Raw genomic sequence first — 144,179 nt, forward strand, 5'->3', positions numbered from 1 at the left:
TTTCCTGCATGGATTACTGTAACCCTCTCCTGAATGGTCTCCCCAAAAGCCGTACTGCCCCGCTACAGTCTGTAATGAATGCTGCAGCTAGACTGATTTTCCTATCCAGTCGGTCCTCTCACACCTCGCCCCTCTGCCAGTCCTTACATTGGCTCCCTGTATCCTATAGGAGTCAATTCAAAGTGCTAACCCATACATTTAAAGCACTGAACAATTCCAGCCCCTCTTATATCTCTTCACTGATCCAGAGGTATGCCCCTCCTCGTACCCTCCGCTCTGCCCGCGACCACCTCCTGACCGCTGCTCACACCCGTACGGCCAACTCACACTTGCAGGACTTCTCACGGGCGGCTCCTCTCCTATGGAATAACTTGCCTACTGCCATCAGACTCTCACCTAGTCTTCAATCATTTAAGAAGGGCCTTAAATCCCATCTCTTCAGGAAAGCGTATGGCCTCCCAGAGTAATCTCTCCCTTACATACCTGTCTCTTGCTCTCCTATGGGATAGTGCTTTGCTCTCCAGCTCTGCTTCACTCCTACTTGATATTTCCTATCCTAATGTTTCTAATATCCCACCTCCTATAGACTGTAAGCTCATTTGAGCAGGGTCCTCTTCAACCTATTATTCCTGTAAGTTTTCTTGTAATTGTCTTATTTATTGTTGCATCCCCCCCTCTCAAAATATTGTAAAGCGCTACGGAATCTGTTGGCGCTATATAAATGGCAATAATAATAATAATAATAATAATAATCTTCATCATCATCATTCAAACAGCCCATCACAGTCCAAGAGGCTGTTAAGGTAGATGATGCAAATACTGGAAAAATACCAGAACAACGAGATGATGAGCAACCTTCCACATCATCACACTCTGTCTACCTTGAGAAGACTATTGACCCAGAAGAATCAAATGACGAAGAAGAAGAAACAGAGGAACTGCAGCAGGAGGAACAATCTACTTCTTTGGCAATACTGGATTTGTCTGATCCAGCTAATTGGCCAGCTGTTCTCACCACCTCACTAAGGGATGCTCTTGTCAGGAAAGGTCCTGCAAAGCAAAAAACTAATTTCATTTTCCCCAAAGATGCAGTGAATAGACGTTTCACTAAAGCCAATTACAAGCGACGGCTGCCAAACGGAGAAGAAACCTTTAGAAACTGGCTGGTTTATTCTGTCAAATTGAACAAAGTATTTTGCTTTTGTTGTAAGCTATTTGCAACTAAAATCACTACAAGTTTGACACGTGGAGGTTATGATGACTGGAAAAACTTCTCAAAATCTTTCAATTCATGAAAAGTCTAACTCTCATCTTGTCGCTGTAAGAGACTGGAATGAACTCTCGAGAAGATTTGGTTGTGGAAAAACAATAGATGCAGCTTCCCAGAGATTGTTGGCAACTGAAACACAACATTGGCAAGATGTTGTTAAGCGCCTTATAGGCATAGTAAAATATCTTGTTATGCAGGAACATTTGAAAAGAATAAAAAATAAGGAAATTTTCCAACATTATTTGGGGAAAGACATTCAAAACGAACTCATCAGCCTTATAGCGAAAGAAATCATAAAACACATTCTGCAGTTGTTGAAAAATGCAAAGTATTATTCTATAATACTTGATTGCACACCAGACATTACATTAATTGAACAAATGACTATAATTGTTCGATTTGTGTCTATCAAGGAAGGCAAGTTTCCAACTGCTGAACCAGAGATCTGTATTGAGGAAAAATTTCTAGGTTTTATCCAAATCCAAAGTTCAACTGGGGAAGGTTTAACTGAGGCAATTTTGTCTGAACTTGAAAAATTTAAGATCCCAGTTGGTGATATGAGAGGACAAGGATACGATAATGGATCCAATATGAAGGGCAAACACCAAGGTGTTCAGAAAAGAATCCTGGATTTAAACTCGCGTGCCTGTTATATTCCCTGCAGCGCTCATACATTAAATCTAGTTGTGAATGATGCAGCCATGTCATGCAGGGATGCTGCAACCTTCTTTTCTATTGTACAGAAAATCTATGTGTTTTTGTCAGGATCCACAGTTCGATGGAATGTCTTGAAGAAGCACATTGGCAGACTTACACTTAAACCTTTGTCTGACACCAGATGGTCTTCAAGAATAGATGCTATTCGCCCATTTAGGTTCCAGGTTGGAGACATTTTTGATGCGCTCTCTGAAATTTCAAGAGAGAACTCTCACACGGCAATGGCACGGTCTGATGCTGAATCGCTTTCAAAAGAACTGAATAGCTTAAAAGTTTTGTGTCTTATTGTGTTGTGGTACAACATCTTAAATAGAATAAACTTTGTTAGCAAACTTCTCCAAAGTAGAAGTATGTATCTTCCAGATGTTATAGATATTCTGGAATCCACAACCACTTTTTTGAAGAATTATCGTTCTGATAAAGGGTTTGGATGTATGTAGTAATTCTCTTGATGAGAGATTTGAGCAAATTAAGCACCAAAGTAAGCACTTCCAGTTTCTTTATACTATACAAAAACTTAAGGATGTACCAAGGGAAGCAGTTATGGAGTACTGTACAGACTTGCAGAATATTTTGACTGATGATAAATCAGGAGATGCTGATCTGGATGGAGCACAACTTTGTGAGGAACTTACAATATTGGCTCCTATCTTGAGGCCTACAATGACACCCAGTCAGATTCTAGCCTATGCACTTAAAAATGGCTTTGCTCCCAATGTGTCTATTGCACTTCGCATATTGTTGACATTGCCAATATCTGTTGCCTCTGGGGAGCGAAGCTTTTCAAAGATGAAGTTAATAAAAAATTATCTTCGGTCCTCTATGTCTCAAGAGAGATTGGTGGGACTTGCAATGATTTCCATTGAAAATCAGATTGCAAAAGAGATTGATTTTAAAACTCTTCATGATTTTGTAAATGTGAAAGCAAGAAGGGTTAAGTTTTTGTAGGCTACCATTCTCACTTTGTTTGTGTGCAATATCTGTTAAAGCACAAAATACTCCTTCGCCTGTGTAGACAAAATTCCTTGCACCGGCCCTGAGTGGGGGGGTAATGTGAGAAGGAGGGGGGGTGATGTGAGAAGGAGGGGGGGGGGTGATGTGAGAAGGAGGGGGGTGATGTGAGAAGGAGGGGGGGTGATGTGAGAAGGAGGGGGGGTGATGTGAGAAGGAGGGGGGGTGATGTGAGAAGGAGGGGGGGTGATGTGAGAGGGAGGGGGGGTGATGTGAGAGGGAGGGGGGGTGATGTGAGAGGGAGGGGGGTGATGTGAGAGGGAGGGGTGGGGATGTGAGTGGGAGGGGGGGTGATGTGAGTGGGAGGGGGGGTGATGTGAGAGGGAGGGGGGGTGATGTGAGAGGGAGGGGGGTGATGTGAGAGGGAGGGGGGTGATGTGAGAGGGAGGGGGGTGATGTGAGAGGGAGGGGGTGATGTGAGGGTTGATGGTGAGGGGGGTTGATGCTGAGGGTTGTGGGGGTGATGCTGAGGGTGGTGGGGGATGGTGAGGCTGAGGGTGGTGGGGGTGGTGGTGCTGAGGGTGGTGGGGGCTGATGCTGAGGGTGTTGTGGGGGGCAGTGAGGCTGAGGGTGGTGTGGGGGGCAGTGAGGCTGAGGGTGGTGTGGGGGGCAGTGAGGCTGAGGGTGGTGTGGGGGGGTAGTGAGGCTGAGGGTGGTGTGGGGGTAGTGAGGCTGAGGGTGGTGTGGGGGTAGTGAGGCTGAGGGTGGTGTGGGGGTAGTGAGGCTGAGGGTGGTGTGGGGGTAGTGAGGCTGAGGGTGGTGTGGGGGGTAGTGAGGCTGAGGGTGGTGTGAGGGGTAGTGAGGCTGATGGTGGTTGGGGGGTAGTGAGGCTGAGGGTGGTGTGGGGGGTAGTGAGGCTGAGGGTGGTGTGGGGGGTAGTGAGGCTGAGGGTGGTGTGGGGGGTGGTGAGGCTGAGGGTGGTTGGGGGTGGTGATGCTGAGGGTGGTGTGGGGGTAGTGAGGCTAAGGGTGGTGGGGGTAGTGAGGCTAAGGGTGGTGGGGGTAGTGAGGCTAAGGGTGGTGGGGGTAGTGAGGCTAAGGGTTGTGGGGGGTAGTGAGGCTGAGGGTGGTGTGGGGGGTAGTGAGGCTGAGGGTGGTTGGGGGTGGTGATGCTGAGGGTGGTGTGGGGGGTAGTGAGGCTGAGGGTGGTGTGGGGGTAGTGAGGCTGAGGGTGGTGTGGGGGATAGTGAGGCTGAGGGTGGTGTGGGGGGGTAGTGAGGCTAATGGTGGTGGGGTTAGTGAGGCTGAGGGTAGTGGGGGTAGTGAGGTTGAGGGTGGTGTGAGGGTGAGGCTGAGGGTGGGGGTAGTGAGGCTGAGGCTGGTGGGGTTAGTGAGGCTGAGGGTGGTGGGGGTAGTGAGGCTGAGGGTGGTGGGGGTAGTGAGGCTGAGGGTGGTGGGAGGGTGAGGCTGAGGGTGGGGGGGTAGTGAGGCTGAGGCTGGTGGGGTTAGTAAGGCTGAGGGTGGTGGGGTAGTGAGGCTGAGGGTGGGGGGAGGGTGAGGCTGAGGGTGGGGGGTAGTGAGGCTGAGGGTGGGGGGTAGTGAGGCTGAGGGTGGTGTGGTTTGTGAGGCTGAGGGTAAGGCTGAGGGGGGTGAGAGCCTACCTTTCCTGGTGGTCACCCTTCCCTGGTGGTCCAGTGTGGGCTCCCTGGTGGTCTGGTGGCCATTGCTGCCTTCCGGTCTGCAGTTCCACAGAGCTGCAGACCATGTAATCTCGCGAGATGTCAGAGCGTTGCCGTGGTAACCCGCGGCAACGCTCTGATTGGCCGGTTCTCGCGAGACACATGGTCTGCAGCTCTGCTGACTGCGGAGCTGCAGACCGGTGTCTGCGGTGGCGGGGCAGCCAGGAGGGGCCTCGCACCCGGCGGCATACCGGGCAACCCGCCGGGCCCCCTCCTGGTGTCATGTCCTCGGTCACTGACCGAGGACCTGACACACTCTGCCAACAGGCGGTTTAGGCGGCCGCGAGGCCCCAGCCAGCGCGAGGCCTTAGGCGGCCGCCTAAACCGCCTAATTAGAGAGCCGCCTCTGATATCGTCCGTGTAAGTGCTGTTTGTGCGTGAAAAATTCAGAAAACGTCACTTTTACTGGCGATATCATCGTTGTAATACATTTTACTGTTTTGAAACACTAATATCTGTGTTCAGCGAGGGCTCCCGAGTAAAAAAGTACCCCCCATGTACAGGTTTTATGGTGTCTTGGAAAGTTATAGGGTTAAATATAGTGCTAGCAAATTGAATTCCCTATACTTTCGGCATGGGTTGTCGGCAGGTTCCGCTAATTGTAATTAATTAGGATACCTAATTATGTAAAATTATTACATAAATATATGTGTAGAATTAATATATGTATATATACACATAATTTTTTTAAAATATTTTTTTTTATATATAGGTATATATATATATAGTGATATATACGTATATATTTATGTATATAGATATATATATTATTTCATTCTACGTGTATTTTGATATATATATATTAAAGGGACACTCCAGGCACCCAGACCACTTCTGCTCATTGGAGTGGTCTGGGTGCCAACTCCCACTACCCTTAACCCTGCAAGTGTAATTATTGCAGTTTTTCATAAACTGCAATATTTACATTGCAGGGTTAACTCCACCTCTAGTGGCTGTCTATTAGACAGCCACTAGAGGTCACTTCCTGGGTTCTAGCACAGGTTTCCTGTGCTAGAGCGTCGCTGGACGTCCTCACGCTGTGTGAGGACCTCCAGCGTCACTCAAAACCCCATAGGAAAGCATTGAAATGATTTTTCAATGCTTTCCTATGGGGAGACGTAATGCGCATGCGCGGCATTTCCGCGCATGCGCATTAGGTCTCCTCGGCCGGTGAGCGAGATTAGTCTCGCCCACCGGCCGACGTAATCACTAGGAGGAGCGTCGCGGAGGCGGACACAGCGGCGAGGGACATCGCCGCTGTCCCAGGTAAGTGACTGAAGGGGTTTTCACCCCTTCAGTAACCGGGGATTGGTGGGTGGGAGGGAGAGGGACCACCCAGTGCCAGAAAAACGGATCGTTTTTCTGGCACTGGAGTTTCCCTTTAATATCACAATACAGTTAGAACGAAATAACACACATCTATATATTTTTTAAATATTTTTTTACGTATTTACATATATATTTTTTACATTATATATAAATATATATATAACAATAATTATATATATATATATATTTAATCAATAGCAGTCTACGTGTAATTTGATATTAATATATATATATATATATTAATATTTAAATACACTTCGTGTATGTGTAAATGTGTGTATGTGTATATATATATGATCTAAGTATATTTTATTTGTAACTGTAATTTTTTTATTTTTTTAACTAATATTTTATTTTTTTCACAGGAGAGGGGCAGAGACAGTGTCAGCCAGTGATTTCACATCACTGGCTGACACACAGGATCAGTGATCACAGTGACTGCCTGTCACCAGAGGCGGCTCTCTAATTAGGCGATTTAGGCGGCCGCCTAAGGCCTCGCGCAGTCAGGGGCCTCGCGGCCGCCTAAATCGCCTGTGGGCAGACTGACATGTCGGGTTCTCGGTCTATGACCGAGGACCCGACATAGGAGGGGGCCCGGCGGCTTGCCCTTAGTGCCACCGGGTGCGAGGCCCCTCCTGTCAGGCCGCCTGGGGAGAGAGCCTGCCTCAGTCTGCAGCTCCGCCGGGTGTGAGCTGCAGACTGAGGTCTCGCGATCTCCAGCCAATCAGAGCGTTGCTGCGGGTTACCACGGCAACGCTCTGAATGGAGATCGCGAGACTTTCCCCATGTGGTCTGCAGCTCTGCATCCGGCGGAGCTGCAGACCGGAAAGCCCACTGGACCATCAGGGAGCCATCCAGGACACTGGACCACCAGGGACAGATTGACCCCACCGGACCACCAGGGAAAAAGGTAAATTTTGCCCCCCCCTCACCCTGTCATCCCACATGTCACCCCCCTCACCCCATCTCACCCTGTCGCCCCCCCCACCACATCTCACCCTGTCACCCCCCACCCCATCTCACCCTGTCACCCCCTCACCCCATCTCACCCTGCCACCCCCCTCACCCCATCTCACCATGCCACCCCATCTCACCCTGTCACCCTCCCTCACCCCATCTCACCCTGTCACCCTCCCTCACCCCATCTCACCCTGTCACCCTCCCTCACCCCATCTCACCCTGTCACCCCCCTCAACCCATCTCACCCTGTCACCCCCTTCACCCCATCTCACCCTGTCACCCCCCTCACCCCGTCACCCTCCCTCACCCCATCTCACCCTGTCACCCTCCCTCACCCCATCTCACCCTGTCACCCCCACCCCATCTCACCCTGTCACCCCCCTCACCCCATCTCACCCTGTCACCCCCTCACCCCATCTCACCCTGTCACCCCCCTCACCCCATCTCACCCTGTCACCCCCCTCACCCCGTCACCCTCCCTCACCCCATCTCACCCTGTCACCCCCACCCCATCTCACCCTGTCACCCCCACCCCATCTCACCCTGTCACCCCCCTCACCCCATCTCACCCTGTCACCCCCCTCACCCCATCTCACCCTGTCACCCCCCTCACCCCATCTCACCCCCTCACCCCATCTCACCCTGTCACCCCCCTCACCCCATCTCACCCTGTCACCCCATCTCACCCTGTCACCCCATCTCACCCTGTCACCCCCCTCACCCCATCTCACCCTGTCACCCCCCCTCACCCCATCTCACCCTGTCGCCCCCCCTCACCCCATCTCACCCTGTCGCCCCCCCCTCACCCCATCTCACCCTGTCGCCCCCCCTCACCCATCTCACCCTGTCACCCCTCCCTCACCCCATCTCACCCTGTCGCCCCCCATCTCACCCTGTCGCCCCCTCACCCCATCTCACCCTGTCGCCCCCCCTCACCCCATCTAACCCTATCACCCTCCCCTCCCCCTGTCACTCCCCCTCACCCTGTTACCCCCTCACGCTGTCAACCCCCCTCACCGTGCCACCCCACTTCTCACCACCTTCTCACCCTGCCACCCCACCTGTCACCCCCTCACCCTGCCACCTCACCCTGTCACCCCCCCTCACCCTGCCATTTCACCCTGTCACCCCTCTCTCACACTGCTACCCCACCTGTCACCCCGTCACCCTGCCACCCCACCTGTCACCCCATCTCACCCTGCCACCCCACCTGTCACCCCCTTTCACCCTGTCACCCCCCTCTCACGCTGCCACCCCACCTGTCAGTCCCTGCCACCCCACCTGTCACCCCCCTCTCACCCCACCTCTCACCCTGCCACCCCATCTCTCACCCTGCCACCTCACCTGTCACCCCCTCTCACCCCACCTCTCACCCTGTAACCCTGTCACCCCACCTCTTACTCTGTCAACCACCCTGTGACCCCCACACTGTCACCCACCCTGTCACCCCCCCTCATACTGTCACCCCTCCTCATACTGTCACCCCTCCTCATACTGCCACCCCCCTCATACTGTCACCCCCTCTCACCATGTCACCCCCTCTCACCCTGCCACCCCCTCACCCTTCCTCCCCTCTCACCCCACATCTGACCCTGTCACTCACCCTGCCACCCCACCTGTCACCTGCCACCCCACCTGTCACCCCCTAATACTGTCGCCCCCTCTCACCCTGTTACCCCCTCTCACCCTGCCACCCCACCTGTCACCCCCCTCACCCTGCCTCTCCTCTCACCCAACATCTGATCCTGTCACTCACCCTGCCACCCCACCTGTCACCCCCTCTCACCCTGCCACCTCACCTGTCACCCCCTCTAGCTCTGCCACCTCACCTGTCACCCCACCTCTTACTCTGTCACCCACCCTGTGACCGCCCCACTCTATGTCACCCACCTTACTCTGTCAACTTACCCTGTCACTCCACACACACCGTCACCCCACCTCACACTGTCACCCTCTCTCACCCCACATCTGACCCTGTCACTCACCCTGCCACCCCACCTGTCACCCTGCCACCTCACCTGTCACCCCCTCTCACCCTGCCACCTCAGCTGTCACCCCCTCTCACTCTGCCACCTCACCTGTCACCCCACCTCTTACTCTGTCACCCACCCTGTGACCCCCCACACTGTCACCCCACCTCACACTGTCACCGCACCTCACACTGTCACCGCACCTCACACTGTCACCTCACACTGTCACCCCACCTCACACTGTCACCTCACACTGTCACCTCACACTGTCACCTCACACTGTCACCTCACACTGTCACCCTGTTACCCTCTCTCACCCTGTTACCCTCTCTCACCATGTCACCCTCCTCTCACCATGTCACCCTCCTCTCACCCTGTCACCCTCCTCTCACCCTGTCACCCCCTCTACACTATGTCACCCCCCTCACACTAGGTTTCCCCCTCACACTAGGTTTCCCCCTCACACATTAGGTCTCCCCCTCACACATTAGGTCTCCCCCTCACACATTCTGTCACCCTCTCTCACTCTGTCACCCCCTCTCACACTCTGTCACCCCCTCTCACACTCTGTCACCCCCTCTCACACTCTGTCACCCCCTCTCACCCGGTCACCCCCTCTCACCCTCTCACCCCCTCTCACCCTCCTCTCACCCTGTCACCCCCTCTCACCCTGTCACCCCCTCTACACTATGTCACCCCCTCACACTAGGTTTCCCCCTCACACTAGGTTTCCCCCTCACACATTAGGTCTCCCCCTCACACATTAGGTCTCACCCTCTCTCACTCTGTCACCCCCTCTCACACTCTGTCACCCCCTCTCACACTATGTCACCCCCTCTCACACTATGTCACCCCCTCTCACACTCTGTCTCCCCCCTCACACTATGTCTCCCCCCTCACACTATGTCTCCCCCCTCACACTATGTCTCCCCCCTCACACTATGTCTCGCCCCCTCACACTATGTCTGCCCCCTCACACTATGTCTCGCCCCCTCACACTATGTCTGCCCCCTCACACTATGTCTGCCCCCTCTCTCTCTGTCACCCTCCCTCTCATGCTGTCACCCCCTCTCACTCTGTCACTCCCCTCTGTCTCTCCCCTCTCACTCTGTTACACGAATGTAACCCCCTCACACTAATGTCACCCCCTCTTACGCTGTCACACCCCTTACACTAATGTAACCCTCTCACACTAATGTCACCCCCTCACACTATGCCACCTCCCTACACTATGTCATTTTCCCACACACTCTGTCACCTACCTCCATACACACTGTCACCTACCTCCATACACACTATCGCTCCCTCTAAACACACGGGCACCACTCTGCGCACTCTGGCACCCTCCTGCTCTTTTACACTCACCCTGCCACAGTTACTCCTTTACTCACCCTGTCACCCCCTAAAGGCAATCATTCTACACAGTACACACTGTCATAAAACATAGCGTCGCCATGAACTTAATGCCAAAGGCCAGTAAACACAATGCCTGAAAATAACTCCAGACTACAGGGCGCCACAATCACTAGAATCTATGTAAATACTGAGTAGGAAAATCCCATAAATGAATAAATAACAATGGGTGGAAATCCAAAAAATCCACTTTATTTAAGAACAATAAAATAAAATAGTATAACCTGCGCAATACATGCAGGAATATAAAATGTAATGCAAAATATTAAAGCGGCACTGTCATGCCGAACTTACCTTTCCTCAATCTCTTCCTCTTCTCCCCCTCTCTCGGGATCTGTAATTCTTTTCTTCCAGTCTTCTTTAGTTTTCTTTAAAATCATAAGACAAAGTAGGGACTCTGTCTTATGGAGGATTCCTCCGCTTGACCAGCTCTGACCAGCGGAGGAGCAAAGTGTGCTTCATTTCCGCTGGTCAGAGCAATTTTCCCATGATCCCTAGCTTTCCTCCCTGTTCCCACAATGCTTCCTGTCAGTATTGCCGAACGTCCTGTCACTTAGACAGAACGCCGGCAAAACTGCCGAATTGCATCCTAACAGAATGAGCACTGTTTCTCCATTGGTGTTAGGATGCAATTCGGTACTTTGTTCGGATCGGAATTTCATTCAAATGAATGAAACTCCGATCCTATTCATTGCTGTGGCTGCATCTTGCAGCCGCTTAGTAGATAACTCCCTAATTCCCACGGTATCAGGGAGCTATCTACTAAAAGGCTGAAAGACCTAAATTGGTCTTTCAGCCAAATTTACTAACACCAAGTAAAAATGACTTGGTATTAGTAAATAATATGCCCCTACTCGCTATACCGCGAGTAGGGGCAAGTCTAGTAAGCAGTGAGCAGCCTGTGGCTGCTCACTGTAAAAAAAAATAAAAAAAAATATTGCCCCCCACCCCTAAACGACGGGTGGGGGCCGTAAAGTAAAATAAGGGAGGGAGACCTATTGTCTCCCCCCCCCCGGCCCCCACCCCTGAGCGGTGGGTGGGGGCCATAAAGATAATGAGGGGGGGGGGACCTACTGTCCTCCCCCCCGGCCCCCACCCCTGGCCGGCGGGTGGGGGCCATAATGGTAATAAGAGGGGGGGGACCTACTGTCCTCCCCCCCCGGCCCCCACCCCTGGGCGGCGGGTGGGGGCCATAATAGTAGTAGGGGGGGGGGACCTACTGTCCTCCCCCCCGGCCCCCACCCCTGGCCAGCAGGTGGGGGCCATAATGGTAATAAGAGGGGGGGGGGACCTACTGTCCTCCCCCCCCCGGCCCCCACCCCTGGCCGGCGGGGGCCATAATAGTAGTATGGGGGGGACTTACTGTCCTCCCCCCCGGCCGGCGGGTGGGGGCTGTAACGGAACCGCTGGCACCCCGACCGGGTACCCTCCGCTGACGGATGCTCCTAGTGCTTTCCGAGGTCTCCAAGCACTCCACCAGACACCATAATCACTGTAGACTCCCACGAACCGCCGCAGCTTGGTTGGGGTCTCGCCACGCTACCCACTCTGGACCCACGACCAGGGTCTAGCTTCCAGTAGATGGACCTCTCCGAATTCCAGAGCGCAGGAACAGGAACCAGCTCTTAGCAGAGCTCAGCGATTATACCCTGGGGAGTATAGTGATTATAGCAATCCCCAGAGTGTAGTTCTCCAATCCCCCCCAAACATGAGCCGAAACTTCATGAAGGTACAAGATGATCTGAGGTGCTAGCACACCCAGTCTGCTTTTATTTCCATCTTACACATAAAAGCCCGCCCACAGGGGCGGGGTAAAACAGCCAATAGCATAACGGTTACAACCCACAAGTTCCCTCCCCTCAGATAACCAGTTAACATAATTATTACAGCCAGGGAAAATACAGTTTTTATACATGTGCTATAACTTTAAAACCGTACATCCAATCTTCCACATATTTGGAATCAGCACACTTTAAACATACACCCATCCAAAAATCAGCCAAATCCCCCCAGTGGATCAAAAGTTAGCTGGAAGTCCTTTATGACCGACCGCAAGCACATTTTCCTGCCCAAAACAGTTCCATAGATTTGGGCTGTGCGGCCGGTCAATTTCATGCGAAAAATCGAACGGGACTTAGTCTCTGGAGCTGCAAGTTCAGTATGGAAGAAGGTAAGGGTCAGCGGTGTTCGGTAAAATGTGTAGCCGATTTTAGTTCCACAGAATCTTTAGCATATAGCGCTGACCGCGTTCGACTGAACAAAGATGGCCGCCGCCACGTGCAATTAACCTGCAGTAACCTCACAGCCTGGGAGGTAAATTGCCTGCACACTTTAACTTCTGGGTGGTCCGCCTGTGTGGTACTTGGTTCAGTAAGCCCTATTTACTGAACCAAGTGGGAGAAAGCCAGGAACAAGTTATTTTACAGGTCTGGGGACATAGTCTTAAAGGGACATTGTTCACCAAAGTTACAAGATGTCCCCAGACGGTTCTTAAAGGGCCATACACACACAATAAAAGTTCATACTTTTCAGGGGCCATAGTCTTAAAGGGTATTGTTACCCAAAGTCTCAATATGTCCCCAGACAGTTCTTAAAGGGCCAGCAGCAGTACAATAAAATGCCATTCACTGTGCTTAAAGGGCCAGCAGTCGCACAATAAAATACAATATGCCCAAATATAGTTCTCTAAACGTACCAATTTTCAAGGGGCCATAGTCAGCAGGTAGGAGGCGGGCAAGCAGGCTTCTCCAATGCCCAGTGGTGAGGTTGGTTTCGTCACAGGGGCCATAATGGTAATAAGAGGGGGGGGGGCCTACTGTCCTCCCCCCCCCCCCGGCCCCCACCCCTGGGCGGCGGGTGGGGGCCATAATAGTAGTGGGGGGGGGACCTACTGTCCTCCCCCCCCCCGGCCCCCACCCCTGGGCGGCGGGTGGGGGCCATAATAGTAGTAGGGGGGGGGGAACCTACTGTCCTCCCCCCCGGCCCCCACCCCTGGGCGGCGGGTGGGGGCCATAATAGTAGTAGGGGGGGTGGGGGGGACCTACTGTCCTCCCCCCCGGCCCCCACTCCTGGGCGGCGGGTGAGGGCCATCATAGTAATAAGGGGGGGGAGACCTACTGCCCCCCCCCCGGCCCCCACCCCTGGGCGGCGGGTGGGGGCCATAATAGTAGTAGGGGGGGGGACCTACTGTCCTCCCCCCCCAGCCCCCACCCCTGGGCGGCGGGTGGGGGCCATCATAGTAATAAGGGGGGGAGACCTACTGCCCCCCCCCGGCCCCCACCCCTGGGCGGCGGGTGGGGGCCATAATAGTAGTAGGGGGGACCTACTGTCCTCCCCCCCGGCCCCCACCCCTGGGCGGCGGGTGGGGGCCATAATAGTAGGGGGGGGACCTACTGTCCTCCCCCCGGCCCCCACCCCTGGGCGGCGGGTGGGGGCCATAATAGTAGTAGGGGGGACCTACTGTCCTCCCCCCGGCCCCCACCCCTGGGCGGCGGGTGGGGGCCATAATAGTAGTAGGGGGGGACCTACTGTCCTCCCCCCCGGCCCCCACTCCTGGGCGGCGGGTGAGGGCCATCATAGTCAGGGCCGGCGCGTCCATAAGGCGGCACAGGCGGCCGCCTTAGGGCGCCAGAGGAGGGGGGGCGCAAAAATCCGAATCTCCTGCCTCTGGCTGGAGACTCGGATTTGTAATCTCCCCTCTCTCCCTGCAGCCAGCACACAGCAGGAGCCTGGCAGGGAAGTCAGCCGTCCTCCTCTGATGATGTCAGAAGGGGGCGGGACTTCTACTGCTCCCAGACTCCCCAGCGGTCCTGACTGCAGCTCCAGCCTCCCAGCCGACTACCAGTTGTAAGGTTCTCCCTCCCTGGCCCAAGGTAAGCTTCTGGGAGGGGAAGGGGGTGGGGAAGAAGCATTTTTATTTTTTTTAAATCAAAACGTTTTTTTTTTCAGACCCTTTCTACAGCTCCTGCCCCCACCATACTCCCCCAGCCCCCACCATACTCCCCCTGCCCCCACCATACGGTCCCAGCCCCCACCATACTCCCCCTACCCCACTATACTCCCCCTGCCCCCACCATACTCCCCCTGCCCCCACCATACGGCCCCAGCCCCCACCATACTCCCCCTACCCCACTATACTCCCCCTGCCCCCACCATACGGCCCCAGCCCCCCCCATACTCCCCCTACCCCACTATACTCCCCCTGCCCCCACCATACGGCCCCAGCCCCCACCATACTCCCCCTGCCCCCACCATACGGCCCCAGCCCCCACCATACGGCCCCAGCCCCCACCATACTCCCCCTACCCCACCATACTCCCCCTGCCCCCACCATACTCCCCCTGCCCCCACCATACTCCCCCTACCCCACTATACTCCCCCTGCCCCCACCATACTCCCCCTACCCCACTATACTCCCCCTGCCCCCACCATACGACCCCAGCCCCCACCATACTCCCCCCTACCCCACTATACTCCCCCTGCCCCCACCATACGGCCCCAGCCCCCACCATACTCCCCCTGCCACCACCATACTCCCCCTGCCCCCACCATACGGCCCCAGCCCCCACCATACTCCCCCTACCCCACTATACTCCCCCTGCCCCCACCATACTCCCCCTGCCCCCACCATACGGCCCCAGCCCCCACCATACTCGCCCCCACCATACTCCCCCCTACCCCACTATACTCCCCCTGCCCCCACCATTCTCCCCCTGCCCCCACCATTCTCCCCCTTCCCCACTATACTCCCCCTGCCCCACCATACTCCCCCTGCCCCACCATACTCCCCCTGCCCCAATATACTCCCCCTGCCCCCACTATACTCCCCCTGCCCCAATATACTCCCCCTGCCCCCAATATACTCCCCCTGCCCCCACTATACTCCCCCTGCCCCCACTATACTCCCCCTGCCCCCACCATTCTCCCCCTGCCCCCACCATTCTCCCCCTGCCCCACTATACTCCCCCTGCCCCACTATACTCCCCCTGCCCCACTATACTCCCCCTGCCCCCACCATACTCCCCCTGCCCCCACCATTCTCCCCCTGCCCCCACCATTCTCCCCCTTCCCCACTATACTCCCCCTGCCCCACCATACTCCCCCTGCCCCACCATACTCCCCCTGCCCCACCATACTCCCCCTGCCCCAATATACTCCCCCTGCCCCCACTATACTCCCCCTGCCCCAATATACTCCCCCTGCCCCCAATATACTCCCCCTGCCCCCACTATACTCCCCCTGCCCCCACTATACTCCCCCTGCCCCCACCATTCTCCCCCTGCCCCCACCATTCTCCCCCTGCCCCACTATACTCCCCCTGCCCCACTATACTCCCCCTGCCCCACTATACTCCCCCTGCCCCACTATACTCCCCCTGCCCCCACCATACTCCCCCTGCCCCCACCATACTCCCCCTGCCCCCACCATACTCCCCCTGCCCCACCATACTCCCCCTGCCCCACTATACTCCCCCTGCCCCCACCAATCTCCCCCTGCCCCCACCATTCTCCCCCTGCCCCCACCATTCTCCCCCTGCCCCCACCGTTCTCCCCCTGCCCCACTATACTCCCCCTGCCCCCACCATACTCCCCCTGCCCCCACCATACTCCCCCTGCCCCCACCATACTCCCCCTGCCCCCACCATACTCCCCCTGCCCCCACCATACTCCCCCTGCCCCCACCATACTCCCCCTGCCCCCACCATACTCCCCCTGCCCCCACCATACTCCCCCTGCCCCCACCATTCTCCCCCTGCCCCCACCATTCTCCCCCTGCCCCCACCATTCTCCCCCTGCCCCCACCATTCTCCCCCTGCCCCCACCATTCTCCCCCTGCCCCCACCATACTCTCCTGCCACCTCTATAGCCCCTGCCCCACCATACTACCCCTGCCCCCTTTACAGCCCCTCTATAGCCCCTGCCCCACCATAGTGCCCCTGTCCCCTCTACTGCCCCATTTGCCCCTCTACAGCACTTCTATTTCCCTCTATAGCCCCTGCCCCCACCATACTGCCCCCTTTACAGCCCCTGCCCCACTATACTACCCCTGCCCCCACTATAGTCCCCCTGCCCCCACCATACTCCCCCTGCCCCCACCATACTCCCCCCTGCCCCCACCATACTCCCCCCTGCCCCCACCATACTCCCCCTGCCCCCACCATACTGCCCCTGCCCCCGCCCCCTCTACAGCCCCTCTATGCCCCTGCCCCACTATACTGCCCCTGCCCCCTCTATAGCCCCTGCCCCACCATACTATCCCTGCCCCACCATACTATCCCTGCCCCACCATACTATCCCTGCCCCACCATACTATCCCTGCCCCCACCATACTATCCCTGCCCCCACCATACTACCCCTGCCCCCACCATACTCCCCCTGCCCCCGCCCCCTCTATGCCCCTGCCCCACTATACTGCCCCTGCCCCCTCTATAGCCCCTGCCCCACCATACTACCCCTGCCCCCTCTACAGCCCCTCTACAGCCTCTGCCCCACCATACTACCCCTGCCCCTTAACAGCCCCTCTATAGCCCCTGCCCCACCATACTACCCCTGCCCCTTAACAGCCCCTCTATAGCCTCTGTCCCCACTCTACTGCCCCATGTGCCCCTCTCCAGCACTTCCATTTCCCTCTATAGACCCTGCCCCACCATACTGCCGATGTCCCCTCTACGTCCCTCTATAGCCCCTGCCCCACCATACTGCCCCATGTGCCCCTCTACAGCACCTCTATAGCCCCTGCCCCCACCATACTGACCCTGTCCTCCTCTACTGCCCCCTGTGCCACTCTACAGCACCTCTATTTCCCTCCATAACCCCTGCCCCACCATACTGCCCCTCTACAGCTCCTCTATTTCCCTCTACAGCCCCTCTTTCCCTCTAAAGCCTCTGCCCCACCATACTGCCCATGCGCCCCCTATACAGCCCATGCCCCCCTCTACAGCCCCTGTCCCCACTATACTGCCCATGCCCCCCTCTACAGCCCCTGCCCCCTGCCTCTGCCCCCCTTTCACACGCCTCTACTGCCCCTGTCCCCCCCTCTACTCCCCATTCCCCACTACATTTCATAAGCCCCCAATTACAGCCCCTAACTCTCAACTACAGCCCCTTCCCCCCTACTACAGCCCCTAACTCCTCAATTAGAGCCCCTATTACCCCACTAAAACTCACTACCACCCCCCACCCCCCCAAGATTAGGTTCTGGATCTGCCCCTGCTCTGTATACCTGTCTGCATGTTTCTGTATGACTATGTCTGTCTGTGTATGAAAGTGTATGTATGTCTGTGTCTGTATGTCTCTATATGACTGTGTCCGTGTGTTTCTGAATGTCACTGTATGCCTGTGTCTGTATGTCTCTGTATGACTGTATCCATATGTCTCTGTATGTCTTGTTCTGTATATCTTTGTGTGACTGTCTGTGTATATATGTCCCTGCATGCCTGTGTAAGTATGTCTCTGCATGCCTGTATGTCTCTGTATGCCTTGTTCTGTATGTCTCTGTATGCCTGCATCTTCATGTCTCTGTATGTCTGTGTTTGTATAAATGTGTCTTTATTTATCTATATGCCAGTGTCTGCATGTCTGTGTGTCTGTATGACTGTATGTCTGTGTACCTGTATGTGTTGATTGTATGACTGTGTGCCTGTATGGCTGTGTTTGTTTGATTGTGTGCCTGCATATTTCTGTGACTATGTGCCTGTATGTGTGTGTAGCTATATATCTATGTCTATATGGCTTGGGAGGGAAAAGTTACACAGAAAAGGGCTGTGGGAAAGAAAGACACACAAAGGGGCTGGGGGAAAGGAGATACACATGGGGGTTGTAAGAGACATACAAGGGGGTGTAAGACACACTAAAGTGGGTACAATACACTACATGGGGAATTCAAAAGGCTGGATATGAGACACCGCTAAAGATACATCTTATTCGTGTGCGGTGGGGGGGCGGCAAAATTCATCTTCGCCTGTGTAGCCAAAAATCCTTGCACCGGCCCTGATCATAGTAATAAGGGGGGGGAGACCTACTGCCCCCCCCCGGCCCCCACCCCTGGGTGGTGGGTGGGGGCCATAATAGTAGTAGGGGGGGGGGACCTACTGTCCTCCCCCCCGGCCCCCACCCCTGGGCGGCGGGTGGGGCCATAATAGTAGTAGGGGGGGGGACCTACTGTCCTCCCCCCCGGCCCCCACCCCTGGGCGGCCAGTGGGGGCCATAATAGTAATAAGGGGGGGGGGATCTACTGTCCTCCCCCCCCCCGGCCCCCACCCCTGGGCGGCGGGTGGGGGCCATAACGATAATGGGGGGGGACCTACTGTCCTCCCCCCCCGGCCCCCACCCCTGGGCGGCGGGTGGGGGCCATCATAGTAATAAGGGGGGGGAGACCTACTGCCCCCCCCCGGCCCCCACCCCTGGGCGGCGGGTGGGGGCCATAATAGTAGTAGGGGGGACCTACTGTCCTCCCCCCCGGCCCCCACCCCTGGGCGGCGGGTGGGGGCCATAATATTAGTAGGGGGGGGGGAACCTACTGTCCTCCCCCCCGGCCCCCACCCCTGGGCGGCGGGTGGGGGCCATAATGGTAATAAGAGGGGGGGGACCTACTGTCCTCCCCCCCCCGGCCCCCACCCCTGGGCGGCGGGCGGGGGCCATAATAGTAGTAGGGGGGGGGGGACCTACTGTCCTCCCCCCGGCCCCCACCCCTGGCCGGCGGGTGGGGGCCATAATGGTAATAAGAGGGGGGGGACCTACTGTCCTCCCCCCCCGGCCCCCACCCCTGGGCGGCGGGTGGGGGCCATAATAGTAGTGGGGGGGGGACCTACTGTCCTCCCCCCCGGCCCCCACCCCTGGCCGGCGGGTGGGGGCCATAATGGTAATAAGAGGGGGGGGGGACCTCTTGTCCTCCCCCCCCCCCGGCCCCCACCCCTGGCCGGCGGGTGGGGGCCATAATAGTAGTAGGGGGGGGACTTACTGTCCTCCCCCCCGGCCCCCACCCCTGGCCGGCGGGTGGGGGCCATAATGGTAATAAGAGGGGGGGGCTACTGTCCTCCCCCCTCCCCCACCCCTGGGCGGCGGGTGGGGGCCATAATAGTAGTGGGGGGGACCTACTGTCCTCCCCCCCCCGGCCCCCACCCCTGGGCGGTGGGTGGGGGCCATAATAGTAGTAGGGGGGTGGGGGGGACCTACTGTCCTCCCCCCCGGCCCCCACTCCTGGGCGGCGGGTGAGGGCCATCATAGTAATAAGGGGGGGGAGACCTACTGCCCCCCCCAGGCCCCCACCCCTGGGCGGCGGGTGGGGGCCATAATAGTAGTAGGGGGGGGGACCTACTGTCCTCCCCCCCGGCCCCCACCCCTGGGCGGCAGGTGGGGGCCATAATGGTAATAAGAGGGGGGGGGGACCTACTGTCCTCCCCCCCCCGGCCCCCACCCCTGGCCGGCGGGGGCCATAATAGTAGTAGGGGGGGGGACCTACTGTCCTCCCCCCCGGCCCCCACCCCTGGGCGGCGGGTGGGGGCCATAATAGTAATAAGGGGGGGGGATCTACTGTCCCCCCCCCCCCCGGCCCCCACCCCTGGGCGGCGGGTGGGGGCCATAATGATAATGGGGGGGGACCTACTGTCCTCCCCCCCGGCCCCCACCCCTGGGCGGCGGGTGGGGGCCATCATAGTAATAAGGGGGGGGAGACCTACTGCCCCCCCGGCCCCCACCCCTGGGCGGCGGGTGGGGGCCATAATAGTAGTAGGGGGGACCTACTGTCCTCCCCCCGGCCCCCACCCCTGGGCGGCGGGTGGGGGCCATAATATTAGTAGGGGGGGGGACCTACTGTCCTCCCCCGGCCCCCACCCCTGGGCGGCGGGTGGGGGCCATAATAGTAGTAGGGGGGGGGGAACCTACTGTCCTCCCCCCCGGCCCCCACCCCTGGGCGGCGGGTGGGGGCCATAATAGTAGTAGGGGGGGACCTACTGTCCTCCCCCCCGGCCCCCACTCCTGGGCGGCGGGTGAGGGCCATCATAGTAATAAGGGGGGGGAGACCTACTGCCCCCCCCGGCCCCCACCCCTGGGCGGCGGGTGGGGGCCATAATAGTAGTAGGGGGGGGGGAACCTACTGTCCTCCCCCCCGGCCCCCACCCCTGGGCGGCGGGTGGGGGCCATAATAGTAGTAGGGGGGGACCTACTGTCCTCCCCCCCGGCCCCCACTCCTGGGCGGCGGGTGAGGGCCATCATAGTAATAAGGGGGGGGAGACCTACTGCCCCCCCCCGGCCCCCACCCCTGGGCGGCGGGTGGGGGCCATAATAGTAGTAGGGGGGGGGGGACCTACTGTCCTCCCCCCCGGCCCCCACCCCTGGGCGGCGGGTGGGGGCCATAATAGTAGTAGGGGGGGGGGACCTACTGTCCTCCCCCCCGGCCCCCACCCCTGGGCGGCGGGTGGGGGCCATAATAGTAATAAGGGGGGGGGATCTACTGTCCTCCCCCCCCCCGGCCCCCACCCCTGGGCGGCGGGTGGGGGCCATAACGATAATGGGGGGGACCTACTGTCCTCCCCCCCCGGCCCCCACCCCTGGGCGGCGGGTGGGGGCCATCATAGTAATAAGGGGGGGGGAGACCTACTGCCCCCCCCCGGCCCCCACCCCTGGGCGGCGGGTGGGGGCCATAATAGTAGTAGGGGGGACCTACTGTCCTCCCCCCGGCCCCCACCCCTGGGCGGCGGGTGGGGGCCATAATATTAGTAGGGGGGGACCTACTGTCCTCCCCCCCGACCCCCACCCCTGGGCGGCGGGTGGGGGCCATAATAGTAATAAGGGGGGGGGATCTACTGTCCTCCCCCCCCGGCCCCCACCCCTGGGCGGCGGGTGGGGGCCATAACGATAATGGGGGGGGACCTACTGTCCTCCCCCCGCCCCCACCCCTGGGCGGCGGGTGGGGGCACTAAGTAAATTCCCCCCCCATCAAGGTGACTAGGGGTGCCCAAGCCCCTAGTCACCCACCCCCCACCCAAATAAAAAATGCCCCTACCTACCCCCCTCACCCTAAAAAATAGTGAGGGGGGAATAAAATTGCTAACCTGTAAAGTAAAATTAAACTTACCATTCGACGTCTTCTTTTTTCTAAAATCTTCATTTTTCAGCCCCAAAAAAGGCCAAATAAAAAACCATCATAGCCGTCGAACTAAAAATAAAATAAAAAACCCGAGCGCAAAAAAAAAAACCCGACGAAAAAGAAAAACCCGAGCGCACAAAAAAATAATCCATCTTCACCCATGGAGGGCTCCGCGCAGACTGAGCTCCGCAGGGCGGGGCAAGGCTTATAAAGCCTTGCCCCGCCCTTCAATTAGCCTAAGAACACTCTGATTGGTGGGTTTAAGCCAATCAGAGTGCTCTTTGTCATTTTACAAGCGTGGGAAAGTTCTTTGGAATTTTCCCACGCTTGTAAAATGACACAGAGCACTGTGATTGGATTCCTTGAAATCCATCCAATCACAGTGCTCTGTGTCATTTTACAAGCGTGGGAAAGTTCTTTGGAATTTTCCCACGCTTGTAAAATGACACAGAGCACTGTGATTGGATGGCTTGAAATCCATCCAATCACAGTGCTCTGTGTCATTTTACAAGCGTGGGAAAGTTCTTTGGAATTTTTCCACACTTGTAAAATGACACAGAGCACTGTGATTGGATGGCTTGAAATCCATCCAATCACAGTGCTCTGTGTCATTTTACAAGCGTGGGAAAATTCTCAAGCTTGATTAACATCTCGTCCTTCACTTCGACAACAGGGACCAAACGGAAAGACAGAACACAGTGGGTTAATATAAACAACATGCCAAATTAATCAGTATTAGTCAATAAAAACAAGTATATCGAGATCAGTGTTAAGGCCAGAGGGAACCGATGATCTCATTTTGTAAATCCATTCGGTTTCCCTCATGGCTAACATCTTCTCGGTATTTCCCCCTCTCCAATGTGGTATGACCAAATCGATCCCGATACATATAAAATCTTTCCAATTAAAAACATCACAGGTGGTACAGTGTTTCGGAACACTGTTTCATATTCTTGTTGTGAATTCCATAGAAATGTTCCCGTATTCTAACATGTAGTGCCCTGATGGTCCGTCCTATGTACTGAATACCACATTTGCATTGCAATAAATACACGACATTCTTACTTTGACAATTAATAAAATGTTTAATCTTAAAAACCTCCTTTGTAATTGAGCTCCTAAATTCTGTGGTTTTACTTGTCTGAAATTTACAGGTGCTACACCTTCCACATTTAAAAAAGCCTTTAGGTTTTTTAGATAAAAAATGGTCGTTCCCTTTCCCCTCTTTAGGTAATATGCTTGGTGCTAAAATGTTTTTCAAATTATTATTTTTCTTGTACAGCACCTTTGGTCTTGATGGTAAAACGTTTCTTAAAAACTGATCTTGTAATAAGATGGGCCAATTTTTCCTGATGGATCGTTCTATTAAATTTGCCCTACCATTGTAGAGATCAGAGACTGCAGATCGCGGTCACCGGCCACGGGGTGGGTTGCCTGGGGGGCCTCGATCTGCAGCATGCGATTAGCGTCGGCCACGTGGGCGGCCATAATAGCGAGGACGTACTATTACGCCCGCCGGCGTTTAGAGCCGGCTCCTGCAGGGCGTAATAGTACGTCCTCCGGATTTAAAGGGTTAACCCCTCCGTCATTGCAGCACTCTCCTTAAGTACGCAGGACGAAAAATTTCCATCCAAAACAAAAATTAACCCCAGATTGCCGCAATTGTGGGGTTAATGTTCCTGTAGTGTCAGAGGCACACTCCTGTTGGCAGTTTCACTTTCTCATGTGATCAATCACACATGCTGCAGTGAAACCCGATCTGTCTCCCTGCAGCTCCACAGATCATGCTGATCTGTGTCTCCCTGTAAAAAAAAAAGTGTTAGTAATAAAATCCCCCCCCCCCCTCACCTCTTTCAAATACAATTTAACCCCTTCCCTGCCCTTTGATCACCGTCTGCAGTGATCAAAATACAGATAACAGTATTTCAATGTGATCTGATTTTTTCTTTAACCCCTGAGGGTTAACTTTTATTGTTTTTTTTAATCCACAGGGGTTAAATTTATTTAGTTAGTTCAATATTTGTACTTTATTTATTTATCTAGGCTGGGTAAAAGTTAATGGGGAAATTGGGGGATTTAATGTTAGGCTAGTTAGGGGTTAACAGTAAAAACAAATAATTAAAAAGTGAAAAAAAACTTTAAAGGTAAAAAAAATGTTTAAAAAAGGGAAAAATTGCGTATTACCTCTACACTTGGTACAGGCTAGCGAAAAAATGATACCACACTAAGGTTTCAAATATGCCTTTTGAAACACCCTGAAGTGTCTTCTTTAGGAAATGGTATGCCTTTGTGAAGTAATTGGAAAACACAACCTATTAAAAAAATTCCAAAGTGGGGCATGGACCCAGCGTAAAAATTTAAACGTGAATGGCTGTGTCTCAAATGTGCCCCTTCACCATTGTCATATACCTGGTAAAGGTACATACGGGGGTATTGCTGTACTCAGACGACATAGCTGAGAAACATATAAAGTATTATAGAGTGGTAGTACACATACGGTTTGCAAAATATATTGTGCAAACTCACTTTGTGTGTCAAAAAGGCAGAAAAAATGCTTATTACCACTACACTTGGTACAAGCTAGCGGGAAAATGATTTAATGCTAAGGTTCAAAATATGTCTTTTGAAATACCCTGGGGTGTCTTCTTTAAGAAATGGTATGCCTTTATGGGGTAGCTGGAATAATTAACCTACTAAAAAAACTCCAAAGTGGGGTACGGACACAGCGTAAAAATGTAAAAGTTTGAAAAAATTTAATTGGCTGTGTCTCAAATGTGCCCCTTCAATGTCCGCATATACCTGGCAAAGGTACATACGGGGGTATTGCTGTACTCAGACAACATAGCTGAGCAACATATGAAGTATTTCTCTTTATCCCCCTGAGGATTCAGCTAATTGGAAGGAGTTTCTACCATCTAAAGAATACCCCTGAGGGGAGATATGTGCAGAACATCTATGTTCTCTTGTAAATGTTCTACCTCCTGGATTTAGTCACTCTAGCTCTATATACTTCACTATATGTGATTTTCTATTTTCAGATCCCCAATATATCACATCCTGTATTACAGGTTGTATCCGCTATATATTTTATTGTGCTATACCACTTTGTTTATACTTGCCTACGGAGTTGTATAAAGTATATCTTGTTTCTTGTTATGAGCTAAATTCCCACAGCTCCAACTAATGTTATATTGCTTACAGTGTCCATGTACTCTGATTGCTGATATACACAGCATTAATATATATATATAACACATGTTCTATTGTTCCCTTTAAGATAATGTAACAGAGAGAATCAAGCTATTCTGTTTGTAAATACGTGATATAGGTATACGTTTATATACGTTTGTCTGTAATGTCTGTAGCTATTAACACATGTTTGGGCGTGGCTAAATAAATGCATACTGCCATATACAATAAACACGTATAACAATATAACAATTCCCCATGGTGCAATAAGCTTATCATACAGATAGGAAAGTATTTCCCGCGCTGGAATGATCTCCGGTTAAAGTACCTTCTTATCAATTAATTTGGCGGTAAAACGTCTACAGCACACACATGGGAGTCAGTAACAATGTGTGCACAGAGCAGTTTGCTGTCCTGGGTGGATATCTACCTGGTGCTGGCTATTCTCCCATGGCTGCAAGTCACTGACAGCTCAGGTAAGTGCTTTACCTCTAGTGACATTGTGTTAATAATTCTACTTAACTGCAATCCACAGATCCCAATTCACCCTGTATGATACCGAGCACAGAGGGGCAGTTACTGCTACACTATCCGGGTGGGTGTTATTGGGGCATTCTGAAAGAGCTGACACTGAGGGTCTATTCACTAAAGAGCGATCTGTGCAGAGAGTTTAACCCTTTGTGTGCTGCTCTCTCCCATGGTTTCATACACTATACACACTCTACACACACTACATACACACTGCATACACTATACACACACTGCACACACTATACACACACTGCACACACTATACACACACTGCACACACTATACACACACTATACACACACTATACACACACTATACACACACTGTACACACACTGTACACACACTGTACACACACTGTACACACTATACACACACTGTACAGACTATGCACACACTGCTTACACTATACACACACACTACACACACTGCATACACACTGCACACTATACACACACTACACACACTACACACACTATGTACACACTGCATACACTATGCATACACTATGCACACACTATACACACACTGCGTACACACTGCACACAATATACACACACTACACACACTATACACACACTGCACACACTACATGCACTACACACGCTGCATACACACTATACACACACGCTATACACACACTGCACACACTATACACACACTGCACACACTATACACACACTGCACACACAATATACACACACTGCACACACTATACACACACTGCATAAACATACATTTAAAAAAATTGCAGCTGTTTTTTACATTTTAAAGTTGGGGTGCCAAATAAAGGATCCGCCCCGGGTGCCAAATGCTCCAGGTACGCCCCTGTATAGAGGGGAGCCATGTTACTCTGTATATAGAGAGGAGCCATGTTACTCTGTATATAGAGGGGAGCCATGTTACACTGTATATAGAGGGAGCCATGTTACTCTGTATATAGAGGGAGCCATGTTTACACTGTATATAGAGGGGAGCCATGTTACTCTGTATATAGAGGGGAGCCATGTTACTCTGTATATAGAGGGGAGCCATGTTACTCTGTATATAGAGGGGAGCCATGTTACTCTGTATATAGAGGGGAGCCATGTTACACGGTATATAGAGAGGAGCCATGTTACTCTGTATATAGAGAGGAGCCGTGTTTACACTGTATATAGAGGGGAGCCATGTTACACGGTATATAGAGAGGAGCCATGTTTACACTGTATATAGAGGGAGCCATGTTTACACTGTATATAGAAAGGAGCCATGTTTAGACTGTATATAGAGGGGAGCCATGTTTAGACTGTATATAGAGGGGAGCCATGTTTAGACTGTATATAGAGGGGAGCCATGTTACTCTGTATATAGAGAGGAGCCATGTTTACACTGTATATAGAGGGGAGCTATGTTACTCTGTATATAGAGGGGAGCCATGTTACACTGTATATAGAGGGAGCCATGTTACTCTGTATATAGAGGGAAACATGTTTACACTGTATATAGAGGGGAGCCATGTTTACACGGTATACAGAGGGAGCCATGTTACTCTGTATATAAAGGGAGCCATGTTATTCTGTATATAGAGGGAGCCATGTTTACATGGTATATAGAGGGAAGCCAAGTTACTCTGTATATAGAGAGGAGCCATGTTTACACTGTATATAGAGGGAACCATGTTACACTGTATATAGAGAGGAGCCATGTTACACTGTATATAGAGGGAGCCATGTTACACTGTATATAGAGGGAGCCATGTTACACTGTATATAGAGGGAGCCATGTTACTCTGTATATAGAGAGGAGCCATGTTACACTGTATATAGAGGGAGCCATGTTTACACTGTATATAGAGGGGAGCCATGTTTACACGGTATATAGAGGGAGCCATGTTACTCTGTATATAGAGAGGAGCCATGTTACACTGTATATAGAGGGAGCCATGTTACACTGTATATAGAGGGAGCCATGTTACACTGTATATAGAGGGAGCCATGTTACTCTGTATATAGAGAGGAGCCATGTTACACTGTATATAGAGGGAGCCATGTTTACACTGTATATAGAGGGGAGCCATGTTTACACGGTATATAGAGGGAGCCATGTTACTCTGTATATAGAGGGAGCCATGTTATTCTGTATATAGAGGGAGCCATGTTTACACGGTATATAGAGGGAAGCCATGTTACTCTGTATATAGAGAGGAGCCATGTTTACACTGTATATAGAGGAAACCATGTTACTCTATATATAGAGAGGAGCCGTGTTTACACTGTATATAGAGGGGAGCCATGTTACACGGTATATAGAGGGAGCCATGTTACTCTGTATATAGAGAGGAGCCGTGTTTAGACTGTATATAGAGGGGAGCCATGTTACTCTGTATATAGAGAGGAGCCATGTTTACACTGTATATAGAGGGAGCCATGTTACTCTGTATATAGAGGGAGCCATGTTTACTCTGTATATAGAGGGAGCCATGTTACTATCTGAGGTGGTTAACTATGATTGGCCCTGGCATGTTTGTTAGTCTGGCCTGCATGGTTGTCTGGCATGAATAAAAGTTGCATGTTTCAACTATATTAGTAGTTAGACTAGTTTGCACTAAAACATGTGCAAATGGGGAGTTTGCGGTTGTGTAAATGGACTGTTTGCGGTTGTTTGCGGTGCGTTAAACGGGGAGTTTGGTCTGTCACTGTGAAGCGGGCGTAACCCTTACACTACCTGATCGATACAACATCATACCTGATGTTTTAAAGCACGTTATTCCAAACAATTTAGGAATGTTAGGTGATTTATGCCCTTTATGGATTAAAGCCAGACTCTGCATCGCCGGGCGGAGTCTGACCAGCGAGCAGGGCAGACGTGCTCTGCAACAGCTCCTGACAAACCAGCACGAAAATCACAACTGAACCGAAATAAAGTGCGCTCACCCTCCTGTAAGTGGGCTCATTGGACCGGGGCAGTCGACCTGAACCCGGAAATGCTGAACACGGCGCTGGGGTCCCCCAGGCACCGCATTTGCGGACTGAGGCCTACCGGAGGAGGAGGTGGAGAAAGGCGGCCGCTTTCCCGCCAGACGCACCCAGACACAAGTAAGCTGGGAACGAAACCTTCCCCCCCCCCCCCTATGGATCGGCGGGGGATATCCCGATCCCCATCAGACGGAGAACCTAGCACCCGGCACTCTCCGAACAAGCCTGCAGCCCATGTCAGCAGCACGGGAGCGGGGGCCTCCAAAATGGCGGACAAGCACACCTTGGCTCTGCAACTTAGACAGGAGGGAGAGATGCGGCCTGCAAGGCACCGCACACTTCACCTACCGCCCGAGAACACGGAGGAGCTCTACAATAAGCTGTACACCAAACTGTGGTCACGACTTTATGCCCGAAGACAGGCCTTCAAGGTGGCGATCAAGGTAGTGGAGGCATGGATCCGCCCGGCAACCCGGCGCCAAATAGGCCGGACCCTCCCTCGCACCCCCAAAGCAGCCCATAGGCGACACAGTAAGCAAAGACCTACATGGAGGGTGATAACACCACAGTTACAGGCAGGGCGCCGCCGTGGTAGCCATCCTGAACACTACAGCTCACAATCCCGACAAGCACAGGGAACCCCCCGGACCCCACACTTAGCCCAGCAACGTAAACCCGCACCGCTGAAGGGACCTGGGTGGCACCCCACAAGCCTCCCCTACAAACCAAGCAAGGACTCCACTCCTTACTTAGAAAAGCTGGACCAGCTCAGCAGGGGCACAGAGACTGTGCCCACATCGGGCTCCGGCCCCCTGAAAATCTGGGGCAGAAACGTCACCAAGCATCACCGAGAGCCAAGCACCGACGGCAAGAAACATGTCCAGGCACTGGGCATCGGCTAAAGGGCCTATCTCAGCGCCCCTCATGTGGACATATTACTCCTGCATTTAGAGGGCACGCTTACAGCCATCGCTATGCGGACTCCTCGCATCCAGTGACTACAAATCTTTTCTTCAATTGCTGCCGCTGCGACAGACCGTTACCAGTAACTTTTTACTTCGACAGTTATTGCCACCGCGACTTATTTACGTTTTATAGGTATTATCTCCCAGTGCAAAGCAAATATCCCACTGACTTATGTTATAACATACAATCGCTTTACTAACTCTGTTCAATGCGCACACATAAAGCCGGGTGCTGGGACTTCCTCTTAAATGTATGTGCCCTCTCAAACACAGAACACAGAAGGATGACCCAAATTATAATTCTGCTTTACAACTGTGACATTTAAACCAGCAAGCATAGTCCAGGAACCTAACTTAAACACAATCTTTAAGTATATGACTGCATCATACTTGTTAGCTAATGTAGCTCATTGAATCATTGAAGTTTATACTGCATGATGTCTAGCCTCTACTTATAAGCAATACGTCAATTAGCATGTCAACTAGTATACGCTACTTGTAAGCAATAGGTCAACTGGCATATTAACCAGTATACACTACTTGTGAGCAATATGTCAACATGTTTAGATTACAATTTAATGTTTAATGCTCCTCTTTCTACTACAAACCACTAGAAATATACGTATGTACTGATATGTCACTGCGCCTCTTACTTCATTAACTCATGGTTCATAATAGTGCAGTATCATACTTGTTGAACGCATAATCGATTGTACTACAAACGATTGTACTACCTAAAAAACAACCGTTCTGTCTACACATGTTCAGTGTCTCTCTCTTTTTTGTTAACTTTAATAAGCTAACACTTATATACTATACCATAACGGGCATACTTCTACAGGTCTCTCGCTGTGACTACTCAACCCTAGGCTGACAGTTAAAGTATCTAGAACCTAGCATTTATAGCATTATCGTTTGCAGACATTGTTCAAATCTCATCTACTTTTGTTAGCACGCATAATATTGTTGCCTTAGGCAAACCTCTACCACGACCTCGCAATGTAACTACATAATGCGTACCTAAGCTAATGCATTGTTTCACATTTCTTATATAACAGCCTACCCAGATAGGCATCGCTATCGGAATAGCTTGTTTCTCATGTTATGTCTCTTGTTATTTCTCTTACAAAACTAAAAATGTGCTGAATACTCATATGCCACTCTATGTTTTAACTGTACGTTACATTACTGCTTGTGAATGCTATTGTGGCGAAACAAGCCAGTTGTTATATCATGCACAACAAAAATAAAGAATTAAAAAAAAAAAAAAAAACAGACTCTGCATCAACTATGTAATTTTCCATGGGAGTTTTGCCATGGAACCCCCTCCGGCAAGCCACAGTCCAGGTGCTAGTCCCCTTGAAACAACTTTTCCATCACTATTGTGGCCAGTCCCTGTGTGTTTTAAAATTCGCCTGCCTATTGAAGTCTATGGCGGTTCGCCCGTTCGCGAACATTTGCGGAAGTTCCCGTCCGCCGTTCGCGAACCGAAAATTTCGTGTTCGCGACATCACTAATAGGTATATGTAAAATCTTGAGACCCAGAGACGCTTTCAAGAGCCATTAACCCTTATCTTGCCAGTGATCATTATAATCACTTTTTTGCTGTCTGTGCATTTTTTTAGGGGTTAATTTTTTGTGTGTTTTTTTTTGTGAGACCCAAAATCTCTTTTCAGAACGATTAACCCCTGTCCTGCCAGCGATCAGTATATAGATCACAGGCTCTTGCACAGCAGCACTTATTTTGCTGTCTGTGCATTTTGTAGGGGTTAATTTTTGTGATTTTATTTTTGTGACAGATCACTAAGTAACGTGATTGTGATCATGTCACAGGGGTCACGGGAGGCATATAGCGCTGAGCAGGCATATGCCATCCTTGCGCTAGAGTCTGACGCGTCTATGTCAGACTCTGACTCTGATTTTGACCCTGCCAGGTGCTCAGATAAATCATCACTAGATACAGTGTCTGCTGTTAGTGATGTATCTAGTGATGTTGTATCTGTGCCTGCTAGTCCCCCTGCCAGAAGGAGACGTGCTGCTCCAGCTGGCAGAACTGCTGAGGAGTGGGTAGTGCCTCATCGCCAGAGGCCAGATATCCCACACTTTACTACAAATCCTGGCATCAATGTGGATGTCGCAGGATTTAGCCCTCAGCAGTTTATGGATGTGTTTCTGGGTGATAATGTATTGGGGAACATTGTCGCCCAAACTAATTTATATGCCGATCAGTCCCGTGCTGCAAAGCCTGAATCTTTTTTGGCAAAGCAGCAATGGGCCCCCATCGATGTGCCAGAATTTAAAAGATTCTGGGCATTGACTGTGCTGATGGGCATCATAAAGAAGCCTTCCATCTGCTCCTACTAGAGCAGTAGCCCCATCTTCTCTACCCCCATTTACTCCCAATGTATGTTGAGGAAGAGGTATGAAATGATTCTACATTTCATGCACTTCAGCGACAACAGCCTGTGCCCCCCCTAGGGAGCATCCCAAGTTTGACAGGCTGTATAAAATCCACCCCCTGATTACCCACTTCACTGCCAGGTTTGCAGAGGCTTATACACCTGGAAGGAATATATGCGTGGATGAATCCCTGATGAAGTATAAGGGAAGGCTGGGATTCAAGCAGTATGTTCCTTCCAAGCGCTCTAGATATGGTGTAAAGATGTATAAGCTCTGTGATAGCAAGACTGGGTATACTCAGGCCTTTTGTGTGTACGAGGGAAAGGATAGCCACCTTGACCCTCCAGGTTGCCCAGAACATATGGAAACCAGTGACAAGATTGTCTGGGACCTGATATTGCCCGTGATGAACAAAGGGTACCACTTGTATACTGACAATTATTATACAAGTGTCTCTTTGTTCAAGCTACTGTATTGTTGTGATACAGTTGCTTGCGGTACAATAAAAAAGAACAGCGCAGGTTTCCCAGGGCAACTTGCACGCACCCGGCTACGAAGGGGGGGAGACCTCAGCTCTGCGCCATATACAATACCGTGGGGTGTCAACTTTTCAAATATATGCACGCTAATGGCAAGAAAATAAATTGGGATATCTGAAAAGGCCCCCAAAAAGAAGATAGGCAAAGAAGATATGCTAAATTTGAAAAACACATATCAGACGTTTGGCTTTACACCTCCCAAACAACCCAAAGAAAAATGCATGGGTGGTATTGCTGTACTCAGGAGATGTTGCTGAACACATCTTGGTATGTTCTTGGGCAGTAACACCTAACATTAGCTGAGAATCCATGCCTAAAGTAGAATGTGTGTGAAAAATAACACAAATAAAATGACTACCCAAACGTTTGACAGAGACTGGTGCTAGAATTAGTGCATGGAAAGTGTTAAAATATCACCATTTGAAATACCCTAGAGTGTCTCCTTTTTAAAAATATATGGTGTGATGGGGGTAAATTACATTGGCCAGCTTCAAAAATGGGTGCATGATGGCCAGCTGTGTTTTTTTTTATTTTTCATCATATTTTATCATAACTTTTTTTTTCTAGTAAATAATGTGATATTATGAAAATAATGGTATCTTTAAGCCCTTAAAGCGGTCTTCCTCTTCTCCGCCTCTCTCAGGATCTGTTATTCTTTTCTTCCATTCTTCTTTAGTTTTCTTTAAAATTATAAGACAAAGTAGGGACTCTTTGCCTTATGGAGGATTCCTCCGCTTGACCAGCTCTGACCAGCGGAGGAGCAAAGTGTGCTTCATTTCCGCTGGTCAGAGCAATTTTCCCATGATCCCTAGCTTTCCTCCCAGTTCCCACAATGCTTCCTGTCAGTATTGCCGAAAGTCCTGTCACTTAGACAGAACGCCGGCAAAACTGCCGAATTGCATCCTAACAGAATGAGAAGAGTTTCTTCATTGGTGTTAGGATGCAATTCGGTACTTTGTTCGGATCGGAATTTCATTCTAATGAATGAAACTCCGATCTTATTCATTGCTGTGGCTGCATCTTGCAGCCGCTTAGTAGATAACTCCCTAATTCCCACGGTATCAGGGAGCTATCTACTAAAAGGCTGAAAGGCCTGAGTTGGTCTTGAAGCCAAATGTACTAATACTAAGTAAAGATTACTTAGTATTAGTAAATAATATGCCCCTACTCGCTATACCGCGAGTAGGGGCATGTCTAGTAAGCAGTGAGGAGCCTGTGGCTGCTCACTGTAAAAAAAAAAACACCTAATAACCACCCCCCCCCCCTGCGCGGGGGTTAAAGATGGGGGGGACCTACTGTCCTCCCCCCTGGCCCCCACCCCTGCGCGGTGGGTGGGGGCCCTAATAAAATAATAAGGGGGGGGACCTACTGTCCTCCCCCCCGGCCCCCACCCCTGCGCTGTGGGTGGGGGACCTAATAAAATAATAAGGGGGGGGACCTACTGTCCTCCCCCCCTGGCCCCCACCCCTGCGCTGTGGGTGGGGGCCCTAATAAAATAATAAGGGGGGGGACCTACTGTCCTCCCCCCCTGGCCCCCACCCCTGCGCGGTGGGTGGGGGCCCTAATAAAATAATAAGGGGGGGACCTACTGTCCTCCCCCCTGGCCCCCACCCCTGCGCGGTGGGTGGGGGCCCTAGTAAAATAATAAGGGGGGGGACCTACTGTCCTCCCCCCCTGGCCCCCACCCCTGCGCTGTGGGTGGGGGCCCTAATAAAATAATAAGTGGGGGGGACCTACTGTCCTCCCCCCTGGCCCCCACCCCTGCGCGGTGGGTGGGGGCCCTAGTAAAATAATAAGGGGGGGGGACCTACTGTCCTCCCCCCCTGGCCCCCACCCCTGCGCTGTGGGTGGGGGCCCTAATAAAATAATAAGGGGGGGGACCTACTGTCCTCCCCCCCCTGGCCCCCACCCCTGAGCGGTGGGTGGGGGCCCTAAATGAACCCCCCCCCCATTAAGGTGACTAGGGGTCCCAAGCCCCTAGTCACCCCCCCCCCCCACCCAAAACATTCTATCCCCTACCTACCCCCCTCACCCTAAAAATAGTGAGGGGGGAATAAAATAACTGACCTGTAAAAAAAAAAAAATTAAACTTACCATTTGACGTCTTCTTTTTTCTAAATTCTTCTTTCTTCAGCCCCCAAAAAAGCCAAATAAAAATCCATCATACCCGTCGCACTTTAAAAAAAAAACAAAAAAAAACCGAGCGCAAAAAAAAATTAATCCATGTTCACCCATGGAGGGCACGCCGCGTACTGAGCTCCGCAGGGCGGATCAAGGCTTATATAGCCTTGCCCCGCCCTGCAATTAGGCTTAGAACACACTGATTGGTTGGTTTAAGCCAATCAGAGTGCTCTGTGTCATTTTACACAGCGTGGGAAAATTCAAAAGAACTTTCCCACGCTGTGTAAAATGACAGATTACTGTGATTGGATGGTTTTCAAGCCATCCAATCACAGTGCTCTGTGTCATTTTACAAGCGTGGGAAAATTCCAAAGAACTTTCCCAAGCTTGTAAAATTACACAGAGCACTGTGATTGGATGGCTTGAAAACCATCCTATCACAGTGCTCTGTGTCATTTTACAAGCGTGGGAAAGTTCTTTGGAATTTTCCCACGCTTGTAAAATGACACAGAGCACTCTGATTGGCTTAAACCAACCAAGTGCGACGGGTATGATGGATTTTTATTTGCCCTTTTTGGGGGCTGAAGAAAGAAGAATTTAGAAAAAAGAAGACGTCAAATGGTAAGTTTAATTATTTTTTTTACAGGTTAGTTATTTTATTCCCCCCTCACTATTTTTAGGGTGAGGGGGGTAGGTAGGGGTTAGAATGTTTTGGGGTGGGGGGGGGTGACTAGGGGCTTGGGACCCCTAGTCACCTTGATGGGGGGGGGTTCATTTAGGGCCCCCACCCACCGCTCAGGGGTGGGGGCCAGGGGGGAGGACAGTAGGTCCCCCCCCTTATTGTTTTATTAGGGCTCCCACCCACCGCGCAGGGGTGGGGGCCAGGGGGGAGGACAGTAGGTCCCCCCCTATCTTTATTTAGGGCCCCCACCCACCGCTCAGGGGTGGGGGCCAGGGGGGAGGACAGTAGGTCCCCCCCCCTATCTTTATTTAGGGCCCCCCCCACCGCGCAGGGGTGGGGGCCAGGGGGGAGGACAGTAGGTCCCCCCCCTATCTTTATTTAGGGCCCCCACCCAGCGCTCAGGGGTGGGGGCCAGGGGGGAGGACAGTAGGTCCCCCCCCCTTTTATTATTTTATTAGGGCCCCCACCCACCGCGCAGGGGTGGGGGCCAGGGGGGAGGACAGTAGGTCCCCCCCCCTTTTATTATTTTATTAGGGCCCCCACCCACCGCGCAGGGGTGGGGGCCAGGGGGGGGAGGACAGTAGGTCCCCCCCCCCTTATTATTTTATTAGGGCCCCCACCCACCGCGCAGGGGTGGGGGCCGGGGGGGAGGACAGTAGGTCCCCCCCCTTATTATTTTATTAGGGCCCCCACCCACCGCGCAGGGGTGGGGGCCGGGGGGGGGAGGACAGTAGGTCCCCCCCCTTATTGTTTTATTAGGGCCCCCACCCACCACGCAGGAGTGGGGGCCGGGGGGAGGACAGTAGGTCCCCCCCCCTTATTGTTTTATTAGGGCCCCCACCCACCGCGCAGGGGTGGGGGCCGGGGGGGAGGACAGTAGGTCCCCCCCCTTATTATTTTATTAGTGCCCCCACCCACCGCGCAGGGGTGGGGGCCAGGGGGGAGGACAGTAGGTCCCCCCCCTTATTACCATTTATGTTTTTACAGTGAGCAGCCACAGGCTGCTCACTGTTTAGTGGACATGCCCCTACTCGCGGTATAGCGAGTAGGGGCATTGGGGAGATTTTAATCTCCCTTGTGCTATTATGGGGGTCATATTGACCCCCATAGAGTGAGGGGGGGACCTGGGGGGGCTTATGAAGTGGTGGGGAGCACAGCTCCCCACCGCTTCTGTCTTTACATATCACAAGGAGGGAGCTGCACGTCGGTAGCTCCCTCCTTGTAATAAACTGATCGAACAAACGGACAATGATACTCAGTGTTAGTTTGTTCGTCAGATTTTTTTCTATTCATTCATTCGTCTGTCTGATGAATGAATGAATAGATGAAATTCCCGTTCGCATGTCCAGGTGTTTCACTGGGCATGTGCGGGAATCTCACAGTCTGTCTAGTGTGGGCAGATGACGTGTCCCACAGGGACTTCACCTACCCACACAAAGATGGCGGCGCCCTGAATAAAGATCGGGGCAGAAGATACAGATTTAAAAATAGGTAATCTGGGGGGCTTAGGGGCATTTGGGGGTGACTAGGGGGTCAATTGGATGTAGTGGAGGCGGGAGGGGGGTTAAAAAAAAACGGGATTCGGCATGACAGTGCCGCTTTAAGGACTGAGCCAAATGTACACGTTGTGAACAGAACAAAACGTAAACAAAAACTGGCATTTGCGCTATATGTCTGTCCAACCGTAATTAACCTCTTTCATATTAAATGCACCCACACTTATTATATATCATTTTATTCAGGGGAAACAAGGCTTTAATTTAATATAAAATATTTAGCTATGAAATATAATTTAATATGAAAAAAATGGGAGAAAATAAGAAATGTTGTTATTCTTTTAGTTCTATGTGACATTTTAACTGTCAATGTCATAATACTGTTTGCTTTTACTGCAATAAAATACACATATTTGTATTCAGCAAAGTCTCACGTGTAAAACAGTACCCCCTATGTACAGGTTTTATGGTGTTTTTGGAAGTTACAGGGTCAAATATAGCACATTACATTTTAAATTGAAATTCACCAGATTGGTTACGTTGCCTTTGAGACTGTATAGTAGCCCATGAATTAAATTTACACCCATAATGGCATACCATTTGCAATAGTAAACAACCCAAGGTATTGCAAATGGGGTATGTCCAGTCTTTTTTAGTAGCCATTTGGTCACAAACACTGGCCAAAGTTAGCGTTAGTATTTGTTTGTGTGTAAAAAATGCAAAAAACGCCAATTTTTGCCAGTGTTTGTTACTAAGTGGCTACTAAAAAAGACTGGACATACCCCATTTGCAATACCTTGGGTTGTCTACTATTGCAAATGGTATGACATCATAGGGGTAATTTTCATTTTTGGACTACCATAGGGTCAACAAGGCAGCGTAAGCAATCGGGTGAATTTTAATGTGAAAAAATAAAACACAAGCCTTATATTTGACACTGTAACTTTTGAAAACACCATAAAACCTGTACATGAGGGGTACTGTTGTACTCGGGAGACTTCGCTGAGCACAAATATTTGTGTTTCAAAACAGTAAAAAGTATCACAGCAATAATATCGTCCGTGTAAGTGCTGTTTGTGCGTGAAAAATGCAAAAAAAGCTTTTACTGGCGATATCATTGTTGTAATACATTTTACTGTTTTGAAACACTAATATTTGTGTTCAGCGAAGTCTCCCGAGTACAACAGTACCCCCCATGTACAGGTTTTATGGTGTCTTGGAAAGTTATAGGGTTAAATATAGTGCTAGCAAATTAAATTCCCTATACTTTCGGCATGGGTTGTCAGGCAGGTCCCGCTAATTGTAATTAATTAAGATACCTAATTATGTAAAAATATTACATAAATATATGTGTAGAATTAATATATGTATATATATATATACGTATGTGTATAAATTTCGCTTGTATTCCTTGCACACACACTTTCTTATCATATAAGTGCCTGGTGCATTCAGCCACAGCCAAATTATGCAGTGAAAAATAGTAAACAAAGGCTTGCACTCACGGTCTTCTATAAAAGTATAATTTCTTTATTCCGTTTCCATTAAAAAAAAAAATCGACGTTTCAGCCCTCGTCCGTGGCTTTCATCAGGATCAACAAAACAACAATAATACATTGACTAACTATTGCTCTTATATAGCTAAACTAACTTTTTAAACAATTGTAAAATCACTCACCACCTGTACCGCTACTTTCTCGGCGTCCGTCTGCCGTTTCTGCGCATGTGCGGACACATCGTGTTCTGGTGCGGCTTGATGACGTCCTTAGCCGCGACCAGGAAGTAGCGTGTTTCTCTCACCGTTTGTTGCCAGGGTTACCCAGCATACATACCGGTTTCCTGGCAACTAGGTGTAACAAAAAATATTACGTTCAGGAATGGGAGAAAAAACAGATGAATACTTTAAAAACATTGAAAACATTACTGCTACAAACTTTTATCTTAATTAATCTCTACCATTAAAGTGCTTATTCTTTCTTAATGGTATTGTCAGGATCGGGACAGGGATCCAACACGCAGAGTACGAACAAGAGAGAAGTACGTATACCGGACCTTAGAATTGCCGGACTAACGTATGGAGAAAGCAGAGAATAGTCAGAGACAAGCCGGGTCGAGGGAACGAGAGGACAGGTAAGCGAGAGGCAAGCCGAGGTCAAAGGACACGAGAGGTAAACAGGAACGATAGTACAAGCCGAGTCAAAACCAAATAGAACGATAAACATAAGAGCACTGAGGAACCAGACAAGCTAGAACCACGACAGGGCAATGAACCATTACACACATCCCTCTTTTATACCCTGGTTCTCTAAATCATGACTCCGCCCTTGCCGAGCCCTGATTCGTTGTTCCGAACCAGATTGACAGGTCGGGATGTGATTGCCGTCATGACGTCGGCTCCTTAGCGTCGTGTCATAAAAGGAAGTGGGGTTCTCGCGGCCGGCGTGGGAATGACTATGAGAGCTGTGAGGATTGGAAGAATCAGCCCCGCAGAGAGAACGGACGTCGGGAAGTCTAACCTCCTCCGAGGTAGAGACTTCAGGTACCCTGACAGTACTCCCCCCTTCAGAAACGCCCACCGGGCGGAAGGAACCGGGGCGAGACGGAAAGCGAGCATGAAAAGCCCTGAGAAGGCGAGGAGCATGCACATCCTCCTGGACCACCCAAGACCTCTCTTCAGGACCATATCCTTTCCAGTCCACAAGATATTGCACCTTCGCCCGAGAAATCAGAGAATTGAGAATGGAATTGATCTCATACTCCTCCTGACCCTCAACCTGAACAGGACGAGGGGACGGCACAGTGGAGGAAAATCTGTTACATACCAAAGGCTTCAATAAAGAAACATGAAAGGAGTTCGGGATGCGTAAAGCAGGCGGAAGAGCCAGACGATACGCAACGGGATTTATCCGAGACAGAACCCTGTAAGGGCCTATGAAACGAGGAGCAAATTTCATGGAAGGAACTTTCAAGCGGATGTTTCTGGTACTCAACCATACCCTATCGCCCGGAGAGAATACAGGAGCCACCCTTCTGCGTTTGTCAGCGTGTTGTTTGGACAACATGGAATTATGAACAAGGATTTGTCGAGTCTGATCCCACAACTTTCTCAGATTGGCAACATGAATATCAACCGACGGTATCCCCTGGGAGGGGGAGGCCGACGGAAGAACGGAGGGATGGAAGCCATAATTCATGAAAAAGGGGCTAGAACGAGTAGAATCGCAAACACTGTTGTTGTGCGCAAACTCCGCCCAAGGAATCAGACCGACCCAATCGTCCTGGTGTTCAGAAACAAAACAACGCAAGAATTGTTCAACCTTTTCGTTGGTGCGCTCGGCAGCCCCATTGGACTGGGGATGATAGGCAGAGGAAAAATTTAATTTGATACCAAGCTGGGAACAGAAGGATCTCCAAAACCGGGAAACAAATTGGGAACCTCTATCAGAAACAATTTCAGAAGGAATCCCATGTAAACGAAAAATCTCCCTCGCGAAAATTTCAGCCAATTCGGGAGAAGAGGGCAATTTGAGCAGAGGTACAAAATGAGCCATTTTGGTAAACCTGTCAATTACAGTGAGTATAACCGTATGTTTTTTAGAAACCGGTAAATCAACGATGAAGTCCATAGCCAGACAGGACCATGGTTTCACAGGAATTTCTAGGGGTTGCAAAAGCCCACATGGAAGCGTATGAGGTTGTTTAGTCCTCATACAGACATCACATGCCCCGACGAATTCCTTAAGATCCTTACGTAATGAAGGCCACCAGAAATCTTTAGAAATCAGAGAACATGACTTGCGTATGCCAGGATGTCCGGCAAATTTACTGTTATGAAAACACTGCATAAGTTCCAGCTGGAGTTTAGGAGGAACGAAGTAACGGTCCCCCGGAATAGGTCCGGGTGCCAGATGTTGTAACTTCTTGATCTCATCCAGCAACGGAGAGTGAATCTTAATGCTAGTGCTGGCAATAATATTACGCTTGGGAACTATAGAAGAAAAAACCATATCAGGCATAGTAGAAGGTTCATGTTGGCGGGACAATGCATCAGCCTTAGAATTCTTAGAACCAGGTCTATAAGTGAGAACATAGTTGAAATGAGTAAGGAACAAAGACCAACGAGCCTGCCTGGCAGATAATCGCTTGGCTTCCCCTATATATGACAAATTCTTGTGATCCGTCAAAATAGTAACCGGGTGTAAAGTCCCTTCCAACAAGTGTCTCCACTCCTTTAAAGCCAAGATTACCGCTAACAGTTCCCTGTCACCAATATCATACCTGCTCTCAGGCCCAGACAATTTCCTAGAAAAAAAAACACATGGATGCAGTGGTTTATTCAAACATAACCTTTGGGACAGAATAGCGCCTACACCTGTCTCTGAGGCGTCTACCTCGAGTAAGAAAGGCAAAGATGTGTCTGGATGGACTAATATCGGTGCTGAGGCAAACTGTTCCTTGAGAGTACTGAAAGCAACAAGCGCTTCTGGAGACCATGTCTTAGTATCAGCACCCTGTTTAGTCATGTTGGTAATAGGGGAGATAATCGACGAGTATCCCTTAATGAAGCGCCTATAGTAATTCGAGAAACCGATGAATCTCTGAATGGCCTTGAGTCCCTTGGGCAATGGCCAATCCAAGATAGATTGGAGTTTAATAGGGTTCATCTTAAACCCCTCTCCAGAAATAACGTAACCAAGAAAATTACCTGAGATTGGTCAAAGCTACACTTCTCCAATTTGCAGTACAACCCATGCATTAGAAGTTTATGCAATACCCTTCTGACTTGTTTGTGATGAATTTCAGGCTCTTTAGAATGTATTAGTATATCATCCAAATAAACTATAACACATTCATGTTGAAATTCCCTAAGAACCTCATTAATCAAGTCCTGGAATACAGCAGGAGCATTGCAAAGCCCGAAGGGCATTACCGTGTACTCATAGTGGCCATACCGGGTATTGAAAGCCGTTTTCCATTCATCACCCTGCTGAATTCTCACCAAGTTATAAGCTCCCCTCAGGTCTAACTTGGTAAAAATCTTAGACCCTTTCAGGCGATCAAATAGCTCAGTAATCAGGGGAATCGGATAAGCATTTCTGATTGTTATCTTGTTCAAGCCCCGATAATCAATGCAAGGCCGTAGTGTGCCGTCTTTTTTATCTACGAAAAAAAAAAACGGCTCCGGCAGGAGAAGAGGACCTCCTAATAAAGCCTTTGTCTAGATTCTCCTGAATGTTCTCCTCTAAGACTAAGTTCTCCTTAGCGGATAGAGGGTATACATTACCCCTCGGGGGCATAGTACCAGGTAGGAGATTAATCTTACAATCAAAGGACCTGTGTGGAGGTAAAGTATCAGCCTTCCTCTTATCAAAGACTGCCTTTAAATCCTGATACTGGGAAGGTATCTGTAAATCTGTGGGCTTGTTAGAGTTGCTAGATGTGTCCACTAGGCACAACGGTGAGACTTTCTGTACACAACCTTTCTGGCAACCCTGACCCCAAGAGACTATTTCACCTTGTTCCCAATCAATAGTAGGGTTATGCTTTTTAAGCCAGGGATACCCCAAAACTATAGGAACCCAGTTCTGGGCCCAAACTACAAATGAACGACCAAATAACCCAGGCAATCGCCGGCTTCTTATTGCCTAGCAAAACAGGAATTTATTAATATACATAACCAATTTTATTGCACACTGTTAGAGCTTTAAATAAACTTCCAATAGGTTCCAAATATAAGAAATTTTTTTGACTTTCTTATATCAAGTGAGGCCCAATGTATAATATAAATCTCTTAGAATCCCATCTTCCAACCTTAGAATGATCACTTAGCCCATGCCTTGCCGTTTCAGTTGCATCTCCTATTCTATTATTGTATCCCTTAGGAGACACGTGCTGGTAGATTTTGTTCTCTTTTTTTCTTTAGCATTGTTTTATTTCAATCTAACCAATAACTTAGGTAGTTTTCTTCCCACTACCACCACTGTGTCTTCTAATCATACAGACTCCATTTTGTTTTTAGCAACGAGTTATCAGCATCCTCAAGTTCGTATCTTATCTTCTGGCAAACTAAACTCCAAATTTGATGAATCAATGATTATGCCAAGAAATTGTAAGACGACAAGTTGGTAAAGCGTCTTATCTTCTGCTAACGAAATACACAGATTATAAATCACCTTTTCAAAAAGTTTTTAATAAGTGTCAACCACTTGCACCGAGATTCATTATAAGCCCAGCAAAACCTTTTTCCTGCTAACTATTGACACTAACCTGTTTGTTAGCATATAATGGCTATCTCCGAAGTAACATCATGCTCACCCAGAGCCCTACATCCTTTATAACAGGATGCGGAATTGTTCATCATAGTAAAACCATGAAAACCGCCAAAATTCTTATACGCTTCTAAATAGCTACTGCATGTTGGAATAATCCACATTCTGTGAATTTTTACCTAGCACACTAGCATAAACCCAAAAGACTTGAAGCCTAAATGAATGACTTGGGGATAAACTCTCTCTTCTTCTCACCTCTTTCGGCTTAGTGAATTCCTTTGCTGTGGACAATAGTGATAGGATGGCAATGTAATCCCCTTTACATATTCCATCTTTTATGGATTTATTCAAATGAAAACCTAATGGAGAAATGTCCTCACCTAATTTTTCCTCATACATGTTTCCTTCACCCTGACATGTTGGCCTAACTATGCTCACTTCCTGGCATTGGTCTTTGGAATCCTGGTACTCTTGCTAAGCTAGGTGTCTGTAATAACATAATACTTTTCTCAAAAAATACCACATCACCTAAAACAGCATTATTCACAGTGTTTTGTGACTCACCCAGCTCGTGACTGTGACCCATGACATCCTGGGCAGCTTTAATCTCCTCAGTCAGCCTAGGTCTATCCTCGGCCATCTTGTTCTTCTTTGTTTCACTTTTCTGCATCTTCTTGCTTCTTATTGGAGATGGTGAAAAAAGTCTCCCTGGATCTCTTTGTCCTCACCTCACAAATCCTGCAGGGGTCACTCTCACCAGACTTCTCTGCTTGTACTGGCCCCTTAATTGTTAGAGGATAAAAGCTCCATTGCAAGTTCCTCCTGCAGTTCAACCCTTCATCTTCTACCTCATTCAGACCAGAAGCAACCATTCTTTAGCTATTCTAACACAGCCTCAACTGTGCCAGACATATTTTAAGTAAACAGCTGCAGCCCAATATACTTTTCAAGCAGCCAAACAGGCAGAGTCTGAGGTAAAACTTTGGCGCCCTTTTAATTTATATTCTCCTTTTTCTCGCCGCTGCACGACTCCAATCAGGGCATTGGCCATGACAACGAGCTACCGGCTAAACTAGCAGCGCCTGCACCCTGCGCTTAACCCCTCTCGTGCTGCTCCTAGCAATAATTCAGCCAAATGCTTACCGCTCTATTCTTGCCCCATTAAACCCCATGAGGCTGCTCTTTATATTTGTCCTCCTGAGTCGAATGCCAGAGCTGAAAAACGCTTGCGCTGTGCTCCTGCACAGCAACAGCATATCAGGCAATCACGTAATCAGGAGAGCCGTGCTGAGCGCGGCAGTCCTGATTACCTCAGATTCTTAAAATTACAATCTTTGATGGATGTAACGGACGGTTTTGCACACGAGGTTAAAAACCGTTTAGGCGATATTCCCCTTTCCAATGCACAGGCAGCTACTGTAAGCACCAATCTCCCGAACTGCAAACTACACAAATCCTCCAACTCCCGAACAGGAAACACACGCATACTGGAAACAGCCGAACAGGAAAAGCATACACTCAGTTTACACTCCTGGCAATCGGCATACAATCCAAATCCCCCAATAACAAGACGACACTTCGTTTTGAGGGTCAAGCAGAATCTGGTTTACTGGGGCTACCTGCCCGGCTTTTATGCCCATCTACATATCCCCAGATAGCTTAGATCTGAGTGCACATTATTACCGAATGGCGCTCAGATCACCTACATACAATTCAATCGCCATGGAGCCAAAGTATTTCCCATAGTCTTTTGTTACACGAATAGGCTCCTTGGCATGGCTATCTGGGGTGATGCTGTTCATACGGTTAAACTACCGAATGAACAGTCCGTCGGTTCCACTACCGAATGTAGAGGTAAGGAGGCTGGCTGCTCAGCGGTGTTCGCGCAATTAAGTGTCCGTTTTCAGTTCCATAGTTTGGGCGCTGAACACTGCTTGCCGTTCGGGAGTTAAAATGTCCGCTGCCACATGTTCGGCAAACGAACAATGGCCACCCAGCAATCATCAATTATGCTGCGGTTAACCGCAGCTTCTGGGCGGTTAATTGACGGCACACTCCAGTTCCCAGTTGGTCCATCGTTCGGTACTTTGCTCGGTAGATTGAATCTACCGATCACACCGGCAGAAAGGCACGAATAAACCTTTCAGCAGGAAAAATAACAGGTTTTAACTGCAGGGCCATAGTCTAAAGGGAGCAGGCGAGCAACCAGGCTTCTCCAGTGCACAGTGGCGAGGTTGGTTGCGCCACAATGGAGGACTCCATATCTGTGTCTGCCACAGATTTAGTAGATGCTTTTTGTAAAGGCAGCCCCATCAATGTTAGAAAGCTCCATAAGAGAGCTTTCCTTGCCAGGGATCTATCCTCTTTATCTTCTGAGGAGGGTATGGTCCCAGTTTTACGTAAAAAGGATAAAGAAAGGCGGCTGGTCTCTTTTGCCAGTTCCTCGTCTGAGGATAATTTTTCTGCTCCTCCTTTCCCTCATACTTATTTGAGTTAGCGCAAAATTAAGGGGACAGGGATCCCAAAAGAGGAATAATGTGCTTCCCTCATTTGAGCACCAGAAACACCTTCCAGAGAAAAAGGACAAATCTCGTTGGAGGTTAGATAGTCCTTCTCCTTCCTCTTCTAGAGCATTTGCTCATTCTTCCTCCCAAAGCTGTTCCAGTTTTAGACACGACTCTCCAGAAATAGATTGGGAATCTGAGGAAGAGGTATGTTCAACAGCTTCCACTGAGCGAGGGAAACTTTGCAACGTTCAGGTGGCTAGAGTGAGTCTCCTAGGAAAAACTCTCCCATCAAAATTATTTCACTCCAGATGGGCTATGGAGAACAATTCTGAGGTTATTAAGGAGGATGACCTTCTCCTAGGGAACCACATTGGTATCCTGGACATCCAGGCTTTAATCAGGGCTGGACTGGCCAACCGAGATACCGAGAAATTTCCCGGTGGGCCGCGGCATCTGGGGGCTGTATGTGCCACTGGGTGGCCGGACCGGTGGCACACTCAGAGGGGGCCGGCCACGTTCCACGCTGGAGCCACCGGGCCGGATGGCAGCCTCGCCGGTCCGGTGGCACACCTGTCACTAATGCTGAGGACTGAAGGAGGGAGCATGTCTCTCTATCATGCTCCTTCGCGGGAATTGTGGGAACTGCAAGGGAGCATGATAGACATTCAGTCCTCAGCATTAGTGACAGGTGTGCCGCCGGACCGGCAAGGCTGCCACCCGGGCCGGCAGCTCCAGCGTGTACCGCGGCCGGCCCCCTCTAACTTCTCTCGGTAAATGGGAGGAGGAAGAAAGGGAATAGAGAGACACAAGGGAAGGGGCGAAAATAAAACAGAGAGGGGGAATAGATAGACACAGTGGAAGAGGGAAGAAAGAGACAGTGGGAGAATAGAGAGCGAGACAGGGGAGGGGAAGGAAAGAGACAGAGGGGGAGGGAGATTGACACGGGGGAGAAAAAGGGGAATAGAGAGATGGTGGAGGGGGGGGAGAAAGAGACAGAAGAGAAGAGAGATGTGGGAGAGAGAGAGACACAGGGAAAGGGGGCTCTCCCCTGCCGGCCAATGCAGGGCTGGCAGTGTCCATGCGCCAGCTCTCTAATGTGTCTTCACGGACCGGAGAGGAGTTCAGAGATCACCCTCCCTGTTCTGCAGGCACCGTGCGGGCAGCCAGCAGGGGAGGGAGGAAGAGAGGATCAGGGAGCTCAGCCTGCAGCTCCTCCGGGTCCTTCTTGCGCGAGCACAGAGCATTGCTGCGGTTACCACGGAAACTTTCCGGCTCTCGCGAGAGTGAACTGTAGCCCTGGAGCTATGGGCTAGAGTTCACTCTCAACACTGCGACCACCAGGGATTCCTGATCGCAGTGGTGAAAGTGAACTCTAGCCCCATACACACACTGCCCCCACACACACTATACATATTAACACACTGCCCCCCACACACATACACTACCCGCCCATACACACACTGCCCCCACACACACCATACACATTCACACACTGCCCCCATCCACACATTGCTCCCCACACACACACACTGCCCCCCATACACACACACTGCCCCCACACACCATACACATTTATACACTGCCCCCATGCACACATTGCCCCACACACACATACACTGCCCACCCATACACACACATCCCCCCCATACACACATACACAGCACCCCATACACACATTGCCACCCACACACACACATACACACATGTATATTAATGTGTGTATTAGTTTATATATATATATATATATATATATATATATATATATATATATATATATATAATCATGCCTATTATAATTACACATATATTAATATACATTTATATATGCATAATGCACAGAGAATTGTCATTAATATGTACCATATGTAATGAGCACATAATGGCCCAGTCTTGTTGCTAGTTTGATACTCCAGCACAATAACATATTTAAAGTGAAGAGCGCACCCACAGGACTTCAAAATAAACAAGATAACGTCATTTTTTACAGTTGTGCACTACATACATTCACCTTTTTAGTCCCATTACCAAGCTTTCCTTGATATGTCAAGGTAGTTGGACTGAAACATTGATTACATGCAAAGGCACGTCTGCTTAAAATAAATCTGCACTTTTGGTTTTTTTAAGCCTATGAGTGCTTTTTTTTTTTTCACGCTGGAGTAATAATTTTACATTTTAAGTTATCTTTTCTAACTTTATATCTGCACAATATGCTGGCGCGACGCATTATGGGGCTGGTAAATAATTTTTTTCCAGGGCTGCTCTTAATTCTCAGTCCGGCCCTGAGGTAGATCCTGCTCTGTTATCTATCTATTATCTATCTTATCGCCTTAAGTTTCTTAGGACCACCACCAGGTGTACGCTATTCTACCGACCAGCTTTGATAGGTGGCTATGCCTCCCGGAGGACAAACCAGAGTTTGCAGGAATCTTTGATCTTCAAACTTTCCTTGTCCTAGGGTTGAGCATAACCAACTAGCAATAGCGCCTGTCCCACCCTCCCCACGTGTATGGGCTTTTCTTTACATATGGTTATCTTGTCGTTATTCCGTCTATTTCTAACTGATTTCTGTTTTTTTTACAGATTATAACCATATTCCAAGACAAGACCAACAAACCAAGGATCCACCTAAATAGGAAGAGTGGATGCCATTAGTATCTGTAATATGGAATTCTGATGTGCTCCATGCATAAAGGATCTGCTCTCAGTATCTTGTTACAACATTTCATTTATCTTTACAGAACTTATTTTGTTGCAATTTACGATGTTCCAGTTTCAGGGTCTTTTTGATACTTATAGCTTATACATTGTTACCTTGTTATCAGTTTAGCTGTGTGCATTATGCAAAGTTTTCAAGTCCTTTTAATGTCTTTACGACTTATTCAATATTTTCTTGTTTCCCTTTTCTATAGGGTTCTTAAATTCTTTTTTTGTTTAGATGTTTAATTAAGTTTCTCTACCCTTTGTACGCTGTTACTGGTTGACTGTTTTTTTTTTTGTGGTATATTTTACCTGTCACGGGTGGCGGTCCGGAGACCGGGATCTCTGTATGTCAGATGATGAGGATAGGGGTCACAGCGTGGAAATGGACTATCAGGGCCTGGTGCAGGGTAACCACACACACCCCCCCCTGGTGTTGTGCACCAGCGTTTGTGTGGCCACATACCATGATGCAGCTTCTACGGCTCCCAGGAGCTAGATGATAATATGCAGACCTCCCAGGATCTGGATAGGGAGGCTCTGAAGCAGAAATGTTTTCAGTACTCGAAACAAGGCAAGACTAGAACAGGCACCAAACAAGATAACAAAACAAGACTAGAAGAACCCAGAACCAGAGCAGGACAGAAAGCAGAACCCAGAACATGTACACAATACATGAGGGAAACATGAACAGGACAGGACTGTACATGAACTGGGAATACAAGACAAAATAAAACATGACAAGAGGAGACATAATTAACTAAGTACTATATATGTAATAAACATTGGAGATTTAGACATATATAAATGGCCAACATGTATGCAGCCCACCAGTGCGCCAAAGTACTCCAATTACAGTGGGTCCTAACTGCCTAGATATGCATGACCAAATAAACAACAATGAAACACACACAGTACTTACCTGCAAAGAAAATAGCAGAGGAAATGAGACTACTGTTTGCAGGAACAGCATGAAACAAAAAGGATTAATGGCAAAGGAATGGGTGTGGCAACAAAAAACAAACATTTAAAGGAATCCAGGAGACTGGGAATTCCAGGAACAGAATAAAGGAATGAACCCAGAAAAGCCAGCATAAAGAAAACCAGACATAGAATAGAAAACCAGAAAAAACAAGAAAAAATAATAATTGTAAAAAAAAAATACTGGATACCAAAAGCCAAGGCCAGACATCTGCACAGAACGGAACAGGCCGTGACTAGTGATGTCCCGAACGCTTCGCTGGCGAATAGTTACTGGCGAACATAGCAGACACTCTGTATTACTGCAGATACTCCCTCCAGACAGACACTCTGTATTACTGCAGATACTCCCCCCAGACACTCTGTGTTACTGCAGATACTCCCTCCAGACACTCTGTGTTACTGCAGATACTCCCTCCAGACACTCTGTGTTACTGCAGATACTCCCTCCAGACACTCTGTGTTACTGCAGATACTCCCTCCAGACACTCTGTGTTACTGCACATACTCCCTCCAGACACTCTGTGTTACTGCATATACTCCCTCCAGACACTCTGTGTTACTGCAGATACTCCCTCCAGACAGCCTGTGTTACTGCAGATACTCCCTCCAGACACTCTGTGTTACTGCAGATACTCCTTCCAGACACCCAGTGTTACTGCAGATACTCCCTCCAGACACTCTGTGTTACTGCAGATACTCCCTCCAGACACCCTGTGTTACTGCAGATACTCCCTCCAGACACTGGAGTATGTGACAAGGATCCCTGATACACACTGACACAGAGCAGCATAGGGACTGTTCCCCCTACATAGGGTCACTTGGCAGATATGGATTGACACCTATCCTAAGGATCCCTGATATACACTGACACAGAGCAGAATAGGGACTGTCCCCCCTACATAGGGTCACTTGGCAGATATGGATTGACACCTATCCTAAGGATCCCTGATACACACTGACACAGAGCAGAATAGGTACTGTTCCCCCTACATAGGGTCACTTGGCAGATATGGGTTGACACCTATCCTAAGGATCCCTGATACACACTGACACAGAGCAGAATAGGGACTGTTCCCCCTACATAGGGTCACTTGGCAGATATGGATTGACACCTATCCTAAGGATCCCTGAAAGACACTGACACAGAGCAGAATAGGGACTGTTCCCCCTACATAGGGTCACTTGGCAGATATGGATTGACAGTCCCTATTCTGCTCTGTGTCAGTGTGTATCAGGGATCCTTAGGATAGGTGTCAATCCATATCTGCCAAGTGACCCTATGTAGGGGGAACAGTCCCTATTCTGCTCTGTGTAGTTTGTATCAGGGTCCCTGAGGACAGGTGTCAATCCATATCTGCCAAGTGACCCTATGTAGGTGGAACAGTCCCTATTCTGCTCTGTGTCAGTGTGTATCAGGGTCTCTGAGGACAGGTGTCAATCCATATCTGCCAAGTGACCCTATGTAGGGGGAACAGTCCCTATTCTGCTCTGTGTCAGTGTGTATCAGGGATCCTTAGGATAGGTGTCAATCCATATCTGCCAAGTGACCCTATGTAACTTTTCCATCACTATTGTGGCCAGAAAGAGTCCCTGTGGGTTTTAAAATTCGCCTGCCCATTGAAGTCTATGACGGTTCGCCCGGTTCGCGAACGTTTGCGGAAGTTTGTGTCCGCCGTTCGCAAACAGAAAATTTTGTGTTTGCGACATCACTAGTCGTGACATTACCCCTGTTTTGGGTAATATATACTCTCAGTACTTCGTGGGATGATAATCATCCACAGTTTCCCAATTTAAAAAATCTGAGGTAATCAGGATTCCCATGCTCAGCACGGCTCTCCTGATTACCTGATTGGCTGAAACGCTGTTGCTGTGCAGGAGCACAGCTCATGCGTTTTTCAGCTCTGGCCTTTGATTACAGGATAAATGAACAATACAATATTTGACTCCAGGAGGCTGCTGCATACCCACTAGCTTTCTCCCTAAGACAGATCATAGATTCCTGCAAACTCCGATGTCCGCTTGCCTTTCACTCTGCGTTGTGGGTCACAGAGTCAAGGTGCATATAAGTGTGATTGTGAATGCTTCTAATAAAGAGCTTGCAATTGTAGTTGGAATATTAAGGTTGAAGATTGTAAGAATGTACCAAATAACAATTTACATAGAAAGGCGTCATCTTAACCACGAGCCATCAATAATCTCTGAGAGATATATAAAACACATATCTAGGATTTGTAACAGAGGTCAGATCTTTGTTATATCTCACTGAAGGTAATGAAGGTTTTTGCTAACTGAGTCTGCCTATTTTCCATGTTATTTAACCCCTTAAGGACACATGACGTGTGTGACACGTCATAATTCCCTTTTATTCCAGAAGTTTGGTCCTTAAGGGGTTAAGTACATCTACAACTTTTTGATTTATTATGCTGTTTGTCACTGTAACACCATGTCTCCACTTAACGGATTTTAGCTGGTTTCAACATTGTTTTGCCACAGTAAAGCATAAATTGCCTTGTGTATTATTATTTTGTCACAACGATGAATGATTGATCTATAATGTGCCTTATGTGTATTTGTATTTCGCCACAGTGATATAATCTATGTTAGTAGCTGATTCTGTCTATAATACTCTGTGCTTTGCTGACATTGATAACTTGGAAGTATTAATTCCGCATTATTAAGCAGTCGAGGTTGGTAGAATTCCATTTTATGTCAAACTGTTCCCAATCAAACAGTAACGACGTGAGTACATTCTGTAGCTTTCTGATTCTGAATTTTTATAATGTTCTCAGAGATTTCTACAACCCTTTCCAATAACCAATATATAATGTTTTATATGAGAATCTGTAATGAGAATACCTGTTTTTTTATTAACAGGGTCGCTGCCTGAAGTAAAATGTAGAAATTCAAATCCACCAGCATTAGGGGAGACCGCAACGCTAATATGTGAATTGTCATCGTCACTAGATGTCCTGCAAGTGACATGGCAGGTGGACAAAGATCAGAAACAACAAACCATTGCAACCTACAGCAAAAAGTATGGGGAGAAAATTGTGAACTCTAGGGCTAACTATAATCTTATTAGTCACAAAGAATCGAACATATCAACCATCACTATCTCGGATTTGAAGAAGCAAGATGAAGCCTGTTATGTTTGTATCTTCAATGCATTTCCTCATGGCGCCTACAAGGGCAAGGTTTGCCTGACGTTTCCCGATGAGTCAGGTACGCACTCACACTCAATTCCTCTTCTTTCTAAAAATTGTCCCTTCACAGGATTTTTAATATGTTTACTTATCCTCTATATTTAAAAAAATATTTGAATAAACATTGTGGCGGCATAACTGCCATGCTGACACATAACAAAAGTTGGTGATTTTTTCAAATGTAATAGAAAACACGGGAACGGGGATAAGAGATAAAGAAATCAGTGTGAAATCGAGAACTGAAGAGGTGGAAAGAGTAGTAAGAGTCTGTACAGTGTATCCAATGGCCATATCATCACATGCATCACAACACTCTAAGAAACAGCTTTATTTGTTCGGCTGTCTCTAGAAAACTATTTTCTGCTGAGAAAAACTAGACACTTTGGCAGACACGAAATTGGTAACCCTAGGTGCTCCAAAGATGGCGGCTTCATATAAAATGTAATTAGAAAAATGTAATTCCTTTGCAGATGGTTAACGCTTTAAAGCAGCGTTTCACAATTGGTGTTCCGCGAAACCCTAAGGTTCCGCGGAACCCTAATTGGGGTTCCGCCGAAACATTTGAAAAAAAAAATGGCCGCGGGCGGCGAGGGAGCAGTGTGCACTGATCTCTCTGCTAAGCGCGCACAGCAGTGATGCCACAGCCGGAATATGACATCACTCCGGCATCACTAGGAGACGCGCGAGGCAGCTGAGCAGAGAGATCAGAGCTCCCTCGCCGCCCACCTCCACCGCTCACCTGTCTTTCCCTTGCTGCCCGCCAAGCTGCAGCCATCCCCACTGGGCCACATGGACTTTATGCCAGCAGCGCCACTGGACACCAGGGACTCCATGCAAGCACTTCTAAAGGTAGGAGGGCTGGGTGGAGTAAAATGTAAATAAATAAATACAAAATTGTATGTGTGTCTGTTTGTCAGTGAGAGTGAATGTGTGCCTGTCAGTGAGTGTATGTGTTTGGCAGTGAGAGTGTATCTGTTTTTGTCAATGAGAGTGTATATGTGTTTGTATGTTTGTCTGTAAAAGAGTGTGTGTTTGTCAGTGAGAGTGTATGTGTGTGTCAGTGAGAGTGTATGTGTGTGTTAGTGAGAGTGTATGTGTGCATGTCAGTGAGAGTGTATGTGTGTGTGTCAGTGTGTGTATCTTTGTCAAGGTTTGTGTATGTGTCACTGTGTGCATCTAAGTGTGTGTATGTGCCAGTATGTATCAGTGTGTTTGTATGTGCCTGTGTGTGTGTATCTGAGTGTGTCAGTGTGTATTTGTGAGTCAAGGTGTGTGTATTTGTGTCAGTGTGTATCTGTGTGCCAGTGTGTGTATATATCTGTGTGTCAGATACATATACACACTGACACAGAGATACACGTACTGGCTCATACAAACACAGATATACACACCTTGACACACACCGGCACATGCAAACACAGATACACACAGATACACACACCTTGACACACAGTATTTTAAGGTGTGTGTATCTGTGTACCACTTTCTGCCAGTGTGTGTATCTGTGTGTCAGATTCATACATACTGGCACATACAAACACAGATACACACACCTTGACACACAGATACACACAGTGTGTTAAGGTGTGTATCTGTGTGCCACTATCTGCCAGTGTGTGTATCTGTGTGTCAGCTTCGTACAAACTGGCACATACAAACACAGATACACACACCTTGATACACAGACACATACAAACACAGATACACACACCTTGACACACAGATACACACACAGTGTTAAGGTGTGTGTGTATCTGTGTGCCACTATCTGCCAGTGTGTATCTGTGTGTCAGATTCGTACACACTGGCACATACAAACACATACAAACACAGATACACAGACTTTGAAACAGATGCACAAAGTCTGTTTTTGTCAATGAGAGTGTATATGTGTTTGTATGTTTGTCTGTAAAAGAGTGTGTGTTTGTCAGTGAGAGTGTATGTGTGCATGTCAGTGAGAGTGTATGTTTGTGTGTGAGTGTTTGTATGAGTTTCAGTGTGTGTGTGTGTAAGTGTGTGTATTAGTGTGAGTATGAGTTGTGTATGTGTGTTTGTATGTGTGTGAGTATGAGTACGTGTAGGAGTGTGTGTGTGAGTATTTTATGTGTGTGAGTGTATGTATGAGTATGTGTGTATGTGTGCGAGTAGGAGTGTGTGTGTTTCAGGGTGTGCATATGTGTGTGTATATATGTCAGTGTGCTTCTTTGTCTGTGTGTGCGCACACATCTTTGTATGTGCCTCTGTGTGTCAGGGTGTGTGTTTTTATGTTAGTGTGTGTATCTGTGTCATGGTGTGGGCATGTATAAATGCTTGTGTGTGTCAGGGTACATGTGTGTATGTCTGTGTGTATTTATGTGTGTGTGTGTTGGTGTGTATTTATATGTGTGTATGTGTTGTCTGTATGAATTTGTGTGTATGCGTCAATGTATTTATATGCATCTGTGTGTTAATGTGCATGAATATCTGTGTATGTACAGGGAGTGCAGAATTATTAGGCAAGTTGTATTTTTGAGGATTCATTTTATTATTGAACAACAACCATGTTCTCAATGAACCCAAAAAACTAATTAATATCAAAGCTGAATATTTTTAGAAGTAGTTTTTAGTTTGTTTTTAGTTTTAGCTATTTTAGGGGGATATCTGTGTGTGCAGGTGACTATTACTGTGCATAATTATTAGGCAACTTAACAAAAAACAAATATATACCCATTTCAATTATTTATTTTTACCAGTGAAACCAATATAACATCTCAACATTCACAAATGTACATTTCTGACATTCAAAAACAAAACAAAAACAAATCAGTGACCAATATAGCCACCTTTCTTTGCAAGGACACTCAAAAGCCTGCCATCCATGGATTCTGTCAGTGTTTTGATCTGTTCACCGTCAACATTGCGTGCAGAAGCAACCACAGCCTCCCAGACACTGTTCAGAGAGGTGTACTGTTTTCCCTCCTTGTAAATCTCACATTTGATGATGGACCACAGGTTCTCAATGGGGTTCAGATCAGGTGAACAAGGAGGCCATGTCATTAGATTTTCTTCTTTTATACCCTTTCTTGCCAGCCACGCTGTGGAGTACTTGGACGCATGTGATGGAGCATTGTCCTGCATGAAAATCATGTTTTCTTGAAGGATGCAGACTTCTTCCTGTACCACTGCTTGAAACAGGTGTCTTCCAGAAACTGGCAGTAGGACTGGGAGTTGAGCTTGACTCCATCCTCAACCCGAAAAGGCCCCACAAGCTCATCTTTGATGATACCAGCCCAAACCAATACTCCACCTCCACCTTGCTGGCGTCTGAGTCGGACTGGAGCTCTCTGCCCTTTACCAATCCAGCCATGGGCCCATCCATCTGGCCCATCAAGACTCACTCTCATTTCATCAGTCCATAAAACCTTAGAAAAATCAGTCTTGAGATATTTCTTGGCCCAGTCTTGACGTTTCAGCTTGTGTGTCTTGTTCAGTGGTGGTCGTCTTTCAGCCTTTCTTACCTTGGCCATGTCTCTGAGTATTGCACACCTTGTGCTTTTGGGCACTCCAGTGATGTTGCAGCTCTGAAATATGGCCAAACTGGTGGCAAGTGGCATCTTGGCAGCTGCACGCTTGACTTTTCTCAGTTCATGGGCAGTTATTTTGCGCCTTGGTGTTTCCACACGCTTCTTGCGACCCTGTTGACTATTTTGAATGAAACGCTTGATTGTTCGATGATCACGCTTCAGAAGCTTTGCAATTTTAAGAGTGCTGTATCCCTCTCCAAGATATCTCACTATTTTTGACTTTTCTGAGCCTGTCAAGTCCTTCTTTTGACCCATTTTGCCAAAGGAAAGGAAGTTGCCTAATAATTATGCACACCTGATATAGGGTGTTGATGTCATTAGACCACACCCCTTCTCATTACAGAGATGCACATCACCTAATATGCTTAATTGGTAGTAGGCTTTCGAGCCTATACAGCTTGGAGTAAGACAACATGCATAAAGAGGATGATGTGGTCAAAATACTCATTTGCCTAATAATTCTGCACTCCCTGTATGTATGTATGTATGTGGTAGTGTAGGTGCATACATTCAATCAGTCCAACACCAGCACAACATACAAGCACACTCCTGCAATCGAACACAAATATTACATACAAACACACCTCTGCATTCCAACTAAAAATATACAAACACCCTCCTACACTCAAACACAAATACTTCACACAAATGTACATCCGCATTTAAAAGCGAACATTACATTCAAACACACCCCTGTATTAAAACACAATAACTATGTACAAGCACCCCTTCAAACACCAACACTGTACATTACACTATAGCGCCAGTAAATGCCGCAGCAGTATTAGAGTGTTCGAGTGTGTGTGTGTTAGAGTGTGTGTGTGTGTTAGTGTGTTACTGTGTGTGTCTGTTAGTGAGTCTGTTTGGTGTCTGTTAGTGAGTGTGTGTTTTGTAAGTGAGTGTGTATGTGTCTGTCTGTCAGTGAGTGTGTATGTATGTCACCGAGTGTGTGTCTGTCAGTAAATGTGTGTGTCTGTTAGCTAGTGTGTATGCGTCTGTTCATGAGAGTGTGTGTGTGTCTGTTAGCTAGTGTGTATGCATCTGTTTGTGAGAGTGTGTGTGTGTCTGTTAGCTAGTGTGTATGCATCTGTTTGTGAGAGTGTGTGTGTGTGTGTGTGTGTGTGTATCTTCAGCACTTACCTTTCTCCAGCGCCGGATTCCCTTGGCGCTGGAGATCTCTCCGCCCCGATCCACCTCTCATCTCCGAATGCGCATGAGCCGCGCGCGCATTCAAACCGCCCATAGGAAAGCATTACTCAATGCTTTCCTATGGACGTTCAGCGTCTTCTCACTTTGTTTTCACAGTGAGAATCGCGGAAGCTCCTCTAGTGGCTGTCAATGAGACAGCCACTAGAGGCTGGATTAACCCTCAGTGAAACATAGCAGTTTCTCTGAAACTGTTATGTTTTCAGCTGCAGGGTTAAAACTAGAGGGACCTGGCATCCAGACCACTTCATTGAGCTGATGTGATCTGGGTGTCTGTAGTTGTCCTTTAAGTGACTGTGTATCTGCATGCACTGGCGTACATACCGCAGAGTAGAGTAAGAGTAAGCAGAGTAAGCGCGGGGGCGGGAGGGGGGGGGGGGGGCACAGATTAGTTTTCGCACCGGGGCCCCATGGGTTGTGTGTACGCCACTGGTAATAACTTTTGTTATTTTACATAATTTATCCCCTAGCGCATGTAACAATATTATTACAACATTATAAACACATTGTAGCCCAGAGGGTTCCTTTGTTATTGATCAGTAACCTTGTATGATATACTAGTAAACTCACAGAGCTGGAGGCTCTAATACACACACTTCTCTTGCCATTTTGTATATATTTGGTTTGCTTTAATATTCATATAGTTTGCTTGTTTGTTTCTCTATTTACCCCTTAGATCCTTCAGGATCCATCAAACTGCAATATTTAAAAGCCAGCGGAGTGAAGCCGGAACAACTGGGTAAACTATGAAAGCTGTGTTTTATGACCAATAACTAGATCCATAGCCAAGACTCTGGAAGAGATTATTTTCCATTATAAGCTATATTATAATTGTTCACGCATAATAAAAATACTAGCTTTAATCTATCACTTTATCCCAAATAAATGCAAACAGATAAGAAGAGTGTGTAGCACCTTAATATATTTCTTGATGCTAGAGATGTTTCCAGAAGTAGTAGAAAATATTGCAAAATATAGTGTAGTATATCATATGACATAAAAAATAAGAAAAAAAGGAATTTCACTCACAGTTTTTAGAACTAGGATAGCTCAGAATAAAATATATAGTGCTTACTAATGCATATAAATGTTTGATAATAAAATAGGAGATGTACTCACAAGTATGGAGTGAATTAGGGTATTGCTCACTGCACAGCTCTCAGATAAGGACTATGTGGTCTCAGGCTTCGCAAACAATCAGGGTGAAGTCCAATAAAGTAAAAAATATTAACAATTTTATTAGATTTGTTAGCTAATAAAACAATAAAAAAAAAAAACATAATATAAACTAGAAAAATACACTTAACGTGTCTTGCCTATCCCGGAAAAATGATGCAGATTTTACTGGTGATAAATTAGCCCACTTGGCTATCTCACCTTAAAGTGGCACTGTCATGGCGAACTTACCTTTCTTTAATCAATTCCTCTTCTCTCCCTCTGTCACGATCTGTTCTTAATTTCTTCCTGTATGCTCTAGTTTTCTTCAAAACATAAGATAAAGTAGGGACTATTTGTCTTATGGAGGTATCCTACGCCGTACCAGCTACGACCAGCGGAGGAGCAAAGTGTGCTCTGTTTCTGGTGATCAAAGCAATTTTCCCACAATTCTCACCTTTCCTCCGTGTTGCGGCAAAGCCTCCTTTCACGCTGGCGAAACTACTGAATTGCATCCTAACAGAATGAGAACAGTTTCTCCATTCATGTTAGGACGCAATTCAGGACTTTGTTCGAAATGGAATTTCATTAGAATGAATGAAACTCCGATCCTATTCGTGCCGCGGCTGCATCTTGCAGCCGTTTAGTAGCTAACTCCTTAATTCCCACGGTATTAGAGAGCTATCTACCAAAAGGCTGAAAGACCTACATTTGTGCTTCAGACAAATTGACAAGTGACACAGTGAGGGAGACACAGTAACAGAGGGTGGGCGTGACACAGTGAGGCAGAGCCGGACTGGCCCACCGGGATACCGGGAAATTTCCCGGTGGGCCGTCGGCACCTGTGGCCGGGGAGACATTTTGGTGACCTGCGGCCGCAGGGAGAACTTGAATGGCGGCCGCAGGGGAAGCTCTTCTGGCGGCCGCTGGGGGAGCAGGCTGTTCTGTCTCTGCTCCCCCTCCCTCGCGTGCTAGAAAGAGACCGGGGCCGAATTATGATGTCATATTCCGGCCCCGGTCTCATTAAGCTGCGCGCGAGGGAGGGGGAGCAGAGACAGAACAGCCTGCTCCCCCAGCGGCCGCCAGAAGAGCTTCCCCTGCGGCCTCCATTCAAGTTCTCCCTGCGGCCGCCAGCACACATATCAGTCTGCCCACCCACACAGGTAGCAACAAGTATGTATGTCAGTGGGAGTGTGTGTGTCTGTGTCATGCTATGTGTGTGTCTGTGTCATGCTATGTGTGTGTCTGTGTCATGCTGTGTGTGTGTCTGTCTGTGTGTGCGTCTGTGTCATGCTGTGTGTGTCTGTGTCATGCTGTGTGTGTGTGTGTGTGTCTGTCTGTCATGGTCTGTGTCATGCTGCGTGTGTGTGTCTGTGTCATGCTGTGTGTGTGCGTGTGTGTGTGTCTGTCTGTGTGTCTGTCTGTAATGGTGTGTGTGTCTGTAATGGTGTGTGTGTCTGTGTGTGTGTGTCTGTATCTGTGTCATGGTGTGTGTGTGTGTCTGTGTCATGCTGTGTGTGTGTGTGTGTGTGTCTGTGTCATGATGTGTGTGTGTGTCTGTGTCATGCTGTGTGTGTGTGTGTGTGTCTGTGTCATGCTGTGTGTGTGTGTCTGTGTCATGCTGTGTGTGTGTGTGTGTCTGTGTCATGCTGTGTGTGTGTGTGTCTGTGTCATGCTGTGTGTGTGTCTGTGTCATGCTGTGTGTGTGTGTCTGTGTCATGCTGTGTGTGTGTCTGTCTGTCATGGTCTGTGTCATGCTCTGTGTGTGTCTGTGTCATGCTGTGTGTGTCTGTCATGGTGTGTGTGTGTCTGTCTGTGTTATGGTGTGTGTGTGTCTGTCTGTGTCATGCTGTGTGTCTGTAATGGTGTGTGTGTGTGTGTGTGTGTCACAGTGTGTCTGTATCATGGGGTGTGTGTGTGTGTCTGTGTCATGGTGGGTGTGTCTGTCATGGTGTGTGTGTGTGTGTGTGTCTGTCATGGTGTGTGTGTGTGTCAGTCGTGGTGTGTGTGTGTGTGTTTTTAAAAATAGTGTTTTACTCACCTTTTTTTTTTTTCAACGTCGTGCTGGTCTCTGCCTTTATGACTGAGATCATCAAGCTTGATGATCTCAGCCAATCCGCACTGACACAGGAAGCGCTTCTAGTGACCGTCTGATTGTCTGTCACTTTTCTCTGAAAAGTCAGTGTTTACATTCAAAAGCCTGCAGGGACAGACTATAGACACCAGAACCACTACATTAAGCTGTGTGTGTGTGCGCCTGCTAGTGAGTGAGCTTGCTTGCATGTGTGTGTGTGCCTGCTAGTGAGTGAGCTTGTGTTTTTATGTCAATGAGCTTATGTATATTAGTGAAATTGTTTGTCTATGAGGCTGTGTATCAATACGCTTGTGTGTGTCAGTGAGATTGTCTGTGTCTGCATGTGAGTATGCTTACTGTATAATTAAATGTTTTACTCTGAAAGGACCAATATTTTATATTAGAAAAAGCAATATATATATATATATATATATATATATATATATATATATATATCTCAATCATCTATGTAAGACATAGCCTTACATATTACATGCGACAATATATGGCGCAATGAGAGAATAAATAGTTGCGGCGCACTCAGACTACAAAAAAATATAAGAAACAAAGAAGGCTACTAAAATGCCTAACTAAGTATAAATATGGGGATTTGGTTCCACCATATGGCCATATGTTGTTAAGCCCACCACTACTTTCAAAGTACCCCATTATTGGTGAGTCCTACACTAAAATGTGGGGGACAAATAAATAGTAATAGTGTTAAAAATAAAAGTGTTAAATTAAATACTAGTAAGAGCATAGTGAGTATACAAAGATAAGTGATGAAAGCAATTAAAAACAGTGTTAAAACTAAATAGTTAATGTGTTTGTGCTAAAATGGGTATACTCACTAATGCAGATGACTGTGCTAGCTGGAAAAAAAAAATAAAAGTGACTTGACTATTGATAAACTCCTCCTTAATATACACACCTGTGGCCACCTCTAAAGGAGACTCTGAAGCTGGGGGGCCTGGGTGGGGTGCTTAACCCCTAAGGAATCTGGTCTGGATTCCAAATATAATATAAACAGAGAAAGGATAGGGGGTACTCCCGAGACCTGAATTTTGTATGAAAGGTGCTGCCGCTGTGACCAAAACTTCATGAATGAGAGAATAAATAGTTGCGGCGCACTCAGACTACAAAAAAATATAAGAAACAAAGAAGGCTACTAAAATGCCTATCTAAGTATAAATATGGGGATTTGGTTCCACCATACGCCATATGTTGTTAAGCCCACCACTACTTTCAAAGTACCCCAAAGCACCAACACATTAACTATTTAGTTTTAACACTGTTTTTAATTGCTTTCATCACTTATCTTTGTATACTCACTATGCTCTTACTAGTATTTAATTTTAACACTATTACTATTTATTTGCCCCCCACATTTTAGTGTAGGACCCACCAATAATGGGGTACTTTGAAAGTAGTGGTGGGCTTAACAACATATGGCCATATGGTGGAACCAAATCCCCATATTTATACTTAGTTAGGCATTTTAGTAGCCTTCTTTGTTTCTTATATTTTTTTGTAGTCTGAGTGCGCCGCAACTATTTATTCTCTCATTCATGAAGTTTTGGTCACAGCGGCAGCACCTTTCATACAAAATTCAGGTCTCGGGAGTGCCCCCTATCCTTTCTCTGTTTATAATATATGGCGCAATGACTTATGGGGCTGGCATAGATTTTTTTTCCAGGGCTGCTTTGTATCCCCAGTCCGGCCCTGCAGTGAGGGAGGGGGTAACTAGTGACAGAGAAAGGGAGGGGGTGACACAGTGACAGATGGAGGGGGTAACTAGTGACAGAGGAAGGGAGGGGGTGACACAGTGACAGAGGGAGGGGGTGACTAGTGACAGAGGGAGGGGGTGACTAGTGACAGAGGGAGGGAGGGGGTGACTAGTGACAGAGGGAGGGGGTGACTAGTGATACAGTGAGGGGGGTTACTAGTGACACAGTGGGGGAATTACTAGTGACACAGTGAGGGGGGTGACTAGTGACAGAGGGAGGGGGTTGACTAGTGACAGAGGGAGGGTGGGTGACTAGTGACACAGTGAGGGGGGGTAACTAGTGACAGAGGGAGGGAGGGGGTGACTAGTGACAGAGGGGGGTGACTAGTGACACAGTGAGGGTGGGGAGGACACAGTGACAGAGGGTGGGGTGACAAGTGACACAGTGAGGGAGGGGGTGACTAGTGACAGAAGAAGGGAGGGGGTGACACAGTGACACAGTGAGGGGATGACTAGTGACACAGTGACAGAGGGAGGGGTGACTAGTGACAGAGGGAGGGAGGTGGTGACGGAGGGAGGGGGTGACACAGTGACGGAAGGAGGAGGTGACAAGTGACAGAGGGAGGGGGTGACACAGTGACAGAGGGAGGGGTTGACTAGTGACTGTCAGGATCGGGACAGGGATCCAACACGCAGAGTACAAAGAGTAGCAGATACGTATACCGGACCTTAGAATGGCCGGACTTAACGTAAAACTACGTATAGAATGGTCAGAGATAAGCCGAGGTCGAGGGAACGGGAAGACAGGTAAGCGAGAGACAAGCCGGGTCAAGGATAACAGAGAAGACAGGTAAGTAATAACAAAGCCGGGTCAGAACCAAAGGACAAGAGAATACAAGAGCACTGTGTGACTAGGCTGGCTAGAACCACGACAGGGCAATGAGCAAATGCTGAGAGCTCCCTTAAATACCCTGGTTCTAGAGACTAATCACGCCTCCGCCGAGACCTGATTCGTGTCCGGGATTTGACTGATAGGTCGGGCTAGAATGGCGTCATGACGTCGACTATTGAGCGTCACGTTACAAAAAGGCATAGTTCTCTCGCGTCCGGCGTTTACATGCGCGAGGGGACCGCGAGGAACGGAAGAATCATGCCGTCTGGATGGAACAACGTTTAAGTCTCTACCCGTCTCAGGGGTAGAGACTACAGGTACCCTGACAGTGACAAAGGAAAAGAGGGGTGACAGAGTGGCAGAGGGAGGGGTGACTAGTGACACAGTGAGGGGGTGACTAGTGACACAGTGACAGAGGGAGGGGGTGACTAGTGACGGAGGGAGGGGGTGACACAGTGACAGAGGGAGGGGGTGACTAGTGACACAGTGAGGGGGTGACTAGTGACACAGTGAGGGGGTGACTAGTGACACAGTGACAGAGGGAGGGGGTGACTAGTGACACAGTGAGGGGGGGTAACTAGTGACAGAGGGAGGGAGGGGAACTAGTGACAGAGGAAGGGAGGGGGTGACTAGTGACAGGGGGGGGTGACTAGTGACACAGTGAGGGTGGGGGTGACACAGTGACAGAGGGTGGGGGTGACAAGTGACACAGTGAGGGAGGGGGTGACTAGTGACAGAGGAAGGGAGGGGGTGACACAGTGACAGAGGGAGGGGTGACACAGTGACAGAGGGAGGGGTGACTAGTGACACAGTGACAGAGGGAGGGGGTGACTAGTGACAGAGGGAGGGAGGGGGTGACTAGTGACAGAGGGGTGGTGACTAGTGACACAGTGAGGGGGTTGACTAGTGACAGAGGGAGGTGGTGACACAGTGACAGAGGGAGGGAGGGGGTGACACAGTGACAGAAGGAGGGAGGTGCACACTAGTAACACAGTGAGGGTGGAGGTGACACAGTGACAGAGGGAGGGAGGGATGACTAGTGACAGAGGGAGGGAGGAGGTGACTAGTGTGACAGAGTGAATATATCCTACCTTTCTCTGTGCTTCCTCTTCTCTCCCAGGCTGCTGCTCCTTCCCCTGCTGGCTGTCAGGATCGGGACAGGGATCCAACACGCAGCGTACAAACAGTAGCCAGATACGTATACCGGACCTTAGAATGGCCGGACTAACGTAAGTAGTACTGAGAGAATAGTCAAAGACAAGCCGAGGTCGAGGGAAACAGAAGGCAGGAGAGCGAGAGACAAGCCGAATCAAGGATACAGAGGTAAGCAGAGTAGAATAAGCAAGCCGGGTCAAAACCAAAGGGAATAAGCAGAACACAAGCACTGAGTGACTAGAACAAGCTAGAACCACGACAGGGCAATGAGCTGACGAGAGAAGCTCCGTTAAATACCCTGTTCCGAAAAGTAACCACGCCTCTGAGGCGTCCCGATTGGTCCTGCAGCAATTGACTGACAGGTCGTTCCGGTAGTCTCCTGACGACTTCCGGACGTGATGCTGTAAAAGGCAGTCACTCCCTCGCGGCCGGCTTTGCACGACCGGATAGACCGCGAGGAAGGAAGCCATCAGACCGTCCGGATGAAGGAACTGCTAAGTCTCTACCTCTTTCGGAGGTAGAGACCACAGGTACCCTGACAGTACCCCCCCTCTCAGATACGCCCACCGGGCGGAAGACACCAGGGCGAGAAGGGAAGCGAGAGTGGAACGCCCTGCGGAGACGGGGAGCATGCACCTCCTCCTGAGGTACCCAACTTCTCTCCTCAGGACCATAACCCTTCCAATCGACCAGATACTGCAGTCTCCCTCGGGAGACTCGAGAATCAACGATGGAATTGACCTCATACTCCTCCTGACCCTCCACTTGCACAGAGCGAGGAGGGGCGATTGCGGAGGAGAACCTGTTACATATTAGTGGTTTTAGCAAGGAAACATGAAATGAATTCGGAATGCGCAAGGCATTAGGCAACGCTAAACGATACGCAACTGGGTTAATTTGAGACAGTACCCTGTAAGGTCCAATATATCGAGGAGCAAACTTCATGGACGGCACCTTTAACCGAATGTTTCTAGTACTTAACCAAACTCTATCGCCTGGAACAAACACCGGTGCAGCCCTTCTACGTTTGTCAGCGTGTTTTTTAACCAGCATGGAATTGTGCAGAAGGATTTGTCGAGTCTGATCCCACAACTTCCTTAAATTGGCAACATGAATATCCACCGACGGTACCCCTTGAGAAGAAGACTCCGAAGGAAGGATGGAAGGATGGAAGCCATAATTCAAGAAAAAAGGGCTAGACTGCGTAGAATCACAAATGAGATTGTTATGTGCAAACTCCGCCCAAGGAATCAAACCGACCCAATCGTCCTGGTGTTCAGAAACGAAACAGCTTAAATATTGTTCAACTTTTTGGTTGGTACGTTCAGCAGCTCCATTGGACTGAGGATGATAGGCAGAGGAGAAATTCAATTTGATGCCTAGTTGGGAGCAGAAAGATCTCCAAAAACGGGAAACAAATTGAGAGCCTCTGTCAGAGACAATTTGGGAAGGTATCCCATGCAAACGGAAAATCTCCCTAGCGAATATCTCCGCTAATTCAGGCGAAGATGGGAGTTTAGGTAAGGGAATGAAGTGAACCATCTTAGTAAATCTGTCCACCACAGTGAGGATAACAGTCTGCTTTTTAGAGATAGGCAAATCAACAATGAAGTCCATGGCCAAACAGGACCATGGCTTTTCAGGGACCTCTAAAGGATGCAGAAATCCGCATGGAAGCGAATGAGGTTGCTTAGTCTTGGTACAAACCTCACATGCCCCTATGAATTCTTTAATATCCTTACGTAAGTCAGGCCACCAAAAATCTTTAGAGACCAGAGCATATGTTTTGCGGATGCCCGGATGCCCCGCCACTTTGCTGTTATGGAGACAGCGTAGCACCTCCAGTTGGAGAGTGGCAGGAACGAAGTGTCGATCCCCAGGAGTCTGTTTGGGTGCCAAATGCTGAGATTTCATGATCTCGGAAAGCAATGGAGAGTGAATCCTAAGATTCGTGTTAGCGATGATATTTCCCTTGGGAACTATGGAGGACAGAACTGTTTCAGTTACAGTGGATGGTTCATATTGACGAGACAAAGCATCGGCTTTAGAGTTCTTAGAACCAGGTCTATAAGTAAGTACATAATTAAAGTGAGTGAGGAACAAGGACCAGCGAGCCTGTCTGGCGGATAAGCACTTAGCCTCCCCAATATAAGACAAGTTCTTATGATCCGTTAATATAGTAACAGGGTGTAATGTCCCTTCGAGTAAATGTCTCCACTCCTTTAAAGCCTTAATGACCGCTAATAGTTCCCTTTCCCCGATGTCATATCTGCTCTCAGACCCAGATAATTTCTTAGAGAAGAAACCACAAGGGTGTAACGGTTTATCCACCCCTAACCTTTGAGATAGAACAGCCCCAACTCCTGTCTCAGAGGCATCGACCTCGAGCAAGAAAGGCAGAGTCGTATCAGGATGAACTAGGATGGGAGCCGAGGCAAAAAGTTCCTTGAGAGTTTTGAAAGCAACAAGAGCCTCCTTAGACCAGACTTTAGTATCAGCCCCTTGTTTGGTCATATTGGTAATAGGCGAAATGATAGAGGAGTATCCCTTAATGAAGCGCCTATAGTAGTTGGAAAAACCAATAAACCGCTGGATAGCCTTGAGTCCTTTGGGCAAAGGCCAGTCTAAAATAGATTGGAGTTTTCCAGGGTCCATTTTAAAACCTTCCCCAGAAATCACGTACCCAAGAAAGTCTGTCTGAGACTGATCAAAACTGCATTTCTCCAATTGCAGTATAGACCATGTTGCAGAAGTTTGTGTAATACCTTTCTGACCTGTTTATGGTGAGTCTCAATCTCCTTAGAGTGTATTAGTATGTCGTCCAGGTAAACAATAACACAATCATGTTGAAACTCCCTAAGTACCTCATTAATCAAATCTTGAAATACTGCAGGAGCATTGCAAAGTCCAAATGGCATAACCGTTTATTCGTAGTGGCCATACCGGGTATTGAATGCCGTCATCCACTCGTGACCATGCTGGATTCTCACCAAATTGTATGCCCCTCTAAGATCTAACTTGGTGACGATCTTGGAGCCCTTAAGACGATCAAATAATTCAGTAATCAGTGGGATAGGATAGGCATTTCTGACAGTTATTTTATTCAAGCCTCGGTAATCGATACAAGGTCTCAGCGTACCATCCTTTTTCTTAATAAAAAAGAACCCAGCCCCGGCCGGAGAAGAAGACCTCCTAATGAATCCTTTTTCTAAATTCTCCCGAATATACTCCTCGAGAACCGAGTTTTCCTGAACAGACAAAGGATATACATGGCCCCTCGGAGGCATCGTCCCTGGTAAAAGCTTAATCTTACAATCAAATGACCTGTGTGGCGGCAAAGAATCGGCATTCTTCTTGTCAAATACTGCCTTTAAGTCTAGGTAAAGGTCTGGTATTTGTCTTTCTGTGGACTGAGTAGGATTCTCCGGTATGTTAATATTAGCTAAGGGAGAAACCTTGCTTAAACACCTCTCCTGGCAGCCCTGGCCCCACAAAAGTATCTCCCCTAACTCCCAATCAATAATAGGGTTATGTTTCTTCAACCATGAGTACCCTAGAACTATGGGAACGGAAGGGGACGAAATGAGCATAAGAGATAAATTCTCAACGTGTAGGATACCAACATTTAAATCAATGGGTATGGTCTCACGAAAGATAACAGGGTCTAGTAGTGGTCTACCATCTATGGCCTCAACGGCCAAGGGTGTCTCCCTTAGCTGGGTTGGGATGTTGTTTTTACTCGCAAAGGCCTGGTCGATAAAATTCTCCGCAGCACCGGAATCTATCAATGCCATAGCCCTTACTACTTCCCTCTCCCAAGTCAAGGAAACTGGTAGCAGAAGCCTGTGATCTTTATAATTAGGATTAGAGGACAAAATCGAAACACCCAAGGCCTGTCCTCTAGAAAGACTTAGGTGCGAGCGTTTCCCGGACGGTTAGAACAGTTCGAGAGTAAATGACCTTTGGCTCCACAATACATACACAAACCCTCTCTTCTTCTGTACTGTCTTTCCTCCTCAGAGAGGCGGGTATACCCTATCTGCATAGGTTCAGGAAGCAAAGATACCGTGGAGTCAGGACTTGGAAAAGAGGGAGCTAACCTAAAAGAAGGTCTCCGATTCCTCTCTCGAGTGTTCTGTCTCTCTCTTAAACGTTCATCTATACGAGAGATGAATGAAATTAAATCTTCTAAATTCTCAGGGAGTTCCCTAGTAGCAACCTCATCAAGGATTACATCAGATAGACCATTCAAAAATACATCCATATACGCCGGCTCGTTCCACTTGACTTCTGACGCCAGAGACCTGAACTCTAGTGCATAATCCACAAGTGTTCGGTTCTCCTGTCTCAGGCGCAACAGTAATCTGGCTGCATTAACCTTTCTACCTGGAGGGTCAAATGTTCTTCTAAAAGCAGCTACAAATGCGTTATAGTTATATACTAATGGGTTATCGTTCTCCCATAGTGGATTGGCCCATCTCAGAGCCTTCTCAATAAGTAGGGTGATAATAAATCCTACCTTTGCCCTATCTGTAGGATAAGAGCGAGGTTGCAATTCAAAATGGATACTAATTTGGTTTAAAAAACCACAACACTTCTCAGGCGCCCCACCATAGCGTACTGGGGGGGTAATGCGAGAAGAAGCACCCACTGTGGCTACCTCTAACCCTGAACTGACAGGAGAAATAGGGGTATTACGTATCTCCTCTGGTGGGTTATTGGCACGAGATAATAGTGCCTGTAGCGCAAGTGCCATCTGATCCATTCTGTGATCCATGGCTTCAAACCTAGGATCAGGGGAAGCAAGCTGACTGTTTGTACTTGCAGGATCCATTGGCCCTGTCGTAATGTCAGGATCGGGACAGGGATCCAACACGCAGCGTACAAACAGTAGCCAGATACGTATACCAGACCTTAGAATGGCCGGACTAACGTAAGTAGTACTGAGAGAATAGTCAAAGACAAGCCGAGGTCGAGGGAAACAGAAGGCAGGAGAGCGAGAGACAAGCCGAATCAAGGATACAGAGGTAAGCAGAGTAGAATAAGCAAGCCGGGTCAAAACCAAAGGGAATAAGCAGAACACAAGCACTGAGTGACTAGAACAAGCTAGAACCACGACAGGGCAATGAGCTGACGAGAGAAGCTCCGTTAAATACCCTGTTCCGAAAAGTAACCACGCCTCTGAGGCGTCCCGATTGGTCCTGCAGCAATTGACTGACAGGTCGTTCCGGTAGTCTCCTGACGACTTCCGGACGTGATGCTGTAAAAGGCAGTCACTCCCTCGCGGCCGGCTTTGCACGACCGGATAGACCGCGAGGAAGGAAGCCATCAGACCGTCCGGATGAAGGAACTGCTAAGTCTCTACCTCTTTCGGAGGTAGAGACCACAGGTACCCTGACACTGGCTCTGTGTGAGAGGAGTAAACCGGAAGTGGGGTCACTTCCTGGCCCCGCCTCTCCCCATCACACAGAGCGCCGCACGGGACAGGAAGGAGAAATGGCATAGAGGAGGTGAAGCTGCCAGGTCTCTTTTGAAAATGGGGGGGAAGGGGGGCGGTGACTTGCAGAGCGGTAGGTTGTGGGAAGACATACCACATTATCTCTATTGTTCCGTCCAGGCCCATTATCTATTATACCTACTGGAAGCACAAGAATCCACCTACTGTGAACTATTATCAATTCTCTAGCCCGGAAGAAAGACCCTTGGCAGGATTGTTGCTGATACACACTCATGGAACTGACCTAACACTCGATCCACTATTTAAAACCATGACAGATACGTCCTACTTTGCTTATTAAATCTGTCAGGATCTAGGAATAATAGAGTTTTGTAGTTTGCCTCATGGAAATAAACTGCGCCATAGATGTGTTTTTTTTTTGTTTGTTTGTTTTTTTACCACAACTGTTATATAATGAAATGCATGTTTACTTATTGAAATCCAGACTTGACCAGCTATAATCCTCTTCTTTTTTCAGGTGCACAAAACATGACAGGATTTCATCAATCCCGATATATACCAATATCTCTGATCATGGTAATAGCAGCAATAATCATGTCATCTTTAGTAGGAGCTATGTATTTTTATATCGAGAGATATCAAATGTAAGTAACAATACATTCTATAACTATATAATTTAGTGATGCTAAGAGAGAATTTATTTATTTAGGTAATGTGTTCCAAAGACATTAATAAAATGTAGAAATTAATATCTTAAAGACTCTAAAAATAACAAATTCAACTGTAAAACAATGGAGTAGACACAAGCTAAGTTGGATGGGTAGAATTAATGTTTAAAGAGCCTATATTCTTCCCCTATGGACATGTTTTTTTAGGATGTTCCGGTCAAAATTCCAGAGTGTTGTTTGGATTTAATCTAATCTAGTTTTCGTAACTTTGTATGGCGGGGGAAAACATCCCGGGTCAGATTTGGCTGTTTAGGACATTGAGTGAATCGGGGGAGGGGGGAATCGGGAGTGCATTTTCCCAATATTTAAAAACTAGGCCAGTGTTTTATACCATCTACATTTATCAACTACAGATTTACTGGTAAAGGAAGGATGGTCCAGAATAGAAATAGAACATTTGGACAAGGGGGATATGATTAAAACCATATGGCAACTAGGGAAAAAAAAGGTTTAGTAGAGCATACGAACAACAAGATTCTGTTACATGTTTTTTTCAATATGATTTAGGATTTAGAAGAAAATTTAATTGTATGGATAAACTATTAGAATTGTTTTAAGTAAACCTTTTGTAACAATTTGATCTACCAAATTAAGACATATTCACATAGTTAATGATCAGATCATATACAAGAGGTCATGGATTTGTGGGATCCAATTAAGTGAGTGTACATCTTACCATTCATTGTTTTACAGCTGTTAAAATATTATTGGCTAGACCCTGGTAACAAAGGATTGAGATAACATATGTTCAATGGAAAGCCCAACTCATACTCTAGCTAAAAATGGAGAATGGGATTAACAATTCTTCATCCAGGAATTAAGTATTGAGGGAAACATCTCTGTAGAAAACTGTCATAATTCTAGATTATTAACCCTGTACTTGGGAAGTACTTTACAAACACTCTCATGATTTACCATTAGGGACAAGTATTCGTGTATGATTGTCTCATTGGTGTGGTGTTATATAGTGTGTTTAGTGTTTGTATATTTGTGTTATGTGGAGATGCATGTCATTTTCTTGTCATTGAAAAAAATAGTATAAAAAAAAGTAAGTAACACAATTAAAGGAGCACGCTAAACACCATTATAATTATAGGGTGCCGTGGTGGTTATGGTGCCAGGAGCTCCATGGCATTGTCCCTCAGTAAGGAATCAAACTGTTGGCAAATTATTTGACACTAACTTGGGTATCCATGGGTGCCACAGTTGTTTCTGATCACAATCTGGTTAAAGTGGAAGTTCTCATTCTGCTTTAAACATGTACATTTTGTGAAATTTTGGGGGGGTATTCGTTGGCTGAAAGTATCAGTAGTGTTTATGGTGCTTAAATTGCTTGTTTAAAGAATTCATTGACTTTAATATGGCACAAGAATGTTGGAAACATTCTCCCACTCTTTTCACAAGTCAAAGTATAGTCTCAGAATTCATACATTAGTTGCTATTTCTTCTGTCATCCCGTATACACAGAACAGAACAGCCTGAAACAAGTTTTCGCCCGGTTCGCGAACCGGGCGAACCGCCATAGACTTCAATGGGCAGGCGAATTTTAAAACCCACAGGGACTCTTTCTGGCCACAATAGTGATGGAAAAGTTGTTTCAAGGGGACTAACACCTTGACTGTGGCATGCCGGAGGGGGATCCATGGCAAAACTCCCATGGAAAATTATACAGTTGATGCAGAGTCTGGTTTTAATCCATAAAGGGTATAAATCACCTAACATTCCTAAATCACAATGGATATGGATTGACACCTGACATATGACATATTGACACCTTGACATATGGATTGACACTTGTCCTCAGATACCCTGATACACACTGACACAGAGCAGAATAGGGACTGTTCCCCCTACATAGGGTCACTTGGCAGATATGGATTGACACCTGTCCTCAGGGACCCTGATACACACTGACACAGAGCAGAATAGGGACTGTTCCCCCTACATAGGGTCACTTGGCAGATATGGATTGACACATGTCCTCAGGGACCCTGATACACACTGACACAGAGCAGAAAAGGGAATATTCACTAAATGCCAAACATTGTTATACAGGGGAATAATCAGTAAATAAGGATAAGGGGGGGGACCTACTGCCCTCCCCCCGGCCCCCACCCCTGCGCGGTGGGTGGGGCCATAAATCACAATGGGGGAGGACCTACTGTCCTCCCGCCCGCCCCCACCCGTGAGCGGTGGGTGGGGGCCATAAAAATAATGAGGGGGGGGACCTACTGTATGATGTTGTATCGATTAGGTAGTGTAATGGTTACGCCCGCTTCACAGTGACAGACCAAACTCCCCGTTTAACGCACCCCAAACAACTGCAAACAGTCCATTTGCACAACCGCGAACTCCCCATTTGCACAAGGTTGGATACCAAGCTAGCCATGTTCCGTTCCTTGTCCTCACTGATGTCATTGAAGGTCTCTTCCTCCACCCAGCCACGTACAACACCAAGGGTCCCCAAAAGGTGACAACAAGCCCTCTGGGACGCCTGCTGTGTTTGGTCTTCCACCTCCTCAAAGCCACCTTCCTCCTCTGACTCCTCTTCTTCAGACTCCTCTCTCTGCGTTGCCCCTCTCTGCGTTATTATAAGGTGTGTTAAGTAGTACTATTCTTATCAGTTTAATCCCTGTTATGAGTAGAGGACTATTTCCTTGTTTCGCCAGACCCCTTCAAAGATGGAAAAAGCGGTATGAGTGGAAGAAACAAGGAAATGTGGTCAGGTGGTGGTGCCAGCCCCACCGAGGGCTTGTACCCAGGTATGCTAATAAACTGAAAAAAGAAAAAATCTCCCAAGAAGGAGATCTAAAACTGGCATAGGAAAAGGTTAGACAACTATAATAAAGTGATACCTACAAATCCTAGTGAGCATTGGTGTATAATAGAGGGAGAAAGGGAAAGCAGAGTAAGTAATGCTCCCTAATACCGTGGTTAGTACCCTTTGTTAAAGTAAATTGAGTAATGGACAAAAGTCTTTATTGTATCATTATAAATAACAAAGGGATACTATACTCATTCCCCTATAGTGGCTAATTGTGTAATAATGGTAATACTATTACCTATTATATAATATTGCCAGGGGCAAGGAAATTCCCTCTAAATAGAAGGGTATAGACAGAGAGTATGGAGACCGGAGTGATGCTGTCATAAAAAGTGTCAATAAGGTGATATAAAGTTAAATGTATCACAGACACACAGCCACCCTTTCTCTTAGCTAGTTTCCAGAAATGCTGGATAGGTAGAAGGGCTATAAAGACTCAGAGAGGTCTAAGAAGAATCCTCTAAACTAGCCCTAATCTCCTTAAACACCTTCAAGGGTGTTCTAAGCTGAAGCTCAATCTAAACGTTTAGATGACTGCCTCATTTCCCATCACAGATGCGGGCTAGGAATAACAGTGTGCAAGACAAAGAGTGGGTCTAAGTGCCCATAGTGCAGTAGAGTGTTCCTAGTGAAGTGAAAAAGAGAATAACGAGCTGGCGCCCAAGAGAATAACGAGCTGGCGCCCTATCAGGGGACGTGTATATGGCATCGATTTTAGGAACCGGGAGATGGAAAAAGATGCTTGGTCGGTCCTCCTACTTCCAATTTGGGGCACTGCGCGTGCAATCTAATGTGCCATCAGATAGGAGTGGTGTGTTAAGTTGTACTATTCCTATCAGTTTAATCCCTGTTATGTGCCTTTTTTTGGTTTGGTTTTTGAAGCCACAGTGCAGCACCAGAGGCCCGAAAGATTAGGCATGTACACATGCCTGAAAAATTAGGTATTGTTGCAGCCGCTGCTGTAGCAGCGGGCAGAAAAATTTATGTTTGTTTCCCAGGCAGAAAGTGCCCTAGAACATTGCGGCTTGAACCCTAGTTGGTGGAGGATAAGTCACGCACGTCAACCGGCATTCAGAGCTAAAATACAGCAGCGTGTGGACCATTTTTAGCCCAAGGTAACTCATCTCATCAGGCCTTTTTTAGTCGAATATATCGCCCACTGTCAGTCCCTTTGGGATCCATCCCTCATTCATATTAATAAAGGTGAGGTAATCTAGACTTTTTTGACCTAGGCGACTTCTCTTCTCAGTGACAATACCTCCTGCTGCACTGAAGGTCCTTTCTGACAGGACACTTGAAGCGGGGCAGGCCAGAAGTTCTATCGCAAATTGGGATAGCTCAGGCCACAGGTCAAGCCTGCACACCCAGTAGTGAAGGGGTTCATCGCTTCTCAGAGTGTCGATATCTGCAGTTAAGACGAGGTAGTCTGCTACCTGTCGGTCGAGTCGTTCTCTGAGGGTGGATCCCGAAGGGCTGTAGTGATGCGTAGGACTTAAAAAGCTCCGCTTCTCCTCCATCAACAACACGTCTGTAAAGCGTCCTGTCCTTGCCGGCGTGGTTGTGGGAGGAGGAGGATTACTTTCACCTCTTCCCCTGTTAGTATTCCCGTTGTGCTGTGACTTCACCCTTATACGCTGTGTAAAGCATACTTTTTAATTAATTTTGCAAATGCTGCATCCTTTCCGACTTGTTGTAATTTGGTAACATTTCAGCCACTTTCTGCTTATACCAGTGGAGCACCCAGTACAGGTCGTTCTCCTTCAGCCTTTTTATACGAGGGTCCCTCAACAGGCACGACAGCATGAAAGACCCCATTTGCACAAGGTTGGATGCCGAGCTACTCATTTCCCGTTCCTCCTCCTCAGTGATCTCAATGAAGGTATGTTCTTCCCCCCAGCCACGTACAACACCACGGGTACCAGATAGGTGACAACGAGCACCCTGGGATGCCTGTTGTGGTTGGTCTTCCTCCTCCTCCTCAAAGCCACATTCCTCCTCTGACTCCTCTTCCTCACAATCCTCTTCCAGCGTTGCCGCAGGTCCAGCAAGCGATGCTGATAAGGCTGTTTCTGGTGGTGATGGTGACCACAACTCTTCCTCTTCCTCTTCACGCTCATCTACGGCCTGATCCAGCACTCTTCGCAGGGCATGCTCCAGGAATAAAACAAATGGTATGATGTCGCTGATGGTGCCTTCGGTGCGACTGACTAGGTTTGTCACCTCCTCAAAAGGACGCATGAGCCTACAGGCATTGCGCATGAGCGTCCAGTAACGTAGCAAAAAAATTCCCAGCTCCCCAGAGGCTGTCCTAGCACCCCGGTCATACAAATATTCATTAACGGCTTTTTCTTGTTGGAGCAGGCGGTCGAACATTAGGAGTGTTGAATTCCAAAGTGTCGGGCTGTCGCAAATCAAGCGCCTCACTGGCATGTTGTTTCGCCGCTGGATATCTGCAAAGTGCACCATGGCCGTGTAGGAACGCCTGAAATTGACACACACCTTCCTGGCCTGCTTCAGGACATCCTGTAAGCCTGTGTACTTATGCACAAAGCGTTGTACGATCAGATTACACACATGTGCCATGCACGGCACATGTGTCAACTTGCCCAACTTCAATGCCGCCAACAAATTTGTTCCATTGTCACAAACCACTTTGCCGATCTCCAGTTGCTGCGGAGTCAGCCACTTTTCCACCTGTGCGTTCATGGCGGACAGGAGTGCTTGTCCGGGGTGACTCTCTGCTTTCAAGCAAGTCAAATCCAAGACGGCATGACACTGCCATATCCGGGATGTGGAATAGTACCTGGGGAGCTGGGGGGGTGCCGTTGATGTGGAGCAAGACGCAGCAGCAGAAGAGGACTCCGAGGAGGTTATGGAAGAGCATGGAGTAGGAGGAGTAGAGGAGGTGGCAGCAGGCCTGCCTGCAAGTCGTGGCAGTGTCACCAACTCCTCTGCAGAGCCACGGATTCCATGCTTGGCAGCCGTCAGCAGGTTTACCCAATGCGCAGTGTAGGTGATATACCTGCCCTGACCATGCTTTGCAGACCAGGTATCAGTGGTCAGATGGACCCTTGCCCCAACACTGTGTGTCAGACATGCCATTACTTCCTTTTGCACAATCGAGTACAGGTTGGGGATTGCCTTTTGTGAAAAGAAATTTCGTCCAGGTACCTTCCACTGCGGTGTCCCAATAGCTACAAATTTTTTGAACGCCTCAGACTCCACCAGCTTGTATGGTAAAAGCTGGTGGGCTAATAGTTCAGACAAGCCAGCTGTCAGACGTCGGGCAAGGGGGTGACTTTCTGACATTGGCTTCTTACGCTCAAACATGTCCTTGACAGACACCTGACTGTGGGCAGATGAGCGGGAACTGCTCATGGCGGGAGTGGCGGATGGTTGAGAGGGGGCAAGAAGGACAGCAGTGGTTGATGTGGCTGAAGATGCTGGACCAGGAGGAGGATGGCGGCTTTGAGTTTGTGTGCTGCTTGTACTCATGTGTTGATCCCATAGGCGTTTGTGATGTGAGATAATGTGCCTACGCAAAGCAGTTGTACCTAGGTGGGTGTTGGACTTCCTACGACTCAGTTTCTTTTGGCATAGGTTGCAAATGGCATCGCTGTTGTCAGAGGCAGACACACAAAAAAAATTCCACACTGCTGAGCTCTGCAATGACGGCATTCTGGTGGTGGACACAGCATGCGTTGATTGGCGTGCTGTCGGGCTGACCCCGGGTGCTGATGCATGCTGTCTGACTGTGCCACTAGCTCCTTGCGACGACCTCCCCCTGCTTCCAACTCGTCTCCTCCTCCTCTCTGTCTCCCCATCTGAACCTTCGCCCTGTTCTTCTTCTTGCCGAGCGGGCACCCACGTGACATCCATGGACGCATCGTCATCATCAACTGCTTCACTTGTATCTGACAACTCAGCAAAGGAAGCAGCAGCGGGAACAACATCATCATCATCACACCGTACGTCCATGTGTGTAATGCTGCCTGAGACTGAGACATATCCCTGTTATCTACATCCTCTGGCAATAATGGTTGCGGATCACTCATTTTTTCAAACGGATGTGTAAATAACTCCTCTGACAGATAAAGTGAAGGGGTTGTGGTGCTAGTGTTGGTGGTGGCGGCAGGCGGGTGAGTGGTATCTTGAGAGGTGCCCGAAGCTAAGCTGGAGGAGGATGGTGCCTCAAGGTTCCGAGCGGAAGCTGTAGAAGATTGGGTGTCCTGTGTTAGCCAGTCAACTATGTCCTCGGAACTTTTCAAGTTCAGGGTATGTGGCCTCTGAAAACTGGGCATTATTCTAGGGCAAAAGGGAATCACAGCACTACGACCACGACGGCCCCTTCGAGATGGCCTGCCTCTGCCTGTCATTTTTGGGGGGATTAGTGTTACTATGCGTGCAAGCTACTGTGAGACCAGATATGAGTGGCACTGTGCAGTGGCAGAGGTTGGCAGAGTACACGCTGTAGGCCTGACACCCGCTTGCAGACAACTAACTGCTATTCAATCTATAACAGTGAAAAACTTTTTTGTTTTTAAATGCAATCTATTGCGACACCACATAAGAGTGGCACTGTGCACTGGCAGAGGTTGGCAGAGTACACGCTGTAGGCCTGACACACACTTATGAAGGACACTGACTGCTATTATATTACAGTCAAAAACTTTTTTGTTTTTAAATGCAAGCTATTGTGACACCAGATATGAGTGGCACTGTGCACTGGCAGAGGTTGGCAGAGTACACGCTGTAGGCCTGACACACACTTATGAAGGACACTGACTGCTATTATATTACAGTCAAAAACTTTTTTGCTTTTAAATGCAAGCTATTGTGACACCAGATATGAGTGGCACTGTGCACTGGCAGAGGTTGGCAGAGTACACGCTGTAGGCCTGACAGCCGCTTGAAGGACACTGACTGCTATTAGATTACAGTCAAAAGGTTTTTTTGTTTTTAAATGCAAGCTATTGTGACACCAGATAAGAGTGGCAATGTGCACTGGCAGAGGTTAGCAGAGTACACGCTGTAGGCCTGACACACACTTATGAAGGACACTGACTGCTATTATATTACAGTCAAAAACTTTTTTGTTTTTAAATGCAAGCTATTGTGACACCAGATATGAATGGCACTGTGCACTGGCAGAGGTTGGCAGAGTACACGCTGTAGGCCTGACACACACTTATGAAGGACACTGACTGCTATTATAATACAGTCAAAAACTTTTTTGTTTTTAAATGCAAGCTATTGTGACACCAGATATGTGTGGCACTGTGCACTGGCAGAGGTTGGCAGAGTACACGCTGTAGACCTGACACGCCCGCTTGAAGGACACTGACTGCTATTAGATTACAGTCAAAAAAGTTTTTTGTTTTTTAAATGCATGCTATTGTGACACCAGATAAGAGTGGCAATGTGCACTGGCAGAGGTTAGCAGAGTACACGCTGTTGGCCTGAGACACAGACGCTTGCAGACAACTAACTGCTATTCAATCTATTACAGTGAAAAAAAAATTGTTTTTATATGCAAGCTAATGTGACACCAGATATGAGTGGTGGCACTGGGCAAGTGGGCACAGTATCCACTGTGAGCCTGACACAGAAGCTGGCAGGCAGGCAACTGCAATTAGATTACACAGGAAAAAAAAGCGGACTGATGTTCTAGCCCTAAAAAAGGCTTTTTGGGGTGCTGTCCTTACAGCAGAGATCAGATGAGTCCTTCAGGACTGTAGTGGACACTGAATACACTAGCCTAGCTATCAATTTCCCTATCAAATCAGCAGCAGCTACACTGTCCTCTCCTCCTCTCACTAAGAAGGCAGCTTCACAATGAATGTAAAATGGATGCTGTACAGGAGGTGGGAGGGTCTGGAAGGGAGGGTCTGCTGCTGATTGGCTGGAATGTGTCTGCTGACTATGAGGCACAGGGTCAAAGTTTACTCAATGATGACGAATAGGGGGCGTATCGAACCGCGCATATGTTCGCCCACCGTGGCGAACGCGAACACGCTATGTTCGCCAGGAACTATTCGCCAAGCGAACCGTTCGGTACATCACTAGTCCCAGTATATTACAGAAGGAAAGTGAAAATGAATAGCATGTTCTTCATTATAATGTGAAAAGAAATTATCAGCAAAAGAAAAACCATAACATCTCCAAAGTGACCATTTTACATAACTGCACCAAAGAGATCTATATTGGAGCATTTCCAGGGGCAAATAATGCAATGCAGATACGTAAGTAAACGTATCTTTCCATGACTTCCGTGTTCAGGACAACTTCATCGCCCCATTCGCTCAGTCAGTCTCTTCGAAAGCGCAGTAAAAGGCATGTTTGGTTAACAATAGAAATGTTATACAATGCAGGGGAAATAAATATTCATATTTAGTTTAAGAGGGAATTCTGCCAAAAGAAAGTGCAGATAAGCTCATGTTATTTATTCTAGGTGATGAGCACACAAAAAAGTTGCATACATTGCCGATAGCCAGTCTGTTGACTTAAGGTGATTGGGACACTAACACCCAGAAGTCATTATGGAAATTGCAAAATTTAACTAAAGAGCATACATGATAACAATGTGAGGTCAAATGCTCATTGGACGCCAATGCTGAGTCAAAATGCTAAATAAAAGGTTACATATACTCTGCATGCTAAGTGAATTCAAAGAACCCATTGGAACTTACAAAGAACAACGAGAGCCCCCATTCCTACCATGACATGTTCCATGAATCCCAAATATGAACTGATGGAAACGTTTCAAAGTGGTTTTGTCCAACAAATAGGCGATTCAGTATGTTTTAGTCAGTAATTGTTATCCAAACAATCTTATGGGTTTATTACATTTCCTGTGATCCAAGCTTTGAATTAGCATGTTAATCATGTATGGAAAACGAAAACATTTAGCTGTGTTGAGGTTTGTGTTGTGAAAAGTGGCTTTTAGTTTTCTCATATTCTCCAGTTGAGATAAAAAAAAACTGTGGATTTAAAAATGAGTTTAGCCTTAAAGGACCACTCTAGGCACCCAGACCACTTCAGCTTAATGAAGTGGTCTGGGTGCCAGGTCCCTCTAGAATTAACCCCCCTTTTTTTTCTAAACATAGCAGTTTCAGAGAAACTGCTATGTTTATAATAGGGTTAATCCAGCCTCCAAATCCTCTAGTGGCTGTCTCACTGACAGCCACTAGAGGCGCTTGCGTGATTCTCACTGTGAAAATCACAGTGAGAGCACGCAAGCGTCCATAGGAAAGCATTGTAAATGCTTTCCCCTGAGACCGTCTGAATGCGCGCGCAGCTCTTGCCACGCATGCGCATTCAGCCGAAAGGGAGGATCGGAGGCGGAGAGGAGAAGGAGAGCTCCCCGCCCGGCGCTGGAATAAAGGTACGTTTTAACCCTTTTCTCTCCCCAGAGCCCGGCGGGAGGGGGTCCCTGAGGGTGGGGGCACTCTCAGGGCACTATAGTGCCAGGAAAACGAGTATGTTTTCCTGGCACTATAGTGGTCCTTTAAATAAAATAAGATGAGATCCAGTGTGGCTGCTGGACCAGGAGATGCTATATCCAGCTCTGTAAGTCAGAGTAAAAAATGCTCAATAGTGATGTTTGTCTGAAAGGAAATTTACAAAACGTGGGAAATGTGCCACTATGGCATTCTAATTAACACAAAACTGTGGTTTTTTTTTTTGTTTAACCCCTTAAGGACACATGACATGTGTGACATGTCATGATTCCCTTTTATTCCAGAAGTTTGGTCCTTAAGGGGTTAATTATAATTTATGTGATGAACACATGTTAGATCCCCAGTTTACTGTGACATTTTGGAATAATTAATTTTATCTTTCTTTTATTAAATAGACAGTTTTGGAAATCAAAGGAGTCACATTCTAAGCAATTATTAGTCAATAAAGATATGGTAGATCAAGATAATGTGCATCCTGATACAGTTCATCTAACACCAGACAGCAAGAGATGTGAAGAAGTGAGTACTTAAAGAGCCACTCCAGGCTCCAACACACGTTAGCTGCACTGTATTATTTAGGTTACAGTTACTTTCAGATCTTTATTTGACACTCTCGCATTGTGCTGAGGGCATTAGAACTATTCATAGATTGCTTTAGCCATTCTCTGAGCACATTCTGTCCTCGGATTCCAGGCTACGATGTCTTTACTTGAGCATCCTCATCCACTTTACAGACAGGACACCCCATTTGGGCATCACTAGTAATGCAAGTTTAGTTACTGGCATGCAACTTTAGACCCACTCACTCACTATCCCTCATTCATAGCTCCCAGTTACCTATTTAATTTATTGGGTAAGAGAGGTTACAGGGAGTTATGCTGGGCTGGTTATTTATCATTTTATTATTTTGCTCAAGGCCCGAGCATGAAGGAGAAAAATGTTTGGGCACCGATGGATCATATCATTCAGGCTTTTATTGGTAATGAACAGGCAACGTCTGGAATCAACAAGTCTTTAACAAGCCAATGGCTTGTGTCGAAATGTTGTCTATTCATTTCCTATAAAAGTCTGCTTGGAATGTTCCTTGTGTGCCAGGACCTTTTTATCCTTCACTTCTGTGGGTGAGTCACCTTGTGGATACTCCAGAATAAAAAAAACACATATAGGTGCGCTGTGTCTTTAAAAAATCAAGAAATAGTGTAAACACTTATTCATTTCACTCAGACAAGGTGTATACAAATCACTAAAGTGATCTAGTGCAAAACCTATTGTGGGATCAGTCTGATATGGAAAAGGATCTCTTCTTTTTTCCTCCTTTTTCTCCCCCCTTGCAAGTTGATGGTACTCGTATAAACCCGTCCTTGCAAGCTCGCTGTCTTGGTGTGATCACCTTTACTCCTCAAGTCCAGTCTGTCCTGCCGATTCCACCTAAAAACCATTGCCCTCATTCGCCTCTTCCTTACACGAGATTCTATTAAGGAGCTTGTTCGTGCCCTTGTAATTTCTTGCATTGATTACTGTAATTCTCTCCTAATTGGTCTCACCAGAAACTGAACTGTTTTGCTACAGTGTGTTATAAATGCTGCCACCAGACTAATTTTCTCTTCTGTCTCTCCTCTCATACCTCGCCCCTCTGTCAATCCTTACATTGGCTTCTTGTATTAAAAATACTAACTCTTACCTATAAACAACTCTATCCCCAGTACGTCTCTACATTAATTAACAGGTAAGCCTCTTCTCAGTCTCTCCTCTCAGCTAGTGACCTTCTCCTGTCCACTGCTTGCACCCTTACTGCAAACTCTCACTTGCAAAACTTCTCTTGGGCTGCTCCTCTTCTCTGGAACAGCCTGCTTTTACCCATCACTAACAAGTACACAGGTCTGGGCACTTAGAGTACAGAAATAAGACAATGTTTTGGTACCACTCTGGGCCTTTGTCAAGTCTAAATTAACAAGTGTTACAAACTCATATAAATACCATCCCCAATAACATTTACAAATGCAACTAAGTGGTTATAATTAACATAAGGTAACTTACATGTTACATAGACATATAAAATGACAGGACCAGCATTTTCCCAAGTATAAAAGGGTAACACAGACGTGGAACTCAATCTGCCTAGACGGGTATCAGCTACACCCTTCTGAAGATGCCCAAAGAAGGCCAAAACGATTGTCCAGGGTTGCAGTATCTTTTGTGCAGCGTGAACTTGCCGGCATTTTGGTTCTGGACTGCCCTTATGGGTGGGATCAGTCTGATATGGAAAAGGATCTCTCTAAAATGGCACAAGTGAGCAAAAACTACTTTGAGACCGGAGCAGGTGTTTACCGAAGGGAAAACTAGTGAGATTCTCTAAGCATTTGTAATCAGCAAGAGATAACCAACATGTTACAAGGAATAATATGATGCAGTAAAACCAATATCTTCCCAGGTGAAGACGATCACTGTTAAAACTACAAGAGGGCAATGACATCATCCATACAGGTGTCACGTCACGTCACGCTCTGTGACACTAGGGTGCCTAAATAACCGATTATATTACAAAACCGAGCGATTTGGATATACCCAATGCTTGTTTTAAACTAGCATTGGTGGCTCAGAGTTGTACTGCAAGGTTTCTATCTTGTCGGGCAGTGTCCAAATGTCATTACATCTAGTAGGCAGGGCACGCTGAGAGGGTATGGCTGCTGCCAAGCATGACCCTACCCCTTGATGTCTTGCATCTGATAGGTGGAGGGGCGGGTCTTTGTCGTCATGGACACAAGACGCAATCCAACATTGAGGAGGGCAGCCAAGCTGGCCGATCAGTTTACCTAGATTTGTCCTAAAACATAAAAAGAAAAAAAGACACAAACAGCTGGCTGGCAAAAGAGGGCATGTTTATAATATTAATAATTTCTTCCATTAAACTAAACAAGTGTTTTGTATAAATTATATATGATTAATAAAAAATAAATAAATCAATAAACATACTTTATAAAGTGTCACAATAAAGTGAATAAAGAAGTTCATATAAAACTAATTTATTTGTGTAATATTAAGTTAGAATTACATATTAATAGGTGACAATCTTAAAGTGTAACTGGGAGATATTGTGCTTGTGTTCAGCAAAATGGGCAGGAATAGGAAAATCCACCAAACCTGTCCGTATGGCTGACTTGTGTTTAGTGAATCTCTCTTGCATTTTTTGACTTGTCTCCCCAACATAGATCAACTTACACAGACATTTAAGTAGGTAGACCACATATTCTATATTACAAGTGACATATGCATTAACTATATCTATTTTACCATTGTATGGCTAGCAAAAGATGTCTCTACGCATCATTGCGCTACAAGCCAGACAGTTTAAGCATGGATAGTTTAAAAACAAAATAGGACTCCCCCATATCTAATAAATTCTGAATTTAAAGCTCATAAGGGGCTAAGTAATAATGACAAAAATTGCGATTAAACCAACAGATAAAGGGGGAGCCTTAATAAAAAGAACTACATAAGGCAAGTGAATAGACAACTAAATGATGCTTCAATGTATGAGAAATTGCCTTTTGATCCAACACACTTTCTGCAGACAGATGTTACAGAGATTTTAACAAAGGCAGTGCAAACAGAATTATAGATGACGACCTACTCAAGTTTCTAGCTGGTAAAACAGTTCATTTAGAGCCCAGAGCGGTGCCAAAACGTTGTCTTTTTTCTGTACACCAAATAAAAGACTGCCTGCTTAAAGAAGCTATCGGGTGTGCCCAGACTCGTATACCTGTTACTTTTGGATCTGCTATTCTTCAATAGTTTAAGAAGTCCCTCGTAACTATCTCGTCAGAGTAGCCTATGGCATCCCATAGTAGCTTGTATTTCACAAACCTGTCTCTTGCACTCTCTTAAATGGTCACACTCGACTCATCTTTTAATTCTGCTACTTCCCGTCCTGTCACTTGGTTGCTACCCCCCACGCTGCCCTTCCTCTCACCTCCTTTAGACTGTGTGCTCTTTTGAGCATCCTCACCAACCTCATCAACCTATTATTTCTTTAACATTTTGTAATCGTCCCATTTATTGTCAAATTTCCCCCTTTATAATATTGCAAAGAGCTGCGAAATATGTTGGCACCATATAAAGAATTATAATAACGGTGATATGATATCATATGTTGAGTTGAGCAGTGTAAACTCCTCTAGTTCCTGACGATGACGATGATGATGACATGAATAGCACATCTTTTTATATACAGTTGTGCTCAAAAGTTTGCATACCCTGGAAAAAATATATTTTTGAAGGATAGTGATCATATAAGGTAATTTATTCTCACATAGTTGTTTAGCTTCTTTTTAAATCATAATGATAACAGAACTCACTCGAATGCTGTCATTGATGCTAAAGGGGGTAATACACAGTATTAAGAACTAAGGGTAGGCAGACTTTTGAACAGATGTCATTCCGTTTTTTTCTTTGTTGCCATGTTTTGTATTTTGAGTGTGCCATTCTGTTATAACCTACAGTTGAATATGAATCCCATAAGAAATACAAGAAATATGTTTTGCCTGCTTACTCATGTTTTCTTTAAAAATGGTACATATATTACCAATTTTGCAAGGGTATGCAAACTTTTGAGCACACTGTACCTTTTATGTTTCATCTTCCCAATGAAAAACAGATCAACATTCACATATAGATGTCAGTGAATGGTTTAAACGATAGCATTTGTGGTCCGTGTTCTCTATTTTGACACTTCTTAGGGATTTGATTTCACATTTAATTTAATTTTGTTTATTTATTTATTTTTTGTTCCAGACTCCCTCGTCTGTGTCAAAAAGGAGAGTGTATTCAGGCAGGGAAGGAAAACCTAAACATGCAAAATCACTCTTCCCAAAAGATAAAGAGTCACCTTGTTTGGAGTCATGAATACTGGATCCCTTTATCTTCCAAAAACAACAGAGCCTGCAATGCCACTATCACATCATCCCCCAGTGTGATATATAAGCGGCAACAGTTTACTACAAAAAATATATTTAATTTCTGAAACTGAAATTCTGACAAAAGAAAACGGAGAGGCAGGGCCTGATCATCATTGCGGTCAGACACATCTTGTGAAAGCTCCTCGTCCACCTTATTGAATTCTGCGACACATCAACCCCTGGCACTCTCATCTGGCTTCCTCTGGGACTTACATACATTCTCAGCTTGAAAAAGACCTTTCCGGTCGAAACGTTGCGTTGCATTCTGTCATAATAAATCTGCCTGCGGCTTGAAGTTGGAGTGCCTGTGAGTTTTTTCTTTTTTTTTCTTCTTACATACATTCTGTCACAAAAGGTGTGCTTTCACGTTCCAAAGGTGCCAGCTATCAGTCTGCTTGCCGCGCCGAGTGAGGCCTAGTGGAGTCATCGGGAGGGAGAGGTGGTCGCTCTCCTGACCCGTAAAGCATAGACTTGGTGCAAAGTTCTCCTGCATCCCCTTTCCCCTCCTCCCACCGCCCCCCCCCCCCCCCCCCCGGACCAGTGGGGGTCATCCCGGCCCCTATACTTTCCTTCTCCATTGATTGATTGCCGCTCTGGCCAGCTTCTCCTGAGTCATTGACCAAGACAAGATGGTGGATGCACATTTTTGGTGCGAACAAGCCTGATGTGGCCCCAGCCCTGCTCAATTGAAAGCTCCCTATTAAATCTTTAGGCTATAGTTGCTCACTTCTGGGCAACACTGGAAGCAAGAATAATGGCACCTCCTTGCCAGCCTTGGAAAAATGCTCAGGAGGGTGAGAAGCCTGGAGGGATGAGACCTCCTCTGGGGTCAGCGATGTCGCAGGTGCCTGATTTTAATTGTATTCGCCCTCCTAGAATGCAGGCCCCAAGGGATTATACCCCATAGCAATGTCCACATGGGTGGAAGACTTTTGACATCAAAACCTTCTACTCCCTGAGTGTGATGGACTTTGACCGTAGAGCTCCCAAGTCCATGGATTGAAGTTGCTGGCCTATGTACAGGCCTGGGGCGGAGGATTCAAATCACCTTGTTTCTGCTTTTTTTTATCTCCCCCAAAGATTGCCCTGCAGATCCCATGCGCCTCCCGATGGTTGGGGTCGGCTGATAATGGACTTGCCTACCTACTTGTACAGACGTTTAGCTTATACAGGGAGTGCAGAATTATTAGGCAAGTTGTATTTTTGAGGATTAATTTTATTATTGAACAACAACCATGTTCTCAATGAACCCAAAAAACTCATTAATATCAAAGCTGAATATTTTTGGAAGTAGTTTTTAGTTTGTTTTTAGTTATAGCTATTTTAGGGGGATATCTGTGTGTGCAGGTGACTATTACTGTGCATAATTATTAGGCAACTTAGCAAAAAACAAATATATACCCATTTCAATTATTTATTTTTACCAGTGAAACCAATATAACATCTCAACATTCACAAATATACATTTCTGAGGCCATGTCATTAGATTTTCTTCTTTTATACCCTTTCTTGCCAGCCACGCTGTGGAGTACTTGGACGCGTGTGATGGAGCATTGTCCTGCATGAAAATCATGTTTTTCTTGAAGGATGCAGACTTCTTCCTGTACCACTGCTTGAAGAAGGTGTCTTCCAAAACTGGCAGTAGGACTGGGAGTTGAGCTTGACTCCATCCTCAACCCGAAAAGGCCCCACAAGCTCATCTTTGATGATACCAGCCCAAACCAGTACTCCACCTCCACCTTGCTGGCGTCTGAGTCGGACTGGAGCTCTCTGCCCTTTACCAATCCAGCCACGGGCCCATCCATCTGGCCCATCAAGACTCACTCTCATTTCATCAGTCCATAAAACCTTAGAAAAATCAGTCTTGAGATATTTCTTGGCCCAGTCTTGACGTTTCAGCTTGTGTGTCTTGTTCAGTGGTGGTCGTCTTTCAGCCTTTCTTACCTTGGCCATGTCTCTGAGTATTGCACACCTTGTGCTTTTGGGCACTCCAGTGATGTTGCAGCTCTGAAATATGGCCAAACTGGTGGCAAGTGGCATCTTGGCAGCTGCACGCTTGACTTTTCTCAGTTCATGGGCAGTTATTTTGCGCCTTGGTTTTTCCACACGCTTCTTGTGACCCTGTTGACTATTTTGAATGAAACGCTTGATTGTTCGATGATCACGCTTCAGAAGCTTTGCAATTTTAAGAGTGCTGCATCCCTCTGCAAGATATCTCACTATTTTTTACTTTTCTGAGCCTGTCAAGTCCTTCTTTTGACCCATTTTGCCAAAGGAAAGGAAGTTGCCTAATAATTATGCACACCTGATATAGGGTGTTGATGTCATTAGGCCACACCCCTTCTCATTACAGAGATGCACATCACCTAATATGCTTAATTGGTAGTAGGCTTTCGAGCCTATACAGCTTGGAATAAGACAACATGCATAAAGAGGATGATGTGGTCAAAATACTCATTTGCCTAATAATTCTGCACTCCCTGTAGTTGTGTGCTAGACATGTGCAATTTGTTTCGGTGCCGAAGTTCCGAAGCACAGTATTGCCTAAGTACTAATATACTTACCCGGTAAAAGAAGAAGAATGTTACATTGAAAATAATTTTAAATAAAAAGTATACAAACATAGCCAGGATTCAGCTGTAAGCATTTGCAACACTTACAACAATCAAGTAACATACATTCATATAAAATGTAAGTTACTTAGCTTGTCAATGTAATGACAGGAATGAATAAGTAGATAACTCCCTAATTCCCACGGTATTAGGGAATTATCTACTAAGAGGCTGAAAGACCTGAATTGGTCTTTCAGACAAATTTACTAATACTAAGTAAAGATTACTTAGTATTAGTAAATTATGCCCCTACTCGCTATACCGCGAGTAGGGGCATGTTTATTAAACAGTGAGCAGCCTGTGGCTGCTCATTGTAAAAAAAAAAATAAGTTCCCCCCTCCCGAGCCCCTGGCCCCCACCCCTGAGCGGTGGGTGGGGGCCCTAATGTGAAATAAAGGGGGGGGGACCTATTGTCCTCCCCCTGGGCCCCCACCCCTGAGCGGTGGGTGGGGGCCCTAAATCAGAATAAGGGGGGGGACCTAATGTCCTCCCCCCCTGGCACCCACCCCTGAGCGGTGGGTGGGGGCCCTAAATTATAATAGGGGGTGGGACCTAATGTCCTCCCCCCTGGCCCCCACCCCTTAGCGGTGGGTGGGGGCCTATAATACTAATAAAGGGGGGGAACCTAATGTCCCCCACCCCTGAGCGGTGGGTGGGGGCCCTACAGTAAAATAAGGGGGGGGGCCTAATGTCCTCCCCCCTGGCCCCCACCCCTGAGCAGTGGGTGGGGTCCCTAACCCCCCCCAGGTTACCCAGTCACCCCCCCCCCCAATAAAAATTATCCCCCTACCTACCCCCCTCACCCTAAAAACTAATGAGGGGGGGACCTTTAACTAAGTACCTGTAAAAAAATAAATAAAAAACTTACCATTCGATGTTTTCTTTCTTCTAAAATCTTATTTTTTCAGCCTCAGAAAAGGCCAAATAAAAAACCATAATAACCGACACAATTATAAAATAAAATTAAAAACGAGCGCAAAAAAAAATAATCCTTATTCACCCATGGAGGGCTCCGCGCAGACTGAGCTCTGCAGGGCGGGGGAAGGCTTATAAAGCCTTGCCCCGCCCTGCAATTAGGCTCAGAGCACTCTGATTGGTGGGTTTAAGCCATCCAATCAGAGTGCTCTGACAGGTAAATGAAGAGACTGACAGGTAAGTCTCTACATTTACCTGTCACAGCACTCTGATTGGTTGGTTTGAAATCCACCAATCAGAGAGTTATGAGTCAAATTACACAGCGTGGGAAAATTCCAAAGAACTTTCCCACGCTGTATAAAATGACACAGAGCACTCTGATTGGTGGATTTCAAACCAACCAATCAGAGTGCTGTGACGGGTAAATGTAGATACTTACCTGTCAGTCTCCTCATTTACCGGTCAGAGCACTCTGATTGGATGGCTTAAACCCACCAATCAGAGTGCTCTGAGCCTAATTGCAGGGCGGGGCAAGGCTTGATAAGCCTTCCCCCACCCTGCAGAGCTCAGTCTGCGCGGAGCCCTCGCCGGGTGAAGATGGAATTTTTTTTTTGTGCTCGTTTTTTTTTTTTTTTTTTTTTTAACCCCTTAAGGACCAAACTTCTGGAATAAAAGGGAATCATGATGTGTCACACACGTCATGTGTCCTTAAGGGGTTAATTGCGTTGGTTATTATGTTTTTTGGGGGCCTTTTTGGGGGCTGAAAAAATGAGATTTTAGAAGAAAGAAAACATCGAATGGTAAGTTTTTTTTTTTTTTTACAGGTACTTAGTTAAAGGTCCCCCCCTCATTAGTTTTTAAGGTGAGGGGGGTATGTAGGGGGATAATTTTTATTGGGGGGGAGGGGGTTAATAGGGGTTTGGGGGGTCACTTGGGGGGACATTGTTTTTTCAGGCCCCCACCCACCGCTCAGGGGTGAGGACCTTAGGTCCCCCCCTTATTAGTATTTAGGGCCCCCACCCACCGCTGAGGGGTGGGGGCCAGGGGGGAGGACACTAGGTCCCCCCCCTTATTACAATTTAGGGCCCCCACCTGCCGCTCAGGGGTGGGGGTCGGGGGGGAGGACATTAGGTCCCCCCCTTATTAGTATTTAGGGCCCCCACCCATCGTTCAGGGGTGGGGGCCAGGGGGGAGGACATTAGGTCCCCCCCTTATTTTACTGTAGGGCCCCCACCCACTGCTCAGGGGTGGGGGCCAGGGAGGAGGACATTAGGTCCCCCCCTTATTATTATTTAGGGCCCCCACCCGCCGCTCAGGGGTGGGTGCCAGGGGGGAGGACATTAGGTCCCCCCCTTATTCTGATTTAGGGCCCCCACCCGCCGCTCAGGGGTGGGGGCCAGCGGGGAGGACAATAGGTCGTCCCCCCATCATTTTACGTTATGGTCCCCACCCGCCGCTCAGGGGTGGGGGCCTGGGGGTACTATTTATTTCTTTTTTTACAGGTTGCTCACTGTTTACTAGACATGCCCCTACTCGCGGTATAGTGTGTAGGGGCAAAATGTACGAATACTAGTATTACTAGACCTAAATTGGTCTTTCAGCCAAATTTACTAATACTAAGTAAAAATTACTTAGTATTAGTAAATTTTGCCCCTACGCGCTATACCGCGAGTTATCTACCAAGTGGCTGCAAGAGAAGTCCCGAGGTGCCGAAGTCCCGAAATTCCGAAGTGCCGAAGTGTCGAAGTGCCGAAGTGTCGAAGTGTCGAAGTGCCGAAGTTCCGAAGTTGCCTAAGTCCCGAATTGCGAAAATCCTGAATTTCGGAATGCCGAACCAAACCGAAAATTTTCCCGATGCACATGCCTATTGTGTGCCCATATGATACGTTGTCTTGTATATATTTATTTTATTTTTTTTGAATTTGACAATTTTTATTTTTATTTTCGTAAAGGAAAAAGGGGGGGGTACAGAAGAGAAAAGGGGTGGGGTAACAATGTTGAATACGACAGGAACATGTTACACAGTGGATTCTATCATCAGATATTAGGTGATGCACATACCAAACATGCAGGTGAGGATACAGTCGTTTGATCAATTGACAATTATAAATTGTAAGTTGTAAATTTTCTCAGTGCCCTGGCACCTGTGAGACACGTAGATTTGTGTCCATATAAGTGTGGCAATGATGGGTGCGTTTGGAAGTGGGATGGGTATTGTGCAGGCTTTCAGCAACTGGTACTTGTTGTTCTTGCGTGGGGTGGGGAAGGGGTGGTAGTGTAGAGGGGGGGTTGAAGGGGAATGGCGGGGAGTAAAGGGGAAGCTGGGAGTGTAGTCATTGCTGCAATGTGCTGTGTTTGCGAGTGTCTCTGCACAGGTCCCTATATGATCGTGTCGTCTATGATATGGTTCTCCTCTCGGGGGAGTATCTTGCAGTGTATACTTTATGGTTGTGACTTACACGTGTCTATCGTGTTCGGGCAGCTGTGTTGGGTTGTGTCCCATAGTTCCCATGCTTCAATCCAGCAGGGTCTTCCTTGCTGTGGTTTTCTTGCCAGGAGTTCATATGTTTTGGTTGTGTCTATTGCTTCTATACATTGGTTTATTGTGGGAGAGGTTGCTTTCTTCCAGTGTCTACTAATGATGGTAAGGGCTGCTATGACTATGTGGTATATTAAGTACCGCTTGTGCATGCTCGGTGACTGCGGGAATAAGAGGAGTAGAAATGTTTCTGGTGTGTTCGGTAGTTGCACACCTGTGCATTGAACTATTAGTGTGGAGATTTGTGACCAGAAATGTGTAAGTGACGGGCAATGCCACCATATATGTATCATGGTTCCCCTGTTTGCCGTGCATCTCCAGCATGTTTCTGACTCGTTTGGGAGGCTATGTTTTAGTCTGGTAGGTACCAGGTACCATCTGTATAGAATTTTGCGGGATAGCTCCATATGTGTCGTAGAGAGGGTCATTCGTTTGTTGGCGTTATAGATTGATTGCCAGTGCTCTGCGGTCAGCTGACGGCCTATATCTCGTTCCCAGGCTTTGATGAAAGTGGGTGGTGAGGCTTGTGTTCGCGTGTGTTCAGAGGCGTATATTGTGGAGATTAATTTCGCAGCAGGTTTCGTCTTTGTACAAAAGTTAATTATTGTTGTCCATTGTGCGTTTGGTGGTAGCAATGGCTGTGAGGGTGGTTGGGCGCGTATCCATGAGCTCAGCTGTCTGTAAGAGAAGGTTGCCGTGCCCGAGAGTTTGAATTCTGTCTGGAGGACTTGTAATGGTTTAAGTATATTGTTTCGCATGATTTGGGAGACAGTGTGCACACCATGTCTTCTCCATAGTGAGTGATTAAAGTCCGGTATCAATACCTGAAACGCGTCTATTGGAAGTGCTGGTGAGAGCGTTGCTGTGGTTCCCATTTTCTTCCGAAATTTGTCCCAATACTCAATTCTGTCAATACTGTTGTTGGTAATAGGTCTGAGGATTTTGGTCTGTGGGATTTGGGTAGCCATGCCAGGGTCGGGAGTGGTATCCCTTGTGTATGGTGTCTTTCAATTTCGACCCAAGCTGCAGATTCTGGTCGGTTGGAGATCATTACCAAAGGAGCAACGTGGGCAGCATTATAATATCCTGTAATGTTTGGAAGTCCCATTCCGCCCTGGGCAGGCGGTTTGTACAAGGTTGTCTTGGCTACTCTTGGTTTTTTGTAGTCCCAGACATAGTTGTTTATAGTGTTTTGTATGTCTAGGAGGTATTGTTTGGAGAGCTTGATTGGCAGGGTGCGGAATAAATATTGGATTTTCGGCATAATAACCATTTTCACCGATGCTATACGGCCTGTCCATGAAATGTATTTGCCTCTCCAGCTTTGCAGAATGTTGTGGATCTCTGTTTTTAATTTGGTATAGTTTGCTGCATGTAATGCGTTTGTCTTAGGAGTGAAGTTTATCCCTAGAAACTTGATGTGGTCTTTTCTCCAGTCATAAGTGAAATCCCTTTTCAGGGTTGTCAGGTCTGTGTGTCGGATGTTGATGCCGAGTGCTAGGGTTTTTGTAATATTTAGCTTATAGTAGGAGCATTTGCTGTATTGGGCAAGGAGTTTGTGGAAGTTGGACAGTGATATGTGTGGGTGCGTAAGTGTTAAAAGAATGTCATCAGCAAACAGGGACATTTTGTATTCCCGTGCTCCCACCTTAATTCCATGAATGGCAGGGTGTTCCCGTATAAGGTGTGCTAGGGGTTCTAGTGCCAATATGTAGAGTAACGGGGAAAGTGGGCAGCCTTGCCTGGAGCCATTGGAGATAGTAAATGGCTTTGATATAAAACCCCCATTTACTACCCGAGCTGTTGGTGTTGAGTATAGTGCTTCCACCAGTGATAAAAATTGGTCTGGAAAGTCGAATTTTCGCAGGACTGCGAGCAGGAAGGGCCAGTGTAGCCTAACAAAGGCTTTCTCTGCATCTAGTGAAAGCAAAACCCCAGAGCTTTTGTTATTTTGCATCTCATATAGTAGGTTTAGAGTCTTTCTTGTGCCATCTGCTCCCTGGCAGCCCCCCACAAATCCCACTTGGTCGCTTCCTATTATCGTGGGGATTATATGCGTGAGTCTGTTGGAGAAGATTTTTGCTAATATTTTTATGTCCGTATTTAACAGGGATATAGGTCTTAGGTTCTGACATTTGTTCGGTGGTTTCCCTGGCTTGGGAAGGGTGGCGACATGTGCCATAAGCATCTCAGTTGGTAGTGTCCCTTCTTGCAGAGCGTGGTGGAAGACTCTTTGTAGGTAGGGGGCTATGTTGGGGGCGAATTGTTTGTAATAGAGGTTAGTCAGTCCGTCAGGGCCCGGTGACTTTCCTGGTGGTAGGGAGTCGATGGTATCTAGTATTTCTTTTACAGTTATGGGACTGTCAAGGGTTGTTCGTTGGTCGGCCGTAAGGGCAGGCAGCCTAGTAGATGTGAGGAAGTCAGCTATCTCTCGTGCCTCGGGTTGGTGGAGGGTTGGGTCTGTATTGAGGTTGTAAAGGCCATGGTAATAGTCTGCCATCATGTCATTAATGTCTTGTGGGTTATGTAGCTTCAAGCCTGAGTGCGTAAGTAGGAATGGGATTTTTGAGTGTGCCTGTTTTTGCCTAAGCATGTTGGCTAAGTGTTTCCCCGCTTTGTTGCCTTGTGTATAAGATTTCAATCTCAGTTTCCTGAGGGTGTGGGCCGTCTTTTCAAGCGCCCTGGTGTTGAGTTGCGTGGTGAGATCTTTGATAGTTTCTGCATGCGTGTCCGTCGGGTTGAGAAGATGTGCCGTTGTGGTGTCTCTCAGCCTCCTGAGCAGGTTCAGGTATGAGATGTTACGTTGGCGGTGGAGATATGAGGCGCGGCTGATCAGTTGACCTCTTATGACTGTCTTGTGTGCTTGCCAGATAGAGAGTATGGAGGTTTCCGTGGTGTCGTTTAGCTGGAAATAGTCCTCCAGGCTTTCTGCTAGCTTCGTTACGTACGATTTGTCGTACAGAAGTGTGTCGTTGAGACGCCATGGTGGTTTTCCCCTGTGTTGGTATTGGTTATGTATAGATAGGGTCACTGGGGCGTGGTCAGACCATACTATGTTCCCTATGGTGCAATCTTCCACTTGTGGGAGTAGTGTGCCTGATATAAATATATGGTCAATTCTGGAGTATGTTTTGTGTGGTTGTGAGAAGAATGTGTATTCTCTGGCTGTAGGGTGTATTGTTCGCCACATGTCATAGAGGCCGTATTCTTGCGTGAGTTTGATCAGGGCTTTGTTAGCATTTGTCAATTTAGGATGTCTGGCAGAGTCGCTAGGTATTGTTGAGTCTGCCCGTGAATCCATGGTATGATTGAGGTCTCCACATATGATCATGGGGGTCGTCTCCTCTGTTGGTATCTTGCTAAGAACTTTGTGTAAAAAGTTGCGCTGTTGTTCGTTCGGGCTGTAGAGACATACTAGCATAAGATGATTGTTATTTATTATACAGTGGAGAATCACGAATCTGCCTTGTCTATCTTTTTGAACCCGCAGTGTTTCCACTGTCAGAGAGTTGTGTAGGAGGATGGAGACTCCTTTAGATTTCGATGTGTGTGTCGCATGGTATTGTGTTGGGTAGTCTCTTAAAGCAAACGTGGGGATATGATTTGTGACGAAGTGAGTTTCCTGTACACAGACTATGTCCGCTTTAATCCGCTTTATGTCTTCTAGAAGCAATCTCCGTTTATGTGGAGTATTCAGGCCCTTGGTGTTGTGCGAGTAGATAATCATGATGTTGACAGCGTGTGTAGAGTAGTGTAAGACTGTGTTCCTCTGTAGAGGGTGGGACCTGTTTACAGGTGTTGGCTATCTTTCAGGGTGTAGGGGGGTAGGGTTAAAAGGTACACGGGATGTGTAAGGGGTATGTACAGGTGACCTATAGGTCTGGTACCGTAGTCGTACCGTGGGGTTTTGGAATTAGTCTTCCAAGTACGTGGCTATTAGGGCTTTAATAATAATAAGTGGTCGAAGCTGAAACCGGTAGCTTGAACAATAACATAAACATAAACAGTTAAACAATTTTACACCTAGGTCATTATATTTCCGATTGTAGGAGGAGTGCAAGTACCATTGAAAAAACATACATCGCTGTTCTGTAAACCTTAAGTCATGTAGGCATAACAACGTACATTGTGTTCTTAGATGTATCTTAACTATGTCTGCAGCCGCAGGGTATGTAGGAATTCCTTGCGGGGTGACAACCATGCCTTTATGTGAGTCGTCCTGTCTGGGTACCCCTATGTATTTAGTGCCTCTGTTGTGGGTGGTGTACCCCTTAGGAAAATCCTTGCAGGGCCATAAGTGCAGGGGTATTATATGCGCGGCTATAAACGGAAGCGCCATGCCATGCCATTTTGGGCTGACAGTTACTCTGCTGGGTAAATCTGGTAGGCCGTGGCTAGTGCATATAGGGATTTTCTTCAACATCCGCTTCTATCTAGGTTTATGGAGTAGCGTGGACCCTGTTAATCTAGGGGTGAGCTTGGGTTCTGGCATAATGTACAGTGACAAGTTGCAGGGTAGGCATACTCGTATAGTGTAGCGGCTGAGCGTGTCCGGCTGTACCTTACTATCCCTGCATTTTAAGTAACTTAGCTAATGGAGGGAGTTGTGGATCCGCTCCGGGAGAGAGCGACTAGAGTAGACAGCCACTAGAGACAGCCACTAGAGGCACTTCCGTGTTCATAGAACATGAAAAGTGTTTTAAAACGACGCTGGACGTCCTCACGCTATGTGAGGACCTCCAGGGTTGCCGAAATCCCCATCGGAAGGCTGATGTCGGCGGAGGAGGAGAGTAGGCGGAGCCTGACCCAGCACCAAGGGACATCGGCGCTGGACTCTGCTAAGTTACTGAAGGGGTTTTAACCCCTTCAGCAACTTGGGAAGGGGGGTGGAAGGGAAAGGGGCACTAGAGGGTCCTGCAGTGCTAGGAAAACTACTATGTTTTCCTGGCACTGGAGAACCCCTTTAATAACAAGTAAAAAATAATAACCTGTTTACATAAATACCAATTATATCTATTTATGCAAAAAAAAATCCAAACTCTTTTTAAAATAATCCATAGAATCTGATAACACAACTTATTTTTCCGCTGTAAGTAAAAACTCCTTTCTTCCAGTCTTAATGAGTGATCTCTAGTATGTTATATATTCCTGTTAATGATATTTTTGAACAAAATTAAGTCTTGAATATTATCTCTTAACAACCCATCAAATAATTTCCCAACTACAGAAGCTGGGGTCTGCAGTTTCCAGGTTGAGCTTTTGAAACCTTTTTACATGTAGGCAGCTTATCTGCTTTTCTCCAATCCTCTGGTACAATTCTTGAAAAAAAAAAATTAAAGAATCCAAACTTAAAAGCATAGCTATTGCAGATATTTGTTCAACAGACAATGAAATGTCAAAATATGACTGTGTCTAAATACATTTTTACCAAAGGCTTTTTTCCTGGAATTGTCCATGTGAGGTTAATTTTAGTAAAATTGTGTAAGTTTCCTGTTAATTCACTACAAGATCACTCACTAAAACATATACATTGTCTATTTAATTATGTATTTATCTGGAATATATTTTAGTATTAAGTTACCCTGTCTTTTTCTACATATCTGTATTGAGTGTTTTTTATTATTTCGAAAGTTTTTTTTATAGAAAATAATCCATTTATAGTTATTGCAGAGTGAGCAGTAACTCACATAACGGATGGGTAAAAATGGTGCTGTCGCTACAGTGTATCACAACTTCCAACAGGCCCAGCAAGGCAGTGGGCAGATTGGAATCTTGCCCACACTCAAAAGAAACGCTCATACAGAAGACACATATCCACTCAGAGTATATAGAGTAGAGGGTAAGTGTCAGGTTCTTATCCTGACAACTAAGAATTTTGTTTATTTTGTTTGTGTTTTTTTTTTTTAATTTTAAATTTTTCTTCACTAGTGGCCTCCCTAGCCACTAGTCAGAACAAACATTCTCTCACCTGCCTATCATATCAGTTCAACCTGCTACAAGAGGTCACACCTTGCTAGACAATTGGCCTTGACATTGATTGTAGTGGAGTTCTGATCCTGGCAAGACTACAGATCCTGGCTCCTTCTGCAAAAACCTGGCCGATCCTGGAATTATTTCATTCAACCTGATTTATTCCGTTCAGCCTGCTACTTTCCAAACTTGCTTATTATCCAAACGTTTGGAAAAAACCTATGCATACGCTTGGAGATAAACTAATCTGTGAATGCTACCTGTATTATACATTACTGGACTTAGATTTAATATTGAATTGTTACTGAATTTACGGTAGACTACTTAACCAACGTGGAGATTACAAACCTCCTTGATAATTACAATTATCCTAAAGGACTCTAATTCATCTTTCCAAAAGCCTGCTATTCAACCTGCAAACCAAAAGAGGCGTATCCACTAAATGTAGGGAATGTAGTCTGTGTTTGCTTACAAGGAATCTAGTGTGTGCATAGGGGATCCAGAGTGTGTATGTCAGAAATGTAGTGTGTGTTTGAAGGACCCAGAGTGTGTGTGTGTTCATAGAGAGTTCAGAGTGTGTACATATGTAGATGATCCAGAGTTCTGTAAAGGATCTAGTGTGTGTCTGGAATGTAATGTGTGTGTGTATATATGCATATGTTTGGAAGTATTGTGTGTGTGTGTGTGTGTGTTTGTGTGTGTTGGGGGGCTGCTGTGTGTGAAGGGTGTAGTGTTTGAGTGAATGGTGTAGTGTACATTAGTGAGGAGAATAGTGTGAGGGTGATGTGTGTGTTTTTCGGAGGGAGGCAGGTTAATTAGCCGTAAATCATAAATATATATTTACACACACATATTTATAGTTGTGAGGTGATGTGCCAGAGAAATGCTTGTCACCATATTGCAAGCATAGTATACGCACATCACAATTTAGGACAAACACAACATAAGTAAAAGACCTTATTGCCAGCACAATATAGGCAAATTGCACCTTTTTAAAAAAGCATAACTCAGGGACACAACACAATACAAGTGACAGACTGGGGATAAACACCAGCTCTGGAAGTAATTGTATACCAAACCCATAGCATTGTGTCATTATGCCAGCTCCATATCATAACATTATTTTCTTGTTCATAAGAGGGAAAACCATGCATTTTAAAGCACATTTGAATAGTGTATTATTTTTAGATAAAACTGATCTATAACCCTGCACAGTGCAATATATACCCCCGGTATGTACACAAGGTTATATCTCACACACTGTCCTGATATACAGTTGTGCTCAAAAGTTTGCATATCCTGGCAGAAATTGTGAAATGTTGTCATTGATTTTGGAAGTATGACTGATCATGGCAAAAAATTCATTTTATTGAAAAATAGTGATCATATGAAACAATGTATTATCACAGGGTTGTTTGGCTCCTTTTTCATGATGATAACAGAAATCACCCAAATGGACCTCATCAAAAGTTTACATACCCTTGAATGTTTGGCCTTGTTACATTCACACAAGGTGACACACATAGATTGAAATGGCAATTAAAGATTAATTTCCCACACCTGTGGATTTTTAAATTGCAATTAGTGTCTGTGTATAAATAGTCAATGAGTTTGTTAGCCCTCACATGGATGCACTGAGCAGGCTAGATACTGAGCCATGGAGGACAGAAAATAACTGTCACAAGACCTGGTAATGGTCTTCATAGGGATGGAAAATTATATAAAAAGATATCCAACGCCTTAGAAAAAAGGCCAGTCATTACTGTTCAATCATTTATTAAGAAGTGGAAAATTCAGGGCTCTCTTGATATGAAGTCAAGGTCAGGTAGACCAAGAAAGATTTCAGCCACAACTGCCAGAAGAATTGTTTGGGATGCAAAGAAAACCCCAAAGGTAACCTCAGGAGAAATACAGGCTGCTCTGGAAAAAGATGGTGTGGTTGTTTCAAGGAGTACAATATGACAATACTTGAACATGAATGAGCTGCATGGTCGAGTTGCCAGAAAGAAGCCTTTACTGCGCCAATGCCACATAAAAATGCTGGTTACAATATGCCCGACAACACCTTAACATGCCTCACAGCTTCTGGCACACTGTAATTTGGAGTAACAAGACCAAAATATAGCTTTATGGTCACCACCATAGGCGCTATGTTTGGAGAGGGATCAACAGGGCCTATAGTGATAAGAATACTGTAGCGGAGCTCCCTGTACCCTAGCTGGGTAACTCTGCCTGGATTGCTTTCTAGCTGGAACCGGGAAACCTGAAGCGCTTCTGCCCCAGTTGCAGTGGTTTGACTGGGGTCCTTCCGGAGCTTTTCCTTCCTGGAACAGGGTAGTGTGATAGTTCTAATGACCCTTTTCTCCAAAGGTGCTATAATCCGAGCCATCTCCCCAAACACTAGACAACACTTACTGTGGGTTACAACAATAAATGCTTTATTGTCCGAACCACAGGCTTATATTAACAGAGGGGTCTCTAATCACAAAACTTGAGCCTGTCCAGGCACCTCTGTGTTTGGGCAATACTTGAGTCAGGTATCACCCAGACACAGAAAGTGCAACACACAAAATACCCCAAAACACAAATAATACAGTTAAGCTCCCCCACATGTCATATATTCCCAGATAGCTCATCTCCAAGCGCCCAATCTGTCCAAATAGTGCCTGACTTGGAGGTGGCTAGCCCGAGTTAGGTGGAAGTAAAAGATTCAGTGGGTTGCGGCTAGTCTACGATCCAGTGCACAGTTCCATGGTGTCTGGATGAAAGTCCTGGTCCCTGAATACTTCCCTGAATACTTGTAGCTCTCCCAAGTCTAGGGTATCTACAGATGTCTCAAGACTTCCTCTAGCTCCTCTCCAAAGATCATCCTTCTGTGGTGGTGGTGGTACTGGGACTGAAAGTGCTCTGTTTGAAGTGGAGCCGTGATCCGGTCCAGGGCGAAAGAGGCTTTTGCCAGTCGAATACCGGGAGCTCCTGCGGCCAAACAAGTGGGGGCTCCCCTGGCTCTCTGGGAGCGATTGTCCCCTTCGGTCTGTAGTATCTTCCTTTCAAATACCTCTTTCCTGGCAGGTTGGAAAGTGGGGCAAAACAGTGGGTAAAGGTGAAAGTGGAGGAGAGTATTGAGTGGCCGATTATACTTCCATGCGGTTAGCAGTTAAGTACCGCTGAGGAAGTTTCAGTAGTTTGTATGGCCGAATGACTGCCAGTGAGGGAGCATTCAGGGGAAGGGAAAGTGCTAAACGAGGGGATAGAGAATAGTTCTCTTGGGGAAGCCGTGCATGTTAACTTTCTAACGGGATTTCCAGAACCGCCCCGTAGTCGGTAGGCAGGAGGCCAGTTCCCACACTCCTCATTTGCGTTTGCCACAAATACCATCCCCACTGTGAAGCATGGTGGTGGCTCACTGATGTTCTGGGGTGGGGGGGCGGGGGTGAGCTCTAATGGCACGGGGAATCTTGTGAAAATTGATGGCAAGATGAATGCAGCATGTTATCAAAAAATACTGGCAGACAACTTGCATTCTCAACTTGCAGAAAAAGGTGAAGGTCTTAATATCATCGAGCCACTCTGGGTAGATCTCAAACGTGCGATTCATGCAAGACGACCAAAGACTTTGCATGACCTGGAGGCATTTTGCCAAGACGAATGGGCAGCTACTGCACCTGCAAGAATTAGGAGCTTCATAGACAACTATTACAAAAGACTGCATGCTGTCATTGATGCTAAAGGGGACAATGCACTGTATTAAGAACTAAGGGTAGGCAGACTTTTGAACAGGTGCCATTTCATTTTTTCTTTGTTGCTATGTTTTTATTTATGATTGTGCCATTCTGTTATAACCTACAGTTAAATATGAATCCCATAAGAAATAAAAGAAATGTGTTTTGCCTGCTTACTCATGTTTTCTTTAAAAATGGTACATATATTACCAATTCTCCAAGGGTATGCAACGTTTTGAGCACAACTGTATAGTGTAGTAAATTGAATGTATAAATGGAGAAGAAACAAATAAATGCACTCACAATTTATAGAGCTTTCAGTCAGCTCTACCTAAAAGTGTCTTTATTAATTTCAGTATTTACATATTTCTAAATATATATATATATATATATATATATATATATATATATATATATATATATTACTATTAAAGGGTACCTGTGATGACAAATACAACTCTTAAAGGGGTACAGCAACCATTTTTCATAATACATCTATTTTGCTTTCTAATGCCCTATTGGGCACTATTAGCTTGTTCACCCCATTTTTCTTTTTTTTATTCTTCCACAACCTTCCGTTGCCATGTAACATCACATCTTCCCTCTCCTTGGTGCAATCAAGAAGCATTTGATTGACAAATCTTTAATAACCAGCTTATACTTATCCCCTTTTACCTGAAACAACCTTAAGCAGATGTCGGTTGACAAGGGGAACACAAGCAACAGACTTTTGAGCCGATGTCGGCTTCCATCCGTCCGGCGGCACCGATGGGCGGGCTGATGAGTTTGCGGCCTGTTGTGAGGCTCTGACGGGAGAAACGGACGATCTCCCGTGCTTGGTCCGGCAGGACCTCTCTCACGCCTATCTAGGGCCCCGTTCTCACCCCCCCCCGTGGGCCGGGGGGTTATCCCGGCCCCCACCAGGGACGCAATGCACACTCATGGTATCCGGGCAGTGAAGAAACCAGCCTGGGCCCACATGGACAAGCCAAGATGGCCGCCGCGTCTATTATAAGATGGAGTGTAGTGGCTGCACCCCCTGGGCAGCGGTTGTGTGCACTTCTGTGGGTCACACGTTGGTGATGATGGCAGACAGCGCAACCTCTCTGTTTTCCCCGTCCACTGTAAGACAGCTCAACACCTAAGCTGGGAGACATCTCGGAGCATTGTCCACATCATCCAAGGTTTCACCCTCCATTGTTTATGACCGCACTGGCGGATATATGAGGACTTAACCGGGACTCTGACATAGCCCATACTTGGGGGAATAATGGACATGGGGCACAAGCCCTACCCTCTGCCCGGGGTTGACGCCAGCAGACACACAGGTACAGACATAATCCTGGCTGACAAAGCACTCAAGCAACTCAGCGTGAACTACACAGGACCAGGTCCCAGTCAGGACACCGGCTGATCCAGCGCGGATACGGGAGCGATCAAGCTGCTGTTTGCCACCTAAATGTAAATTTACAGCAGACTATAGCATAATCCTCGTTATTTTACATTTTTATAATTTTTGTATTTCTTACAGTTTAATTGAATTCTGCAATTTCTCACTTGTAACACGTATATCTTCAGAGTCTGCATGTACATTACAGAGCCCAGTGCTCTGCTGTCCCTTGGTGGTTACACTGCGCCACGGTATCGCACGTTAGCGAGGGCCCACATAATCTATGCCGGTCCTGTCTCAGCTACCTAGTCAGGCTTGAAAAAGACCCTGAGGGGTTGAAACCTTGTTGTGTAGTTCCTTGTTCTAATAAAATTGCCTATTATTTGGAATTCGTTGGAGTGCCTGGACTATTTTCTACAATTTATTCAGCTACCTAGTCAGACACATACGCAGTAAATGTCGACCCATGACACCTGATTTTGCTCACTCACTAAACTATCAGACAGAACTACTAAGCTTGTTCAGGCATCCTCAGCAACAACGTTACTCTTGTCATGGGGGCAGCTATTTCTCTGTAGTTTATAGCGACCGGCTCCAGAGGGTACCTACGCTAACCAGTTAAGCATGATAATACCATTTGTTTAATATGAGCATGATACCCAACACTCACTATCAGCTTGTTACACCCTATGCTGGCAGTAGGAAGCGTCAGCTAATCATTAAACATCTTTCATAGCACAGTAAAATGTTAAACCATATAATCGTTCATGCACACGTAATGACTTATAACATACTACTGACTTTTGACTTTTACTTTAAAAATGTGCACAGTTCCTCATGCCATACAACTGTGATTCTCTGTCTCTGAAAACTCTGGCAACAGCTGTTGTGACATTGCTAGACCACATGTTATCCATTTTATCGATGCATGAAAAATAAAGAATTAAAAAAAAAGAAGCATTTGGTTGGACCAACCATAGAGAAACATTCCATTGGACCAATCTCCAGGATCACAGTGCATGCACGTGCTCTGTGTGGCAAGCCTAGCCACTTTATCATCCAAAAGACTGGGGTAATTCGTCTAACTTTTCCTGCAAAGACCATAGACATTTGAATGCCAGTCTCATGAACAAGATTGGGATACATTGTTCGTGAAACGAATAAACTGTCGAATGGGAGACAAAACAAGGTTGTGTGTCTCCAATTAACAACTGGCAACATTGGGGAAACCGCAAAACCCTAATGGTTTAATGGGTGGCCGCCGTTCATATAACCGAACACGTGGCTCACGAACGCCCAAAATTGGCTACTCGACCTTGCGAACACCGCTGGACTTCCATGCCGTTCGCATGGACAGATCCATTCATCAAAAGAGAGCAGCATTCAGTGAAATCAACCCCACGAACCTCTTATACCACACTAGCCAGTAAATTTGTGTATTTGTTCATTTGTTCGTTCACAGGAACCCCCGAAAGGTGACCGGTAAAAGCAGCCAACTACCTGGAACTATTTTGGGACTTGCGCCTCGTGGCTGGCCGGTCCATGACTTCATTTGAATGGCTTTTCTATTCTAACGAATGGATCTGTATTTTTAATGTTATATTGTATACTTTTCTGTACGGAGAGATTATGCAATTAAAGGTGTACTCTTATGCAATTATCTCTCCAGTACAGAAAAGCATGATGGGAGATATTATTGCATGTTAAGTTTTCCACAGAGTCCACCAGGGAAAAGCCCCTGGAATGTCAGTAAGGAAACTCCTTGCATGGGGATTTGTATATAAACGGTTGTGGTGCAATAAAAGCTCAGTTTACTCCCAAACTGTTTGTCGTCCAGTTCTTGGGGAAAAGGGATTGTTCTTACGCAACCTGTATTTTGCATGCTGACTAAAGACTACCAGCGGAGATATCGTGGATAATAATACTACTCCGTTACACACTGAGACAGGGAGTATAGGAAGGGAGAGGATGGGGGTAGACTGGAGAGGCAGGAGATTATTAAAATGCAGTGAGGTGGGGGGAAAGTGCAACAAGGGAGGGAGGAAGGGGAGATCAAGAGTTCTCATTGCAGGAGAACTCCCAGCGCTGCCTTCAAGGGTTGTAGTTCATTATGTCTGTCGCCAGCGCACTGTGTTTTCATAAAACCCTGGTTTTGGTTTTAGTAAAGTAGTAACCAGGTGGTCCTCACCCACGCAAAAACAAAACAGATGAAACTACTTTGATTTAGCACAGAGTTCATGTCCTCCCTGAGCCCCATCTTCAGATCAGGATGGAGGTCCAAGAGGATGGTGTGAGGGGGATGGCATGGAGAGGGATACTGATATTGGCTGTCTGGTGCCAGTATGCTGTACATGTGGTGTCAGAATTTATATTGGCCACCCTGGAACAAAGCTATTGATGCTGCTTGAGGCAAAGCGAAACCTCCCACAGCTAAGAGGTTAATCTCTGTATGTGCCACTAGTGACGACCAATGATGCTGCTAGAGCCTCCGGCAGCTCTCTATGTATAGCATTTCAAAGGGAATCACTGAAGTGGTCATGGTGTTTGTAGTAACCATTTAATGATGTCCTAAGATTGTTTAAAGTTTAAAACGCATCTTGCATTCTCTTTGTGAGTTACTGACAGAATTCAACACAACAACACAACATAAATAAAACAACAAAACACAGCATTAATAACAAAATATTAATAAAACAAGAGTGTTAATTCCACAATATGAATGTAACAGAGGAGGGGTGGTGCATGAGTGTTAAGGAGACCCCCAAATTTTGTTAATTCATTTCTAAATAGTTTCCTATAAAATCAGGGTTCAGCACTCAGGAACAAGTAAAATGTCACCAATTAATGTTACATTGCTTACAGTGTCTATCTACTTTCATTACTGATTTACTTAGCAATATTTGCAAAGATTAATTCAATTAATGATCAGCAGGTATATTTTTCCTTATGGAATAATAATACACATACTGCCTGCCCTAAACAATAAACACATATAACAATATAATAATTCCCCCATGGTGTAGTATTACAATAAACAGATATAGCAATATAATAATTCCCCCATGGTGTAATATTACAATAAACACATATAACAATATAATAACTCCCCATGGTGTAATATTACAATAAACACATATAATATTAATATAATTCCCAAAGGTGTAATATTACAATAAACACATATAACAATATTGATACCGGAGAAACTGACGGAAGCCAAGCACAGAGAGATGGACACAGGTTTCTTCAGGAAGGAAGAGATTCTTTATTGGATCACCGATCGGGACTCAGAGGGACTAATGTCACCAAAATACAGCAAGATCTGAGCCCCGGACAATAGTGCAGGCTCCTTATATAGGCACATAACTCCTCCCATATTAAGCTCCACCCGCACATTCTCTTGACCAATCAATACAAATAAGAATTAAAGGGAAACTCCAGTGCCAGAAAAACGATCCGTTTTTCTGGCACTGGAGGGTCCCTCTCCCTCCCACCCACCAATCCCCGGTTACTGAAGGGGTGAAAACCCCTTCAGTCACTTACCAGGGGCAGCGACAGGTCCCACGTCGCTGCTTCCTCCTCCCCCGCCGCTCCTCCTTCTGGTTACGTCGGCCGGTGGGCGAGACTGATCTCGCCCGCCGGCCGAGGAGACCTAATGCGCATGCGCGGCAATGCCGCGCATGCGCATTAGCGCACCCCATAGGAAAGCATTGAAAATGAATTTCAATGCTTCCCTATGGGGAATAGAGCGACGCTGGAGGTCCTCACACAGCGTGAGGACGTCCAGCGACGCTCTAGCACAGAAAACCTGTGCTATGAAGCAGGAAGTGTCCTCTAGTGGCTGTCTAATAGACAGCCACTAGGGGAGGACTTAACCCTGCAAGGTAAATATTGCAGTTTTAAAAAAACTGCAATAATTACACTTGCAGGGTTAAGGGTAGTGGGAGTTGGCACCCAGACCACTCCAATGAGCTGAAGTGGTCTGGGTGCCTGGAGTGTCCCTTTAACTTCCTGCTTGACTGCATGGCCTGTCCAGCACAATGGAGGAGGGGAATACTATATCCTGTATTCTTGCACATGCTCCGTACACTACTGATCGTATCTTGCCTCGTGCAACCAACTGATCGATACGTCAGCATATGCACGTACACATGCCACGTGGTAATCTCGGCCTACTAAATTTATTTTTACCGAGATTCCACCACAATATAATAACTTTCCATGGTGTAATATTACAATAAACACATATAACATTATAATAATTCCCCATGGTGTAATGTTACAATAAACACATATAATATTATAATAATTCCCCATGGTGTAATGTTACAATAAACACACATAATATTATAATAATTCCCCATGGTGTAATGTTATAATAAACACATATAATATTATAATAATTCCCCATGGTGTAATGTTATAATAAACACATATAATATTATAATAATTCCCCATGGTGTAATGTTATAATAAACACATATAATATTATAATAATTCCCCATGGTGTAATGTTATAATAAACACATATAATATTATAATAATTCCCCATGGTGTAATGTTACAATAAACACACATAATATTATAATAATTCCCCATGGTGTAATGTTATAATAAACACATATAATATTATAATAATTCCCCATGGTGTAATGTTACAATAAACACACATAATATTATAATAATTCCCCATGGTGTAATGTTATAATAAACACATATAATATTATAATAATTCCCCATGGTGTAATGTTACAATAAACACACATAATATTATAATAATTCCCCATGGTGTAATGTTATAATAAACACATATAACATTATAATAATTCCCCATGGTGTAATGTTACAATAAACACATATAATATTATAATAATTCCCCATGGTGTAATGTTATAATAAACACATATAATATTATAATAATTCCCCATGGTGTAATGTTACAATGAACACACATAATATTATAATAATTCCCCATGGTGTAATGTTATAATAAACACATATAATATTATAATAATTCTCCATGGTGTAATGTTATAATAAACACATATAATATTATAATTATTCCCCATGGTGCAATGTTATAATAAACACATATAACATTATAATAATTCCCCATGGTGTAATGTTACAATAAACACATAATATTATAATAATTCCCCATGGTGTAATATTACAATAAACACATATAATATTATAATAATTCCCCATGGTGTAATGTTATAATAAACACATATCACAATATAATAATTCCCCATGGTGTAATGTTACAATAAACACATATAACAATATAATAATTCCCCATGGTGTATTATTACAATAAACACATATAATATTATAATAATTCCCCATGGTGTAATATTACAATAAACACATATAATATTATAATAATTCCCCCATGGTGTAATATTACAATAAACACATATAATATTATAATAATTCCCCATGGTGTAATGTTACAATAAACACATATAATATTATAATAATTCCCCATGGTGTAATGTTACAATAAACACATATAATATTATAATAATTCCCCATGGTGTAATGTTACAATAAACACATATAATATTATAATAATTCCCCATGGTGTAATATTACAATAAACACATATAATATTATAATAATTCCCCCATGGTGTAATGTTATAATAAACACATAGAATATTATAATAACTCCCCATGGTGTAATATTACAATAAACACATATAATATTATAATAATTCCCCATGATGTAATATTACAATAAAATCATATAATATTATAATAATTCCCCATGGTGTAATGTTATAATAAACACATATAATATTATAATAATTTCCCCATGGTGTAATGTTACAATAAACACATATAATATTATAATAATTCCCTCATGGTGTAATATTACAATAAACACATATAATATTATAATAATTCCCCATGGTGTAATGTTATGATAAACACATATAACAATATAATAATTCCCCCATGGTGTAATATTACAATAAACACATATACTATTATAATAATTCCCCATGGTGTAATATTACAATAAACACATATAATATTATAATAATTCCCCCATGGTGTAATGTTACAATAAACACATATAACAATATAATAATTCCCCATGGTGTAATATTACAATAAACACATATAATATTATAATAATTCCCCATGGTATAATATTACAATAAACACATATAATATAATAATTCCCCATGGTGTAATATTACAATAAACACATATAATATTATAATAATTCCCCCATGGTGTAATATTACAATAAACACATATAATATTATAATAATTCCCCATGGTGTAATGTTACAATAAACACATATAATATTATAATAATTCCCAATGGTGTAATGTTACAATAAACACATATAATATTATAATAATTCCCCATGGTGTAATGCTACAATAAACACATATAATATTATAATAATTCCCCATGGTGTAATGCTACAATAAACACATATAATATTATAATAATTCCCCATGGTGTAATATTACAATAAACACATATAATATTATAATAATTCCCCCATGGTGTAATGTTATAATAAACACATATAATATTATAACTCCCTATGGTGTAATATTACAATAAACACATATAATATTATAATAATTCCCCATGGTGTAATATTACAATAAACTCATATAATATTATAATAATTCCCCATGGTGTAATGTTACAATAAACACATATAATATTATAATAATTCCCCATGGTGTAATGTTATAATAAACACATATAATATTATAATTATTCCCCATGGTGCAATGTTATAATAAACACATATAACATTATAATAATTCCCCATGGTGTAATGTTACAATAAACACATAATATTATAATAATTCCCCATGGTGTAATATTACAATAAACACATATAATATTATAATAATTCCCCATGGTGTAATGTTATAATAAACACATATCACAATATAATAATTCCCCATGGTGTAATGTTACAATAAACACATATAACAATATAATAATTCCCCATGGTGTATTATTACAATAAACACATATAATATTATAATAATTCCCCATGGTGTAATATTACAATAAACACATATAATATTATAATAATTCCCCCATGGTGTAATATTACAATAAACACATATAATATTATAATAATTCCCCATGGTGTAATGTTACAATAAACACATATAATATTATAATAATTCCCCATGGTGTAATGTTACAATAAACACATATAATATTATAATAATTCCCCATGGTGTAATGTTACAATAAACACATATAATATTATAATAATTCCCCATGGTGTAATATTACAATAAACACATATAATATTATAATAATTCCCCCATGGTGTAATGTTATAATAAACACATAGAATATTATAATAACTCCCCATGGTGTAATATTACAATAAACACATATAATATTATAATAATTCCCCATGATGTAATATTACAATAAAATCATATAATATTATAATAATTCCCCATGGTGTAATGTTATAATAAACACATATAATATTATAATAATTTCCCCATGGTGTAATGTTACAATAAACACATATAATATTATAATAATTCCCTCATGGTGTAATATTACAATAAACACATATAATATTATAATAATTCCCCATGGTGTAATGTTATGATAAACACATATAACAATATAATAATTCCCCCATGGTGTAATATTACAATAAACACATATACTATTATAATAATTCCCCATGGTGTAATATTACAATAAACACATATAATATTATAATAATTCCCCCATGGTGTAATGTTACAATAAACACATATAACAATATAATAATTCCCCATGGTGTAATATTACAATAAACACATATAATATTATAATAATTCCCCATGGTATAATATTACAATAAACACATATAATATAATAATTCCCCATGGTGTAATATTACAATAAACACATATAATATTATAATAATTCCCCCATGGTGTAATATTACAATAAACACATATAATATTATAATAATTCCCCATGGTGTAATGTTACAATAAACACATATAATATTATAATAATTCCCAATGGTGTAATGTTACAATAAACACATATAATATTATAATAATTCCCCATGGTGTAATGCTACAATAAACACATATAATATTATAATAATTCCCCATGGTGTAATGCTACAATAAACACATATAATATTATAATAATTCCCCATGGTGTAATATTACAATAAACACATATAATATTATAATAATTCCCCATGGTGTAGTATTACAATAAACACATATAATATTATAATAATTCCCCATGGTGTAATGTTACAATAAACACATATAACATTATAATAATTCCCCATGGTGTAATGTTACAATAAACACATATAACAATATAATAATTCCCCATGGTGTATTATTACAATAAACACATATAATATTATAATAATTCCCCATGGTGTAATATTACAATAAACACATATAATATTATAATAATTCCCCCATGGTGTAATGTTACAATAAACACATATAATATTATAATAATTCCCCATGGTGTAATGCTACAATAAACACATATAATATTATAATAATTCCCCATGGTGTAATGCTACAATAAACACATATAATATTATAATAATTCCCCATGGTGTAATATTACAATAAACACATATAATATTATAATAATTCCCCCATGGTGTAATGTTATAATAAACACATATAATATTATAACTCCCTATGGTGTAATATTACAATAAACACATATAATATTATAATAATTCCCCATGGTGTAATATTACAATAAACTCATATAATATTATAATAATTCCCCATGGTGTAATGTTACAATAAACACATATAATATTATAATAATTCCCCATGGTGTAATGTTATAATAAACACATATAACATTATAATAATTCCCCATGGTGTAATATTACAATAAACACATATAATATTATAATAATTCCCCATGGTGTAAAATTACAATAAGCATATATAATATTATAATAATTCCCCATGGTGTAGTATTACAATAAACACATATAATATTATAATAATTCCCCATGGTGTAATGTTACAATAAACACATATAACATTATAATAATTCCCCATGGTGTAATGTTACAATAAACACATATAACAATATAATAATTCCCCATGGTGTAATATTACAATAAACACATATAATATTATAATAATTCCACATGGTGTAATATTACAATAAACACATATAATATTATAATAATTCCCCATGGTGTAATGTTATAATAAACACATATAACAATATAATAATTCCCCATGGTGTAATATTACAATAAACACATATAATATTATAATAATTCCCCATGGTGTAATATTACAATAAACACATATAATATTATAATAATTCCCCATGGTGTAATGTTACAATAAACACATATAACATTATAATAATTCCCCATGGTGTAATGTTACAATAAACACATATAATATTATAATAATTCCCCATGGTGTAATGTTACAATAAACACATATAATATTATAATAATTCCCCATGGTGTAATGTTACAATAAACACATATAATATTATAATAATTCCCCATGGTGTAATATTACAATAAACACATATAATATTATAATAATTCCCCATGGTGTAATGTTACAATAAACACATATAATATTATAATAATTCCCCATGGTGTAATGTTACAATAAACACATATAACATTATAATAATTCCCCATGGTGTAATGTTACAATAAACACATATAATATTATAATAATTCCCCATGGTGTAATGTTACAATAAACACATATAATATTATAATAATTCCCCATGGTGTAATGTTACAATAAACACATATAATATTATAATAATTCCCCATGGTGTAATATTACAATAAACACATATAATATTATAATAATTCCCCATGGTGTAATGTTACAATAAACATATCACACAGACAGTGATTGTATTTCCCTCTGAAATATTCTCCAGTTAAAGTGAAAGTAAATTATTCTGGCGGGAAACTGGGCGGTAAAAACAAATCAGAACTTCATATAAATAGAAGATGTCAGTCACAATGTCTGCACAGAGCAGTTTGCTGTCCTGGGTGGATATCTACCTGGTGCTGGCTATTCTCCCATGGCCTCAAGTCACTGACAGCTCAGGTAAGTGCTTTACCTCTAGTGACATTGTGTTAATAATTCTACTTACCTGCAATCCGCAGATCCCAATTCACCCTGTATGATACCGAGCACAGAGGGGCAGTTACTGCTACACTATCCGGGTGGGTGTTATTGGGGCATTCTGAAAGAGCTGACACTGAGGGTCTATTCACTAAAGAGCGATCTGTGCAGAGAGTTTAACCCTTTGTGTGCTGCTGGTATAACGGGCTCCCTCTCCCATGTTTTCAGGGCTCAGGGAGGTAGGTGGCAGAGTGCCCATCACTCACTGTACCTGCTGCCATGCCCTGATACTGGCATAATACAGGTGGAACAATGTATCAGAGAAAACATCACAATTTATTTCATGAATATATGGTTGAGATTGTTGTGGTTAGTATTAGAATCACATGTGCTCGTTCAGGGGTAGCTCTACTAAACAGCAAGTTCATAGCCCAGTCTGTGAGTGCCCCAGGCTAGTGCTGTTTATTAGAGGTACCCCTGCTCCAGTAAATGTGAATCTAATACTAACCTGTAGTTCAGTTTGCAGTTGGTACAGGGAGCATTGCCAACTGAATGGTATATAATAAAAAATACACCCTATTCTCTATACATACACAGTCAGTTCAGATTGTATGAAATCAATGTAGCAATACTCCAATGTAACTGGTATGCAAAAATGCGTAACATGAAGGTAACAATAGTACAGTGTTTTTCAATGTATTGCAAACTGAATGGTATATAATGTCTACTGATACTCTCAGCCAATCAGCTGGTTCTGCATTGAGAGAGGGCTAATGGAAGCTTCTAGCAGGAGGCAGGGAGTGATGGCCAGGGAACCCCAGGTAGCAAATTAAACCTTCACTAAACAGTCTGACTTGGCACCATAACCACTACAGTGTGCTGTACTAGTTATTCTGCTTGGAGTGTTCCTTTAAATGCACTCCTCTTTTTTTTTTTTTTTTTTTTAATGTCCACAGATCATAAGCATTATAAAAGAATCAACACAATGTCTGAACACTACTTCAGACAACAGGGCGCCACAAATAACTATACATATATATTATAGGAGATTCCCATAAATGAAAGCAATTGGTAGAAATACAAAGTCCACTTTATTGAGAACAGTAATACATAATAGTGCAATATGCACAATGTGATTAAAATAAATACACAGCCAAACTGGCCAAAAAGTGCTAAAGTGCAATAGTGCAAGGGTGCAAGATATAAATAGTACTGCTCCACAGACTGAAAACAGCACAGTGCACACACTTACTATGTCGAATAAATAACAAAACAAGTACATGCAGAAAAAAGACTGCTATACCAGAAAACAGGGCTCTTGTGAATGTTCAATGCTCAACGCGTTTCGTCGATGTCGACTTCCTCAGGAGCTTGCTTGTTCTGCATTGAGAGAGGGCTAATGGAAGCTTCTAGCAGGAGGCGGGGAGCAACGGCCAGGGAACCCCAGGTAGCAAATTAAACCTTTACTAAACAGCTTGACTTGGCACCATAACCACTACAGTGTGCTGTACTAGTTATTCTGCTTGGAGTGTTCCTTTAAATGCACTCTTTTTTTTTTTTTTTTTTTTTAAATGTCCACAGATCATAAGCATTATAAAAGAATGCAACATTATTTGTTCCTTTAATTGATGTAAGTGTAGCAGACCGCCTAGCACCCCAACTGGGTACCTCCGCCAAGGACCGCTTCGTATCTGGAACAGGGGACAAACCACAGAACTTCTGCCCACAGTCGCCATGGCTTGACTGGGGTCCTAGAACCGCTCCCTCCTGGAGCCAAATGGGGAACTCGCTCAGGCACTGGACGACACTCAGTCCTGGGAGCTCTAGCCCTTACAAGGACTTTCCCCATTGAATCCTCCAAACTGGAACAGTGATTAGTGATTAGCCCTTTCCCTTCCCAGTAACCAGACAACACATAGTTCTGGGAGTACATGCTGGAATAATTTAATCTGGCCAGATGGCTGGCTTTTATACAATTTAAACACAATCAAACACGCCTATAACACTCCCACACAGGATAATCCCTCCCCTGGACCTGAGAGGAGACTAGTTACAAGCAAACATCTAACATGCCCCTCCCCTGTGCCTGAGAGATAATTACCTGAGCACATAAACATATAATTGTATTATTTCTCAGTACAGAAACATACAAAATAACAAACCCCCCAAAACGCATGGAAAACCCACAAAAGTTACATCCCCTGATAGCCCCGATCTGGGTGACCAAAAATCACCTAGATCGGTTCAGGGGTTCGGGATTTCCATGGAAGTCATAATTTTGACCGACCGTGGTCCTATGCCCAAAAAATGAAATCAGTGCTAACGGTCGGTCAAGTTCGGTAGTTTAAAAACGAACAACTACCGAAAGGAATCCATAGTTCTACCCTGGAACACAGTGTATTTTGCATGGCTCATAATCCTGGGGCAGGAGGCGGGCAAGCAGGCTCCTCCAGGAGCTTGTGGCAAATGACCAGACCCAAGGACGTTTGTCACAGTAGGAGTTATAAAATTAATACTCACTCCAGCTAGTGCAGTCACTGCATTTCCAGTACTTCTCTAGCAAGTGCAAGGTGTAATTATAACAACTGGAATAAAGGCATTATGTTTGCGGAGATAGAGAGCAGAAGAACCTCCTGTAGGATAATTCTCCTGATCTCCCCCCTCCCTCCATTTCTGCTAGCTCAATGTATGTAAGATGACAGGTACACTTCATGACAGGGGAAGGGAGAAGGGGAAAAACCTATTCCCCCACCAGGTATATAGAGGGCCCTAGGCGAAGATCCATTTTGCCGCCCCGTCATGATATTGTTCCACAAGTTCATTGACTAAACTCCAAAAGGCAGCATTCCACTGATTTCTTTTTTAGTATATATACCCCAAAATATGATATGCTTTTTTTTTTTTCTGCAAGCCATCCTATCAGAGGCTTTTCATTGAGAAGCCTCTGTTCTGGGGCTGCAGTTGTTCGCATGTGCACTCGATCACAGCTTTCTCATTTTTCACTAGTTCAACTCATTGAGAAAGGTAGAAGGCAGGTGCATGCTTCTACAGCACGTCTGCCTTTTCTGTTAGCTCTCTGGAGCTAAAGGAAGTGTAAGGAAACCTTCTTGGCTGTGTGGCAGACAGGGAGATGTTTTGACCCCAATTATAAAAGAACTAATGAAAAGGTGTAATTAAAAACAAGCAATTAAATGGGCTGCAACATATAACTACAAGCGACATAAATAGAGTGTATGCTCAAAATATGGGAAAATATGTATACATATGGGGGTATGGCTTTTTTTTTTTTTTTTTTTTTTAATCTACTTGTCCAAAGGACTAAAGTGGACCCATACACAGAAACAATGACTCATATATAAACACACTGACCCATACAGAAATACACTGACACACACCAACACTGACCCATACACAAAAAACACACACTGCCACTCACTGACATATATGAGATCATTCCTAAGGCTTTAAGCCTTTTTAAAAGCCGTTATCGGAACTGCTCCAAATGTCTCCTGTAAATCAGCACCCTCACTTAGTAGGTGCCATTGTCTCTTGATTATTTGTGTTATTTGTTTGGATTTGGTTGAAACTGTGTGAACGAAAGGTATACGCTTAGGTTGTTGTCCATTCTCTTGTACACTATTACCCTGTATTAGTGTGGATGTGACCCTTTGCTTTGCATTCTGTAGTACACTCCGGGGATAACCCCTAGCCTCAAAATTTCTCATGAAACATTTGACAAAAGGGTGGAGGGAATGATGAGAAATTTTGAGGCGAGTGGTTATCCCATTTATTTATTTTTAATAGCTCGTATAATAATTGATAAAATGCATCATCAATGTCAATTTTATCTAACCTTAAAGGACCACTCTAGTGCCAGGAAAACGAGTATGCTTTCCTGGCACTAGAGTGCCCTGAGGGTGCCCCCACCCTCAGGGACCCCCTCCCGCCCGGCTCTGGAAAGGGGAAAAGGGTTAAAACTTACCTTTTTCCAGCGCTGGGCGGGGAGCTCTCCTCCTCCTCTCCGCCTCCGTTCCTCCCCGTCGGCTGAATGCGCACGCGCGGCAAGAGCTGCGCGCGCATTCAGCCGGTCGCATAGGAAAGCATTCATAATGCTTTCCTATGGACGCTTGCGTGCTCTCACTGTGATTTTCACAGTGAGAATCACGTAAGCGCCTCTAGCGGCTGTCAGTGAGACAGCCACTAGAGGAAAAAGGGGAAGGCTTAACTAATTGATAAACATAGCAGTTTCTCTGAAACTGCTATGTTTATAAAAAAAATTAGTTAACCCTAGCTGGACCTGGCACCCAGACCACTTCATTAAGCTGAAGTGGTCTGGGTGCCTAGAGTGGTCCTTTATGTGCATTGAGTAGCTGAGAGCACGGATTGTACCTGCTCCCAGCACGCTCACTCTCAGCCGATTTGCCTCCATCATAGTTGGTTGACATTGATAACTTGGAAGTATGAATTACGCATGCAGTCGAGGTTGGTAGAATCCCATTTTATGTCAAACTGTTCCCAATCGAAAGGTATCAACGCAGTGCATTCTATTAATCTAACCACTTAGAATTTTTATAATGTTATTGGAGATGATTACATTTCTTTCCATTCACCAATATATAATTTCTTATATAAGAATATTTTTTTTTTTTTTTTTTTTTTTTTTTTAATAGGGTCGCTGCCTGAAGTAAAATGTAGAAATTTAAATCCACCAGCATTAGGGGAGACAGCAACGCTAATATGTGAATTCTCATCGTCACTAGATGTCCTGCAAGTGACATGGCAGGTGGACAAAGATCAGAAACAACAAACCATTGCAACCTACAGCAAAAAGTATGGGGCGAAAATTGTGAACTCTAGGGCTAACTATAATCTTATTAGTCACAAAGAATCGAACATATCAACCATCACTATCTCGGATTTGAAGAAGCAAGATGAAGCCTGTTATGTTTGTATCTTCAATGCATTTCCTCATGGCGCCTACAAAAGCAAGGTTTGCCTGACGTTTCCCGATGAGTCAGGTACGCACTCGCACTTAGTTTTTATACAAAGCGGAATTGCCCCTTCTTAGGATTTGTAATATGTCTACTTATCCCCTATTTTTTTATATTTTTGTTAAGTATGAAAAATAAAATTAAAGGGACACATGCCACTGCAGTGTTTATAGTGCAAACACCATTTCTCTGCAACCTTTATGTTTAAAAAGGTTTGATTCTGGAGATAAACCTACATACCTCATACGGCCGTGTACCTAGGCTGCCAGACCGCTTTCTAGCTGGTAATATAATTTTTTGTGTGCAACTTTTGAACCTAGGTGTGTTAACCCAAATGCAGGGCTGACGGCAGGAGAGTGGGGCAGATCGGGCTGAAACCCTAATACTTCTCCAGACTGCCATCTAAGCTCTCTAATCCCTAGGGCTATCCTCTCCAACTGCACTGCTTTTTTACTTCCCATAACTGTGTATCTGTGAGTATGTGCAACAGTGTGTCTGTACATGTAACAGTTTGTCAAGCTAACAAAAGAAGAGTTGCTTGCCTTAAGCACACCCTTTGTCAAGATTGTTAAGAGTAGTAAAACACACAAAAGAGAAGAACAGATTCGAAAAGAAAGTTTGAGATCTTGACACCTCTAGAGCTGGTGGCGATATGTTATCTAAGAATGGTGCAGTGCACGGACCAGATGACCACCCGGTTAGTAGGAATACCTTGTACTATATTAGAGCTAAACACCGCCCCCCTTTAAATATCTTCTGTTATCTTCCACTCTCATTCCCTCCCATTCTATACTTCTTCCTTTGTTGGTTCTCACTCTGTCTAGTGGAATTCTTACACTCACATTATGTTTAGCATCGTGAACTCACAATGTTTCCAGCATCCCACAATTATCTCTCTTTCCTGCACCAGCTCTCATTGTCTATATCTAGTTTACATTCAGTCTCTCTCTAAAATCTATTATGCCACCCCTTGCATTTTTCACCCCCATTTTGTGTCTCATCCTATCCCCCAAATTGTGGCTCTTACCTGATTGAAGTGTCACCTACTACCACGTGTGTCTCCAATAACCCCCTTCTTGTTCCTCTTAATCTCTCACACTTCTCTTCTCTGTATTGTGTCCTCTCAGACTGCTGTAGAGGACTGTCATTATCCCCTAATAATGTGAAAGCAGCTATGGATAAGGCAGACCGTCTACCGCAGTCTGAGAGGCCGCGCTATACAGCGTGACAGTTAAGTACGCCATGGATTGCAGAATCTTTCTCATCCTTTTACACACACTCTTTTTAGAATCTGTCCACTCTCTCTAGGAATATGGCACTCACATTGTCTCTGTCACTCAGAAATAACAGAGAGCAGGGAAAAAGTGGGAGGGTACACCTACTGAATATGACTATCTTATTTTACAGCTTTTATCAACCGCGCATGTAACCGTATTATTACAAAATTATTAAACATGTAGCCCAGAAGGTTCCGTTATTATAGTAGCCTTGTATGATAAACGAGTAAACTCGCATATCACGAGGCTCTAACACACACTCTTATCTTGCCCCCTTGTATATATGTTGGTTTGTTTTAATATTTATACACTTTATATCTCACGTTCTTCTGTTTACCCCTTAGGCAAACTGCAAAACATAGAGTCCAGCAGAGAGAAACAACAACAGTTTGATAAAATATTCAAAGACAACAAATCTACGAAGAATGGTACATTTACTATTTTTTTTTATATAGCACAAAGATATCTTGCAGCGATTTACAATGGGTAAACAAGAAAAAACATGTTTGAAATATGGGAACAGTAGGCGAAGAGGGCCTACATGAAAGTCTACATGAGCTTACAATCTAAAAGTATTTCCATTTGTAGAATGTGAGGTGGCTCTTGCAGCGTCTAACCCTCCTGGTATGTGTTATTTGAAATAAAACAATCCGGTGTTATTCCACTTCAAAATTAGGGTTTTCTTTTCCTATGTTTGAACTGATGACCTAGTTGTGATCAAAATTACATCTGATGACATGTTAATACTACAATTAATGCATCAATGAGTGCTCGACTCTGTCAGCTTCACCCACACCATCAAGCAGGAGAACCACTCAGAGGAGGGTTCACCTGCTTAACAGTCAATATATTTAGATGATACGATGCAATGCATTTAGCACAGTAATTTATCCTTAGGAATGACTGACAGGTGAAATGTACATGTTAGCTAAACATGTACTTTTGGCAGGCATAATTTAAAGTCTGTGTTCCAGGGTGGAATCGATGAACAAATAAAATTTTAAAACATTATCATTTTTCTAGATGTGACTCGCTCTGAAGTCACGTGTTCCTCTAGCGACAGAAATATTATTGATATCGATGTGAAACCTGAAGAAATAATAGACCTGGAGCTAACGGGAAACGATGCAGATAGGAAATGGAAATTCACATATGAAGAACATGCAATAAGACCATCCTGTACTTTTCACACCCAGAAGCTCAGGAGAAGGAAGAGAGCTCTTTCAGGTACACCCTGAGGCAGATGCCGAATTATAATTTTTCAAGTATTTGGATGTGTTGGATGCTGTTTATACTCCACCCACAATTAAAAATCCCCCTTGGGGGGGGGGGGGGGAGAAGCAGATTCACCTGATAGAAAATTGAACACTCATTATATACAGATAGCACAGGGGGACGTTTGATGGATTTGTTGCCAATTGGCAAGTGTATAGTTAACTTTTTTTTTTTTTTTATGCATATTTGCAGACTGCAATGTCATTGTGGTTGAGATGCACAGTTTTAGACAACTTCCTTTGGCTCTCTGCAATGAAGTGCTTCGTTCTTTGGCTAAGAACGTCAGCTAATCGCTCTCAGCCTGTGGGCTAAGCTCTACATTCCTGGACCAGGCTTAGGAGAGCTAAAAGGTTGTTCCTGCTAAGGAAAGTCCAGATTTTCTAAAAAAATTTAGAGGGCGGGTCAGTGGCACCTGGCGGATCCCAGATAAGCATTTAAAAATAGTTTTTAGTCTTTACAGTGGGCCAGGGCACTCCTGGCACAATAACCATTCCAGAGAGCTATAGTGGTTATAGTGCCTGCAGTGTATGTTTAAAGACCATACCACCAATTTACCCTAAACAATACTTTTTTTGTATCATGTAAATTTCCTTGTCAGATTGTATTAGAATACTTTTATCTCATACATTGCCACACACACCAAATCAAACATGACGTATGTTAAAATGCTTTTAAAGAAAATACTTAATAAAATCGCTTGTTTAATACATTCATATTGATAATAAATAAACTATAATCTTGTATTTCTGCAGATGAGGAGGATGGCAAAATTATATTCGCTAATTGTTCTGTTACTGGAAAAGCACCTAAAATTATCTGGGAAAATGAAGTAACCCCAGTTAGTACAATGGAATATGAACTTAAAAAAGATGGCATTGTAACAGTTACCAGTGTTCATGGGTATTTACAATCTTCTCTTCATGATCAGGAAATAAAATTAACATGTGTTATCACCAGCAAGAATAATATAGAAGGTGAGTTAATGGCATTTAATATAGGAACTTTATTACAAGGGGAACTATCACTTTCCCAGAATTTTAATGATCTGTTTACTCATTCTTGTCTTTAACAAATGTTTATTTGTGGAATGCTTAAGATAAAATTAAACAAAGCCGCTTTGTCCTCCATCTAGATGCCTCTATGTTAGCCCTCTGTCTTTTACACCTGCATAGATAAAGTATACAAAGAAGAGGAGGAATGGAACAATGTTTCTATTCTCTTCATTTGCAATGTTTGCTCTGGCTTTGCCTTTTCTGGACTGGATTAGAATATCAGAGGACGCTTGGCTAAACTAGTGTCAAGCAACTGGTTGATGGTGGCAGAATAATGGGCCTAACCCAATACTAATCAATAAATATTTAAAAAGCAGAATAGAACCCTTTGCCGGGCAAAACATGGCTTATATAAAAACATCACTTTGTTAATTCTACCTAAAATCATCAACCAAAAAGAAAGCAAAGTAAAATGTGTCTGTGATTAAAGTAGAGTGATCTGTGAGAAAAACACAGTCTGAATTTCAGACTGTCTAATAGGGTAAGGTAACTAAATACATTGGCTAAATCACTTGCCCAGCTATATTGATTAGGTAGCAAAGGTGAAATCTCAGAATACGGACTACTGGGTTAAGGTAATTAGATAATGGGGTGAGGGAGTAATGATATGGTCTCGACTGGAATCGGGAAGGGTAGAAAACATGCAGACGTAATAGGAGCATTCTTGCCCCATTAGAACACTGTAATGGCCTAAATATTGCCCTGTCTGTAGGTAGCCCCTTATGTTGCATTAGTAAGCTGGCAAATAAACGAAAGCATTGTTATCATAGAGACCAACACCACTAAGTCCCTCTCTAGTCCACCGAGAAGCCCCTCACAACACCCTCATTATGTGAACTGTGAAAAATAAAATATTAAATAGCTTTGACGTGCGTTTTGGCATGAACAAGTGCCTTTATCAGGAAACGTACAGAGTCAGGGACTTGTGATGCACTTCACATAACAGTATAAATTCTAGGCAAGTGACAGTTCCCCTTTAATCCCTGACAACCTACTATATACAAGTTAAAAAGAATTGCATCCCCCCCCCCCCCACATTTAGCAAACTAAAGGAACATTATGGTCACCCAGACTGCTTGTTCTCAATGAACAAGTGGTCTTGGTGCAGTGTCACTGTCCTCTTAACCCTCCGTTATAAAATATTTCAGGTTTTGATGTTTACATTGAAGGGTTAAGTCCACCACTAATGACTGTCAGTCACAACAAAGTTAAGAAAAGTTTTTAACCCTTTGTATGCCAAATGCGGGGAGGCAACTTAATACCACTAGGGACAGGGACACTATAATGTTAGAAATATTGATTTGTATTCCTAACATTATAGTGATTATTATACCCAGATTTGACCCTTCTTGTTTGATCCAGTGTTTTTCACTCTGCAAGGTTCCATTTGACTTGATTCAAATTATTCCCAATATGAGATTCATTTGGGAATTACAGGAATCCATTTGGCCCAGTCTGGTTAGTTTTAGTTGATGCTGAATACAGTGAACTTCCTTAGAGGAATTTTATCAACCAAATACTAGAAACAATGTGTACAACAAAGGCAGATGAATTTTCTTTAGCATATTTGGCATTTTGTGATTAGATATCCAGATGTACATACAGAAACACTTTGATACACTCTGCTTCTAATGTCCTGTGGCACAAGGAAGCCCTCTCCAGTTACCATAATCATACAACTTCTTACCCCCTCTTAACTCTTGTGTATCTCTAACAGTGGCGGATCCAGAGCCTGATCTCGGGAGGGGCACTTGTAGATTATTTAAATAAATAATCCAGACCCAATAACCACTACAGCTCAGTGTAGTGGTTATTGTGCCAATAGTGCCAAGACCTCCTCCCAGAGTAAGTAGTCAAACTGTTTAAAGGGAAACTCCAGTGCCAGGAAAACAATTCCCTCCCACCCCCCAATCCCCAGGTACAGAAGGGGTGAAAACCCGATGTCCCTCGTCGCTGCCTGCTCCTCCCCCGCCGCTCCACCTTCTGCCTCCGTCGGCCGGTGGGCGAGACTGATCCCGCGCACCGGCCGAGGAGACCTAATGCGCATGCGCGGCAATTCCGCGCATCCGCATTAGGTCTCCCCATAGGAAAGCATTGAAAACTAATTTCAATGCTTTCCTTTGGGGATTTGAGCGACGTTGGAGGTCCTCACACAGCGTGAGGACGTCCAGCGACGCTCTAGCACAGGTTTCCTGTGCTATGGACCAGGAAGAGACCTCTAGTGGCTGTCTAATAGACAGCCACTAGGGGTGGAGTTAACCCTGCAAGGTAGTTATTGCAGTTTATAAAAAACTGCAATAATTACAGTTGCAGGGTTAAGGGTAGTGGGAGTTGGCACCCAGACCACTCCAATGAGCAGAAGTGGTCTGGGTGCCTGGAGTGTCCCTTTAAGAACAGTTTGACAACTTACCTGAGGTCCTCTGGGAAATGGGGCTGTAGTAGGGCAGAGGAGCAGTGGTATGTGTGAGGGGTGTGTGTGTGTGTGTGTGTGTGTGAGGGGGACAGTGTGTTAGCAGTGTGTAAGTGAGGGCGGCAGTATATGTCAGGGGTGCAGTGTGTGTGTGTGGGTCAGTATGTGTATGTGTGGGGCTATGTGTTTATGGGGGGCAGTGTGTGTGTGGGGGGGCCAGTGTATGTGTGTGGGGGCCAGTGTATGTATGGGTTTTGTGTATATGGGGGCAATGTGTGTGTATGGGGGGCAGGGGCAATGTGTGTATGGGGGGCAGGGGCAATGTGTGTGTGTGTGTGTGTGTATGGGGGGCAGGGGCAATGTGTGTGTGTATGGGGGGCAGGGGCAATGTGTGTATGGGGGGCAGGGGCAATGTGTGTGTGTGTGTGTGTGTGTGTGTATGGGGGGCAGGGGCAATGTGTGTGTGTGTGTGTGTGTGTATGGGGGGCAGGGGCAATGTGTGTGTGTGTGTATATGGGGGGCAGGGGCAATGTGTATGGGGGGCAGGGGCAATGTATGTGTGTATGGGGGGCAGGGGCAATGTGTATGGGGGGCAGGGGCAATGTATGTGTGTATGGGGGGCAGGGGCAATGTGTGTGTATAAGGGGGCAGGGGCAATGTGTGTGTGTGTGTGTGTGTGTGTGTATGATAAGGAGGATGGGGGGGCTTTTCTTTTTTTTATGTTTTTTTTTTTTTTTAATTTTATTAAAATAAATATAAATGTTATGTCCCCCCTCCCTTCTTACCTTTACTGGGAGGAGGGGGGGCATATTTCGTTCCCTGGTGGTCCCCGCGCTCCAGGGCTAGAGTTGACTCTCGTGAGATTTGGAGCGTTGCCGTGGTAAGAGCTGAGCTCCCGGGTCCTCTCTCCCTCTCTTGCCGGCTGTCAGCTCAGTGCCTGCGGACCGGGGAGGGAGATCTCTGATCTCCCCGATCCGCAGGCACATTGCAGGGCTGGCACTTGGGCAATGCCAGCCCTGCATTAGCCGGCAGGGGAGAATCTCGGGGGGGGGCGGCAATTGCCCTGTTGCGCCCCCCCCCCCCGCCGGATCCACCACTGATCTCTTAACACCTACCATTACTCTCTATTCTCTTTTATCCACCATTTTTTGTGTCTCTTATTCTTCCAATCCGTTGCGCAGTGTGATCTCATAGGACTGTGTTAGAGAATTGCCATTTCCCTCTGCTCAGTTCAATAGGGAGCTGTTAGCAGCATACAGAGTGGAAGGGGAATGATATTCATTGTTAGTACAGCTTCCTATCAGGCCAGGAGGAGGATTAATGTAAATTTGTAATTTTTATATATATATATATATATATATACAGTATATGTGTCCAGAAGAGTGCAGTTCTAAGATACTGAGCAGACTTCCAGACCTCTGGTAGAGGACCCGAGAAAGAGGAATATATACCACTCAGGGCTCGAGTCCTGCAGGAACGCGTGGGAACGGCGTTCCTGCACTTTTTCCACAGCAGGAACGCCGTTCCCATTACTAGTCCTGCAGGACCCAGGGCTGGCACAAGCGGCTGCCAGAGCAGGGGGGAGCACAAATCCGAATCCCCTGCCTCTGACTGGGGACTCGGATTTTTAAACTCACCTCTCTCCCTGCAGTCAGTGGAGTCGTCCGGCCTCTCCTGATAATGTCAGTAGGAGGGGGCGTGGCTTTCTCTGCTCTTCTCACAGGACCGCTGGGGAGCAGAGGAAGTCACGCCCCCTCCTCCTGACATCATCAGGAGAGGCCGGCTTACTCCACTGACGGCAGGCTGCAGGTTCCAGATCCTGTCCCACCCCTCCTGGCCCAAGGTAAGCCTCAGGGAGGGGGGAAGGCACTTTAGTTTTTTTTCTTTGTTGTTTATCCCCCTCCTCAGTCCCTGCCCCCCCTCCTCAGTCCCTGTCCCCCTATTTAAGGCCCTGTCCCCCCTCCTCAGTCCCTGTCCCCCTCCTCAGTCCCTGTCCCCCTCCCCAGTTCCTGCCCCCCTCCTCAGTTCCTGCCCCCCTCCTCAGTCCCTGTCTCCCTCCTCAGTCCCTGTCTCCCTCCTCAGTCCCTGTCCCCCTATTTAAGGCCCTGCCCCCCTCCTCAGTTCCTGCCCCCCTCCTCAGTTCCTGCCCCCCTCCTCAGTTCCTGCCTCCCTCCTCAGTCCCTGTCTCCCTCCTCAGTCCCTGTCTCCCTCCTCAGTCCCTGTCTCCCTCCTCAGTCCCTGTCTCCCTCCTCAGTCCCTGTCTCCCTCCTCAGTCCCTGTCTCCCTCCTCAGTCCCTGTCTCCCTCCTCAGTCCCTGTCTCCCTCCTCAGTCCCTGTCTCCCTCCTCAGTCCCTGTCTCCCTCCCCAGTCCCTGCCCCTCCCCAGTTCCTGTCCCCCTATTTAAGGCCCTGTCCCCCTCCTAAGGCCCTGTCCCCCTCCTCAGTCCCTGTCCCCCTCCTCAGTCCCTGTCCCCCTCCTCAGTCCCTGTCCCCCTCCTCAGTCCCTGTCCCCCTCCTCAGTCCCTGTCCCCCTCCTCAGTCCCTGCCCCCCTCCCCAGTCCCTGCCCCCCTCCCCAGTCCCTGCCCCCCTCCCCAGTCCCCCTCCCCAGTCCCTGTCCCCCTATTTAAGGCCCTGTCTCCCTCCTCAGTCCCTGTCTCCCTCCTCAGTCCCTGTCTCCCTCCTCAGTCCCTGTCTCCCTCCTCAGTCCCTGTCTCCCTCCTCAGTCCCTGTCTCCCTCCTCAGTCCCTGTCTCCCTCCTCAGTCCCTGTCTCCCTCCTCAGTCCCTGTCTCCCTCCTCAGTCCCTGTCTCCCTCCTCAGTCCCTGCCCCCCTCCTCAGTCCCTGCCCCCCTCCTCAGTCCCTGCCCCCCTCCTCAGTCCCTGCCCCCCTCCTCAGTCCCTGTCTCCCTCCTCAGTCCCTGCCCCCCTCCTCAGTCCCTGCCCCCCTCCTCAGTCCCTGCCCCCCTCCTCAGTCCCTGCCCCCCTCCTCAGTCCCTGCCCCCCTCCTCAAGCCCTGTCCCCTTACTTAGTCCCGGTCTCCCTCCTCAGTCCCTGTCTTCTTACTCAGGCCCTGCTCCCTTCCTCAGCCCATGTCCCCCCTCCTCCTAAGCTCCTGTCCCTTTTCCACAGCACTGTCACCTTACTTAGCCCCTGTCCCCCTCCTCAGCCCCTGTCCACCTTACTCAGCCCAGTGCTCTTACTCAGCCCCTGCATACGAGCACCAGCCCCTGTCCCCCTCCTCAGTCCATGCCCCTCTTCCTCAGCCCTTGCCCCTCTTCCTCAGCCCCTGCCCCTCTTCATCAGCCCCTGCCCCTCTTCCTCAGCCCCTGCCCCTCTTCCTCAGCCCCTGCCCCTCTTCCTCAGCCCCTGCCCCTCTTCCTCAGCCCCTGCCCCTCTTCCTCAGCCCCTGCCCCTCTTCCTCAGCCCCTGCCCCTCTTCCTCAGCCCCTGCCCCTCTTCCTCAGCCCCTGCCCCTCTTCCTCAGCCCCTGCCGCTCTTCCTCAGCCCCTGCCGCTCTTCCTCAGCCCCTGCCGCTCTTCCTCAGCCCCTGTCGCTCTTCCTCAGCCCCGTGCCCCTCTTCCTCAGCCCCGTGCCCCTCTTCCTCAGCCCCGTGCCCTTACTCAGCCCCTGCATACAAGCATATCATTTTTTTTTGGGGGGGGGGGGCGGGGAGTGGATCTTGGGTGAGTTCCTGCACTTTTTTACCCAGGACTTGACCCCTGTATACCACCCAGGAGGGGTGAGAAAATAAAGTGTGTGTGTGTGTATATATATATGTATTTTTTTTATTTTTATTTAATTCCTCCCATAAAGAACTGAATATTTAATTATTGAAATCAGGACATGACCAGCATTAATCCTCTTGTTTTTTTTTTTCAGGTGAGCAATCCAGAAATATACCAATATCTCTGTTGGTAGTGGTAATACCAGCAATAACAATAGCATTTGTAGTAGGATGTGTGTATTTATATACCCAGAGATATAAAAAGTAAGTAACAAAGTTAAAGAAGCACACTAAACATCATATACATTAAAGTGTACTGTATCAGTTATTATTAATAATATTCTTATTGGTATTTATATTGCGCAACTCATTCCACAGCTATTTCCAATATGTTCCCTGACATTGTCACTCAGGAAGGAGCTGATCTGTTTGAGAATGGTTTGACCCTAATGTGGGTCTCAGTTGGTGCCTGTGCTGCTTCTGATCATCACAATGCAGCTAAAAGTGACAGTTCTCGTTCTGCTTTAACCTAGTCAATTTTGTCCAAAGTTCTGGGGTACTCATTGGGAAAAATCTCCAACTCTTTGTTTTTATTTCGTTTTTAAATCAGCAATTTCCTTCTTCACTTTTCATAATTCAAAGTATAACTTTGGTCTAGAGTCAATAAATCCAACGCTCCATGATCAGGTCAACTTCATCTCCTCATTCAATCTCTGTTTCTTCTAAAGTGCAGTAAAAGGCATGCTTGGTTAAAGATGGGAAAATAAATATTTTAGTTTAACCCCTTAAGGACCGGCCTGTTTTTGCGATGTTTGTACGTTAAGGACCAGAGCAGTTTTAACACTTTTGTGGTGTTTGTGTTTAGCTGTAATTTTCCGCTCTCTCACTTATGGTTCCCATACAAGTTATATATTGTTTTTTTCAGGACAAGAAGGGCTTTCTTTACATACCATTATTTGTATTATGTCATATATTGTATTTAAAAAAAAAAAATGGTGAAAAATGTAAAAAAAAGAAACATGTTTTTGGACTTTTACTTGACACATCTTTTACTTATCTACAAAAACTAATGAAAAAAAAATGCTAAATAGATTCAAAATGTTGTCCCGAGTTTGAAAACACCCAGTGTTTACATGCTTTATTGCTTTTTTTTGCAAGTTATAGGCCTAAAAATACAAGTAGGAAATTGCTGTTTCAATATATATATTTTAAATGTATCAATGGTGACATTGTAACACCGTTATCTGTCATAAATCCCCGAAACACACCTAACATGTACATATTTGTTTAAAGTAGACAACCCAGGGTATTCAAAATGGGGTATGTCCAGTCTTTTTTAGTAGCCACCTAGTCACAAACACTGGCCAAAGTTAGCATTTATATTTGTTTGTGTGTTAAAAATGCAAAAAACGCTAACTTTGGCCGGTGTTTGTGACTAAGTGGCTACTAAAAAAGGCTGAACATACCCCATTTGCAATACCTTGGGTTGTCTTCTTTTGCAAATAGTATGCCATCATGGGGCTAATTCTCATTCCTTGGCTACCATATGCTCTCAAAGGCAACCTAACCAATCTGACAAATTTCAATAAAAAAAAAAGTAAAATCAAGCCTTATATTTGACCCTGTAACTTTCACAAACACTATATAACCTCTACATGTTGGGTACTGTTATACTCAGGAGACTTCGCTGAACACAAATATTAGTGTATCAGAACAGTAAAATGTATAACAGCAATAATATCCTCAGTGAAAGTGCTGTTTGTGTGTGAAAAATGCAAAGAACTTCACTTTCACTGACAATATCCTCACTGTGATATGTTTTACCGTTTTGAAACACTAATATTTGTGTTCAGCGAAGTCTCCCGAGTAAAACAGTACCCCCCATGTACAGGTTTTAGGGTGTCATAGAAAGTTACAGGGTTAAACACAGTGCTAGCAAATTAAATTATCTGGACTTTCGGCCTGAGTTGGCAGGCAGGTCCCTCAAATTACAATCATTAAAATTACTTAATTAGCTAAAAATATTACATAAATACGCACGTAGAATTTTAATATATATACATATTTATATATTTGACGTCTACGTGTATATTTATGAAATTATTTATGTAATTTTTTTTAATTATTAAAAATTATTTTTATTTTGTTGTTTATTTTTATTAACATATTATTTGTATTTTATAATATATATATATATTGTATATATTCGTGTGTAATTTAAATATAAATATTTTTATATTAATATATAAATATAAAAATACACTTAGTATGACATTATATATATATATGATACATATACATATATTATATATAGATATAATACATGTATATATCATATGTATATATACATATTATTATTTTTTTACACTGATTGCTTTATTTTGTAACTTTATTTTTTATTTTCCACTTGCAGGGAGACTGCCTGTCAGCACAGACAGTCCACCTGGAGGCAGACACATGGACACCTATTGCGGTCATGTGATCGAGTGATCACATGGCCGTGGGGGTCTTGATCTGCCGAGGGGAGACTGCCCGGGCAGACAGGCAGTCCCCCTGGACCGGGAGGAGCGCTGATCGCCGCCGTGGGACCGACGCCGATCAGGTAAGTAGCCCCAGACCGTTATGACCGTTATCCTGAAGGGGTTAAGAGGGACATTTTTGTAGATATATATAGCAAATGCTGATAAGCTCTTGTAAATATTTATCATAGATATTTAGCACATGGAAAGAGTTGCATACTTTGTTGAAGGCCAGGCTGTTCATTTTAGATTGGGGACATTAAAACTCAGAAGTTATTATAGAAATTGAAAAGTTTAACTAAACAGAAGACATGATAATAATGAGTAGTCACACGTCCTTCGAATGCACATGCTCTGTCAAAATGCTATGTAAACGGCTACAAATACTCTATTTACTAAGATAATTCAAAGAAGAACCCTATGGAACTTACACAGAACAACCAGGGCCCACATAGCTAGAGGGAATAGATATCTGGTGACCATTATTGATTTCCACTCCCCACCATGACTTGTCCCATAAATCCCACAAATGAACTGATGGTATTTGGTCCCACCTCCTTGTTGATTTCAGCCAAACCAATGCTTTCCTATAGGGAAAGCATTGGATTGGCAAGTAAATCTTAAATACTGATGATGTCACCAAGGAGTCAGATTGGGGGTGGGGCCAGTGCCCCGGCTGACCTGTGCCGCGCTAGAAACGAGGTGAGTTTTAACCCCTACTAAGTGGGGAGGCAAGCCACCTAAAAAATAGTGTTTTTAACACTATAGGGTCAGGAATACATGTTTGGGTTTCTGAGCCTATAATGCGCCTTTAAAAGGTTGAGATCCAGTGTGAATGTCACTGCCATGCTGGTCCGGTGTATTTCTTCGAGGTTACATATCTAGCTCTGTAAGCCAGAGCGCCTTTAAAAAATGTCCAGCAGTGATGTCTGTCTGAAAAGAAATGTACATGTGACATGTTTTGTAACTTATGTAACCTATTTTTTCTTTCTTTTTATTAGACAGTCTCTGAGATCAAAGGAGCCACATTCTAAGGAATTATTAGGCCATAAAGATACAGTAAATCAAGATAATGTGCATCATGATTCAATTCATCAAACACCAGACACCAGGAAATGTGGAGTAAGTACTTAAAGAGCCACTCCCGGCTGCCACACACGTTAGGTGCACTGTGTAGGTTAGGTTACAGTTAGTTATACTGGGTGGGTTTATATTATTAAAGGGACACTCCAGGCTCCTACACACGTTAGGTGCACTGTGTAGGTTAGATTACAGTTAGTTATACTGATACCGGAGAAACTGACGGAAGCCAAGCACAGAGAGATGGACACAGGTTTCTTCAGGAAGGAAGAGATTCTTTATTGGATCACCGATCGGGACTCAGAGGGACTAGCGTCACCAAAATACAGCAAATTCTGAGCCCCGGACAATAGTGCAGGCTCCTTATATAGGCATATAACTCCTCCCATATTAAGCTCCACCCGCACATTCTCTTGACCAATCAACACAAATAAGAATTAACTTCCTGTTTGACCGCATGGCTTGTCCAGCACAATGGAGGAGGGGAATACTATATCCTGTATTCTTGCACATGCTCCGTACACTACTGATCGTATCTTGCCACGTGCAACCAACTGATCGATACGTCAGCATATGCACGTACACATGCCACGTGGTAATCTCGGCCTACTAAATTTATTTTTACCGAGATTCCACCACAATACTGGGTGGGTTTATATTATTAAAGGGACACTCCAGGCTCCCACACACGTTAGGTGCACTGTGTAGGTTAGGTTACAGTCAGTTATACTGGGTGGATTTATATTATTAAAGGGACACTCCAGGCTCCCACACACGTTAGATGCACTGTGTAGGTTAGGTTACAGTCAGTTATACTGGGTGGATTTATATTATTAAAGGGACACTCCAGGCTCCCACACACGTTAGGTGCACTGTGTAGGTTAGGTTACAGTTAGTTATACTAGGTGGGTTTATATTATTAAAGGGACACTCCAGGCTCCCACACACGTTAGATGCACTGTGTAGGTTAGGTTACAGTTAGTTATACAGGGTGGGTTTATATTAGTAAAGGGACACTCCAGGCTCCCACATACGTTAGGTGCACTGTGTAGGTTAGGTTACAGTTAGTTATACTGGGTGGGTTTATATTATTAAAGGGACACTCCAGGCTCCCACACACGTTAGGTGCACTGTGTAGGTTAGGTTACAGTTAGTTATACTGGGTGGGTTTATATTATTAAAGGGACACTCCAGGCTCCCACACACGTTAGGTGCACTGTGTAGGTTAGGTTACAGTTAGTTATACTGGGTGGGTTTATATTATTAAAGGTACACTCCAGGCTCCCACACACGTTAGGTGCACTGTGTAGGTTAGGTTACAGTTAGTTATACTGGGTGGGTTTATATTATTAAAGGTACACTCCAGGCTCCCACACATATTAGCATGCATGTGAACAGCTCCACAAACAGCAGGATCATCTTAATTTCAGGGTCCTGCACTTTATTTGATACTCTCAACACATTGTTTTGAGGGCACTAGGACTGTGCAGAGAGTGCTTAAGTAATTCTCTGTGCACAATCTGCCCTCAGATGCAAGGCAAGCTAACTCCTCCTCATCAACTCTGCAGGCAGTCAGGACACCACCTTTGGGAATCACCAGTGTTCCAAGTGGAGTTACTAGCATGCAACTTTAAACCCTCTCACCCGCTGTGTCGCATTCATGCTTAGAATGTTGGAAGATGTGTATTAAATGTAATGGGTAATAGATGTCACAGGGAAATATGCTGGGTTTGTCATTTATTATTTTTTATTTTGCGCTATGTGCCCACCTTTCTGAGATAGAAGAATAAAAATGGGTGGGATAAAAAGGGTGCTCGGTTTTTTTTTTTTACACATCTGTTATTGTTTTGTTTTGGTTTTTATATTGTTATTTTCTCAAGGATTTTATTTCATTGGATTTTTTTTGGATTTTTTTTCAGACTCTCGAGTCAACTCCAGGAACGTCTGTGTCAAAAAGGAGCGTTTATTCAGACAGGAAAAGAAAATCTAAACTTGCAAGACCACTCTTCCCAACAGAAAATGGGTTATCTTGTGAGAAGTCTTGAATACTGAATTCTTTAAAAGGACACTCCATGCACTAAAACAACTTCATCTAAATGAAGTTGTTATGGTGCTAGGAGGCCGCTGGAGACAATCTTACCTGAAGGGGTTAAACCGTTCTCGTAAAGTCCTAGGGTGGCATCCGGCTTCAGCAATTTTACATTCTGGAAGGTCGCTGATTTGCTGAGAGTGGTCAGGTGGCGAAATCTGGCTTGGAAATCAGTTTTATGAATGGGGAATCACTGATTGGCTGACAGTGTCACCTGACTGCTCTCAGCAAATCAGCGGTGCACCTGGCAGGTGGCACTCCGCGCTTCCGGAATCTGAAACTACTGAAGCCAGGAGGAGTGGGCATGGCCACTGGATGCGACTTTGGGGATAAACCGTTCAAGAATGGGTAACCCCTACAGGTAAGAGTGTCTCCGGAGGGCCTCCTGGCACCATAACAACTTAATTTGGATGAAGTTGTTTTGGTGCCTGGAGTGTCCCTTTAATGTTCCAAAAATGAAGGTTAAAAAAAATACTAAAAAGAGTATAATTTCTGAAACTGAAAACACTCTGCGATGGATAGCTTCAGCACATAAATACCTCATGTCCAGGCTTACACAGTAATGGAACACGTGACAAGATTTTCACCACAGTAATAAAAAGGTGCACAACATAAATCAATATTAATTAGTATCCAATTCACTACAAGATAAGTCACTACAGCATGTGATTTCTATTTAATTATGTGTTAAACTGTATGTATTATAAATTACCCTGTTGTTTTGTACATGTCTGTATTGGATATATTTTATCCTTGGGATAGTTTGTTTTATAGAAAACAGTTTAATTATAGCTGTTGCGGAGTGAGCAGTAACTCATATAACATTAAGCAGTACCATACTTAATGGGAAAAATGGCGTTCGCTCTCAGTGTATCACAACTTCCAACAGGTCCAGCATGGCAGTAGACAGATTGGTACCTCGCTGGGCACTGTCAAAAGAAATGCTCATACAGAATCACACATTTTATAGTGAATCACACAGGATACAGGGTAAAAGGTTAGGATTATATGAGAGACAAAGGAGGGTATAACATGGGAACCAGGAAACCAGAATGACTGAGAATGTAGAATCACAAACTGGGTGTTGGAATGTATAAGGTATTTGAGGCTGGCTAGCCGGTGCCGGTATTTCAGTAATACCGGCAATACAAATGTCAGTCTCATTATAAACAGAGATTATTATGCAATACCAGTGCCGGCCAGTAGGGGTTGCTGTTTATGGAGTGAGGCAGGGATAGAAAGTTACAGCATTTCCCTTCCTGCCTCTCTCTACTCACTGACCGGCGGGGAAGCAGCTCTGCACAGAGTGTCCAGAAAGCAGCTCCTGCAGAGACAGCCTACAACTTAGGTAAGTGAGGGATGGAGGGAAAGGCTGCAGGGAGACTTGGGGACATAGGGATACTGGGAGACATAGGGACACCATGGGGCACTGGGAGACCTGGGGACACTGAGACACTAGGAAAAACTGTGAGACTTAGTTACATTGGGAGACACTGGGTTACCCTGAGACACTAGGGACAACGTGGCCCCATGTCGGCCAGCCTGTGTCCTTAGTGTCACCATGTCTCAGTGTTCCCTACTGACATGGAGACACTGGGAGACATGGGCACACAAACACTAGGGGACACCAGTGTCTTTGTTGTCTCTAATAGTCCACATGTCTCTGTGTCCCCATGCCTCTCAGTGTTCTAGTGACATATGGACACTGAGACACTAGGGGACACAGAGAGACATGAGGACACTGGGCGACTATGAGACACTTCCAGTGTCCCCATGTCTCCCAGCCAGTGTCACTGGTGTCTCTGTGTCAATTGTGTTCCAATGTCCCTAGTGTCTCCATGTGTCTCAATGTCCCCATGTTTCCCAGTGTCTGTTTCCCCTAGTATAAAAGAAACAATCTCAGGCACTCATTGTGATAGATTTAATCAGGTTTATTGGACAGTGCAACGTTTCGACCTGTGCCCAGGTCTTTATCAAGTCTCCAGTGTCCCCTAGTGTTCACTCGTGTCTCAAAGTCATCCAGTGTCCCCATTTCTCCCCCAGTGTATCGTGTCCCAATGTCTCTCAGTGTCCTAGTGACATGGGGACACAGACACTAAGGGATACTGGGAGACATGGGGATACTGAGACTCTAGGGGACACAGAAACATGGGAACACTGGGAGACATGGGGCACTGTGATACACAGTGAACACTGTGATGCAGTGGGGCACAGACACTGGGAGATTTAAGGACTGGGAGACATGGAGACTAGGGGACACTGGGAGACATCGGGACAGTGTGATACATATAGACACTGGGGGAGCTGGGAGAATGAGACAGGGAGATACTGGGAGCAGTTCATAAATATAGTAGAACCAAATGGTAAGTTTTTTTGGTGATTTCACAGAATTATCTCTCATGTCACTCCTGGTGAAAGGTGGCTACCCCAACTACTTTTCACAATGTGTTGCTTAAGGATGGAAACTTAAGAGGGATGTAGAGGAACAAAACTTGTGTGGACTGGCTGACAATGAAATTAGTTTACCTAATGCTGACTTTGGTCTCTCTAACACTATGGCATGTCCTCTTTATTTTACACACATACACCTTTTCTCTGTCCCAGACTATATACCAGGAGCTTCTGCCTGCTGGTAAGAAGGTAAGGAGACAAGTGTACATGTGACTTCTAGGAGACAGTCCTTAGAAAGAGTGGAGCGAGTGTATCATTACTAAGAAGAAAAATACAGACAGTCTTTGGATAGAAATCAATCCTAGATTGTCTGTATAACCTGGAAATGATGTATAGTACAGTAGCGTAAAAAGTGAACTGGTTATCATATATCAGGATAGAGACCAAGAGCGTGGTGTAAAGTTGATATATGCTCAAAACTAATATTCCTTATGCCAACTGCAAAGGAGGTATATAGGATATCCAATATATGGCATTATATAGTCTGATCACCCATCCTATATAACAGCTTTATTTAAAATGATGTAGACTAAATATGGAAGGGTCCAGTATACTATACTCTAAATATTACCATCCTAATGCTGTGTCACACAGAAATCCTGTATCCAAATACTAAAAGGCCAAATAGTAAAGGTGTCTGCTGTATGTTTATGCAGGCACACAACATAATGTATTATTGCAATGCATGGTAGATACCTTACACAGCAGTACACCTTTTATATCCAAGAAAATTCCAAACAGGATGATGCTCATATAAAGTAGAGCCTCAGGGAGAAAGAGAAAAGAAAATATCAAAAAGTCAGTATAAAATAGGCTGACTGTAAAAAATACAAAGCCTCTCTCCCTGGTAAACTGGCTAGACAGTCATAGGAATACAGAGAGAAAATAACAGTAAGAGAAAATAAATTAAGTGAAAATCATGGTGCTAAAGTGTCATTCAGTGCCCAGTGTCCTTGTGCAGTGAATATTGAACGCCCAACGCGCGTTTCGGTGCTTAAAGAGTGCACCTTTGTCAGGGGCCAACTTACTACTGATAGTCCTATCTCCTAAATACTCTAGATGCCGACACAATCACCCTACCTCTAGCCACTCGGTATAGGGGGAGTATATGCCCCATGTGTTTCCAATAATGCGCCAATCCTTCCGTGTATCTAGTCCGGCCAAGTGGTGTGCGTAACCACGTGGTATATGTGGGGGCGGAACTAACTCGTGAGCTGTCAGATTCAAGCAGCCTCGCGTGTAGCCGCCAAGGAACTCCCCTAGGTGTACTGTGGGCATGTATAGACTAATGAGGCATTCAATATACCAAAAAATCTTCCGTCAGATGTAGGCGTGCTTAAAGTAACCCGGGCTGTCAATCATCAGTCCGAATCAGTTCCATAGGAGTACGCTCCAACTAGGGTCCTAGGGGGTATCAAAGAAATGCATATATCCCCAACTGTGGTAGGTCTGATTATATATGTGTGCTATATAGCAAAGTGACTTAGTGGATTAAGAACCTCCTGCTCCACAGGGGTACAGTAACCTCATATGCACTTAGTTGGCCAGCCTTTAGGATTGGCAGGCAGCCTGACATGCATTCATGCCAGACTGTCCTTCAAATTCTTTGGGCAGACATGCCACCATGGGTATGTTCACCTCTTTTGGCAGTTCTGGTTACGTGATTCGCATCAGTGGCCCACCGTTTTTCTCCGTCCATATACTTCCTGCTTCACTGGACACTGCTGTTAGGGGGTATGGATTTATTTGAAAGATGAAAGTGTGAGATTAGCATAGGGTATGTGTTTTCTTATAGCTGCATTCTATGAGTTTCCCTCCAGCACCATCTCCCTCAGATACATGACGCTTGGGAGGTAGGACTGTTTTAGTGGTTTTGGTCGATAAGATTTTGTAATTGGGCCCATCATAATTGTCAGCACCAGGCCCACTGGGCTCTTAATCTGGCCCTGTATGCAGTATACCTGCACTACCCCAAAGTGACACTGCGTGACACACAATAGAGAACAATACCCAAATACGTAGTGCTCTATCAACTGCAATAGATACTGTATTTCCAAATGTACAATCTGAAATAAATATTAAAAATATATAGTGCAGACTATCTGGTAAAACTAAAAAAGAGAGATACATGAGTGTGCCTGGGAGAGAACTCACATATAACAGAGCCCTACCACCCCTGGCTCTGGGTTTGAACAGCTCCACTTGAGAGGGATATTCCCACAGCTTAGATCAGGACAGGTGTCTCCCTTCCATCAGATTTTATACCCGGAACTTCTGTGCAGTATAAGAGGATAGAGAAGCAAGGACCCCAAATTGAATAGTATCTAAGAATAATTTATTAATTTCAAAGGTTAAAAACTCTTGCTTTAAGTGGTGAATTTGGCAGCAATAAACCCACAACTTGACAAGCAGAAATCAAGTATACATAAATGCTAGCAGCTTGTAGTCACTTCGGGGTTTTGGCACTGTTCCGATCACATGACAACTTGGGACAGCTACTCAATGATGTCATGCGTGACACGTTTCGCCCACCTCCCTGGGCTTCTTCCGACAACGTAACAGTGTTCAGCACATCCTTCTAAGTATCCAGTGCCTCCACTCCCGTTCTCCTATTGGTCAGGGTGTGTCTTCCTATATTCAATTTCATTAATTTGGGGCCGTAACATTAAGTCCATCCCTATGGTGTTATTCTAAAGCTGATACACATGTCCATTTATACTAAACATATCATACAGCAATACTGTAGGTTGATCTTACCAAAGAAAGTTTTAATCCAAACAACCATTTTTACAAGGTAAATTAGAAAGAGTATTTTTACACATATCATGTATAATGGAATATGACATATATACTTACAGATCTATAATCAGTTACTCTTAGTTCCTTTATATTGTGTATAAGACCTAGTTGTCAAATATAATTGTTTAGGTATAATTATTTAGATGTTACCTATTGAAATGTGGATTGTCTACTAAATCAAAACTTTGAAGGAATATTTCCACATATCATATATAATAAAATATTAATTTACAGAAATTGCCTATAAAAAGCATATAAATAGCTCTGCTGTATAAGCATCCATTGTCAGGTTTAATTATTGAGTGCTTAATTACACAAAGTTGTAGTCATGTTACCAAGTAGAAAATGAATTGTCTACTAAATCAAAACTTCTAATATCGTACCTACTTGTATCCATTAATCTTAACTTTGGAATTACTGGTCAACCTGCAGTTTACAACAGTCCATATAATAATAATCAAAATACAGAAGAATATAAAATACATACAATAATCTAAAAGTGTTTTATACTAAAAACAATCAATAATATATATATATATATTAATATTTGAAGAGAGAGAAGTGTTATTGATGAAAGGGGAAAACATTGAATAAATATAGTAATCTCATTTATAGGAAATGGCAGATCTTGAGATCCTAGGGGATAGTGATTTTAGTTGAAAGATCTACCTCATCTCCTGAGGTGCTATTTTTTTTTTTTATCTAAATCTTGTCTACACTTTATATTTTTTCATTTTTTTCAGATTGTACATTTTAGAAATACAATATCTATTGCAGTTGATAGCGCTCTCTGTATTTTGGTATGGAACAGCAATTGCAACATTTTACTTAATCCCTTCCCCTTCCCGACAAAAAATGGTCGTTATCGACCGCGGATGTACCTAGCACACCCGTGGCAAAAATGACGCCTGGACTGGCGATCCCGGTCAGGGGGGACTGCCCAAGACCCCAGCAGAAGCCTTATATTTAACCCTGTAACTGTCCACCTTTTTCATGCGGGGTATTGTTATACTCGGGAGACTTCGCTGAACACAAATATTAGACTTTCAAAACAGTAAAACGTATCACGACGGTGATATCACCAGTAAAAGTGCAGTTTTTGTTTTAAAAAATGCAAAAACAAATAAAAATATTAACTTTGGATAGCGTTAGTGACTAAGTGGCTACTACAAAATACTGGATATACCCCATCTGGAATAGCCTAGGTTGTCTACATTTGCAAATGGTATACCATGATGGGGTTAATTCACATTCCCGGGCTACTATATGGTCTTAAAAGGCAACATAGACTCAGCAAACCAATCCGGCAAACTGAAATGGGCAAGCCCTATATTGACCCTGTAACTTTCCAAGACAACATAAAACCTGTACATGGGGGATATTGTTATACTCAGGAGATTTTGCTGAACACAAATATATATATATATATATATTTTTTTTTTTTAAACAGTAAAAGTTGATCTGACCAGTAAAAGTGCAGTTTTTGTGTAAAAAAACGGATATGAATGCTAATTTAGGCATAAGGCTATCCTCACCATAAGATAAGGCCAGGGACTAATGAAAGTATTTAGAAAATTGGGCAGACTAGATGGGCCGAATGGTTCTTATCTGCCGTCACATTCTATGTTTCTAACTTTGGCAAGCATTTGTGGATAAGTGGCTACTACAAAAGACGGGACATACCCCATTTTGAATACCCTGGGTTGTCTACTTTTACAAATGGTATGTCATGGTGCAGGGGCGGACTGACAACTTATAGGGCCCTCGGTCAATAGGAGATCAAGGGCCCCCCTCCCGGCAGCTGTCATATAGATATGTGCGCGCTACCCAGCATGGCTGTGTGAGTCATGGCGTCCCCCAAACAGGGCCAGATATACTTTAAAGCAGGGCTGTCCAACCTGCGGCCCCCCAGATGTTGCTGAACTACAACTCCCAGTATTCTTTCAATTAAAAAGATAGCCAGGGAATCACGGGAGTTGTAGTTCAGCAACATCTGGGGGGCCGCAGGTTGGACAGCCCTGCTTTAAAGGGTTAATCCAACCAAAAACAGTGTTTTAATAAAACATTGTTTTTGAGTGGAGTACCCCTCAATAGCTTGCCTTACGCCCCCCCCCCCCCCCCATTAAAATAAAGACATAAAGCAAATTTAATTAAACACTTCCTCTGTGTTTGTTGGTGACATCACAAGCAGCATCCCCCACATGTTCAACCATACAAGCAGCCTCCAAACACATGTGTGGTTGCATGTGTGGGATGCTGCTTGTGTTCCTGTATGTCAACATGTTGAATTCGAATTCATTGTTTGACTTGTTTTACCTATTGTACTGCGCTGCAGAATATGTTGGTGCTATATAAGTAATTGTATTAATTGTGTTTGTATGTATGAGGAGGCTGTATGCAGTATTGCCATGCTGGGGATGCCTCTTGTGATGTGTGTGTGTGTATGGAGCTGTTTGCAGTGTTGTATGTTAGTGGAGAGGGCTGGTTGTGTTGCAGAGAGTGTGTGGCTAGGGGCTGTTGTGTGTGTGGGGGATAGGGGCTATAGTAGGCAGCTGGGGGATACTGGGACTGTAGTGTATGTTTGTATGATACTAGAGGCTCTACTGTGTGGGGGAGATACAGAGGCTACAGTATGTGTGTGGATAGTGACTGCAGTGCATGAAGGGGGATAGGGGCTCTAGTAGGTGCAGGGGGCATACGGACGGTGGAGGGGATAGCGGCTGCAGTGGGAGCAGTGGGGGCTGTAGTGAGTGCAGGGAGGGATAGGGATGAGAGTGATGAGGACTGTAGTGGGTGCAGTAAGGCATAGAGGTGAGATGGGTACAGGGAGAGAGAGGCTGAGGAGTGTACAAGAAGGCACAGAGGAATGAGGGAAGGATAGGAATGAGTGATAGGGCTGTAGTGGGTGAAGGGGGAGTGGGATCTGGGATGGTAAAGGGGCATAGGGGCTCAGATGGATAAAAGGGGCAGAGGGGCTATGAAAGGGGGCTCAGATGGATAAAGGGGCATAAAGACTGGGATGGGTGAAGGGGGCATAGGTGGTATTATGGGTGAAGGGGGCACAGGGCCTGGGATGGGTAAAGGGGGCACAGGGCCTGGGATAGGAAAAGGGGGGCACAGGGGCTGGGATAGGAAAATGTGGGCACAGGGGCTGGGATAGGAAAAGGTGGGTACAGGGGCTGGGATGGATAAAGGGGTACAGGGGCTGGGATGGATAAAGGGGTACATGGGCTGGGATGGGTGAAGGGGGCACAGGGGCTGGGATGGGTAAAGGGGCACAGGGGCTGGGATGGGTGAAGGGGTACAGGGGCTGGGATGGGTGAAGGGGTACAGGGGCTGGGATAGGAAAAGGGGGGCACAGGGCCTGGGATGGGTGAAGGGGTACAGGGGCTGGGATAGGTAAAGGGAGCACAGGTACAGGGCTGGGTGAAGGGGCACAGGTACTGGGCTGGGTGAAGGGGCACATGTAATGGGGTGGGTGAAGCTGCACAGGTACTGGGATGCATGAAAGGGGGCGCTGGAGCTGAGATGGGTTAAGGGGGCACTGAGATGGGTAAAGGGGGACTGGGGTTGGAATGGGTGAAAGGGGCACAGGAACTGGGATGGGTAAATGGAGCACAAGGGCTGGTATGGATGAAGGGGGGCACAGGTGCTGGGCTGGGTGGGAAGGGCACTGGGGCTGGGATGGGTAAAGGGGCACATGGGCTGGGATGGGTAAATGGGCTGGGATGGGTGAAGGGGGCACAGGGGCTGGGATGGGTGAAAGGGGGCACAGGGGCTGGGATGGGTGAAAGGGGGCACAGGGTCTGGGATGGGTAAAGGGGCACATGGGCTGGGATGGGTGAAGGGCACAGGGGCTGGGATGGGTGAAAGGGGCACAGGGGCTGGGATGGGTGAAAGGGGGCACAGGGGCTGGGATGGGTGAAAGGGGGCACAGAGTCTGGGATGGGTAAAGGGGCACAGGGGCTGGGATGGGTGAAGGGGTACGGTGGCTGGGATGGGTGAGGGGGTACAGGGGCTGGGATAGGAAAAGGGGGGCACAGGGCCTGGGATGGGTGAAGGGGTACAGGGGCTGGGATAGGTAAAGGGAGCACAGGTACAGGGCTGGGTGAAGGGGCACAGGTACTGGGCTGGGTGAAGGGGCACATGTAATGGGGTGGGTGAAGCTGCACAGGTACTGGGATGCATGAAAGGGGGCACTGGAGCTGAGATGGGTTAAGGGGGCACTGAGATGGGTAAAGGGGCACTGGGGTTGGGATGGGTGAAAGGGGCACAGGGACTGGGATGGGTAAAGGAAGCACAAGGGCTGGTATGGATGAAGGGGGGCACAGGTGCTGGGCTGGGTGGGTAGGGCACTGGGGCTGGGATGGGTAAAGGGGCACATGGGCTGGGATGGGTAAAGGGGCACAGGGGCTGAGATGGGTGAAAGGGGCACAGGGGCTGGGATGGATGAAAGGGGCACTGGGGCTGGGATGGGTGGAAGGGGGCACAGGGTCTGGGATGGGTGAAGGGGCACTGGAGCTGAGATGGGTGGAAGGGGGCACAGGGTCTGGGATGGGTGAAAGGGGGTACAGGTGCTGGGATGGGTGAAGGGGGTACAGGGGCTGAGATGGGTGAAGGGGGTACAGGGGCTGAGATGGGTGAAGGGGGCACTGGAGCTGAGATGGGTGAAGGGGGCACTGGGGCTGGGATGGGTGAAAGGGGGCACTGGGGCTAAAATGGCTGAAAGGGGGCACAAGGTCTGGGATGGGTGAAGGGGGAACTAGGGTGGGTTAAGGGGGTACAGGTGCTGGGATGGGTGAAGGGGGCACAGGGCTGGGATGGGTGAAGGGAGCACAGGGGATGGGATGGGTGAAAGGGGGCACTGGTGCTGAGATGGGTGAAGGGGGCACTGGTGCTGAGATGGTGAAGGGGCACTGGAGTGGGTTAAGGGGGTACAGGTGCTGGGGTGGGTAAGGGGGCACAGGGCTTGGATGGGTGAAGGGGGCACATGGCTGGGATGGGTGAAGGGGGCACAGGGCTGGGTGAAGGGGGCACAGGGTCTGGGATGGGTGAAGGGGCACAGGGCTGGGATGGGTGAAGGGGACACGGGTATGGGGTGGGTGAAAGGGGGCACAGGGTCTGGGATGGGTAAAGGGGGCACAGGGTCTGGGATGGGTGAAGGGGGCACAGGGCTGGGTGAAGGGGGCACAGGGTCTGGGATGGGTGAAGGGGGCACAGGGCTGGGATGGGTGAAGTGGGCACAGGGGCTGAGATGGGTGAAGGGGCTGGGCTGGGTAAGGGGGGATATTAGCTTAAAAAATATTTACTTACCTGCTGTTTGCCAGGGTTCAGCAGATTCTGCAGTAGAGGGCAGGACAGGAAGTGAGGTAACTTCCCCTCTTTCGGCCCCGCCTCTTCCCCTCACACGGAGCTCCGCAGACATTGCATGGAGGAGACCTGGCAGGAGCAGCAGGATCACTGCCAGGTCTCAGAGGGTGGAGGGGGGCAACAGAAAGAGATAGGTTGCTGGAGCAACCTATCCCTAGAATATGTTTGATTCTGGCTGGGGAGATCTGTGATCTGATCTCCCAGCCAGAGCATGGCTGTGCAGCCTGCCGGGCCCCTGACTGCCTCGGGCCCTCGGTCCATGACCGATCTGCCCGAGTGGTCAGTCCGCCCCTGTCATGGTGGGATTAATTGTCATTTCTGGGCTGCCATACCGTCTCAAAGGCAACATAGCCAATCTGACAAATAGCAATTTACAAAAATCAAAATTGGCAAATCTTTGACCCTGTAACTTTCCAAATCACCATAAAATCTATATTTGAGTGGTATTGTTGTACTCGTGAGACATTACTCTATACAAATATGAGTGTTTTAGAGTAGTACAATGTATTATACTGATAATATCATCAGTGAAATGGCAGTTTATGTGTAAAAAATGCAAAAAAATAAATAAAAACGCACATTTTGGCCAGGGTATTGAGACTAAGTGGCTACTAAAAAAGAGTGTACATAACCCATTTTGAATACCGTGGGTTGTCTACTTTAAAAATGTATATGGTTTGATAGGGTAAATTTTATTGGCCAGCTTCA

General features: G+C 45.6%; 1 protein-coding gene and 1 long non-coding RNA gene across 2 annotated transcripts; both read left to right on the forward strand.

The window, feature by feature from the left end:
• Window positions 1-25,010: 25,010 nt before the first annotated feature.
• LOC134595259 (uncharacterized) lies at window positions 25,011-121,247 on the forward strand. Its single transcript, XM_063444729.1, has 7 exons — window positions 25,011-25,098; window positions 51,686-51,991; window positions 117,108-117,455; window positions 119,050-119,133; window positions 119,729-119,932; window positions 120,733-120,954; window positions 121,153-121,247. The coding sequence occupies exons 1-7, from the start codon at window positions 25,011-25,013 to the stop codon at window positions 121,245-121,247; spliced, it is 1,347 nt and encodes a 448-aa protein (XP_063300799.1).
• A 6,075-nt stretch (window positions 121,248-127,322) lies between these two features.
• Window positions 127,323-133,222, forward strand: LOC134586611 (uncharacterized). The gene is made up of 3 exons (XR_010086582.1): window positions 127,323-127,427; window positions 130,684-130,804; window positions 132,682-133,222. It is a non-coding gene; the product is annotated as an uncharacterized LOC134586611 (long non-coding RNA).
• Window positions 133,223-144,179: the final 10,957 nt, after the last annotated feature.

Source organism: Pelobates fuscus, chromosome 1, assembly GCF_036172605.1.
Source record: "Pelobates fuscus isolate aPelFus1 chromosome 1, aPelFus1.pri, whole genome shotgun sequence".
Taxonomy (NCBI): Eukaryota; Metazoa; Chordata; class Amphibia; order Anura; family Pelobatidae; genus Pelobates; species Pelobates fuscus.

Bases quoted from the DNA above. Each gene is read 5' to 3' on its own strand.
- LOC134595259 (XM_063444729.1), top strand. From the start codon at position 25,011: ATGTGTGCACAGAGCAGTTTGCTGTCCTGGGTGGATATCTACCTGGTG. The intron at 25,099-51,685 runs GTAAGTGCTTTA...CAAATCCACCAG, and splicing joins GCAAGTCACTGACAGCTCAG to CATTAGGGGAGACCGCAACG. The intron at 51,992-117,107 runs GTACGCACTCAC...TTTTTTTAATAG, and splicing joins GACGTTTCCCGATGAGTCAG to GGTCGCTGCCTGAAGTAAAA.